The following is a 121,896-nucleotide window of genomic DNA, read 5'->3' on the forward strand; positions in this document are numbered from 1 at the left end:
TTGATTTTACACATTTATTTTTAATTTGTTTGGAAACGTTTTATGAAAGAAGTTATATTAATTCCTTATCTAAAATAATTAACTAGATTTTTTAGACTAATATTCTTATAGAATTATAAAATTATAGTTTGAAATATTTTATGTTAACATTACAAAGACATGAAAGACAATTTTTAAAAGGCAATTTTTTGTTACTTGTAGACTTGAAGTTATGTTATTTACCGGTTGTTTATTTCTGTAAATCCATATTACGTTAATTTCTCAGGCAGCATATCATTTTCATAGATTTTTGCCTAGCAAAGAATGTCCTAATGCACAACACCATACAAGAAAGGCAATATAGTAACACAGTTACAAATTTTTGATGTTATTTTTGTTCCAAACTTGGAGTACATAGATTGTTATACACATATAGGTCTGTGAGACCTTACTGGTTGTTCAGAACTTTTGTATTGGGCTCGCTGAAAGCGATAAAAAATGAAAATCTATGCTTTTGAGAACAGTCAAATTGTTTGTTGTTATAAAATGTACAGTGTAGAATAAGTACCTCTTAAGCTTTCAAATAGTAAGTTTGGAAGTCATATATTTGCATTTATAATTTATTTTAATTTACGGTGGTATGGGTTTTTCAGTGCCATGCATTATTTAAAATCAAGTACATCTATAGCTACATTTACATGGACATTTCTTACCAAGAACTTTTTCATATTCATAAAAAGAACTAGTCATAATTTGTTATTTTTGAACAATAAACACTTATTATTGTTATTGATGACATAAATATATCTATACTTCTAGTATAAAATTGGACAAAAATGGGGGGACTTGAAATTTTTATGCTTCTGAAAATTATTATGCTACAGTCAAATTGTGAAAGATATATATCATATCATATTTCTTTTGACTGCATTTATTCATGTGATAGTAAAAATATATGACCATGTTGAATACAAAAATGTCTTGACAGTTTGTTAAATGCTAGATATAATTTTGTTTTGTTTTGTAAGGGTTGCTGTCTCATTGAAGTATTCCCTGCATCCCCTTACAGTATAAATGTAATTATGGATAAACATAACAGAATATATCTACACTTAAGTAATGTAATTAACTCTAACAGATTAAATATAACCCTCCCCTCCTCTATAATTTATATACTATATAAATCAGGTAATAGCATACCCGTACCTCATTCATATGTCTCAGGAATAACAGTAAATCTTTTAACATCACTTCTTTGAAACATTTGTACCTCATTTTAGCTTATATATTATATACATACAGTTATATATACACTTGTACATTATCTTTTGTTTTAAGTAATATTACATAAGATAACAATCAGTAGAAATACCTCTTATATTGTACACATATGTCATCCTAAACCTTTGTTATAAAAACAAACATACAATATTTATCTTTTTTCCCCCTAAATGACCATCAAATGTTCTGTCATAAAATTTGTCCAGTTAAGATACTAATGGTGATCATAATACTTTGGTTCGAACTCTTCTTTAATTATAAAAATGTACTTTGTAATCCAAGATAATTTACTGAAAGTAGTTTTGTAACCTCCATGGAATAAACGAATGTCTTTCTGTTAGGAAGGTTTAGTATGGATTATTTGAATATGGGTCATTGATTTCAAAATATTCATTTATAAAATAGAGTTCATCTGTTATCACATTGTTATGTACTTGTTATAATTGACTGTACTCACCATCATAGATTTTCTTGTTTATCTGTGTTACTATGGAAACATAAATTAGTAGCCAATTTCTTATATTTGTACTGAATTGTGCTGAATTATATTTTTGCATATAATGCACAGATTTGTCAAACAAATGGTCGTTTAACTTTTTTGACAGGCGTTCTTTTGAATTTAATGTCATCACAGTTTATTCATCAAATGAAGAAAAACCTTGTTGGAGTGCTTGCTTTTTTGCTAATTGTTTGTTTATATTAAAATACATGTAATGTGGAGTAGACATATTGATCTAGATGATTTAAATACTGGTTTGTTTAAGTCTTTTTTTTTTTTAATTCTATTGACTAGAATAATTTCATCAATTTTGGTAAATTTTTCATACTACTCTATACTGTTTTTCTGATGAGATTTTTTCATAATTGGGCATTTCTTTTTTAAAAAATAGCATTATTATATTTAATAGTTAATACCACAAGTACATGCACATTGATGGAAATGACCAACTATTCCATATATAACTTCTAATACATTTGTACATGAGGTAAACTTCGTGTTATTTTAATTTTTATTCACTGTATGAAAGATTTGTTATTGAACATAAAAAATAAATCTGTATTTTTATTACTCTCCTCAAGTCAAATTCTGTACAGTTTTTCTTTAAGTACAATTTAATGTATAAATTTATTTTGCCTTTTGAAGTTTAAAATGTTTCCTACCTTTTGTTCACAACTTGGTACTTATCTGTGTCTTCTTTTTTTATCCTCCTAAAGTATAAAGAAATATTATATATATATATATATATAAAGTCTATGTACATGTATATGATAAATACTTGTTTTAAGCTATTTGTTTTAAAAATGAAAACGCTCTGTGCTTTTAACACTTTTTCTCATCTTGTGCCAGTAAACTTTGTCAACCAGTGCAATTGCCACATTAAAGTAGTACTTTGAAAAATGTTAGTTTATTTTTATATGAAAATGAAAAGATGTAGACAAGTATGATTTAGATATAAGGAAATGTTGGGTATGCATCATTGAGACATAAAAAAACAAGGACTAAAATTCAAAGCGTAAAAATCAATAGATAAAACCCCTTAATAGTTTCACTGAATGGTCTTCAATGAAGTAAGCTAACAATATATAGTATGTGCAGATGGAAGGTGAATATGTGTTAATTCTTCAAAAAATTTTGCGCCTGTCCCAAGTCAGGAGCTTCTGGCCTTTGTTAGCCTTGTATATTTTTTAATTTTAGTTCATTTATATGTTTTGGAGTTTAGTGTGGCATCTGTTTTCACTGAACTAGTACATATTTTTGTTTAGGGTCCATTTGAAACCTGCCTCGGGGTGCGTGATTTTCTCACTGTGTTGAAGACCCATTGGTGGCCTTCAGCTGTTTTCTGCTCTTTGGTCGGGTTGTTGTCTCTTTGACACATTCCTCATTTCCATTCTAAATTTTATTACATAGTTAGGAATTTGGAGTATCACAAAAATGTACCTCATAATTTCTGAAAGGAAATGACAGTCTTGCTAAAATTTATTTTGATTAGGTAAGAAATAAAATACTTCTTTTCAAAAACTCAAACATAGCAATAAATACATCAGTGGGTAAACGAACAAAATTCAGTAAGCAAAAGACCTAGGTACCAATTAAAAAAGGTGGGACAGATAGATAATCGCTTTCCAAAAACATCATAAAAATGTGAACAAAGGAAGACAGAGACTAAAACACTATCACTATGATCATTAACAATGGTGGTCTATCATGTAGTCTGTAAACTTATCAGAGGAAACAATACATGTAATTCAGCTGTTTACGGTTTAATCTCAGGACAATCTTTGGTCGTTGGACTGGAAAGTATGCAGGTATTTCAAGTGGAAACACAAATGACTGACATGCATGTATGGAAAATACTAGTTGCTGACAGAAAAGTTTCATGTCTTCTTGAAAAACTTTACTTGTGTTAATTGTAGTACCCCTATCTTGGCAGAGTTAGTGGTATCTTATAATACACATGTTTGTCCCTCTGGTACCCCTATCTATTAAGCAGGGTAAGTGGTATCTTATAATGCACATGGTTGTCCCTCTGGTAACCCTCATTCATTAGGCAGGGTAAGTGGTATCTTATAATGCACATGTTTGTCCCTCTGGTACCCCTATCTATTAGGCAGGGTAAGTGGTATCTTATAATGCACATGTTTGTCCCTCTGGTACCCCTTATCTATTAGGCAGGGTACGTGGTATCTTATAATGCACATGGTTGTCCCTCTGGTACCCCTTATCTATTAGACAGGGTAAGAAGTATCTTATAATGCACATGTTTGTCCCTCTGGTAACCCTCATCTATTAGGCAGGGTAAGTGGTATTTTATAATGCACATGTTTGTCCCTCTGGTAACCCTCATCTATTAGGCAGGGTAAGTGGTATCTTATAATGCACATGGTTGTCCCTCTGGTAACCCTCATCTAATAGGCAGGGTACGTAGTATCTTATAATGCACATGTTTGTCCCTCTGGTAACCCTCATCTATTAGGCAGGGTAAGTGGTATCTTATAATGCACATGGTTGTCCCTCTGGTACCCCTATCTATTAAGCAGGGTACGTGGTATCTTATAATGCACATGGTTGTCCCTCTGGTACCCCTATCTATTAGGCAGGGTAAGTGGTATCTTATAATGCACATGTTTGTCCCTCTGGTACCCCTATCTATTAGGCAGGGTAAGTGGTATCTTATAATGCACATGTTTGTCCCTCTGGTAACCCTCATCTATAAGGCAGGGTAAGTGGTATCTTATAATGCACATGGTTGTCCCTCTGGTAACCCTCATCTATTAGACAGGGTAAGTGGTATCTTATAATGCACGTTTGTCCCTCTGGTAACCCTCATCTATTAGGCAGGGTAAGTGGTATCTTATAATGCACATGTTTGTCGCTCTGGTACCCCTATCTATCAGACAGGGTAAGTGGTATCTTATAATGCACATGTTTGTTCCTCTGATAAAATTCATCTATTAGGCAGGGTAAGTGGTATCTTATAATGCACATGGTTGTCCCTCTGGTATCCTCATCTATTAGGCAGGGTAGGTGGTATCTTATAATGCACATGTTTGTCCCTCTGGTAACCCTCATCTATTAGGCAGGGTAAGTGGTATCTTATAATGCACATGTTTGTCCCTCTGGTACCCCTATCTATTAGGCAGGGTAAGTGGTATCTTATAATGCACATGGTTGTCCCTCTGGTAACCCTCATCTATTAGGCAGGGTAAGTGGTATCTTATAATGCACATGTTTGTCCCTCTGGTACCCCTATCTATTTGGCAGGGTAAGTGGTATCTTATAATGCACATGTTTGTCCCTCTGGTAACCCTCATCTATTAGACAGGGTAAGTGGTATCTTATAATGCACATGGTTGTCCCTCTGGTAACCCTCATTTCTTGGAATCTAATGAACAAATACAGGCTGAGTTCGATTTTTGCTCTTGGATGATTTCACTTTCCAAGAGTTGGCCCACGATGTTTCAAAATATTTTATATTTAGTGGTTCACAAATAAATGGAAAATCTCTTAACAAAACAGACAACTTTGATGGACAACATAAATTCATAATACAGTTCGATCATTTTCACTAATTTCACTGTTGTTATTGAATAGTTGTGGAGATATGGATATGCTGAATTTAGTTGAACAATGACGTAAAGCTTCCAAATAGAAGTGTTTACACACATTGAGTAGACAACATTCGTTTTAAAGATTGCAAAATTGAAAGACTTTAAATTCTTGTGCATGTTGGCTTATGGTTTCTACGTACTAGTATTGTGAAATTGCGAGACTGATAGCTTCTTACCGTCCGATCGAATATATTACACGTACATGTGATTTTCAGGATGACGCTACTCTACTTTGTTGAATCGTTGAAAAAGTATGGAGAGTTCCGATATGAAACCATCGCTTTCCAGCGTGACCACGAACGATTGATTGATAAGTTATTGTTAAACGTCGCGTCAGTGCAAAAACGAGAGTCCTTTACACGTAAAGCAAACTACATTGAATTTTACTACTAAAAAACAGACAAAAGGGCAATCAGTTAAAACTAGTGCTTAAGATGTTATATTACATATATACATGTTTATAGACCAACTTTCAATAAGTTTCATCCTGGACATTCATGAAATAATTACCACTGGACATTAAGCAACAAACAATCAATCAATAAGTTAGATCATTGTACTTCAGTCTGTCCAGCATCGGATAGTCACATTGCACTACAGATCATCGGAGTTCGGGGTAATTCTGATACTAAACACAGTAAAATCAGATTAGTGTTTTTTTTTCGTTTATTCAGACAGAGCTACCCTTTAAATGTAGATTTAAAAAATATATATGCAGTTGCTGGAGTCCATACCGAAATAAAATTCCCTCATATGTCATAGCGGGGTATGAATAGCCCATTAGATCGAATGAGATGGCACGGACATCCCATGAGTACCGGTCTTGCTGTTGGAGGGATCAGTGGGCGGATCCAGGATTTTTTTTAAAAGAAGGGGCGTAATTCAATAAAATGAATCATACACCGCCAATGGAAAAAAATATGGACGATTTTGTGCTTAAAATCATTTAAATCGTGAAAAACATGATATGGTTATTTTTGGGGGTGATCAAAGACAGGGGCGTACGCCCTCTTCATCCCTTGATCCGCCACGGGGGGTGTAAGAATAATTTTTGACATATTTGTGTTTTAGTCAAAACAGAGACATATAAAACATGTACAATTGTATTGTATGTCTCTGTTCATAATCAACTTAAAGAATTTTTGATTCGATGTCTTTTTCCGACGTGAGATCTACAGAAATCGAAAAACACTCATGATGATTTGGATTTTTGTGGTTTTGACAATATAGAGCAATTATGCAGGAACTCATCATGATTTAATAAGCGATCTGATTGAAGACCTGACCCGGGCGTCCATCACAGGCACTTGTCTCTGAAATTCACCCCCCCCCCCTAATATACTTAAATATAACACTTATATAAAGGATATAGGAATTTTTTTTCAGACAAGTACCTGTGGCGTCCATATATATATTAACGAACTGAGACAATCTATGTAAAGTTTTAATCAACAAATTTGTTGACAATTGATCAAAGTACATACGTTTGGTTATATTGTTTTTTTTTTTTTTTAATAAGTAACATTAGTTTGTGTGAAAATGGTCAATTATTTTACACCCTATTTTAGTACAGTCATTGTACTTAAGATTAAAGAATTATAGATTAAGAAACACTCTTCCCCAATATTTACGGCGTCCCTCGTTATGTAATAGACAAAACAAACATGCGCACAGCAAGGCGTAGTAATACAGGTTTAAAATCTTCGCTAGCCAATGGTATATTTCTATTACGTAACATTTACACGCCCATTGTTACATAAATACATAGAAAATTTATTCGCCTGTAAATATATTATGTACAAACATTGATGTATAAAACCAAATTACTTTGTACACATGGTCTTGTATAACCGTCTTCTGAATTTAAAGACATTTCATTTTTTTTATTGACAATGATAGATATAGTAATTAAATTTAATACCAATTAAACGATCCGGGAACTTACACATTTGATTTCTTGTTAATTCTTATTTAAGTATTTATTTCGTTATGGTATTTACAAAAGAAAGATTTCTCAAAACCCAAGTATAAAAACATGAATGAACAATTTATATACATTATGTATCCCTATATTTACTGTGTCTAAAGCTACCATATAAGTAAGAGGGGGACACGCCTTTTGGGATGTGTGATTTAGGGGTCAAAATGAGATCTGGGAAACAGAAGAAAAACTTGAAGTGGAAAATTGGGAAATATTACAAATAAGCAGGATTTGGGAAATGAACCCCCCCCCCCCCCGGGCCATCCACAAACACACATTACATAATGACTGATATTTTTATTTTAAAGAAGTACTAATTTCAGTTCCTAGAATTTTTGAGGAAGGGTTCTAAAATTACATCTTCATTTCCGATAACAAAATTTGGGAAGATAGCCACTAGGACCAACAAGGAATTCAGAACGGTAATGTTATCCACCACGCGTATATATTCATAAAAAGATCACCTTGATGCTCTTGTGGTAGTGCACTCGATGGTTCAAATCAATGATGGCCAACTTGTGACCAAAGACATAAACATTGCATTTTAAGCTTTTCGATATCAAAATGCTTTATAATTATACGGCGACATGGGCTCCTATCATCTATCATGGGAGTTGCCACTTCAAAAATCAGGCTAGTACAAAGCCGGTTTTATATTCATGTTATCAAACCGAATATGAACATACCATTTGCCGTTGGACTGTGAACAGTTATCTTTCAACAATTAAGAGTAATAAAGCGAAAAGCAGATACACACACGCTTAAAACAAGTTCAACATATTGATAGTTATGTAACTATCAAGAGAGGAATATATGAAGATATACCCGGGGTACACTTCCCCATGTAATGGATCTAGACTAATACTCCATAAGAATACTCGTACTCTACAATACATACATACTTGTAGCTTGACTTGGAATAACACAGAATGAAGTCCGCATAAGTATATAGTTATGAAGTTTAAATACTTGCACCGCTGCCCGAGGGTGCCGAGAACATTTTTGAATAACAATTCAATCTTTATTAATGTTACTAATTTAACAGATTTTCTTGGTGCGGTACGCTAGAACATGCGTAGTTGATTTTGTCGTTTTTCAACTACAACAGAAATTTCATAATATAGTAATGAATTCAGTATTCAAAATATCGAGAATACTGCTGATTATTTACATTTGCACCATAACTTCTGTAACAATGGTCGAATCAAAATGACGGTATATTCTGGCACACAATCCGAGCAAGTGTATATGAGAGCTATCTGTGAAACAGACTTAGAAGAGTTTCGTTCACAAGGTGTTGTTGTTACACTACTCCAAAAATAGTCCAAAGTTCCATAAATTCAATTAATATGGTCGAATCAAAATTGCTTTATAATATGGTCAACATGATGGCAAACAACCCCGTCTCGGATGACACAAGGTGTTATTATCACAATACTTAAAATAAGTCCCATAACTCCTATAAAAGTACACATGATGGAAAACAATCCTTCTAAGTATGAGAGCTTTCCACAAGCTGTCATTGTAAGAATCCTAAAAAACAATGGTCAAAGTTTCATAACACCTGTAAAAATTGTCAAATCAAACTGGTGATATCGCATGGTCAAGAGACGACAAATGTATATGCCTACCAAGTATGAAAGCTGTATGTTTAACGGTCTTTGAGTTTTGATGTGTTTCAGACGGATGGACGGACTGACGGAGACCATCACCGTATCCCCACGCGGAGGAGGGACACAAAAGGTTTTTTTTAACTTTTTATACAATATATTGCTATTTCAATATCTTCCAAGCTTTTTACCACAAAATGATTTATTTTAGACGATTCTTGTGTAACAAATTGTTGTCTGCTATGTTCTCCAGTGACACTTTTTAATCGGTGGATACGGATTTGATTTATATAACATGTACATAGATAGATAGAGCGAGTCCGATGGGCGAAAGAAAGATAACTCCAATCTACATAATGTCACTAAAACCTGCAGTTAGGTGTGTCAATTTGGTAAATTTATTTTCCAATTTTCAGTTTTCTAGTTTTAAACTTTTGTTCATGTATTTGTATAAAGATGTTATAAAGCTCTTTTCTCGTCTTTTGACATAATCCAAATGAATTAATTAACTAAGTATGTTTAAATCCGCAGCACTCTCTGCACGTTATAAAGAGCTGCAACAACGCTTTCAAGATTCGGAGGCAGCCTGTTGCGGCTGCATGGATAAATTTAGGCCGCTCATGATCTAACATTTTATTCATTTCCAGTGGCAGTATAAATTGTCCACCGGTCGGTCGGTCTACCTTGCAGAACCTACAGATATATATTATAGCATAACAATACCTTGTCTTGTCAACAAAAATATGCATAGGCATCTACACATGTAGCATTGTAAATGTAGAAACCTACTCATTAGAGATTTTGTGTGTACAAAAGATCTATTTCTCAAACTTTATGATTTTTTTTCAATCTAATTGATTGTTTTTAATTCAAAAACTTTTCAAAAGTTTTTCAATGTTTCCAAATTTAGCAAAGAATGCTAAGCACATCTACATGTTATGCACAACCAAGGTACAAAGTATCAGTCGCTTACACAAATTATGGACGTGAAAGACGGACAAAATGATACGGCTCTCGAAATCAATTTCTAAATTTCTTTACCATTTCAAAGTACTCGATTTTACACTTGCTTTTTTTAAAGGTTTATTCATTTGCTACTATCCTATTATATTTGAGTCGGTCGGTCTACCTGGCAGAACCTACAGGTATTGTATATATTATATCATAACCATGATACCTTGTCTCGAAATATAATGAAAAGATTTGTACTCTTTCAATGTTTCCAAATTTAGCAAAGAATGCTAAGCACATCTACATGTTATGCACAACCAAGGTACAAAGTATCATTCGCTTACACACATTATGGACGTGAAAGACGGACAAAATGATACGGCTCTCGAAATCAATTTCTTAATTTCTTTACCATTTCAAAGTACTCGATTTTACACTTGCTTTTTTTAAAAGTTTATTCATTTTCTACTATCCTATTATATTTGAGTCGGTCGGTCTACCTGGCAGAACCTACAGGTATTGTATATATTATATCATAACCATGATACCTTGTCTCGAAATATAATGAAAATATTTGTACTCGGCTCTAAACAGGATAGAAATACTTGGCAATGCATCGATTTTACCTGTTTTAAGCCTTGTACAAAATTTTTATATATTTAGAGACAATGTATGGTTGTTCTCTTTATATACCACAACTCTAACAACGTAATTAATTTGAAATATAACAATTCCATGTTCATGGCGATCGTCGATATTTTGAAAAGGGATACCAACGGGATAATGTTTACTACCAGAAATCATTTCATGATTAATTGTTGCTAGCTTAACGTCCAATGGTAATTATTTTGTGCATTTTCAGGGTTAGAACAAATTAACTATATAGATATAAGAAGATGTGGTATGAGTGCCAATGAGACAACTCTCCATCCAAGTCAAAATTTATAAAAGTAAACCATTATAGGTCAAAGTACGGTCTTCAACACGGAGCCTTGGCTCACACCGAACAGCAAGCTATAAAGGGCCCAAAAACTTACTAGTGTAAAACCATTCAAACGGGAAAACCAACGGTCTAATCTATATAAAAAACGAGAAACGAGAAACACTTATGAACCACATCAACAAACGACAACTACTGAAATCAGATTCCTGACTTAGGACAGGTGCAAACAATTGCAGCAGGTTTAAACGTTTTAATGGTACCAAACCTTCACCCTTATCTGAAACAATAGTGTAACATCACAACATAGAAAGACACACTATAAAATATCAATTGAAATGGCTTAACTCAACCAAAAGACATATCAAACACCAGTGAACATACACTGAACAAATAAATTTATCTATGATACAATGTAAATACAAAATAAATAAACTAAGGGAAGAATAATTAAAGTAACATGTTATACCGTTGTGAAATGTTAAACAATTTAAGAAAAACAATATGTTAGAACAAAAATATCAGCCATTTGCAATTACTTTAAACACAGGTAAATGAAAATAATGTTGTTGCACGTGTAGGTATACGTGTACAGTTCAAATGGAGAAAGGAAATATTTTTACAAAATAAATAATTTTGATGTTCATAGTACGAAGAAGTGAAAATTTATAGTAATACCAAACACTAATAAAAGCTGGTATATAGACCCGATATAACCCCGAATAAATAATAAAAAAGCATTACAATTAGTATCAACAGGTCAAAAAAACAAGAAAGTACGATTTGAGAGTACTCACAGTTACTGACAGCTAGTTAAAAGCCAAAAACAATTAATAATAAAAAAGCATGCATCAGAGACTAAAATCAACTAAAACACATCCCAGGGATTTAGTATTTTAACGTCATGAACAGTCAAAGAAGACATGACTTGTGCAATGCCAAAAATAAATGTATCGACAGGCAGTAGAATAGTTAGGAGTTAACCTCTTTATAGATCAAAATGAACATGTATATTTAGGTTCTACTATAGGTATCGAAATTGACGACATGCCTTGCAACAGGTCATCTACAGACCCATCAAAGATTTTTTATAACGTGCACTGAGCGTGGCATTAAGCCGGCCTACACCGGAGACATATATACACATAGGATTTTAAAACCCCATTCCGACGGTACATGCATGGTTTCATATGTATACATTCCACACAACTGAAAGGAAGCACTACTCCAGCAAGGATTTTACTGTCAGACGGGAAAACTCGATGAATGACCATATATGATAATTCTTAATCTCAGTCCTCTAGCTGAGGGTGATCAATTTATATATCATATTCTACTTAGAAAATACAATTTCGTTGAAATTCAAGCTTTGTTATTTTGGTGGTGATTGTGAAAATAGTGACGGATGACGGGACGACAAATTGATTTCTTAAGAGTAAATAATTTAATCGAAGACATGATGAAAATGAATAATTTGCAACAGAAAATGCATGAAATAATTGTGTACAAAAGTGAAAATAAATTTTATCGCGAAAAAGACCCTCCCCTTCCCCAGAATATCACGTGGTCGTCCCGTCCTTTAAGACATCAGAAATGGAATCAATTTTGATTATGCCTATATGTATATTAGGTATTATACATACATTTGGTTATATTCCTAGAACAAACAACGGTTTCTTACGTTTTTTTTTTAACCAACCGTTTTTTTTTCTGCAATTTTCACAACAAAAATATGCACATGCATCTACATATGTAGCATTATAAATGTAGAAGCCTACTCATTAGATATTTTGCGTGCACAAGAGGTCTATTTCTCAAATGTGTGATTTTTTTTCAATCTAATTGATTGTTTTTGTCGAGCCTACGACTTTTGTCGAAAAAGCGAGACATAGCGATCCTACATTCCGTGGTCGTCGTCGTCGGCGGCGGCGTCCACAAATATTCACTCTGTGGTTAAAGTTTTTGAAATTTTAATAACTTTCTTAAACCATCCTGAATTTCTACCAAACTTGGACAGAAGCTTGTTTATAATCATAAGATCGTATCCAGAAGTAAATTTTGTAAAAAAAAAAATCCGTATTTTACTTATGAATTGACTTAGTTTTTCTGCCAGGAAACATTACATTCACCCTGTGGTTAAAGTTTTAAAAATTTTAATAACTTTCTTAAGTTATCCTAGATGTGTACCAAACTTGGATAGAAGCTTGTTTATGAAAAAGATAGTATCCAGAGGTAAATTATGTAAAAAAAAAATGCGTTTTTTCCGTATTTTACTTATAAATGGACTTAGTTTTTCTGCCAGGAAACATCACATTCACTCTGTGGTTAAAGTTTTTAAAATTTTAATAACTTTCTTAAACTAGCCTGGATTTCTACCAAACTTGGACAGAAGCTTGTTTATGATCAAAAGCTAGTATCTAGAAGAAAATTTTGGTAAAATTTTGTACCTGTTTATCCGTATTTTACTTATGAATGGACTTAGTTTTTCTTCCAGTTAACATTACATACAGTCTGCAGTTAAAAGTTTTTAAAACATTTATTAGATTCATAAACTATCCTGGATTTTTAACAAACATGGACAGAAGCTTCTTACAATCAAAAGATAGTATCTAGAAGAAATTTTTTGATAATTTTTTCCCCATTTTTGTTGAGCCTACGACTTATGTCGAAAAAATTATCTTCTTAATCATTTGTTCATTCAATAAATTTACGTTTCAACTCTTTTATAAATCTATAGATTTGATTGCTTACTGTATTCATTTGTATCGGCGGCGGCGTCCACAAATATTCACTCTGTGGTTAAAGTTTTTGAAATTTTAATAACTTTCTTAAACTGTCCTGGATTTCTACCAAACTTGGACAGAGGCTTGTTTATGATCATAAGATAGTATCCAGAAGTAAATTTTGCAAAAAAAAAAATACAGTTTTTCCGTATTTTACTTATAAATGGACTTAGTTTTTCTGCCAGGAAACATTACATTCACTCTGTGGTTAAAGTTTTTAAAGTTTTAATAACTTTCTTAAACTATCCTGGATTTGTACCAAACTTGGACAGAAGCTTGTTTATGATCATAAGATAGTATCCAGAAGTAAATTTTAAAAAAAATCCTGTTTTTCCGTATTTTACTTATAAATGGACTTAGTTTTTAAAATTTTAACAACTTTCTTAAACTATCCAGGAATTTTACCAAACTTGGACAGAAGCTTGTTTATGATCAAAAGCTAGTATCTAGAAGGAAATTTTGTAAAAATTTATTTCCTATTTTTCCGTATATTACTTATAAATGGACTTAGTTTTTCTTCCAGTTAACATTACATACAGTCTACAGTTAAAGTTTTTATTAGATTTATAAACCATCCTGGATTTTTACCAAACTTGGACAGAAGATTCTTACAATCAAAAGATAGTATCTAGAGGAAATTTTAATAATTTTTTCCCCATTTTTGTTGACATAGCGATTCTACATTCCGTCGTCGTCTGAATTAAGGGATAAATCACCAAACAATGTAACAAGAGTGCACACGCTGAAATGTCTAGCCTTCTTTACTAATCATTGATATTATGTTGATAGTCCCAAATATAAAGCTTTATTACAACTGTCACATAAACTTAACATTAACAAAGTAAACTAAACATTGACCAATGAACCATGAAAATGAGGTCAAGGTCAGATGAACCATGTTAGGCAGGCATGTACAGCTAACAATTCTTCCATACAACAAATATAGTTGACCTATTGCTTATAGTTTAAGAAAAACAGACCAAAACACAAAAAACTTAACACTGAGCAATGAACCTTGAAAATGAGGTCAAGGTAAAAAAAAAAACCCTGCGTGACTGACAAATAGATCATAAACTATTTCCATACACCAAATGTAGTTGAACTATTGCATATAGTATTAGAAAAAAAGACCAAAACTCAAAAACTTAACTTTGACCACTGAACCATGAAAATGAGGTCAAGGTCAGATGACACCTGCCAGCTAGACATGTACACCTTACAATCATTCCATACACCAAATATAGTAGACCTATTGCATACAGTATAAGAAAAACAGACCAAAACACATAAACTTAACTATAACCACTGAACCATGAAAATGAGGTCAAGGTCAGATGACACCTGCCAGTTGGACATGTACACCTTACAGTCCTTCCATACACCGAATATACTAGACTTATTGCTTATAGTATCTGAGATATGGACTTGACCACCAAAACTTAACCTTGTTCACTGATCCATGAAATGAGGTCGAGGTCAAGTGAAAACTGTCTGACGGGCATGAGGACCTTGCAAGGTACGCACATACCAAATATAGTTATCCTATTACTTATAATAAGAGAGAATTTAAAATTACAAAAAATCTGAACTTTTTTTTCAAGAAGTCACTGAACCATGAAAATGAGGTCAAAGGACATTGGACATGTGACTGACGGAAACTTCGTAACATGAGGCATCCATATACAAAGTATGAAGCATCCAGACCTTCAACATTTCAAAATATAAAGCTTTTAAGAAGTTAGCTAACGCCGCCGCCGCCGGATCACTATCCCTATGTCGAGCTTTCTGCGACAAAAGTCGCAGGCTCGACAAAAAATTATCTTCTTTATCATTTGTTCATTCAATAAATTTATGTTTCAACTCTTTTATAAATCTATAGATTTGATTGCATACTGTATTCATTTTTACAAGCAAAACTTTTTTCATACATTTCAACCGTTTTATTTCATTAATTGTAAATCTATTATGGGCATTCCCCTATCTCACAGAAAACATAGATAACAGCAAAAGTAGGCGAGACACTGGGTTCCGCGGAACCCTTACGAATTTTTTACAAGCATACATTTCAAACGTTTTATTTCATTAACTAAATCTATTATGTGCATTTGTATTCAAGGGTTCAAAATACTATGATATAAATACTTGGATGAACAAAGAAACATATTCGATCATTGCTCATTTTTCAACTTATTAACTGAGTTACAATTCATAAAGCCTTTTCATTCCCTATTTATAAGTTTCATTCTAAACTCATGCTACTATCCAAATTTTTTCTAGTTTTAGCAAGCGGCATAGACCTATTGAACCCTTAAAGAATAAGCTTCTACCCCTTCTCTATATATCTTCCATCAGTACAAGTATCACCCAATCAAGCAAGTGGATATCAATATTCCATCCAGAAGCCATTTAAAAAAAATACATTTTTTAGAAACAGTAACCTTGACAGGTTGATTCCAAAATCGAAAGCCTCTTTCCCTTCCCTATCCCGACCTTGTGTTGCTGAAATTTTTTTCTGTATACACTTTATCTTTATATCTATGAAAGATTTGCTCAAAGCATAAAGAAGTCGTAAAAACCATCATTCAAGGTCAACAACTCTTGGAAGAAGTAGACTGACAATTTCCGCCTTGTTGGTATTGTCTCAGTGTCTCGCTGATCAATTTTGCTGTTAACAGTTTCTATTTATCTTCTTTTATTTTTTTACCAAAACGTAAAACAAATGTTACAATCGCCATAAAAGGGCAATTACTCCTACCAGGAGTCCTCTGACAATATCAGCTATTTTAACTTGCATGTATCTCTTGTCATGCTGATCATTATGTGGTTCAGAGTTTTTCTTTCTACTAAAGTTAATATGATAAAAGGCAAAAATGATAAAAAAGGTAAAAAATCTCCATTTTAGTGCAATAACTCCGATAAGTAGTCAAACAATCCTTGACGAAATTGATAGTAGGAACAGAATTTGATATTCTGAAAATATCTGCATTGTCAGACAATTGACAAACATTGTATCCCAATGTCATATGTGAGCTATGTCTGTAATGTCGGTTGGCAGGCTAGATCATTGGACAAATTTGTAAACTAGATTCCACAATGATGAGTTTGGCCTAGTTTGGTTCCAATTGGCCCAGTAGACAGCAGTTTCAGAGAAGATTTTTGTAAGTTAACGGACGAGTTGACAGGCGACGGACATAAAGTGATAGCTCAAATTGGATTTTTAAATATATAACACGGCATAATGAATTGGACAATCGAAAAATAAAAAAAAGTATTTTGATGAAAAAACTAGATGCTCTAAAGAGCCTTTGTCTCTCATCTTGGTCTATGTGCATATTCAACAAAGGACACTCTTCAACATTGTAGACGAGAATAGATGTCATGACAAAAATCTGTTTTTTTTTTATCTTGTATTGCTGATCATTTAGTCTGGTTAGTTTCTCTTTATCTTCTTTAGTTTTTGCTCAAAACACAAAAGAGGGTAAAAAAATCCTCATTTAAGGGCAATCACTCCTATAAATAACGGTTTTGAAAATAATAGACAAAACTTGTATTTTACCACCATGTTCTATTTTTAGCAATGTCGGCCATCTTGGTTGGCAGGCGGGGTCATCGGACACCTTTTTAAAACTAGATACCCCAATGATGAGTGTGGCCAAGTTTGAAAAAATTTGGCTCCGTAGTTTCAGAGAGAAAAATTTTGTAAAATTTAACAAAGGACGACGACGACCAGTGGCGTAGCTTCATGTATGCTCAGATGCTCAAGCATCCACATCATTTTGACATCAGCAAAAAAATATGTGTTCGCAGCAGTTAAGCTTTCACTGCTTGAAACTCGGAGGTATAAAAATTTAACAAGGTTCAGGATATGAGGATACAGTACAATCTTTTCCGAAGCAGTATACGTGGTCTTTCATTTAGGATAATTTGTTTTTGGTAAACAAGTTGGATAAATCGCAGAAAAGTGTTCTCGACTTCTTTCGTAAAAAGTCTACGTCTTCGGCTGGGGCAAGCGCAGAGGATGATGATACGCAGACCCGCGGACATGTTTCATCTGAAATTGAGCCTAGCGGAGCGACGACTTCTACATCTGAATAGCAACGTTACTAACAACTAAACTACCATATCCCGATATCGTTTCCTGTGACATGCAAGACGACGTGATAAAAAATCAATTTTTAATAGTGTGATCTTTCCTAGGCTTATAAATTCCTGTTTCTATCTAGGTACAAATATTAATTTTATTTTCAACAAGCATCCTGAAAGTATTGCATGGCAATACAAAGTCCCCTACCGGGTAAAAAATCATTTTACTGGAACAAAATGCTAACTTGTTCTATAACTTGTCATGGTGTTAACAAAAAGTAAATATCATGTCAATATCTTCAAGCATGACAAAAAACAGTGTGGAAAACTGATAATATGAGTGAAAAAAACATAGATATGATTAATAGTTCTCTAAAATTAGATATGATGTAATACAGTGTATATCTATTTTCAAATTATAATCAAATATAATTAATAGTTCCAAATATTTTTTCTTTAATTTGTCACAAACTAATATAGATTTGTAACTTATCTATAAAATGTCAACAACTTTTATCTACACAATGTAATGTATTGAAATATATACATTAATAAAAATAGATTATTATCTAATTAAAGGATTTCTCTTCATAATTTTATATATATATATAGCATTAAGAAAATTAGTTTATACTCAATAAACAAACAAACCTTCCAAAAAATTCTTCAAATAATTTAACAAAGAATGTCTTTACAAAATGAGTTATCTCCCTTTGTACAGAAATATGGTTTAACATAGTACTCTAACATTAGATATGGTCCATAACTCTGGACTTAATCATCAGACCGGAACAAAATTCGCACTTGATCTATAACTTGTCATGATAAAACTATATACCAAATATCAAATCAATATCTTCAAGAACGAAGAAAAAAGTGTGGAAAGCTGATTTGCCGGACTGACGGATGGACAGACGGACAGACAAACGAAGTGCAAACCTAAAGTCCCCTTCGACTTCGTCGGAAGGGGACTCATAAAAGAACAAAGTTCCAATGTCCCCCGCATTGCTCATATTTTATTCTATCCAAGGAACAAGGGCAATAACTAAAAAAAAACATTTTTTTCCTTTTAATTTTATTTCTAATATCTTAAGAGAAATAAAAGCTTCAGAGCAAATGCCAGTGGCGGTTCCAGGGGGGTGGGGGGTCCGGGGGTTGGAACCCCCTTTTTTTTACGATCAATGCATTTGAATGGGGACATATAGTTGGAACCCCCATCCCCCCCCTTTATCCTAGGTTAGGAACTCCCAACCTTTTATAAATGGCTGGATCCGCCCCTGAATGCAATGGGATTTCCATTATATTTTATATTTCAAAGGGTCATTAAAATATTTGACGACTTATTTTCGAAAGTGTCAAAGACATTGCTGATATAAGTTTCATAAAAATCTTACAAGAATTGAGAGTGCTAACAAGACCGGACAGACGCCCGGTATTTCCATGTCTCCTGCAACGCGTTAAGCCAAGTAATCAAAATCAAAATCTCCATGGGGAGACTCAAATTCCTGGAAAGGGGGGTCAGTTCAGTACCTATATTCCGAAGTTCCTTATACAGAAGTGCCACAGTTACGGGTCCGTTTTTGAAATGTCAAATGTAAGATTAGGTTGGAAACTTTTATATCAAATATTTATGAATTAAATGACGGTAGTTTCGAGAAAACAATAAAATACAGTTGGAAATATAATAATATGAATTGGTGGGTATTTTGAAATTTAACAAAAATCTAACCAGTGTCGGATTCTGGTGGAGTACATGTGCTTACAGGAAAAATGTCTGAAAAAATATAATTTTCTACCAAAAATGGTCCAAAAATGTTTTTGCCTCGCTCCGCTCGCTGACAGTTTGGCATCCACATCATTTCAACCCTGGCTAGCCTACGCCACTGACGACGGACGTCAAGTGATGAGAAAAGCTCACTTGGCCCTTCGGGCCAGGCCAGCTAAAAATGTGTTCTTTTGTTACTACAAGTTACTCACGGTTAGATGTCAAAGAATCTTTAAAATCTTCCTTGAAACGAATTCACTGGTTGATGAGTAAAGTACTTGCAACTTGTAGTATAAACTTTATATCACACTTGGCAATGCCTTGGATTTCACAGAAACTCCGGAACTTATTACAGTCGGGATCAGTATTCACTGCTCCGACAGTAATTCTTTCGATATGAGGCCGAGATTGACCCGGTATACCTTTGCACGCAACCGGATTGGTTTTCACATTCACGTCTGTTTTAGCAAAATTTAAAACAATGCAATCTGATGGTTCAAGCTAGCTCACAGAGCTCCATACCATTTGTCAAGTTATTCTGTACCCCAACGTTGACCGGGGTTAAATATATGGCCACCTTGGTCTTCTTCCGACTGGCTGTAACACCCTGGCTTGCCAAAGTTGGTCGTCCGTTTGGCTATGCGGGATGTATTTATTGGCAGTCACGTTCGGGCAGAAGGGGGACATTATACTTGATTCCTCGTTTAGAGAGAATGTCACGCTCTATGTACGTAAAACAAAACCATTGAAAAAACATTTTGAAGGGTTTGTAAGTGACCTGTTTCATTGCAACATGTCTGCCCCTGGCCAACATATCATTATTTTCTAGCTGCAGTCCAAAATTCCACGCCACTCATCCTTGTCGACTCACCTTGCAAAACCTACTTATTGTAGTTTAAAATTGTTAATAGTTTCTCGTCCTGAATATGCATGAAATAATTGCCACTGGACATAAAGCAAACAGCAACCAATCAGTCAAGTACTTATATCTAATATCATAGTCATAATCATAAGTTCAACTTTCACAAATATGTACAATTTTCAAAATCAATGGACTATGACTGAAAGGTGGGATTAAATAATATCCATTGAAATGAGATGCAAAAAAATTGCTATCACATATCTTTAACTTACCAAAAGGGGTAAATATGACCAAATCAAACACTGACATACAAAACTATGCAAGATTTCAGAGTAAATTTACCATGAAAAGGGGAGCAGTTCTTAATGATTTCGTTCAAAATTGTCATAAAAATTCAACAACTTACCATAAGTAGTTCCTGTTTAAGTGACCTTCTCATAATCAATTTAACAACTATTGAGGCTGATGTCTTAAATGCAACCCTCATGTCTTGACTTCTAAACTTTTAAAACAGAATTTAAAAAAAAAAAAAAAAAAAGCCATTCAACACAAAAAATATATGGATATTGCATAACTGCACAGAGAAGAAGACAGGCTTTATCAATTTTCACAGTATATGTACTACTAGATGATAGTGGACCTAAAAATATGCCTGAGCATGAAATCGTCTTCAGGTAATAACTTCATACCTTTCCAAAATGACTTCATGATGAAAACACAATTAAGTCTCATGTTTAATGCTATAAATAATGTGTAATATGGTAAACTGTTTAATCAGATGTTAATTACATTTTGTAAGGCACCAACTATTCATATTTTGTGGGAGTGTGGTTTTGTTCATGGGACAATTATTTTTTAAACTTAATTTACATGATTTTTTTTTCAATATCATACAGCAACAATATATTTTTTTTAAACCCAATGTTGCTTTCTATTTTTTTAATTGTTTAATAGAAACACACTTTTTTCTTTCATTTCCCTTTGGAAATAAATATTTATTTTTTTCTCAAGAAATTTTGAAAATTTATATTTAATAAAACACATACCCCCTTTTTCCACAAAAAGTGAATGGTTGGTGCCTTATCAAAGTGTTCAAAAAACAATCTTATTTTTAACATTTTGCTTTAATGAATGCTTTAAATGTTGGCTTGAATTTAACTTACATGTATTGTAGTTACATTCTGTGAAAACCCTTAAAATATTAAATCAGACAGCAGGCTTTTGTCAGGTGTTGATTGACAGATGTTGAATTGGCTGTTTCAGAATTAATGCATTCTGGGGAATATTTTCAATAGTGTGCACTAAAACATTATGATAGGTTAAAAATGTTCAAAACAATGGAATTCAACCAATAAAGTGAAGTTATTTTCGATTTGTGGGTACAAACACCTTCAGATACTGAAATGATCTAACAACATGTACTAATTCTAATTTAATGAGAAGCTTTCAATGAAATTTTAAATGCAATGTAAAATATCTCTTTGCCATTTATTCCAATTGGACACTAAATAACACTGCTGCCTGAATGCTATTACACAATAATAAAGATGTTTCAACTTAAATTATATACAAACACAAGAGTCAGTTCATATTGAAAATTAAGGCCGACTACATCTTATTTTTATATTAGTAAGTTCTGTACAAATGACAAAGCATATTAAATTGTGATCTGCTTGTCAAAGATTATTATTTTAGAGCTGATCTATGACTTAAATTAGATATTATGTATAATAGTTATGAACCCCATTCCTTTATAAAGATCCCCTTCATGTGAATAAAACACCTTATTTTAGCAAATTTTTCATAGGTATATTGGATGGCCAATGATAGATTTGAAGGGGAAAATTGGTATACCATTAACAAGGTCAGCTTTTCCACAAAATGGTTGAATAACCTAGCATGACTAGTATGATTTAAAGTAACTGGTATTTAAGGTGAATTTAACTTCAGTGTAAAAAGGACAACAATGTGATCACTAAGTATATAAGAAATGAAATTAGATATTAAAATAAAAACAAACGAAAGAAGTATAAAATATAGGCAGAGGCGGATTTAGAGGGTTTTTTTGTGGGAAAAATTTTGTTGATTATATAGGGAATCACTGAAGCATGACTGGAGCGGGCCCCCTCTTAGGCAGTCAGTAGGGACCCTTATGAAAATTTCTGAATCTGCCACTGATAGGCATGACCTATGATGGTTTACTTTTATAAATTGTGACTTGGATGGAGAGTTGTCTCATTGGCACTCATACCACACCTTCTTATATCAATGACTGGGGGTCTCATTGGGGGGTTCTGATCCCAGGATCCCGCTTACTGTTTTGTCAAATTCCTGTATCCCGCTTACACTATGTACGTAAGCAATTCTCATTTTTTTGTTATTTCCCGTATCCCACTAGGCTTCATTTCCCGTTTTCACGGCACAATAATTTGACTTTCACGTGTCACGCTTACAAAAAATTGGCAATCCCGCGTCACGCTTAGACCCCAATGAGACCCACATGACTGACCTACATGTTATTGGAAGTTTGTATATGTTTTGAATGCATCCTTGTACAGAGTTATATGATTGAAGGTCACATGCCATCAGAAAAATGAGCTCAAATGTAAAACTTCAGAAAGTCAGAATTTTTAGTCTGTTTAGTCAATGAAGTGTAAAATGTAGGTCAGAGTGACCTACTCTTTTGAAATACTTTTGTACTCCTTTAAACATTTATTTACCAAGCAATATGACCAAAACTATTATTTACATGGAACAAGGCCATACAATGATCCAGTATGTGAGATATGTTATAATTGGCAAAAATTGTTTCCTTAAAAATTTCCTTCCTCTTTCCAAATAAGTTCCTATAGCTACTGTGACACTTTCAAAAGGAGAAAAGTCCATGCATTTTCCATTTATCTTCTGAAATCCTAAACTGATTTATAAGTTTATGATACAGAAGTGAAAAAGTGGAGATGTGTAAAATGATTCTGCTACATTTACTGTCATGAGTATACCTTTGTTATTCAGATCTACATCAATAAATAAACTATTAAAAAAAAGGATAACAAATATAATAAATAAACTAACAATTAATATACATATTGAAATATCATTCTACACAAAAGAAAAAAATCAAAAAATAGTTCTGATATGATAATTAGTAATTGTTATGTAAATGGCTCTGTTTGATTAATGTACATGCATTCTAACAAACTAATTTCATTGAAATTAGTTTTCTGCATTTGCTCCTCATTTTTGATTGGTTGTTTATATGTCGCTCATGGGACATATAAACAAGGGAACAAAAATGAGAAGCAAGTGCGGAGAACTAATTTTAATTAGATAGGCATTCAAAATAATTCTTACTTTCCAATACTTATTTTTCACAATCCATTTTTCAGTTTGTTTTAGAAACTATAATATTTATCTAAATGTTGATTCAATGGTATGATTGCAGGAGTAAATAAAACAAAAAATGGAATATTCGGACAATGTCATTTGATGTCTCTTCAAAAATCTATCATGGGAGCAATTACAAAATGTACTCCAAAACTTGAAAGATTGTACAGATGTGAAAAACTTACAATAGTTTGCAACTTTGACTTCAACTTTTCTTTGAAATCAATAGACATGATAGAATAGCACATATCCCAAACTTATTTCAATTATTTTAGACAATTTCAATATGTAATGCCAAAAAATTCAAAATCAAAAAATCAAACATTATGGAATACAATGCAGTTTACTGGCAAATAATACCATGAATACTCTGCAAAGACATGAAGAGAAAATGTCAATGAGACAGCAACTCACTGCACAATTAAACATAAACAGACATCTGAGTTCACAGATGTCTAAACATATTATATAGAATTCAACACATACTGTACATGTATGACTAATGATCTTAGAAAACATAAAATACAACAATTACTTTCAGACGGTTGAGATTACTGTCTAAGGACAAGTATATAACATGTGTTTTGTAAGTCTTCAACCTCTAACCTCTTATTGTCTTGACCAGTGAGAAAAAAAAGATACACTGAAAGCTATACTGTAATAGGAAAATACAACAGACTTCATAACTTTAGATTTGCCATAGCCAAAATTATGAGTCCTTGTTGGACTCATCCAAAAAACATTCAAGGAAAACCACGTATATAAATACATTGTATGAATGCATAAATGTACATTGTAGCCATACACAGTTTACACACACATGTATATAATAATGTGTACACATACATTTAAAAGAGCTATTTTTTTCATTTGTTTTAGTTGGTTTTTGTTTTAATTATTTCAAAATATAATAAAGAATCATTTAAAGTGGAAAGATTGGTGACAAAGTACTGTCTCTTGCACATGTCATGCATGTTGCAGCATGTTAAGAAAGACTTTATTATGATACATATAGCTTGTTGAAATATAGCTAGAATGATTAAAAAATATGGTCAATATATTTTCAAATGATCCCAATATGTTTATAATAGTAAATCTCTGATGCAGTATACTGGTACATGTACAATAAAAAAGTTATACGTGTACAATGTATATGTATATCAGCAGTATTAAAACAATAATGTATGTCTTCCAAAATTATTGACCAAAATCATTCTTGTTTATGTTAATGTATGCAACATTGCATATTTTTACTTATTCAGGATTTCAGAGGCGGATTTAGGGGGGGCCTGGGCCCCCCTTTTTTGGGAAAAATTTGGTTGATTATATAGGGAATCACTGAAGCATAACTGGAGCGGGCCCCACTTATGAAAATTTCTTGATCCGTCATTGGATTGTTTTATATGATTTACATAGAAGGCCCCTACATGCCCTAAATTGAAAAAAACTTAACCATAGAAGAGGGTCTGGATGGGTTTACAAAATAGAGAATAATGGGCCATTTATACTGCAGTAAAATGGTTCAAAAAATAAAGAATAGAGAATCATAGGGTGCTAAAATAAAAAGAATAGGGAACAATGGGCAAAATTTATAAAGAATAGAGAAAAACGGCCTAGAAAGAATTGAAGGACGCCCTGTTTTTTTAACTCATTATGACATATATACATGTAGCTACATACATGTACATGTATGTATTTTTATTTTTTTCACATTTATTTTTATCCATTGTAGTAAGTTTGAATAGAACATTTATAGTTATATATCATGTTAATTTACATAAATATTTATAAGATGATTTTTGTGATGTTACATGTACATTTTATAATATCATTTACTGAACATTGTAAGAAACCAGTGCACACCCAAAATAATATAATTGTCAACTGTTATGACTAAATTTATCTAATATGTTTGAAGCCTAGGGGAACTTAATGTGTTTACTCAACTTGATAATTCAAATGAAAAGAAAACACCATTTGTAATTTGTTTTCACATTTTGCAATGAAAACATAATCTACACTAATAGTTGTAAATAAACCAGTTGTACAAACTCTACATTGTAAATGTATATACATGTACATGTACATGTATGTTAATGTAATGTTAGGGTGCTCTTTCTAATTGTTGTAGATAAAAATGGATTGGGATCAGGCTCTTCTTTCAGTATGTCAATTTTGATCCACTCTTTTGATTTGTTTGACTTTCTTATTGCATCAACCACTGTTTGAACATATAAAGAATCTTCAAAGTTAGCTGCGACTTTAACAGGGTCTTGACAATAGCTTTGCCTTTCCTCTTCTTTTTCAAAAGCATCTTTGACTGACTCAATTAATCTGATGATTCCCTTCAAATATGGTGTTGGAATTTCAGCTCTAGTTTTGTCTGATACGCCATAACGTTGTTCCTCCTTGAAATTTACTGGATCAAAATGCAGAAGTTCCTCCTTCAAAGAGTCATTTTTCTGACCGTAGAGATCTGCTCCTCTGATTGTAAGTCTACCTTTGCTTCCTACTAGCATTATTTCTTGGTTAAAAGGGCCATGGATGTGACTATTAATTGTTAAGGTAGCACAAGATCCATTTTCCAACTCTAGTTGCGCAGAACAGAAATCATCACTGGTGATTTCACGGATCCCTTTAATCTTGTCAGTTTGTTTTGTGTATGTTTTCAGCATACCATGTACTCTCACAGCTTTCTGACCAGTAAGGTGTGTTACTAAATCTATGATATTACTTCCTATAGTGTTTAGAACACCTCCTCCCATGGTTTCATCACACATCCAATCAAAATGTTCTTTTGGTTTCTTTTCATAATGAATACGTATCTCACAAATTGATATGTCCCCTATATAATCTTTGTCAATATACTGTTTCAGTTTAGAGATTGTAGGTAAGAATCGAAGTCCAAAGACTACAAGAGACATTAGCTTTGGATAATAACTGGCTGCATTTACCATTTTTAATGCATCTAGTTGACTAGGTCCTGCAGGTGTACCACATAAAACATGCTTTCCTATTCCTAAGGCTTTGATTGTAATTGCTGACTGGAGATGGGGAGGACAGCTAATTACCACTACATCAACATTTCTGTTTAGAAGAATTTCATCAACTTTGACTGCACAAAATGGAATATCAAGTTCGACAGAAAGTCCAGTGGCTTCTTCTTTAGTTCTACCCCATAATGCAACTACTTGGAATCCACACGATTTAAGGAGAGGGACATACGAACGGACAGATGCTGGAGTTCCAATGACGCCTATACCTGGTAGCATTTTCCTCATGTCTGGTTTAATGAATGTCTAACGGCTGAGACGAATACTTAACTTTTGCTAGAATTTATGTTTATTTATCATACTGTTCTTTCTATTGGACTAAATTAATCTAAAACAACAGGAAACATGAGATATCTGTACTGCTAAATTGCAGGAAATCCGTTCAAAATATCCATTCATGGTTATTATTCAACTTCGATTAGGGGTAAAAAATAGAACTTTCAAACCATTTTAAAGACTTGCTGATAACTGAAAAACAACTCGGTGACGGTAAAATTTCCGGAAGAAAATCATAACTAGAAGTCATAGTGTTTGTATTCATATACAATGGGAATTTTATTATTAAATTAACATATCCCAATTATCTTTAACAGAGACATAATTTTGACTTGGATGGCACTCATACCACATCTTCTTATATCTACATATAATGCAATGTATTATATATCTCTGTTTTTAATAAGCAGTTCATGCCGGGCAGACCATTTGCGAGGGGCCTGATGGGTTATTTTCGTTCTTCGTGATCGGCGCATTTTGGCTATCGTGATCCGTGATCATGGAAATTTATTTTCTGTGAATCGTGATTGACAAAAAAATCAACTCGTGAATCGTGATGAGACCCCCCATCAGGCCCCTCATTTGCGTGGAAAATATAAACAGAAGTCCATATTTAACTTCGGTCAAGTACAAGTTAACCGGGTAATATACCGCGTTCCGTTCTAGCCGACATATATAGTATTTTAAGTCTATAAATACAATCCAATCATGAATAACGCTTTTGGCCAGTCTAAGTGAAGCGGACTGGGACACGATAATACCATCCGACAGTGTAGACGAAGTAACTGAGAATATAACAAATACGATACTTCAAGCAGCTGCTACTGTATAAGTATCCCCAAGAAAATTATTACAGTTCGAAAAAACAGCCCTGTATGGCTAAAAATGATATTCAAAAAATAATTAGGAAAAAAAAAAAAAATAGAATTCACAGAAAGGCAAACAAATTTAATAAACAATCTGACTGGAATAAGTTTAAAAAAATAAGAAACAAAGTCACTGGACTTGTTAGAAAATCTAAAGAAGATCACAATAATAACCTTATAAACAAAATTATGAATGGTAATCCGTCTAGCACAAACTGGTGGAAAACAGTTAAACAATTTTCTGGTATTAAACCTAGCGATAATGGTATACCACCTATTGAACGAAACGGAACATTAATCTTTGATGATATTGAAAAAGCAAATGAATTTAACTCTTACTTAATTTGCTTCACAATCTAATTTAGACGTCATAGCGGCCGATAACCTAAATAACCTTAACGATGGTGCTAACAACTTAAACGAAATTGAATTAAATGAAACAGAAATTGAGGATGCCTTGAATGTTCTAAATCCTTCTAAAGCATCTGGATTTGACATGTTACATCCAAGGTTATTAAAAGAAGCTTCATCGGTCATAAAATTTTCTCTTTGCAAATTATTTAATTTGTCGTTAAGGAAAGCTGAATTTCCTAGCCAATGGAAAAAAGCTTATGTCATACCTGTCTTTAAAAATAGTTCACCAAACGAAGTTAAAAATTACCAACCTATATCTCTTCTCAGTGTCTTATCAAAATGTATGGAACGCTGTATTTATAAACATATTTATAATTACCTAAAACAGAATAATATTCTAACACAAAACTAGTCCGGCTTCACCAGGGGGGACTCTGCTGTAAATCAGTTAGTAGACATTTCGAATGATTTTTGTAAAGCTTTGGATAGTGGCAAAGAAATACGGGTTGTGTTCTGTGACATAAGTATAAGGCGTTTGATAGAGTTTGGCATAAAGGTCTTCTCATTAAATTACAGAGATATGGTATATCTGGAAACTTACTTAAATGGATAGAAAATAATTTGAATGGAAGGTCTCTAAGAGCAGTTATAAATGGTTCAAATTCTGACTGGTTATCTACTAATGCTGGCGTCCCACAAGGTTCTATATTAGGTCCCCTTTTGTTTTTGGTATTTATTAATGACATAGTCACTCACTGATATTAAAGCCCAAATTAAGCTTTTTGCTGACGATACAAGTCTATATTTAACTGTTGATAATCCAATAGAGGCCGCTGAGATTCTAAATAGCGATTTGAATAAAATTCATGAATGGTCCCAGAAATGGCTTGTAAAATTCAACCCCAAGAAAATTGAAACCATGACTATTTCCCGTAAAAATGCAAAACCTTATCACCCACCTTTAAACATGAATAACGAAGAACTACATGTAGTCGAAAAGCACAAGCACTTAGGAGTCTATTTTACTAATAATGGTTCATGGAATGTCCATGTTGATTATATTGTACAGAAATCTTACAAAACACTTAGTATATTAAGGAAAATAAAAACACATTTTAGATAGATTGACCCTGGAAACAATATATATATCGTTTATAAGATCTTTCATTGAAAATGCTGATGTTATCTGGGATTCAGGAAATCAATCTTTAATGAATAAACTTGAAACATCCAGTTGGACGCCGCTCGTATAGTTACAGGGGGGGACTAAGCTCAAAAGTACGTCGATGTTATATAAAGAAACCCAATGGGAGAAACTTTCAGATCGAAGAAGTAACCACAAATTAATATTGCTTCATAAAATTGTAAATAATAAAACCCCAAATTATTTGCAAGAGCTATTGCCTGGCTATGTCAGTGGTCGACACGACCACACTACACGACAAAGTAATAATTTATTAAAGGTCAAATCACGTACAAAACTTTATTCAGATTATTACCTTCCGTCATCCATCAAATTATGGCATCTTGTATCGTTAAGTGTTAGAAATTGTGAATCTCTCTCTGTATTTAAGAAACAAATTTGTAATCAGAATGATCGCGTCCCTTTATACTTTTATGCTGGATGTCGAAAAGGCCAAATTCTTCACGCGCGACTAAGAATGGATATTAGTTCTTTAAACTGTCACTTGTTTCCTAGAAACTTAGTTTCTTCCCCTAAATGTCGCTTTGGTGACTTAGAAACTAGTTCACATTTTTTATTTGTTTGCCCATTATATTCGGACATAAGACAAGAGCTGATAATATCATTTGGAAGCCTAAAATTAACGGTACCAATGGACACCGAATTTCTATTAAATGGCTCAAATACGATTTCAAATGAAGAAAACATTAGTTTATTTCTCATGGTACAAAGGTTCATTATTAAATCTAAAAGGTTTACAAATTAATAATTCACACAATAAACCTGTAACCATTTCGTCTTATCAGTTGCATTTTTCTTTACTTTTCAGTTCATTATGTAACTCAACTGACATTATCAATATTTTTATTATGTAACAGAGCATGTAGTTTTGATTTATTTGTGTATAATGTATTTAATTTATCAAGGAGACGGATTAATATAAGCACGTGTTGCTTGTTTCTGAATCCTAATTGTGAATGTGTTTATAATTATACTTGTATTGTTCATAATAAAAAATATTGTTTACAAAACTATCCAAATTTTCTCTTATCTATTTTCTTCCAATTGACAATTTACAACCATAGAATGATATATGTTTTTGGAAAGACATATTTTGTATCGTTTAGGTTGCAATCAAGATTTTGTGTGTTGTCTGTGCCAAAAACGCCTCAAGTCGATCCGTCCCAAGTCGATCCGGCACCATATTTAAAAATATAATATTATTTTTATATAAAATATTTGAATTCAAATCAAATCAAACAAGGAATTGTATATTTAAATATACAATTCCTTTCTATAAAAGAGGCGACAGGATGGGTTGTTCTTTAATATCACAATTTCTCCTGTAATATTATGGAAAATAACTTCATATATATATGCTGATGCTGCTTTACAAACAGTACCAATCATATTTTTCTTATCGATTTAAAATAATTCATCTGAATGTTACTCAAATATTAGGCATACTTCACTTACCTGCTGTCATTAATATATAAGCATCGATATTTTTTACAAATTCCTTTTATCCTGATTCAAATATGTCACAAAATCCTCCGAAGGAAATATATATTATTCATTGTTTTGTTATGGGGCCGGATCGACGTGGGACGGATCGACTTGGGACGGATAGACTTTGGGTCGGATCGACTTGGGGCCGCAACGACCTGATACCCCATATAAGCTCATGACTAGCATCAAGAGCGCACTTGCTGAAATGTCTCGCGGTCTGCTGTACTGAATCATGATTGATTTTATGTGGAACCCTATATAGAATTTCAATCCCCCAGAAGGTAAAAAAAACGTGCAGGTGTATTGTTGGTAGGTGGCAGATAAAAAAAATCTATTTTGTCTGTGCAAAAAACCACTAGCCTGAACCTATGAGTAGCAACAAGGGTGCACTTGCTGAAATGCTTCGCCCTGCTGTACTGATCATAATAATTATTGATTTTATATTAAAAGTCTTTAAGATGAATTTTTAAAAAGAATAACATAAACTTACAAAGAGAGTCGAAAGATACCAAAAGGATATTCAAACTCATATCTTCAGTAGTTGTCGTTTGTTGATGTGGTTCATAAGTGTTTCTCGTTTCTCGTTTTTTATATATAGATTAGACTGTTGGTTTTATCGTTTGAATGGTTTTACACTAGTAATTTTGGTGGCCCTTTATAGCTTGCTGTTCGGTGAGAGCCAAGGCTCCGTGTTGAAGACCGTACTTTGACCTATATAATGGTTTACTTTTATAAATTTTGACTTGGATGGAGAGTTGTCTCATTGGCACTCATACCAATTCTTATATCTATCATAAGTCGAAAACAAACTGACAATGTCATGGCAAAAAAATGAAAAACTACCAAAAGACATTTACAGAACACAAAACACAACACAGAAAACTAAAGACAAGAGTGAGTCTGAGACAAACCCCACCAAAAACCGGGGATGAGGAAAAGAGGACGGGATGTTACGACAATTGGAACATATCCGTCGTCATCTATATGAAACAGCTATTCCATAACAGTCAACCAACTCGTGATGGCATCCGTAAAATTATCGAAAAGATGATTTTAACCTCACTAATTGGAAATCTTTGTTTAATATAGCTTACTTGTAAGCAGCAACCCTCTATCAAGGAAAATGTGATAGAAAATGCAAGCTCTGGAATATCGTATCAACTGTGAGATGGAATGTTGCTACATATAGAAATGGCAAATCACAATTAGGAAGCTGAAATAATCTCTTTTGTCGGAAAGTTTTGTTCTCAACCGAGGATCAATTGTCAATTTCTAGATGTAAGTCAAGATATGAGGCAGACTTAACTGTATCTGTTGTATCCTTTATTTTAAGTTCGATGAATAGATGCGTTAATTCAACATAGTCACAAAACTTGATTTATTTAGTGAGAGGACATCATCTTTATAGCGGAACGTGATATTAAAGGATAATGCTAGATTCTTTACATTCTTCCTAAGAAGCTCCTGTATGAAGTCAGCCTCATATGAATGAAGACACCAGTCGGAAAAAAAGAGGAACATAGTTGATTCCCATGGGAATGCCGATTGTTTGTTGAAAAACATGTTCTCAAAACGCTGATAGTTGATATACATATTTATTAATAACTGCTTTAGTTTTGGAATTGGTCTGAATTTCTACAGCACAACGAAGGGTGTGTACTGTCACTGAAACTCTAATTTTTAACTAAAAATGACAAAATAAGATGATGAGTGACAATTTTGATATATAATGTTTCAAGTTTTACAACTTTAAAAAAAAACAAAGGATACCAACAAAAAAATGGATCAATTTTAATTTATCAATCATCAATATTATAAAATATGCTTCTTGAGGGAATTTATTAATAACTTGATAACTTAAACCTAAACAAATATGTTTTCAATGGCATTTGCTATTATTATTCGCTTCCAATGTGACCTTTCGTAACTCGCTTACTCGTCGAAGCTCATATGAGCATAACGAAATCAGAGATCTTGACTTTAATCAGATTGAATCACTTGGAGGGTCGTGAAAATTTTAATTCCAGGTATTTACCAAAAGCCCAGACCAAAGATCAACCATGCACTGCATGTCTTATCAAAATAGGGTAAAGAAAGTTATATCACATTGTAAACCCTGGATAATATAGTACAGAGTATTCAAATGTGATCATGATCATGCATAAATACCCAAATGTTGTGTAATCTGCACAGTGACAAATCGTACATTGTATTTCATTACAAATCGCACATTTTGTTTCATTACAAAATATTGTCATATGATTAAATAATTTGATAAGATAACTATGGTACATCTATATATATATGTAAAGAGATATGTAAAGAGATATACTTTGATATAAATGTATATCTACAATTCACTAATAGGAAAAAATACAATATAATATTATAGTTATCGTTATGGATGCTGTAGAACCACCACCATCTTACAACATAGGTAAGCGAAACTAATATTCAAAATGTCGTTATTGTAATATGGTAGCCATCGTTAGTGTGCTCACACACACCACCACCACCATACATTGAGTCTAGGAAGACGTAATTGAGAAAACACGCGTTTTTCTTATACTATGAATAAAAAGGAGATGTGAAATATATTTCAAATTGACAGAATATATATATACAGACGCAAGGGACTTAGGGTTCGAATCCCGCTGAGGAAAGAACAAAAATTTGCTAACGCAAATTTGAAGATCTTATATTGTTGGGCTGTTATTTAGACGAATTTTATATACAGAATGTGTTTTCAGCCTTGTATCACCATCACTGGTGATCCGATGGATAAAATCTGTTGTAGAGTCGTCACTGATTCAGACGTACTTATATATATATATATATATATAATTCGTCTAAATAACAGCCCAGCAATGTTAGATCTGTAAATTATATCTATATATATATATATTTCGACTCTTTAAAATTCAAGAGTCTATCCTAAATTGAGGTAAATTATATGGCCTTCCAAATACCGTTTCGATCCCTAACATCACTGAAGAGACATTAATTGTCGAAATCCGGATATAGTGTACAAAGTTTTGCACCTCATGTTTGTGGTATACCATCTTTCCCGCAAGTTTATTGTTTTCTGTTTGGTATTAAATTAATATTAAGATCCATTTTGTTAAATCTTGTGATCAATTTATTTGGCAATCGTCAATGGCAGTCAGCATGGTTTAAGAACATCAGTTGTTCGACCTGTTAGTCAAATGCGTTTTGTTAAAATATACTTTTTCACTCTTTTTGGTCTTTTGGAAATTGTTGTTTGTGCTGTATTTAGACCCCTCTACCAAGAAATTTATTTTGCATGCACACGTATAAAAATTGCGGTTTTTATCCAACGCAATCATAGGTTTGAACGTTGTTTTCAATTTAGACTTGTATATATATATACAGACCCCTCCTAAAAAAAAAAACAAAAAACCAAAAAAAAAAAAAAAAAAACAACGGACAACTATACAGGTCAACATACCATATTCTACAATATTTAGCTAATCTATAAGAAACATGTGAGTCCTATTTCTGTGAAAAAAAATAATTTAATACCATGTAGGATTAATGCAGCAGTAACAGCGGCGTAGTTTCCATTGCACTGCTTGCCAATTTTTTACCAAGAAAAAAAAAGAGATAAAATGAACAACGTGTATTCAGTCCATAGAATAGAGGGAAGGCTATTCTAAACATTTGATCTTACCCTTTTCACACTATGCGCCATTATTATCTTAAAAGCAAAGTAAAAAAAATAGTCCAACTTTATTTCATAAATATGATAAGTTATCTTGTTTTAGGAGCGGGCAAATTTCATATCACACATTACTATTTTTATTTGAAGCATATCTTTGCAGTCTCTGTTGTAAATAGCTATATAACTTTAGTCATTTTTGAAATTTTAGAATTGTACAAGCGTCTCTATGATGTTCGTTTTTAACTGTTTTATTGTATAAATTTCAAGCTTGTTATAGTTTAATCAGAACAGATTGATATGATTCATTTTACATCATAATCATACTGATGAAGGATATCTGTTATCCGAAATATATTTATAGATAATTACATTTAATGTTCCTTTTTTTTTGTTATTGGTGTTGTTTTGTACACTTTTTAGGCATTTATATATATAATATATATATAAATATAGTCTATTAATAAGACTAAATATTGACCTCAGTGTGTCTTTTAATTATTAGTGTCGCTGGGTTACTGTCTCATTTAACTATACCCCACACCTTCTGTTATCCATAATAAAGAAATTACGTTTTTTTTTGTTTAAAAATATCAATATCTAAACCAAGTGATTTTTTTTTTCACCGTCTAAAGAGGAGATTCAGTTCAGCCCCAATGAGCGGGTAAAAAATATGCTTATTGGGGCATATATATTGTTGTTATACTTGATTATATTTGCGTCGCGGAAACTGTTGTGCTATTTTTACAGCGTGAAATCGGATTGTGTCTACATATATTGTCATCGCATGCAAAATAATAAACATGTATACAACACTACGGGTGCCACGTATTATGCAGGGTCTGCTTACCATTCTGGAGCACCTGATATTTCCCCGGATCTGCTTACCCTTTCGGAGCACCTGAGATGCCCCCGTGATTTAGTGGGGTTCGTGCTCCTCAGTTTTGTATAGTATTTGCCTACTTGTCTTCGACTCAGTAAAAGTTTATATGTCCCTTTGGTGTCTTCCGCCTTTTTATAAATTCACTGTGGTTTTAAAACTACAGTAGGTTATTTTTATTGTGTATTTACGAGGTTAAAATGATTTACAATTTTATCAAGTGTCAGCAATTTAACTGAACCACTTGCTATGTGGTGTGGGTTTTGCTCTTTATTGAAGACCATGCGGTAACCTATAGTTGCTATCTTTTACGTCAATTGGCCAGTCTCAGGTGGAAATTTGTCTCATGGGAAATCCTACCACAACTGTTTCTTTTTAAATTAAAAAAAAAGCTTATTTTTGGGTTCATGGCACACACAGTGGTAACGGATGTGTATATGGACTTGCCATCAGTGTGTAGTGGTCGAAACATGGATTATTTTTCGTCGTTTACTTTTAATTATTTCACATTTAAACAAATATTCACGGTATTTATTGGTATTGTGCAGGAAAGATTTACAGTTATTAAATAACAAAATCAACTTAACTTGCAGCTCATGCATTTTTCTAGGTAAAAACTGAGATTACTATAATACAGCATAGTTAAAGTAATCTCATGTAAAAATGTTTATTTCAATCCCTTAAACAGAGAGCAGCTTTTCGTGATTGAATACACAGGCACTTGTTTCTATCCATGGGAAGCCCCACTATCAACGTATACTTACATGGGAAGCCCCACTATCAACGTATATTTACTCGTAAATATACGTTGATAGTGGGGCTTCCCATGGATAGAAACAAGTGCCTGTGATTGAATATGTAGGTTATCGAAAAGGGTTTTCGTGAGTCTACCTTCATTATTACTTAAAGAGTTACCGTCTTTGTTAAACTCCGATGACTTGTCACGCTCTCTGCAAATCTATTTGGGTGAGGCCACTTGCAAGGCAGAACGTGTGTCTTTATCCAACATACCCAGAACATCAGTTTAAATTTCCCGCCCTTCATCCGGGTCGGCGCCCACATTTCAGAAATTGTACCTGTTGTCAACATGGATTTATTGATAATTTTTTATCGCCCTGAATATACATTATATTTTCGCATATGAAAGTTAAGCAGACAACAATCAATTAATCTATAATCATTTACAATACCGTGACAAGTGTGACTGAGTGAAGGAATTGTATATTTAGATATACAATACACCTTATCGCTATTTGTCCGCCATTACTGGACATCACAAATTAAAGGTTCCTGTAAAATTTTGACGTCATAATGGAAAATGTCTGACGCCACAAAGGTGAATCTTATATGACGTAAATATTTCAAGTGTCGTAGATTCCCAAATAGCCATAGATATCGGTCTACTTGGGCTGAGTGCATTTAATTCGACACGATGATTCGAGCACACCAAAACCGTTTTTTTTTTTAATCTGGTTGGATATTAGGAATACAAATCATTTAGTTACTTTTCTCGGAATAATAGTTATTCTTTTAAATATATGAATATAAATTCAAGTTTTGCGCATTCTTATGTGTAGTTTTCGTTATGGTTCAACTGTAGCTGATAAAGAGGTCACATGGTTTTATTTTTTATCACATGATACGTTTATAATAACAAAATGGCAGAAGTCGGAGACGAAAACACACCACTGCTAAAAAACGACACTCCCGGTGAACCACCACCAAATTATAATGATGGTAACACATATTAGCAGTTATTGTTAACTAATATTATATATTTCATAACATGACAACGCCCGAAACTCAGACGAAAGCTTTTATTTCACAATAAATTTTAAACGTAAAAAAATTATGTTATGGAAGATATATTTGACCAAATTGATAAGTGTAAACCATCGAAAACAGATGATTATAAATTTCGATAAATTATGTTTAGGTTTTGAATAAGCATGCTTCAATCTTAAAATTGTATTTCAAATCTAGTGTATGATGACATTGTCTAGTTATGCATTTATAAAAGAATATCAATTAAGTAATTGATCAGGAAGTAAAAGTTAAAGACATGCGTAATGTATGCAGAAAACTTGTGAAATATTTGTATATTTGTATACTCTGTATTGTTATGTTGAATATACCATTTCTGGATTTAACTTGAAGGGAAAGAACACCTATTGGTGGTGTTGAAGCTCTCAACTGACTTCGTGAACACTGTATCTTCTTCCAGCTGGTTCCAATGAATCACAGTCTCTTTTAAGAAGAATGAGTTCTTGAATTGTTCAGTTTTGTATCAAGTGACTTTGAGTTGTTCTTGACTGAATTGTTAACTATATTTGTACTTTCAAAGTCTTCAAAATGTAATAATCCTTTTTGTTTTGCTTTTACCAAAAATTCTTCAGGTTTGATAACTGGAACTAAACCCTAAACTGCTTTGTACAGAAATACCAGCCCTTGGTTAGTTCTTCTGGACTGCAGATTTTCTAGTTCTAAGACAGTGAGAATTTTGGTGACCATTCCTTCTTCTCTAAATTTGTAATCCCCTGTGAAAAATCATGCAGCTCTACTCTGGATTCTTTCTAGTTGGTTAATGTTGTTTGTGGTTTATGGATCCCATACTATTGGCCCATATTCCATTGTGGATCTTACTCATGAGAATAAGCTGTTTTCTTGCAGTCTTTTGGGCAGAATCGTAGGTTGCATCTGAGAAACCCTAGTTGTGAATTTGCTTTCTTGGCTACAATTGAGATGTGGGTTATTCATCATCCGCGTAGCTATGTTTATGTAAAAAAACCCGGGCATACACATAAATGTTGGAGAAAAATTAAATCTTAATCAATTAAAAAAACTCAATTTGGTTATAGGCGCACAAGCCTTGTAATTCTTTCTTCAATGACTTGTAATTGAAGATAAAAGTGATGAAATTTAATTTTTAATCAAATGGTATTATATTATATATTTGTTCATTTTCTGTCAAAGTTTGACTCTACTGTAAATTTTACTCAGATTTATATTTGTTAAAGGAATTTATTGTGTATAATATCAGGTTAACACAGTAAGTGTCAGTGTTTGACAGTCTGAAGGAAACAACATTAAGGATTTAATTGGGCAAAGCATTTATTATAAATTTAGATTTTTTTATATGTCACTGAAGTCCAGATAATAAACATATATAAATGGTTACATAAATCACTACAAGACTTGAAATTGTCAATTTACTTTAAAATGCCTTCATCTTCATTTATTCGCACCCTGGCCACTGCAGATGCATTAAAACATATGGGAAAAGTAAAATAACAAAAATACCGAACTCCAAGGGAAATTCATAACGGAAAGTCCTTTATAAAATGGCAAAATCAAAAGCTCAAACACATCTAACGAACAGGTCTCAATTCATTCTGAGGTATTCAATACATGACATCACCAAAGAACAACTTTGTTTCATTGATTCATATCTAGTTTTCGATAAAGTCTTTACTACTTGTAAAATGTCGATGAAATAAAAAGATGATTTTAAAGCCAATATCATATACTGCTACTTCATCACAGAATAACATTAGTCAGATACCAATGGAAGAGAAAATTTCTGTTGATTCTACAAAGTCATACTGTGGTGGATTTGTAAATTACCGAGTACAAGTGACTGCTCAAGCTATATTGATATAGGGAAATTCACAGAATCTAACCTACAAGACAATCAGACAAAAAAAAAAACATTCTCCAGAAAGAAAGAGAGTCTATGCACAGTTTTGGGTTTCCTGCAAGGTATCATTATGATATAGAATTTGTCTCCATCACATCTTTTTACACATCTTACGTAATTTTCATTATAAGACATCAGCTATAGAGGAATGTCGAATTGTAATACCTCAACTTGAACTACAACAAAGACACATTGTGACTAGTCCAGATTTCAAGCCAACTGCCTGTTACCTACATATACAAACCACCAGGAATCAAATTACAGATACTAAACTTGAAGAAATATTTACAGTATACAGGTATGACTTCCCTGAAGTTTTAGACTTCTTCAAAACTGAGGTTGATCGTTGGATCGTCCATGGAGTTTCTCAGCACAGCAACCGTCGTCTCTTTGTGAAACTTTAAATATGACAAGGAAAGGCTTGTATCCCTGAATTTGGAACATAAACACTGTACTGATTATCGTGTCCATTGCTGCAGCTACTGCAGAAAGATCTGATTATTGTGTCCATTGCTGCAGCTATTGCAGAAAGATCGTTTAGTGTTTTGCGTAGGGTAAAAACTACTATGTACCAAGAGAGACTATCTGCATTAAGGTTAATGCATATTCAAAGAGAATCTATATTAATGTAAAGGGGTTATAGAAACATTTGCTTCACACAAAACAGGAAAATGTTCTACTGTACTAATTCTGACTTTGTACTTTAAATATATTTCATTTCTTAAGTATTGACTGTCGATATTCATACTCTCTAGTTCTAGCAAAACTGTGTATGCTGAAATTTCTACAATTATGTTGTTTTATTCAGAAATATAATAAAAGGGTGTTGGACCTGAAGCGTCCCCAGACCCATCACCCAAGGTTTGCCATACACCAAGAAATGGCCTAGCTACGCCACTGTCATGACTGTTCAATTTAAGTTGTCAGATATTTGTAGCGGGGAACCTAATGTCTCATTTAAAAGGACCTAGAAAAATGTGCAAAACCAATTTATTTAAATGTTTTATTTTCTTAAAAGTGACCTGGTAATTTAACCTGAGGCAAATTTTAAACATGACTTCATGACCTTAATGGTGTACCCTATTGTAGCCCCATTCATGGTTTGTTTGTATGATTGTGCTCAGGCTGTAGAAATATCATATTCACAGCATATTACAAACATGAACAACATGACAGTGCCGGAGCGGTAAGGAAAAGGAGGATGACAGATTACTTCATGTCATGAAATTTTAAATAAATTGAATAAAGAGACATTCTTTTGCTTGCTGATCATAAATCTTATTTAGTTATGGTAGTTGCATCAAAGAATTGTCTTTTTAATGTTTATGATTTACATTCATCCAGTGGCACAGGACTTCACTCATATAAATTGTCCAAATGAGTGAAATTCATGCAACAAAAGTAGGGCAGAACACTGAAAATTGTCTGAATGAGCAACTTTGAGGAGTTGTTCCAATTACTGTGAAGAAAATTTCTGATTATAAAATGATGTAATGAAAAAGTATCATGATAAATTTTGAACAATACAAATAGGCACTATTTACACAGCCAACTCTTTTATGAAACATGCTTGAGAAGTTGAATGTATAGGGCATATTGCAAAATCCTTATATTTTTGTTCGATATTATTTTTCTTGGGTTTTATGATAAAATTTTTGGCAGCAGACCACAAATTTCGAACTAAACTTCCTTCACTGAAAAAGTATACTGAGGCTTTTCAATAGAGGGAGGTAGTTGGTTATCTGCCTTCCTCATTTTAACTATTTTGAATGCTGAAGCAGAAGATTCAATATGTATTCATGTATTGAAACTTGTGTACTAAATATAAAAAAATTGCAAGTAGTGCTTTGATAAGATTTTTTTTTAAATTGATGTAAAGTATGAAATTTACATCTGTTATAAAGTAGATAATATAACTTTGCTTTACTTGTCTATTGTAATCATAATTTTACTGAGTTAATGAGATGGAGAATATTGAAATACCATTACATTGAAATTAAAATTATAGCTATTATAATTTTTAATTAGTATGTAAGTTCTATTAAGATGATTACCTATAAAGTGAATATTTATTATTTTATAGCTGTATCACAGAATGTCACTGTTCCACCAATTGCACCAAATGAGTTACCTCCCCCTTACACACCACAAGGTGGCCTACCGATGATCAACTGTAAAGTATGTCAGGCTTTAATAAACATAGAAGGCAAAACCAATCAACATGTAATAAAATGTACTGTCTGTAATGAAGCAACGGTGAGTTTAAAATCAGCTTTATAATTACTTATTTTCTATTCTTCTTTAACTGTGTAGCAGATTTAGTATTGTCATCTGAGTTGTCATGTATAAATGTTATTTATATATTTGACTCTTAAAAATGTAAGTTCAGTGAGTTATCTTTTCCGCAAGTTTATTGATTTCTGTTTAGTATTAAATTTAAAATTAAGATCCATTTCGTGACACCAATTCGCCTGCACTGTATCCGACGCGCTAGACAACCCGACCACCTAGGCTTCACAATAATAAAGTTTTCGATGGATAAATCTGTTGTAGAGTTGTCACTGGTTCAGACGTACTTATAAATATAATTATTCTGTGACTGTATCTTGCATTAATTTGTAGAATCCTTTACAATAGATATTTCAGCTGATCTGTAACTATTCCATCTTCATGCCTTATATATCATGTACTGTATTACAACGCTAGATTAAAACCGATGAGGAAAGGTAACACCCGGCCACCGAAAGCTTTATTATTGTGAAGCTTAGATGGTCGGGTGGTCTAGCGCGTCAGATACAGTGCAGGCAAATTGGTGTCATGATATCTCAGTAGCATGAGTTCGAATCCCGGCGAGGGAAGAACTAAAAATTTGGGAAAGGAAATTTACAGATCTAACATTGTTGGGCTGATGTTTAGACGAGTTGTATATACAGAATTTACACAGCCATGTATCACCATCACTGCTGGTGATTCGATGGATAAATCTGTTGTAGAGTTGTCACTGGTTCAGAGGTACTTATAAATATAATTATTCTGTGACTGTATCTTGCATTAATTTGTAGGATCCTTTACAATAGATATTTCAGCTGATCTGTAACTATTCCATCTTCATGCCTTATATATCATGTACTGTATTACGACGCTAGATTAAAACTGATGAGGAAAGGTAACACCCGACCACCGAAAGCTTTATTATTGTGAAGCTTAGATGGTAGGGTGGTCTAGCGCATCAGATACAGTGCAGGCAAATTGGTGTCATGATATCTCAGTAGCATGAGTTCGAATCCCGGCGAGGGAAGAACTCAAAATTTGCGAAAGGAAATTTACAGATCTAACATTGTTGGGCTGATGTTTAGACGAGTTGTATATACAGAATGTACACAGCCATGTATCACCATCACTGCTGGTGATCCAATGGATAAATCTGTTGTAGAGTTGTCACTGGTTCAGACATACTTATAAATATAATTATTTCTTTTGACTGTATCTTGCATTAATTTGTAGGATCCTTTACAATAGATATTTCAGCTGATCTGTAAGTATTCCATCTTCATGCCTTATATATCATGTACTGTATTACGACACTAGATTAAAACTGACGAGGAAAGGTAACACCTGGCCACCGTAAGCTTTATTATTGTGAAGCTTAGGTGGTCGGGTGGTCTAGCGCGTTGGATACATTGCAGGCAAATTGGTGTCAAGATATCTCAGTAGCATGAGTTCGAATCCCGGCGAGGGAAGAACTCAAAATTTGCGAAAGGAAATTTACAGATCTAACATTGTTGGGCTGATGTTTAGACAAAATGTATATATATATATATATATATATATATATATAAATTTTTAAAAGAAAAATATTACTTGTATACAAATGTAGGGGTCAAATTTCTGAAATCCAGAATTTCAAGAGTTAGTTTGAATAAAGAAAACTATCAAATTTAAGTACACAGTATTTTGATAGTACATTACAGCTTTACTTAGTTTTTAATTTTGAATTTCACTTCAACAGCCTATCAAAGCAGCACCACCTGGGAAACAATATGTAAGATGTCCTTGTAACTGTTTACTTATCTGTCGGAGCGGAGCTGCTAAAATTGCTTGTCCTAGACAACAATGGTATGTAGTAATAAAAAAAGGAGAATGAGGTATACATCAATGCGACAGCAACCAATCAACACCCAGAAACTACATCTAGAGGTCAACATACATAATGTATACTCCGCCACAATGGACAATTATCTATAACATATGTAAATATCTGAATTAGCCTTGAATTTTGAAAGGTGAATAATCACATTACATGTATGTTTCATTAGAATCCATATTTTTGATTGGCTGACAACAATCGTTAGGCACTCCAATATCAGATTTTATTTCCATATAAAATACAACAGCTATGACTGCACGTGCTATCCATGACAAAATTAAAACAATCAATAGAAAAACTAACGGAAAGCTTGATATAACTCTTTATTTCATGGTTGTAGCATTAAATTGGAATTATAAGAATTGAATGCATCTTTTTATACGCCCGTTTACGGGACGTATTATGGTATACTGTTGTCCGTCTGTTCGTCCGTCCGTCTGTCCGTCGTCAACATGTCGGACATTAACTCAAAAACGCTTTAACCAATTTGCATAAAACTTTGGTAAATTGTTTATATCTATTGACGTGAGCTCCCTTTTGTTTTTTATAAATTTTAAATTTCTGAGTTGTGGGGTTTTATTCATTAAAAAAAGGGGGATTTTCCAGTTTTCGGACAATAACTCAAGAATGCTTTCACCAACTTGCAAGAAATTGTGGTGAATTGTTTTTATCTATTGACATGAGCTCCCTTTCGATTTTTATAAATTTTAGATTTTATGTTTCCAAGTTACAGGGTTTAATTCATAAAAAAGGGGGATTTTCCAGTTTTCGGACAAAAACTCAAAAATGCTTTCAGCAGTTCTTATGAAACTATGGTGAATTGTTTATATCTATGTAAGTAAGCTCCCTTTAGAATTTTATAAATTTTACATTTTACATTTCTGAGTTATGGGGTTATATTCATTAAAAAAGTGGGGATTTTCCAGTTTTCGGACAATAACTCAAAAATGCTGTCAGCAATTCTCATGAAACTTTGGTGAATTGTTTATATCTATTGATGTAAGCTCCCTTTTGATTTTCATAAATTTCTAATATGACATTGAGAAATAATTGAACTTTATTTGTTTATAGTCTGACAACAGATTTACTAAGTATTGTGCAACAGCACAGTGTATTGCACAACAGCAAGACATCTTTAATTGAATATAAATTCAATTCATATAACCAATTTCAAGTTCTTTGACTACATTTATTCAGAAACCTGTAATATGTCAAATATTTAATTACAATCCAAATTCAGACCTGTATCAAGCTTGAATATTGTGTCCATTTTTGCCCCAACTGTTCAGGGTTGGACCTCTGCGGGCTTATCATGCTGCGCTCAGCGAAGCAGTTTATTATAATTTTATAGGGTTGTAAAAGCGTTGATCATGCTTACTACTAAATGTGCTTTGGTGAACGCTTTTACACCCAATTGAAATTATACTAAGTGACTTTAATTCTTTAATAAAGGTTTTGAAGGATATTAACATTTTCAATAAAATGAATTAATTTGGTTCTCATAATTCACTCAGTTTTTATTCTACTTTTATCTTTTCAATTAGGAAACATTAAAAAACCTGATATTTCATTCAATTTTGGATGATTATGTCGGCTTTCAAATTTACAGTAAGGTTTATGAAAGACTGAACCAAGCAAAAAGATATGAGCTGTTTTCATTTGCCCTATTCCTTGTTTGAAGTAAGGACATTTTGTAATTGTATATTTTTACTTTTTACTGCATAAAAAATGTCAGTTGTGATGAATTAAAAGGTAAATGACTTATACCAATTTGTTGTTTTAATTAAGTAAAAGAATTATCCATCTTGGAAATCCTGTTCCTATGGTAACAGTGCGAGCACCAGGGTCAGCAAGATTTGTTTGTGCATACTGCACTCAAGTATTTGTGGTAAGTGTTCCTTGAATATATATGAATTTTGCTCCAGTTTGATTAAGATAAAAATGAGAATGGAAATGGGGAATGTGTCAAAGAGACAACAACCCAACCATAGAAGAGTCTTTTTTTTTTTCTAAACCTACTGAGAAGCATTTGTGCATCACTATTATGAACACAGTTTGTTTTGAAATATTAAATGTAAATCAGACAAGAATAGTCTTTATAAGGACATTAAAATTTAACATTTATTTTTTATAGTTTAATCAAGGAAGTGCTTTGCTAGCCAGATGTCCATATTGCAGACGGGTGTAAGTATATCCGTTTATGGTTATTGTTATGTCTTTGAAAAATGGGTTACAATCACATGGGGTCTTTCTTTTGAATCTTATATTGCTTACTGTGGATTCATTTATTTTCGTGGGTATCAATTTTCGTGGATAGAGAAAAAAAGACGTTTCGTGGTACACGTAAATTCGTGGATCGCTGATTACAAAAAAAAAATCAGATACGTAATTCGTGGATTTCTTTTTGATTTAGATCATATAACCTCCTTGGTTTGATCAATAATAAAACAAACAAAAAAGAAGGAATTCATTGAAAAAGTTTTGAATTGTCAAAATCCTCGCTTGGTCATTCTAGGTTAAAGTGTTCATTGAAAACTTCTATTACAATAATGGACAGAGACCACTAATTATTTGTTTGTTTTACAATTTATAAATTCTTGTCGGAATTTTATAAGGCATTGAAAACTCAATGATTGAAAGCTCATTTCCCTAATCACGATATAATAAACAGTCATATAAGTAAAAGGTGTGAAAATACATGCACCTGTCATAAACAATATTACCTACGGGCAATATCCATGTACTTAATCCTATCGATTCTTTATCACCAGTAAACCAAACAATGACACGGTAATTAACAACTTGCAGTTATTTTCCATGAACAGTTTTAATCAATTTTAAAAAGTAAATTATCACTGATATTCGATATATTTATTATTGATTTAATCAAAATACTTGTATCATCTTTCATTAAAAACATGTGTTATGTTACAATGTTTATCGCTAGTCAACACTTTACTAGAACTGCATAACATAACCGGAAATAAACATCCGACTCCATACACATTTCTCGGGATTATTCTTCGTTGAATTCTTAAATTCGTGGTTCGCTGTGACCCACGAAACCCACGAAAATTGGTATACCACGAATAAAAATGAATCCACAGTTTGACTTTTTTTCCGTGTTACGGACGAAATTTTCGGCCTTTAAGAATGCTTACCCCAGAAATTCTTTACCCTCACGTTGTAGTACTATCCAATAGCTATTCCTTTGGGCAGCGTCTATAATGCCTAGCCATAAAGAACTACCGAGACAATGGGTCGGAAAGTGGGTGCCCCCAATGCGTATTTTATCGAATTTGGCTTTATTTCCATGTTTCGGACGCAATTTTTGTCCTCTAGGAATGCTTACCCCAGAAATTCTTTGGCCCCTCGTCGTAGTACTACCCAAAAGCTATTTATCAGAGCAGAATCTATAATCCCTTGCCATACAGAACTGCCGGGGCAATGGTTTTAACAAGTGGGTGACCCCAGTGCATATTTTATCAAATATGACTTTTTTTCCGTGTTACGGACGAAATTTTCGGCCTTTAAGAATGCTTACCACAGAAATTCTTTACCCTCACGTTGTAGTACTATCCAATAGCTATTCCTTTGGGCAGCGTCTATAATGCCTAGCCATAAAGAACTACCGAGACAATGGGTCGGAAAGTGGGTGCCCCCAATGCGTATTTTATCGAATTTGGCTTTATTTCCATGTTTCGGACGCAATTTTCGTCCTCTAGGAATGCTTACCCCAGAAATTCTTTGGCCCCTCGTCGTAGTACTACCCAAAAACTATTTATTAGAGCAGAATCTATAATCCCTAGCCATACAGAACTGCCGGGTCAATGGTTTTAACAAGTGGGTGACCCCAGTGCATATTTGATCAAATATGACTTTTTTTCCGTGTTACGGACGAAATTTTCGGCCTTTAAGAATGCTTACCCCAGAAATTCTTTACCCTCACGTTGTAGTACTATCCAATAGCTATTCCTTTGGGCAGCGTCTATAATGCCTAGCCATAAAGAACTACCGAGACAATGGGTCGGAAAGTGGGTGCCCCCAATGCGTATTTTATCGAATTTGGCTTTATTTCCATGTTTCGGACGCAATTTTCGTCCTCTAGGAATGCTTACCCCAGAAATTCTTTGGCCCCTCGTCGTAGTACTACCCAAAAGCTATTTATTAGAGCAGAATCTATAATCTCTAGCCATACAGAACTGCCGGGGCAATGGTTTTAACAAGTGGGTGACCCCAGTGCATATTTGATCAAATACTGTGGATTCATTTATTTTCGTGGGTATCAATTTTCGTGGATAGAGAAAAAAAGACGTTTCGTGGTACACGTAAATTCGTGGATCGCTGATTACAAAAAAAAAATCAGATACGTAATTCGTGGATTTCTTTTTGATTTAGATCATATAACCTCCTTGGTTTGATCAATAATAAAACAAACAAAAAAGAAGGAATTCATTGAAAAAGTTTTGAATTGTCAAAATCCTCGCTTGGTCATTCTAGGTTAAAGTGTTCATTGAAAACTTCTATTACAATAATGGACAGAGACAACTAATTATTTGTTTGTTTTACAATTTATAAATTCTTGTCGGAATTTTATAAGGCATTTAAAACTCAATGATTGAAAGCTCATTTCCCTAATCACGATATAATAAACAGTCATATAAGTAAAAGGTGTGAAAATACATGCACCTGTCATAAACAATATTACCTACGGGCAATATCCATGTACTTAATCCTATCGATTCTTTATCACCAGTAAACCAAACAATGACACGGTAATTAACAACTTGCAGTTATTTTCCATGAACAGTTTTAATCAATTTTAAAAAGTAAATTATCACTGATATTCGATATATTTATTATTGATTTAATCAAAATACTTGTATCATCTTTCATTAAAAACACGTGTTATGTTACAATGTTTATCGCTAGTCAACACTTTACTAGAACTGCATAACATAACCGGAAATAAACATCCGACTCCATACACATTTCTCGGGATTATTCTTCGTTGAATTCTTAAATTCGTGGTTCGCTGTGACCCACGAAACCCACGAAAATTGGTATACCACGAATAAAAATGAATCCACAGTATATATTTTACATTATGATAAAAGAGAAACAGCAAATTTTGTTAAATTAACCCTTATCTGGAATACTCAGACCCAAAACGTTAGAAAGCCAAAGATGTATAAATGAATTGATAGAAATACTGTATAATGGGAAATTTTATGAGTGCATTTTTGTGCTCATTTTGCTATCAAAGTAAAATCACTAACAATACCCTTTGTCTTCAGGAGCAAGTTTGGTACGGGCCCTGTTGGCCCCGAAATATCAAGTCCATTGTTTCAAGATGACTAAATAGACATGTTAGTGATGTGGAACTATTTTTGTTGAACTTTTCTTATAAAGGTTAAACATTTACCCCCAAAATAGGCCTAAATTTTAGTGAAAGTCAACCTAAAAAGACATCAGAACCACAGAGTGCAGGGTTTCAACAAGCTTAATATTCGAGTCAGATATTTAGTTTGTTATAACAAAAGATCTATTTTGTCGACATACATGTATGCCCTGTATGTTTACGGTCCTAAAATCCAATGGAAATTAACCTGTTTTCCTTGAATTTCTAGGAAAATAAAAATTTGTGACGCTAATTTTTAAATTTTCATACAAGAGACCGATTCTTATCTAGTCATCGTTTTGTCTATGATTCATTATGATATTGTTCTATGAATCCTTATTTAAAATCTGAGCTGAAAATAGGGGCCACATCAGAGCCTAATAGAACCACTCCTTTGATTAACAGTAACAGAACATTTTGATTGTAGGTTCGTTGCGACCAAGGTTAACCACAAGCTGTTTGGTCCAAATAATGCACAAAATTGTCTTATTTGATAATATCTCCAAAATAAATCTGCAAAATGTACTGACTTTGAAGTGACAAGCCTATAATGTACTATCATGAAGATATTTGTTTTACCTAGCATTAAGGGTTTTGAAGTAATAAGGAGATGTGGTATGATTGCCAATGAGACAACTATCCATCAATGTTCAATTGAAGTGGATATAAGCAGTTATAGGCAACTGTAAGGCCTTCAACAATAAGAATAACCCATACTGTATAGGCTGCTATAACAGGCCCCTACATAAAACATAGGAAACAATTCAATTGAGAAAACTAACGTCCTAATTTATGACAAAACAATTTACGAAAAACAAATATGACAGACATGAACCAACAACAACCACTGAACTACAAGGCTCATGGCTTGGGACAGGCACATATAGAATGTGGCAGGGTTAAACAATGTTTGAAGGTGCTAACCCTCCCCTAACCAATCCATTTAAGAACCAAATTGTGGCCTTTTTGATATTATATGAAATGCAAAGCCATATATTTCCAAAAGTGAACCTTGTTCTTTTCTGTTATCTAAAATATTTTTCTGGATTAATTGTGAAATATATCATGTACGTTGAACCTAAAAGTTAAGTAAATGTAAGATGAAAGAGAAACATTCTTTCTTAAGATTTATAATAAATAATTTTTGGAAAATGACGCTATCAGCGGCATGTTTCCGAAACCATTGACCAGAACTAACGGAAGTTGATTATGCCTCCGCCTACCGCACTCGGTTTCATATTAACTATTTTACATACTAACTGGAATCTGCTTGGAATGACGCTACACCCGAACAAAGTGTTGTAGTCGAACGGGAACCAGTTTACATACGTTATTTTATTTACCAAAAAGATATCTTGACCTGTCCATATGTTTTTTGTTATTAAATGATATTTGGAGCTATCCTTTAGTTTTATTTTTCATATTTATTCGAGCTTTCACTTTTATGCACATGTCTTACAATCGTAAACAATCGGTATGTATACATGATAAATAGGTCCGTTTTGTTATGGTGTTGGACTTTTTACCCTCCAATGATCAGCAATCGCTAGACAAAATAGTTCTCCTAAATAATGTCAGCCTTTCATGCCATTTCAACTTTACAATCATTAAAAAAGTAATAATCGGAATCATTTTGATATCCATTGGTCTTTACCCAGATTTACGAAGATTTTAATAATCGGAAATTAGTAATACGGTTATACCCACGCGGTGCGTATGAATCTTTGTTTACAAAGTTATAGTAGCAGAGTCTGTAACTGTATCATTATTAATTAACTACACTGTCATTGTACTTAATATGATGAAAACTGCATATGCAATATAAGATGTCAACTCGGCCAATACAGATTTTTTTTCCGTATTCCGGCCAAAACAGGATTTCGGATTTTACGATAAACTCAAACTGAAAGTAAACAGTTTTTTGTACGACTCAGTTTTTATTTACTCACCATAAACAAGCTGAAACGTTCAGTATGGCATATATTTTAGGTTAAAGACGGTCCCATTCATTTGAAAAGCATTTTGAAACTAGACGATGGAATTATTTCAGGTTTGGGGAACGAGTAAATTATCACAAAGTTCATTTCTTTACGACCTCATAATTTCATCATGTCGATGGTACAAATCGATTTTTACTGTTTACTTTCGCTTCTCATCTTTTGTAAACGGTCTTTTATTTTTAAACCCGAACCAGGCATATGCAATCTGTAATTGCGCAAATCTTCGTTCTTTGGTCAATTGGCTTATGGATAGTTGTATCAATTTCAACTCTCACATTATTATTTTTTTAAATATATTTGCATTACACATGCAATGGCAGTACCTTTCCAATTGCTATTTATGTGTTGTGTCTAAATTAAAGTCGCAACACTTTATAGTGACTGGAAAGGGTAGAAAAATTCATCAGATGAGAAAAGGCTGAAGATACATGGAAACGGCACCAAATCATTAGATATTACATCTTATAAAAAGAAACTGAGATTTGGATAGTTCTACTTCAAGGTAAAAATGTTTATCTCTTGTGAAATGAAATAAAAAAATATTGTAACACTGTAGTTAATTAATAAAGATACTATTACATGTATTTCTGTATTGGCCTTATTGTTGGTCCTCGGCCAGCAGTATTGGCCTTCATCTTCACCTCAGACCAATACACCAAGACATGGACCAATAACAAGGACAATACAGAAATACTTACGCAATAATATTATAGAATGACAGTATGGTTCAATAGCGGGAATCAGCCCCTCAACTACTTTTTACATAAATATTAACTTCTGGCTTCAACTCCTTGTTCGTCTTGTCTGGAGATCTTGTTGTAGTTCCAGTTAGGCAAGCATTTTAGAGACGTATCCCGCCCATCCTCTCTTGACTTGTAATTTCTGGTGATAGATTTTGCCGCTTGAGGTTGTATCCTTTCAAGCTTGTTTTTTTTTGTTACCGTGTAGGGGTCCCATACTATGGCTCCATATTAAATTGTAAGATCCATTCCTAAAAGTCTAGATCATTGTTCTAATCTGACACAAATTTCAATAACTGGAATGCTACCCAAGTTGAATATATGGTGACCTACTAGAACAGCATTATCACTATTGAAATTGTGTTAAAACCATGATTGTTCAATGTCATTAACTTAAATAGAGACAGACATTTGACCTGAAAGGTGGTGTGGGAGTAACAGTGGGAGTGCAAAATCAAAAACTAACTGACTATGATATATGGTTAAAGAATGAATATCAATTACATGGGTCAACATGGTCAAGGGCAGAGTTGTTATGAAATAACAATGTGGCAGAGAAGTGGTTTCAAGTTTCATATAAAGCGACCTGACTGACATGAAATAAAAAATCAAAGGAGTATCCCTATTTGTCTAATCTTCAAGGTGAAATAAAACTAGTAAAACAATATTATACTATTGTCTAAATCTACAGAAATATAATTTGCTTCAAGTAACAGAAATAACTAGGTCACTAGTAACTTATTTAATGAGTATGTGGGGTATAAGAGCTTGATAACAACAGGCTCTTCATAATCATTTGGTTTGAAAAGGATACCAGTAGTCTATATTCTTGATTTAGAAAAATGTAATTGCAAGACAAAAATCACATTACTCAGAATACTTTAGATCATTCAGGTAGTCTTTATTTATCTGTACAAAAGAACAGCCAGTAGTCATTGGATATTGTTGATCATTCAAATAGTCTTGTCCTATTTATTAGTACAAAAGAACAGCCAGTAGTCATTGGATATTGTAGATCATTCTGGTAGCCTTGACCTATTTATTTATAGAAAAAAACAGCCAGTAGTCATTGGATACTGTAGATCATTCAGGTAGTCTTGACCTATACATTTGTACTAAAAAAACAGCCAGTTGTCATCTTCACATAACACACACATATACGAATATCAATTATATGCTTACGAGACATGTTGGAATGTTAAACTAATAACGGTATGTGAAAATCAAACTTGCATAAAAAATATCACAATATTAGAGACAGTGGCACCATTTTCCCTCAGAGCTTTCAGCTCTTTGATTATTATACTTATTCAGCTTAATTCATAAAAATCTTGAAAAAATTTTGGTTTAAAAAATGTTCACACAAATTTATTTAAATTTCCAATCGGTTTAAGCAAATATTATACACTTCAGGTCTACTGCTGGAAATTCATCTGTTAGAGTGAGAGCATGGATATATTTGATAGCTGGACTGATATTTTTGGGTGCTGGCATAGGTGTTACAGTAAGTATCAATAAAAGGGCAGATATTGTGTATTTTAGGCATGAATTTATTTGTTACTTGGACAGACATGAAAAAGAGTTAAATTTAAATTGAAAAAATATGTAATTTTTTTGTATGTTTTTATTTTTTCAATTTCACCTCAGAGATGATCTGTTTATACAAACTCATCATTCAGCATTGTTCAGTAATACAATATTATAATATTCCAATAAATAGCTATACATGCTTTGCCTATTCCACATTCAGTATTTCAATATTATAATATTCCAATTAATAGCTATACATGCTTTACCTATTCCACATTCAGTAATTCAATATTATAATATTCCAATTAATATTATAATATTCCAATTAATAGCTATACATGCTTTACCTATTCCACATTCAGTAATACAATATTATAATATTCCAATTAATATTATAATATTCCAATTAATAGCTATATTCCACATTCAGTAATACAATATTATAATATTCCAATTAATATTATAATATTCCAATTAATAGCTATACATGCTTTGCCTATTCCACATTCAGTTTAAGATTATATATATTGTTGTTATATAAAATAGGTAAATAGAAAAATAGCTCACGATATAAATAATTTGTTGTTCCTTTTAAATAGAAACTTTAGATGGTCAATAATCAATAATCTATAGTCATTTATCATAGATAAAGTGAACAACCTGTAACTCGTGTTGTGTGTCGTACATTTATTTTAAGAATTTTATCAAATTACTGCCTTTAATTCATTTTTGGTCAGTAGATATGTACAGATTTTATGATACTACACATGAGAGAGAAGAATAAGCAAACATAATTTGGAATTTTGGTTGAGGCACAAATTGATCAAACTAATTAAATATAGGGGGAGATATACACAATGTAATTGCGTTATATGTGGACAATGACCTCTTTACATGAATGCTGTTACATAATATTTTATACTCTAATAAATAATGATTTGTGGAAGAAAGTAATACCTTGATTAAGGTAGCATAAGAAATATAAAATCTTTGAAACAGCAGATACATTTCATACATGTGGGTCCTGATGGGATTCACGGAATAGAGAATAATTGCCAAAAAAAATAATGAATAGAGAATAATGGGGTGCAAAAGTATAAAGAATAACTGTGGAGAATAAAAGAATTCGGTAATATACAAAACTGATTACAGAAATGAACAGTGTGCAGAATAAAGAAATCATATAATTACAAAACCAATAAATAGTCAATCATTTTCATGAGAATTTTACAGAATAAGGGTTATTTTTAGAAATAAAGAAAAATGCCATAAAAATGTAAGAATACAGAAATTAACAACCCCCAATCCATACCCTCATACATATACAACCTGAAACAACTTGGTAATTTACATAGACGACAGAGCTACTAAAATAACTTTCTTGTGTGTATTTGTGTGGGATTTAAGCCAATACCTCAATGCAAATGAATCTGAAAAAAAATCTACGCTGCTTCTTACCTCTAAGCTACGATGATTACTGATTTAAAATGTCACAAGAGCTATACAGCTAGATGCCCTGCTTCTTACCTCGTAGAAACTCCTTGGATCCTTACTGTTGGTCAAAACCTAATAAAGACTCAAGAACCTACTTTAATATTTATACAAAATTTCACTGGGAGTGAAAATTATAAGCAGGAAGAAAAACACAAAATCAAGCGCTGATGGAAAACTTAGAAGTCTATGACTCATAATGTTTATTCTAATAACTAATTATGGCTAAACAGTGTAGAATATTTATCGAAAAGTAATGTTTTGAACAAAACATGACAAAGTTGTACCATATTTGAAGTTAAAGATACAGCTAATAACTAAAAGTGAAATGCATGTTATTCATTTAAACAAACCGGGGTACTTGTAGTTTTGTGGTTGGTACATGTCTGTCATATCTGTTTTACGTAAATTCTCTTGTTATAAATTAGGCCATTAGGTTTCTCGTTTGATTTGTTTTTTCATGTCTGGGCCTTTTATAGCTAACTATACAGTATGGGTTTTTCTCATTGATGAAGCCGTGTAGGGTGACCTATAATTGTTTATATCGACTTATTTCAACTCTGGTGGATAGTTGTCTCATTGGCAATCATACCACATTCCCATTATTTATTTATTGAAACAAAATAATTTATAAAAACTCTCAAATTTCAAAAGTGACAATATTTCACCACTTTAGAAGTTATTTTACTACCAGTGCACACATTTTCAGCATATACAAAAAGAAAAACTTTTGTGAACAAAATTGCTATCTATTCTGTAAGTAATTAATGCACTTATAATTTGAATGCCTTTTGAGGATGTAGGTAAAGTAGAAACATTTAAGTGCTAGGTTATAAACTTATTTGTTTTACTTTATTTAAAGAAAATGATATACTTAAATGTACAATAGTATTGCAACAAATAATTGCTTTTGATGTCTTTGAAGGTTGGTACATATGAGTTGGCTTCAGAAACTGGTGGTATATATGTTGCATGGATAGGTAAGAATACAGCAAATGTAGATCTGATTTTGTTTTTATCTGGTGCTTACTTTTGTGGTAGAAAAGAATAAACTAATATATTACTACACACTTATTATTGCTTCCACAAATTTGTTTCAATTTTGGATGGAATAAAGTCTTGCTGTCTCAGGTTGTTCTTGGAAACCCTGGTATTAGTCATGAAAAACTTAACTGATTTTAGGTTTGGAGAATCTTTAAAAGACTAGAGTGCTCTCAGATTTGTCCTTTGGTTAGCTGTTTTTAATTGTTTTGTATCGGCCAGTTGAGCCCTTTTCAACTTTGTTTCGTGTTGATGACATCGAAAAAGCAAGATTTAGCTGTCCTGTTTCCGACGGTGGCGGCTATAAAAAAGTATTAGTTTGTGATTGGGTCAAGTTTTATGGGGACCCACTAGTGGTAGATCAATGATATTTGGTATGTAGTTGTATTAGCATTGGCACATCTCATTTCCATGGTGATTATTTGGCCCCACGTCCGCAGTCATGGTCATGTATTAGTTTGTGATTTTTATGCCCCACTTAGGGACATTATGTTTTTCGGTCTGTGCGTCCGTTCGTCCGTCCGTCTGTCCCGCTTCAGGTTAAAGTTTTTGGTCAAGGTAGTTTTAGATGAAGTTAAAGTCCAATCAACTTGAAACTTGTATTCCACTGAACATAGAAAATGATAGTGTGAGTTGGACATCCGTGTACTATGGACAAACCCTTGTTTTCTTAGTTAACATTTATTAGTTTGTGCTTAGGTCAGTTTAAGGGGAACCATTAGTGGTAGGTCAATGATATTTAGTATGCAGTGGTATAAGCATTAGCACATCTCATTTCATGGAGATTATTTTGCCCCACCTCTCAGTCATGGTCTATTGATTTTGAAACTTTGGCTTAGTTTACATATATTAGTTTGTGATTAGGTCAGTTTAAGGGGAACTATTAGTGTTAGGTCAATGATATTTGGTATGCAGATGTATTAACATTGGTACATCTCATTTCCATGGAGATTGTTTGAGTCCCCCCTTTAGTCATGGTTCATTGACTTTGAATGTTTTGAATTATTTACATGTTAATGTATGTCATTAGATCAGGTTAAGATGAACAACTAATGATTAGTCAATGATATTCGGTATGCAGTTGTATTGGCATCTGCAAGTCTCATTTCCATGGAGATTACCAGTATATGGCCCTACCCCCTCATCATGGTTCATTGACTTTGAAACTTTTACATAGCTTACAAGTTAAAGTTTGTGTTTAGGTTAGTTTAAAGGGAACCACTTATGATAATGGTATTTGGTATGCAGTTTTATAAGCATTGGCATTTCATATTTCCATGGAGGTTATTTGGCCACACACCTTCAGTCATGATTCAATGACTGAATGATTTGCATAGTTTACATGTTTGAATATTGACATTTTAATTTCAACATTTGCATTATACCATCAAAGTTTCAAATTGAAAAAATATCTCTGTGTCAACAGTTTATTATAGTTTGTTCTTATGTTATGATGTAATATTGCTGTCTCAGATAAGGGAGAGAGTTGGACACCTGCTTTACCAAGCCACATTTTGTGCCTATCCCTATGTAATTCAGTGGATGTTGTTTGTTGCTGTATATCATATTTGTTTTTCTTTTTAATATTGTTTTGCACATAAATCAGGCTGTTAGTTTTCTCATTTGAATTGTTTTACATTTATCATACTGGGGCCTTTTATAGCTTGCTATGTGGTATGGGTTTTGCTCATTGTTGTAGGCAGTATGATGACCTATATATAGTTATTAACTTCTATATCATTTGGTCTCTGGTGGAAAATTGTCTCATTCATGTCATTGCCAATCATGCGCGATCTTCTTATCTTTATATAAACATGCACTACTGGCTTGTTAGAAGCTTACTGTAATTCAATTAATTATTAAACATGACATGTATAGATTTCGGTTTTCAATGTAATTGCAACCAAATATGAAAAAAAAAAACATCTAGTTGTGTTATTTGATTGGTTGGTGTTTAACGCCACTTTCAGCACTATTCTGATATTTCATGGCGGTCCGTTTGTATTGATGGAGGAAGCCTGTGTGCTGAGAGAAAACCACCAACCTTTAGTAGAAAAACTGACAATCCTTGTCAATTAAGATTTGAGATTAGTGCACCTACCATGTACAGGATTCAAAATCACAACCTCAGTGTTGACAGGCTAATGGTACAGTAGTTCGACTACTTAGACCATTAAGCCGAGTCCCCTGTGTTATTTGAACATAAATGCCTCTATAAATCATAACATTTTGTTAACCCCAGTAATCTTCACTATAATTATGTTATACAGATTTTTAAGGGTCCTTTTTTCATAAAAATCTTCCATAATGTGCATGAAAATTTTCCAGTGGACATGATTTGTTTTATAATTAGTAATTAGTTTATGTCTTCATTGCAATCACCAACAAATATTTCTGTCACACCTTTATCATGAACCAATGAACAGAATGTCATGAGATTTAACAGCTTGACAGTGATGAGTGTTACATGTGAGCTCTTTTTAGATGTGTTAGACACTTACTTCCTGTTTTTCCAATACTTTGAATTACAATTATGGGTATATTTAGCACGACAACATGTGCATTTTGCTTATTTTGAATATTGAAATAATTGATATCTGTTTCAGGAGCTTTTGTATCAGGAGTTCTCTTCCTTATACGATACTTTGAATTACAATTATGGGTATATTTAGCACGACGACATGTGCATTTTGCTTATTTTGAATATTGAAATAATTGATATCTGTTTCAGGAGCTTTTGTATCAGGAGTTCTCTTCCTTATACGAGCTGGATATTTGTTTTCCATCAGAATGAGTGACTATGCACCACCACAGTGAAGACTTAAAATGACTTTCACATGGACCAACTTATTTATATACTTAAATTTTGATTTATTCAAAATTATATGAAACTGTGATTAACATTTTTTTAACTATAAGTGTATGTTAAGTGATTGTTTGTAAAACAATTTGTAGCTTTTGTGTCACATATATAAAATGCATTTTAAAGTTAATCATAATATTATAACTAATAGATCATATGTTGTATGATTACTTCAATATCTTACTCTAGATATGTGAATGCTGCTTACATGTTTAATATTTGCAACTTAAATGCTGTAGTGACAAACATGCTTTTCAATTGTTTAATATACCTTTTTTTCTAAAATTTGTTTGTTGTCAAGTTCATCTAGAAATAGAGCATTTTATATCTTTGAATTTTTAATTGATTTAAGATATATCCATGTTTGAATTATCATTTTATAACCAAACATTCCCTTTTATTAATCATTTTTGCAGTATATCCAGGGGTAATGTCACTGTTGAGAGTAGTGAACTTTCCCATGAGGTACTGATGATGAAAGTGATATGTGTTAATATTACTTCACAAAACACATGTAAGGCTTATGTGCTATATGTTTTAAGCAAAATTATACAGAGTTCCAGATAAGCTACATTTTGCTAATTTTTGTCATTAAATTTGATAAAAAAATTTTTTGAAGATTGTGTATTAAATAAGCTTTAATATTGTACATGACCAATCTTAAACAATGTTTATTATAAAATAGTGAGAAGCCTTTCCAGTTCAGTTCAGCTATACAAATTTACAACAAAAGCTTAACTAAAAGGTTTCAATCATGATAACGCACATGACTATAAAAAAAAACTTTATACTTAAAATGAAAAGAATTTCTTTAGCTTATGAAAACCCACATTAAAGAGTTCTTATTATGTTATCATTGTTAAAAAAAATCTATACCTGCTGTTAAAGGCAACACTTGATATATTTACATCAATTATAAAGTTGAAAGTTATGTAACAAACTTTAGAATGTAATTATGTTTTTATCAATCAGACATTTTACTTAAACATGGAAACGTTCAAAAGATGAGTTGTGCTGCTGATTATCATACACTCAAGTCACTTTAGTACAAGAATAAATTTACTGTATTTGAGAACATAGCATCATCACTCCAAGATTTTACAGTTGAAAAAAAAAGCTATTTACACTGCACTGACAGAATACTCAAACTGTTACCATAAAATTATTTACTATAGGTTACAATAACTTGTCTTATAATCACCATTATCAGCAATTAATACATTTTCCCTTTGATCTTACTGCCTAATATTTTTAAGATCATACACAGGACTTAGATTAGGTAATGACATCATGTATTAGTTCAGCAACGTCACATGCTCAAGTCCATCTAGGTCAAGTTATCAATGAAATGCACACAACTTCATTCATACAATCGAACAACTATCCCAACATTTTGTACGCGTAAAAGTATTTTTACTAACTATTCCATTTTACTTCATATAACCAAAAGAACATACAGTTAAGGCAAATTGCCATAAAAAGAAGGATGGCATTTTATTTTTTGATACTGACTTCATCAGCTCACTTGATATTCTTGCTGATAAAAGTCAGTATCAAAAACAAAAATGCTATTATTCTATATGTATTCTCCTTTTATTGTCAGTTGAAGTTTATGAACAATCTTTTGCAATGTTATAATTGTGTATTTAATATATTTATAGGTGTGTAGTTCATGAATTAAATGTATTTTCAGCATTATAATTGTATCATTTTTAAGGCTAAACTATATGGAGAACTAGTCTTTCTGTGAATACACAATTTATGGCATTGTTACAGTAAAACATTAAATACAACTGACTTTTCCCAATGTGTTGGGGTCTATGAACAATCTTATCTTTAAATCATTTTTAACTTTATATCAAAAGGAGTATAGAAAGGTGTTCGAAGAAAAGTTTTCTGTTGGAATAAATTTAGCCCTGTACTTAGAATCAGAAATAATTAGAAAATATCAACACAATGGTATGTCAAAATTGTTACTTACGCCTGTTAGCACACTACTTTAAACCTCTAGTGCTGGAATATTCTGAAATTCAATATTCTGAAATACAGTGATTTATAATTCGTATTGTGTATATATTTAGAATTTGTATGATGTATATAATTAAGTCTAGATACAGTTATGATGAATGTTATTTGTGGAAGTGTTATTAAATTAATTCTAAATTATTTTTGTTGTTAAAAGTAACAAATGTGATATGTAACTTAATTTTAAATAAAAAATTCTTTCCATCTTCTTTTGAAAATGTTTGTTGCTATGAAGGGTTCATTATGTCTGAGTAAATGCAATGCCCTTAGATTAAAACCTAATTGTCAGTAGATGAAAACAATAAAATGGCCAAGTAGTCATTTAATTCCAAAAATTCCTTTATTCATTTATTTAGTGCAAGAGTTCATTTAGGATAGCATAGAAGCTTCTTTTCTAACAGTAATTTACTTTCATCTACAGCTATATTTCATAATTAGAAATAAGTTCAATAAATGAGTTTTAAGGTTTATCTTTGGGAACATACGTGTAAAAGCCGAAGAGAGGCGAAGGATACCAAAGGGACATTCAAACTCACAAGTCGAAAATAAACTGACATCGCCATGGCTAAAAAGAAAGACAAACAAAAAACAGTACACAAAACACTAAACAGAAAACTAAAGACTGAGCAACATAAATCCCACCAAAAACTGGGGGTAATCTCAAGGGCTCCGGAAGGGTAAGCAGATCCTACTCCACATGTGGCACCCGTTGAGTTGCTCATGTTAGTACAAACCCGGTTGTAGGTCAAATTTGGGTCAAAGGGGGAGGGATTGTAGTTACGACAATTGGAACATATCTGTTGTCATCTGTGAAACAGATATTCCATAACTGTCAGCCAGATCACTCTTATTCTAAACAATCATTAATTTGAGTTTTACTGATCAGTTCTCAGAATGACCTATCATTACATAACTTAGTGTGTTTATGAGAGCACAATATCCTCCACCAAAATAAGGTCACTTTTACCTGCATTTCATGTATCTGGATGATATGTTGTTTTTTGCCTTTGTTTGGTACGTCTGGTGTTATGTATGAGTCAGGTGTTGGTGGTTGATGTGGTCTGTTGCAATGTGTGGTATTTTTGGCGATTCCTGTCATCCCCTTTTTGTCTCGCCTGCGATAAAAGTTGTAGTATGTGAGGCCGGTATTATTATCCCGCAGGGGTGTAAACTATTGGTATAACGCTTTATATTTCAGAAGGTAGATGACCTGGATGCTTCATACCTTGTATGCAGATACCTTATGTTACGATGTTTCCATCAGTCATTATGTCCATTGTCTTTGACCTAATTTTCATGGTACAAGGACTGCTTGTAAGTTTTTTAATTATGTGAATTTCTCACTTATTATGAGCTATAGGATAATAAGTGAGAAATTCACATACTGTGGATTCATTATTATTCGTTGGATATCAATTTTCGTGGGTTTCGTGGGTACAGGTGAACCACGAATTCAAATGTTCAACGAATTACAAATTTTCTATAGGCTTTGTATGCAGAGATTGGCTAAACCACGAAATCAGATATCCACGAAAATGCAAGTTTTTCGCAATCCACGAAAATTGATACCCACGAAAATAAATGAATCCACAGTAACTATAATTGGTATATGGGTTCCTTGCAAAGTCTTCATGTCTGTCAGACAAGGTTCACCTGACCTCTACCTCATTTCATGGATCAGTGATCAATGTTAAAGATAATTGAGTAGGTCCCTTTCTCAGATACTATAAGAAGTAGGTCAACTATATGTGGTGTATGGAATCATTGTAAGGGGTACATGTCAGTCTGGTGGGTTTCATCTGACCTTGACCTCATTTTCATGGTTCATCAGTCAATGTTAAATTTTGTGTTTTGGTCGGTTTTTCAAGTACTATAAGCTGTAGGACAACTATATTTGGTGCATGGAATAATTGTTAGGTGTACATGTCTGTCTGGCTGGTATCATTTGACCTTGACATCATTTTCATGGTTCATTGGTCAATGCTTAATTTTGTGATTTGGTCGGTTTTTATACGACTGCAAAAAAATTTTGCGGTCGTATATTGGTATGACGTTGGCGTCGTCGTCCTCCGAAGACACATTGGTTTTCACACTCTAACTTTAGTTAAAGTGAATAGATCTCTATGAAATTTTACCATAAGGTTCAATACCACAAAAGGAAGGTTGGGATTGATTTTGGGGGTTATGGTACCAACAGTTAAGGAATTAGGGGCCAAAAATAAGCATTTTTGTAACTTCCAAACATAACTTGTGTGTTAGTGTATGGATCTCTCTGACATTGTACCACAAGGTTCCATATCACAAAAGGAATGCTGGGATTGATTTTGGGGGTATTTGCCTCAAAATTTTAGGAATTAGGGGGCAAAATAGGGGCAAAAACAAGCATTTTTTCTAGTTTCATGACAATAACTTGTGTGTAAGTGTATGGATCTTTCTGAAATTGTACTACAAGGTTCCATATCACAAAGGGAAAGCTGGAATTGATTTTGGAGGTAATTGCCCAAAATGTTTAGGAATTAGGGGCCAAAAAGGGTCCAAAAATAAGCATTTTTCTAGTTTCCAGACAAAAACTTGTGTTCAAGTATATGGATCTCTCTGAAATTGTACTGCAAGGTACCATACCACAAAGGGAAGACTGGGATTGATTTTGGGGGTTACTGCCTCAAAATTTTAGGAATTAGGGGCCAAAAAAGGGGAAAGAACAAGCATTTTTCTAGTTTCAGGACAATTACTTGTGTGTAAGTGTATGGATCTTTATGAAATTGTACTACAAGGTTCCATATCACAAAGGGAAAGCTGGGTTTGAGTTTGGGGGTAATTGCCCTAAATGTTTAGGAATTTGGGGCCAAAAAGGGGTAAAAAAACAAGCATTTTTTCTAGTTTCCAGACAATAACTTGTGTTCAAGTGTATGGATCTCTCTGAAATTGTACTGCAAGGTACCATACCACAAAGGGAAGGCTGGGATTGAGTTTGGGGGTGATGAATCATAAGGAGGTTAAAAAAATTGGGGGGGGGGGGGGATTTTTTTTTCTTTAAAATTTTCCATTTTAAATTGGTTATTTCTGATTTATATATCAAATAATAATAATATGGTTTGAATAGGTAAAATTTTTAAGTTCTTAGACCACATTCATTCTGTGTCAGAAACCTATGCTGTGTCAAATATTTAATCACAATCCAAATTCAGTGCTGTATCAAGCTTGAATGATGTGTCCATACTGTTCAGGGTATGACCTCTGTGGTCGTATCAAGCTGCGCCCAGCGGAGCATTTTATTAAGTACTATTAGCAGTAGGTTAACTATATTTGGTGTATGGAATAATTATTAGGTGTACATGTCTGTCTGGCAGGTATAATTTGCCCTTGACCCCATTTTCATGGTTCATTGGTCAATGTTAAGTTTTTGTGTTTTGGTCTATTTTTCAATTACCATAAGCAGGAGGACCACTAATTTTTTACATTAGTGGCTTTTGAATCACTAATGAGTTTATTTCTCTTATACTTTCTGGCATAAACACATGTACATTCAACTGAAATGTCAGCTGAATTAGTTACTTTTCCAAACCAAAGTTACATTTACAATTAGAATAATAAAAGGAGGCCTCTTTTAATCTTTTCACCACGATTGATCTAAAGAGCTTTTATAATGAACCTTGAAAAATGATCTTAATTAAGATCAGATGAACATCTTCATATCATAATGTCTCTTTTAAAGTTACCTAATGTAACTGAGAAAATGACCTAACAACAAACAAGAGGCTGTCAGAGTGACAGCAAACCGGATTTTCCTGCAGAGGTCGAACCCTTAACAGTTGAGCAAGTATGGACACAACATTTAAGCTTAAAACAGCTCTGAATTTGGATTGTGATTGAATATTTGACACAGCATAAGTTTGTGACCCAAAATGAATGTGGTCAAAGAACTGATAAATTTGAAATTGGACATTTACCTATTATGGTCCAATATCCAAAATATAAGTACATTGTTAGAATTAGCATATCAAAGAACCCCAAGAATTCAATTTATATGAAATACTACTTTCTGTTGAAAGGGAAATAACACAAAATTCATATAATAACTCAAATTCATATAATAACATCAACCAGTGATAACTAATCTCCATAAAATTAGATATGATGTAATCACTTAAACATTGTTAGAATCAGCATATCAAAGAACCCCAAGAATTAAAATTTTGATGAAATTAAAGAAAAGTTTATTTTAGGACCCTTTGGACCTGAATGTGGTATTATTTAATTAATAATTAAAATAAATACAGGTTTAGATACAACATTTCAAAGAACCCTATATACAAATGTGTTTTCAATTTATGTTGAAATCAAACAATTTAATTTTGGACCCCCATTTCGACCAACTTGAAAACTGGGCACAAAATAAGTTTTTACAGAATATCAAACAAACCTACCACAAAATTCTTTAAACAATTTACCAAAGAAAAGAAAAAATAAATGTGGATAGTGTCCACATGTGGACACAGATGATGCCCCCGCTTGCATATCATATAGTTATAAAGGGACATAACTGAAGAACGGTAAAAGTGACGCTACCCAAATTTGAACTTGATCTGAGTTTTGTGGTAATAAGCATTGTGTGTAAGTCTCACAACATTTGGTTGAGGCTATCTTAAGTAGAGAACAGAAACTTAAATTTCAGCAATTTTTATTTTATTTGTAAACATGCATAACTCTAGAACGGTTGTGTATAAGTTTTATAACATTTGGTCGAGACAAAGTTAGAGAACAGAAACGAAAAATTCAGCAATTTTTATGTTTATAAAGGGACATAACTCAAGAATGGTAAAAGTGTCACAGCCAAATTTCGTACTTACTCTGTATTATGTAGTAATAAGCAATTTAGCAATTTTTCCATTTATAAAGGGGCATAACTCTAGAACGGTTAAAGTGATGCCACCAAAATTCAAACTTGATCTGAGTTTTGTGGTAATAAGCATTGTGTATAAGTTTCATAACATTTGGTTGAGGCAAACTAAAGTTAGAAAATGGAAACAAAAAATTTGTACTTGATCTTAGTTTTGTGGTAATGAATATTGTGTACAAGTTTCATAACATTTGGTTGAGGCAAACTAAAGTTAGAAAATGGAAACAAAAAATTTGTACTTGATCTTAGTTTTGTGGTAATGAATATTGTGTATAGGTTTCATAATGTTTGGTTGGGGCAAACTTAAGATACAGAATGGAAACTAAAAATTTTGCAATCTTTTGCTTTATAAAGGGGCATTACTCAATAATGGTTAAAGTGACACTACCCAAATTCAACTTGATCTGTGTTTTATCAGTGGAAGACAAAATTAAAGCATTGATTGTAGTTGATTCGACTATAAACATGGACAAAGGAAGATAACTCCAATTTTTGTAAAAATTACTTGATATTTAGAAGAAAACAAAAATTTAGCAATTTTTCCATTTATAAAGGGGCATAACTCTAGAACAGTTGAAGTGATGCCACCAAAATTCAAACTTGATCTGTGTTTTGTGGTAATAAGCATAGTGTATAAGTTTCATAACATTTGGTTGAGGCAAACTTAAGTAAGAGAACGGAAACAAAAAATTTGTACTTGATCTTAGTTTTGTGGTAATGAATATTGTGTATAGGTTTCATAATGTTTGGTTGGGGCAAACTTAAGTTACAGAATGGAAACTAAAAATTTTGCAATCTTTCGATTTATAAAGGGGCATAACTCAATAATGGTTAAAATGACACTTCCCAAATTCAACTTGATCTGTGTTTTATCAATGGAAGACAAAATTAAACATTGCATTGTATAAAGCATTGATTGTAGTTGACTCAACTATAATCACAGACAAAGGAAGATAACTCCAATTTTTGTAAAAATTACTTGATATTTAGAAGAAAATAAAAATTTAGCAATTTTTCCATTTATAAAGGGACATAACTCTAGGACAGTTAAATTGACGCCACCAAAATTTAAACTTGATCTGTGTTTTGTGGTAATAAGCATTGTGTATATGTTTCATAACATTTGGTCGAGGCAAACTAAAGTTAGAGAACAGAAACCAATTTCGGAACGTACGGTGGTGGCATAAAAATTTAAAATTTTATTTATCATTAACACAATGTCTTTTTAAAAATCTATAAAACTTATCTGTAATTATCTTCAAAATGTCTAATAATGAACAGTAAATTCCTAACTTTATTTATACAGTCCTATATAGCTTATAATCATCAACACTTGGGAAAAAGAAAATTTTCAAATAAATCTGTCAATCCAATCATAAGACATATATACCAAATGCTCTGTTATCTATCAACAGGTGAAAATTAGTCATGTTAGTGTAATCAAACTTTATATATATAATTAAGCATTTCTGTTCAAAGAGAAATAACTCAATCACATAATAGTACCATTTTTTATTATTAAAAAGGGCGATAACTCAACAATGAGAAAAGCTAAAATCATAAAAATTGTTCTTGACCTTCATTTAGTCACAGGAAACAACATATCTTAATTTGAAAAAATTTCGTCAAAGCGTTTTCCTGTTATTAAAGAGACACTGTTTGGCAGCCGCCCGTCCGCCTGCCCGCCGTACATCCCCAAATCAATAACCCATATTTCCTTCGAAAATCTGGTTAAAAACTTAACATAAATCAATGGTTTGAACCATTGATTGTGAACGCAACTCCTAAGAGATCATTTGACAGAAAGGCTCTCATACTTGGTAGCATTGTTTGCCATCATGTGTAGATGACCATTATATTATCTCATTTTGTTTTGACCATTTTTATGGGAGTTATTGGACTTTAACTATAAATTAATTATTGTACCACAATGACACATTGTAACACACAATTTAATTCCTCACTTATACAGGGCAAGGGATATTTCACTACAGCCTAACAATCTTGTTCATATTGATTTTCTATTTTTCTGTATAACTGCGCCGCATTTTTGCGCCTGTCCCAAGTCAGGAGCCTCTGACCTTTGTTTGTCTTGTATGTCTTTTTTTAATTTTAGTTCATTTATATGTTTCAGAGTTTAGTGTGACATCCATTTTCACTGAACTAGTACACATTTTTGTTTAGGGGCCAGCTGAAGCCCACCTCCGGGTGCAGGATTTTCTTGCTGTGTTGAAGACCTATTGGTGGCCTTGGGCTGTTTTCTGCTCTTTGGTCGGGTTGTTGTCTTTTTGACACATTCCCCATTTCCATTCTCAATTTTAAACCAAGTATACTTTGACAGTATATTTCAATACCAGAAGTTTTTTTAAAAGAAGAAAAAGAAGAACAAATACTGAAAGATATCAATTTTTATGTTTGATTTTTTTAACAATTAAACATCATTTTCTGGTTTTACAAACAATATGGGCAAGTCAAATGATTACAATTTAATAACCAATTTACCAAATAACATTTTCTTATATAATCTTCCAACTTACATTTGGTTTTAATTATTTGTAAATACATCTTTTAAGAATATTTGAAGATATTTAAAATATAAAACATAGTGATTTTTCTAAAACATTTTTTTTATTACCACCACAATAAAACAATAGATTTTGTGTTAACAAATACTATTCTAATCACCATGCCACTGTGGAATGTTATGCCACAATTCTATCCTTCCTATATAATATTAAGAACAGGAGGTAGGTATGTTAATTGAACTCCCCACCACCCCCCCCCCCCCCCCCATCAGAGAACCAGTATTGTATAAAACTGTTACTATTTTTTCAAGTGTCAAATGTATTTATACCAAAGACCTTAGTAACCTTTTATATGAATAATGACTAAAAAAGAAAATTCAACTGCAGTTCCTATACTTTTAAAATGTAAAACAAAACAAAAACTGATTCAAATTGTTTAGAATAATTTAGCCAAAAAAGGGAAATAATATTTTAGGAAATTATACAAAATATATCTTTTTTAAGTATAAAAAACTACAGGCTCTCAAGAGCCTGTGTCGCTCACCTGTATCTAAGTTTGTTTTGGAAATCATGTAAAATAAGGTTTAAATCATAATAAATAGTTTTAGATACCCTAATAATGATTGCGCATGAGGCAAATTGGTTTAATTTGGCCCAGTAGTTAAATTAAAAGCAGGTCATCTCACTAGTAACTAGACTAACAATAGTTACTGAAGACCCCTTATCATTATTTAAATTTTTTTTTCAAGTTGTGAACATTTGAAATTGTTTTTTTTACATTTTTCCCTTAGACTTCTAAAGTAAATCCCTATGTTCTATTTTTAGCCATTGCCGCCATGTTGTTTGGATGGCAGGGTCATTTTTCAATCAAGATACCCTATTGAATATTGTGGCTAAGTTTAGTTCTATTTTGGCCTAATAGATTAAGTGGAGAAGATTTTTGTAAAAGATTACAAAAATTTACGAAAAAAATTGTTAAAAATTTGACTATAAAGGGCAATAACTCCTTAAGGGGTCAATTGAAAATTTGGTCATATTGACTTATTTGTAGATTGTACTTTGCTGAACATTATTATTGCTGTTTACAGTTTATCTATCTATAATAATATTTAAGATAATAACCCAAAACTGCAAAATTTCCATAAAATTACCAATTCAGGGGCAGCAACCCAACAACGGCTTGTCTGATTCATCTGAAAATTTCAGGGCAGATAATTCTAAAACTGATGAACATTTTTACCCATGTCAGATTTGATCTTAATGCTTTAGTTTCAGAGATATAAGCCAAAAACTGCATTTTACCCCTATGTTCTATTTTTAGCCATGTCTGCCATGTTGGTTTGCAGGCCGGGTCATCGAACACATTTTTTAAACTAGATACCCTAATGATGATTGTGGCCAAGTTTTGTTAAATTTGGCTCAGTAGTTTCAGAGGAGAAGATTTTTGTAAAAGTTAACGACGACGACGGACGACTGACACCAAGTGATGAGAAAAGCTCACTTGGCCCTTCAGGCTAGGTGAGCTAAAAAGCAACTTTTCTATACCATTGTTTTTGTTATCAACCTTTTTTGAGTGTGCAAAATGTTTGATACTTAATTTCAAGCTTATGGGGTTAAATTAATTTTCACACCCCCTTTATGCGACCTATGCAAAATCCTGCAAGGTTTACTGTTATTTCAACTCAGAAAATTTCATCCTCACTTAACTGGTCCTAAAAAAATCAGCATATGCTTCATTGAACATAAGAGAAAAGTTAATTGGTATTGGAGAAGATACTTCCTACAGGAATAATGGTACAGCCAAAGTTGGAGGGAGTGAAAGAAACAGCAAACAAATCTATTCTTAAGTCTTACCTTAAATTTGGGATTAGTTTTGTTCAGCTCATTGTTTATTCTCCCCATGGAACGCATGGTACAAAAATGACCTAAAAAAATGTTACTATTTACATGTACTTGTGTTTATAGAGATATATTTATTTCTGTATTATTTTAGGCTATACTATATTGGATTTTATATTTGAGACTACCAACTGTAGGCTTGTATTGAGAAATTTTTATGTTGGAAAGTATTAACGGGATGAACTCTAGGCTTTTTTTTGTTTTTTTTATATTGGAAACAACCAACCCTAGGCTTGTATTAAAGGAATCTTCATATTGTAAACTACCAATCCTATCCTGATGTTAGTGGATTTTTATATTGGAACTACCAACCCTGGCCTGATGTTAGTGGATTTTTATATTGGAACTACCAACCCTGGCCTGATAACAGTGGATTTTTAAATTGGAAACTCCCAACCCTAGTCTGATGTTAGTGGATTTTTATATTGGAAACTAACAACCCTAGCCTGATGTTAGCGGATTTTCACATTGGAAACTACCAACCCTAGCTTGATATTAGGGTATTTTTAAATTGGAAACTACCAATCCTAGCCTGATGTCAGTGGATTTTTATATTGGAAACTAACAACCCTAGCCTGATATTAGCGGATTTTTATATTGGAAACAAACAACCCTAGCATAATATAAGCGGATTTTTATATTGGAAACTACCAATCCTAGCCTGATATTAGTGGATTTCTATATTGGAAACTACCAACCCTAGTCTGATATTAGTGGATTTCTATATTGGAAACTACCAACCCTAGCCTGATATTAGTGGATTTCTATATTGGAAACTACCAACCTTAGCTTGATATTAGCGGATTTTTATATTGGAAACTCCCAACCCTATGTTGGTATTGGTTGATTTATATATTGGAAACTACCAACCCTAGCCTGATATTAGCAGATTTTCGTATTGGAATCTCCCAACCCTTGCCTTATATTACTGAATTTCTATATTGGAAACTACCAACCCTAGCCTGATATTAGTGGATTTCTATATTGGAAACTACCAACCCTAGCCTGATATTAGCAGATTTTTATATTGGAAACTCCCAACCCCATGTTGGTATTGGTTGATTTTTATATTGGAAACTACCAACCCTAGCCTGATATTAGCGGATTTTTATATTGGAAACTCCCAATCCTATGTTGGTATTGGTTGATTTTTATATTGGAAACTACAAACCCTAGCCTGATATTAGCGGATTTTTAAATTGGAAACTCCCAATCCTATGTTGGTATTGGTTGATTTTTATATTGGAACTACCAACCCTAGCCTTATATAGTGGATTTTCAAACTGGCAACTCCCAACCCTAGCCTGATATTAATGTATTTTAATATATTTGAAACTAACAACCCTGGCCTGGCACTTGTGTATTTTTATATTGGAAACTCCCAACCCTAGCCTGATATTTGTGTATTTTTATATTGGAAACTACCAACCCTGGCCTGGTATTAGGAGATTTTCGTATTTGAAACTACCAATCCTAGCCTGATATTAGTGGATTTTTATATTGGAAACTACCAACCCTAGCTTGACATTATTGTATTTTTATATATTAGAAACTACCAACCCTGGCCTGGTATTTGTGGATTTTTATATTTGAAACTAACAACCCTAGTTCATTAGTGGATTCTTAAATTGTTGACTACCATTGATTTTTATATTGGAAACTATATACCTAGGCTAGTACTGGTGGATTCACATATTGTAAACTACCGACCCTTGCATGATATAAGTGAATTACCAACCCTAGGTTGGTATTGGCAGATTTTTATATTGGAAACTATCAACCATAGGCTTGTATTGATTACCTTTAAGAGAAGAAAAAACTATCAAACTAAGGCAGCTACTGGTTAATTTAAATATATAAATCAATCAAACATAGGCTGGTATTGGTTAATTTTAATACTGGAAACTATCAACCATAGGCTGGTTTTAGTTAATATATAATTAATTTTTATCCTAATATTTACATAAAGATTCTACAACTCCATATTTATCGAGATTATTAAATTTTCAAAATTTAAAAGGAGAGGCTTATTGAATTTAATAATGAGAGTGGATACATATTTTAATCAATGGGAAAACGTAGAATCCTTTCTCTAATGAAGCAATGGAAAATACAATGTGCAATATTGTTTACCATACATTTTTGTAGTCACATGGTTTAAGAACAAAATTACTGACTTTTTTCATGTACAAAAGTAAGCTACATGTATTCTTCAAAATGGATGTGCGAATAGTATAATGTTAGCATGATAATATCATGCAAATCACTTAGATAAATGTCATATATGAATTAAATAACAATTATAAAGCATACATGTATTCCAAAATTATAAAGTGGAAATAAAATGTTCCAGATGTTTTTAGACTGAATAAACTACAATGTTACATATTATCAACAAACTAAAAGCCCATTTTACAACAAACAATGATTGTTACTAGCACCATACCTACTTTTTTTTAGCACCATTTAAATTACTTATAATTAAACATATTATTTTCTGGAATTGCCCTTTCAGTTATTATTATGCAGTGTTAAAAAAAAACACATGTTACAGGGCACTATAATGTAAATTGTCAACAAAAAAAAAATGCAAGAGCACCAACATGGAAAGTGTATCAACAAACACGTGATCACTATAATGCCAAGTCAACAAAAACATGTCACCACTATAATGCCCAAGTGTATACATGTTTTATTACCAATATATTGTAAATGGTAATGAACAAAAAATAGCCATCTATCTGCAAAGTGTCAACAAAAATATATACAGCTGAATAAAGAGTAATAACAATATTGAAAATTAATAAAAACAGAATAGCATCACAACCAATACTTTCAATGTTAATTCAAACAAAACAAAGTATGGATTGAATATGTATATTGATACCACAACCTCTGTATCTAAATTCACACTAAGTAACATTATAACAGTTTGAGTATTTGATCAGGATATAATTAAATGCCAAAATTCTTAATGAGCCATGACTTTATGTAGATAATGCCAAAATTCTTAACGAGCAATGACTTCATGTAGATAAACATTATTTTACTGAATATGTATGAAGGTCTTCGTTTTTAAATATATTGCTTAATATGTATTTTGGTATTAAATAAATGATTTGGAAAAACATAAACATTAATATGAAATTACAACTGCTTTAAAAATTTGTTTAATAATCAAAAGATGTTGCTTATGAATACACTCAAATTTTAGATTTATCAGGAAGGAAGCCTTTGCACAAATCATTTCAATTCTAGAAAAAAATCTTTCAATAAAATATTTAAAATCGCAAATGAACCAATTTTTCACTATTATGTATAATATGGTAAAAAAAGAGTAGGCAACCTTACTATTCATCATATTTCCTCAAGTTTTTATCTATTAATTAGTTAATAGTAATATAAAATAATCTAGACACTTCAGTGCGGTACGTTCTGCTTTCCCTACGACTTTAAAATCATGTCAAAATTAAAATATATTAAATTGACTGAAAATGGCAATTCTGCTTATAGTCTTTTAGCAAATCTTAATTTTGAGCCTCAGTCTTACACAAATAGATCTTAAACTCACATTATTATCTACATAACTGTATATAACATCTTACAGCAAAACATCTTTTTCGTTATTGCTGTTGCTCATATCTAATTATTATTCAAAAGACCACCAAAAAAAATGAGGTAATTTTGGCAACTTTTCATTAAATAAATGATTTGAAGCTTAAGCTATAAAACGAATAAAAAAAGACGAAATAAAAAACTAGAGGCTCTCAAGAGCCTGTGTCGCTCACCTGTATTTACTGATGCTTTGGAAATCATGTAAAATAAGGTTAAAATCATAATTAATAGTATTAGATATTAGATATTATAATGATATCTAAGATAATAACAAAAAACTGCAAAATTTTTGTAAAATTACTAACTCAGGGGCAGCAACCCAACAACGGGTTGTCGGATTCGTCTGAAAATTTCAGGGCAGATAAATCTACATCTGATGAACATTTTTGCCACCTGTCAGATTTGCTCTAAATGCTTTAGTTTCAGAGATATAAACCAAAAACTGCATTTTACCCCTATGTTCTATTTTTAACCAAGTCGGCCATGATGGTTGGAAGGCGGGGTCATCAGACAAATTTTTTAAACTAGATACCCTTATAATGATTATGGCCAAGTATGGTTAAATTTGTTTCAGTAGTTTCAGAGAAGAAGATTTTTGTAAAAGATTACAAAAATTTACAAAAAATTGTTAAAAATTGACTATTAAGGACAATAACTCCTAGAGGGGTTGACTGACAATTTTGGTCATGACAACTTATTTGTAGATCTTACTTTGCTGAACATTATTGCTGTTTACAGTTTATCTCTATCTATAATAATATTCAAGTTAATAACCAAAAACTGCAAAATTTCTTTAAATTTACCAATTCAGGGGCAGCAACCCAACAACAGGTTGTCAGATTTGTCTGAAAATTTCAGAGCAGATAGATCTTGACCTGATAATCAGTTTTACCCTATGTCAGATTTACTCTAAATGCTTTGGTTTCAGAGATATAAGCCAAAATCTACATTTTACCCCTATGTTCTATTTTTAGCCATGGTGGCCATCTTGGTTGGTTGGTGGGGTCATCGGACACATTTTTTAAAACTAGATACCCTAATGATGATTGTGGCCAAGTTTGGTTAAATTTGGCCCAGTGGTTTCAGAGGAGAAGATTTTTGTAAAAAGCTAACGACGACGGACGACGGACGCCAAGTGATGAGAAAAGCTCACTTGGCCCTTTGGGCCAGGTGAGCTAAAAATATTAAATACTGATTATTTGACTGCTTGTTACCAGTCTTGGTGATAAGTGTTAATGTAAATTTTGTATGAATTCCTCGAGTATTGAATGAACCCCATAATTATCCATGTGGTTTTTTTTCATTTTTAATCTGTTCTTTAATTTTGACAGAACCAAAGTTAATATACCATGAAATGCTGAAGAATGCATCTATAAAAATCATCTAACACTCTATAGTCAATGGTTATTGAAAAAAATGAATATACAAATATACAGCATAAGACTAATGAGAAATGAATAAGACACAGTTGACAGTTGTTGATTATACCAGTGATGATTATAATGTATCACAGTTATATAAATCACTTGCTTGTTTTTAACCTGATTACCTGATTCTTTATCTTTTATATACAGCATGTAAGTATACATCAACTTTTAGATTATAATAAATGTATTTTTTCTTCTGTTATGGAACATTCTTCCTATCATATCTGACATATATCTATAATAGTTGTGATATTCCTACAAGGATGTCATATCTTACAAAAATCATTTCTTCAGTGTTGATGTTTAAAATAAAATCTAATGCCCTTTTAAAATAAAAACTTTTTGCTTTCAATATGAATAAATGAAAAAAAATATAAATCTGAATTATTAACAGCATCAACAAAGTGAACTGACTAGAATGAATATAAACTATTTTCACTACAATATTGATATAGTTATTATTTGTGATATATTTTTTATTTGATTAAATATGAATTGGTTATTCTTCTTCCTCAAAAATCTTCAGTAATACAAAGTTAATGCCATCAGAAATGTATCACAGTTTAATAATAAAAAAAAACAAAACAATCACTTGAAAAGTTTTTACAATTGCAATATTAGGTTTGTCAAATTAAAAAATTCTTCAGACTTCGCACACCAAAATACAGATACCCTGACATGTACATGTATGTGTATAAGATCTACATAACTACATTTTACACCCTTTATACAGAACTTATACTGCTGTGAATTACAAAAGCCTGAAAACAGACAACTGAACACATTGCAACAATTGATTGTGTAAAATATGAGAAGTCTTTGAGCGTAGTTTTATATTGCATGTGCACAAAACTTTTGACCTCTAATTTCAAAACAAAGATGAAATGCCCAAACCATTTGACTAAAAAGACAAATGAGAAATGCCATAATTCTTTGATATCATTTCATGACAATGGTGAATTCCTTAAATCATAAACTTATCATAGGTCAAAATCACCAGAACCTTTGATTGTATTTCAAGACAAAGTTGAAATTACAATAAAGCAAAATGTTTGTAAAGATGGATTTTCTAGAAACTACATTTCCCATAATTCAACTGGTTAGTCCACTAGTATACATGCCACTGTTGTTATTGGGAGAACCAAATCCTTTCCTTTGTCCTATATGTTTGTTATCCTGGTTGCCAAACTTATTGTTCTCTGGCTGACTTATCTGTTTATCACTTGGAGAACCAAAACTAGTTCTGTTGTTGTTAGAAATGTTTTCCTTTGATTCACGGTTTCCATTAGATGATATAGCTTTATTAAATCCATTACTGATATCCCTCGATCCAAATCCTTCTTTCTTTGAAAAGCCATTTCGGTGTCCATTGATTGTAAAACTATTTGAATCTCCTTCAGGACAACTAAATGCTCTCATTAGAGAAGGAGTTCCATATCCAGTTGTGTTTTTCTGACTGTCCCCTATTTCCTCTCTAGAACTGTTGGAATCAGTATCGGAATCTCCAGATGGACAACTGAAACCTCGTCTAAGAAAATTTGAATTAAATCCATGCTTGCCATTGTCAACTGAACTGGTATCATGTTTAGACAAACCTCTTATAGGACAACTCCAACTGTAATCTTTAACTGGTAAACTGTCCTTGTGGAAATAAGTGTCAACCTAAAGAACACATTAGATTGTAAAAACCAGAAAAAAAAAAGTGTAATTATAAGAATTGTATATTGCTGGTAATTGATGCCTAATGCCATAAATAACATAATAAAATCAACTTTTTTTAATGTATCTGAAACATAATCAAAATTGCAACCAAGGGAGTAGAGCTTCTAACCCCAATTAACGGCCCTGTAAAGGTGAATTTTTAAACTTAGTTGTTTGAGTAAATCTAATGCATATGTATTACTCAATGTATTATTTTTGAAAGTATGATAAAAAAAAATCGTATGTTTGCTTCATATATTATAAATATATTAGCCTGAAATAGGAAAAGATTTGATTTAGTTAATTTTTCCTGAAATTGTCACTTTATTTCATGATTTCATATGTGGTGCTACCCCTTGCCCATTGAAATTTTGGTTAAAAAATAAAGAATATGGTATATAAAGAATATTTTTAGTAATAATATTTGTGGGCGAGGGGTGGCGCCACTGTTATTTGTGCCAAAAAATGACATTAATTTTGCCAAATTATGCTAAAAATCTGGTGTTAATGAAAGTCACCTACATATATGACATCACAAATACATCAGTAATGACACAATTGGTGAACATCTTCTCTCACTGAAACAATTGGACATTTTAACATACATTTTCATCAAGTTTTCACAACAGTATCGCAGTTTAAAATAAAGGGAGAATGTGTCCCCATGAACACAGATGATGCCCAGCATGCATACAACATTATAAAGGGACGTAACTCAAGAACAATAAAAGTGACGCTACCCAAATTTGTACTTGATCTTAGTTTTGTGGTAATAAGTATTGTGTATAGGTTTAATGTTTGGTTGGGGCAAACTTAAGTTACAGAACGGAAACTAAAAATTTTGCAATTTTTACGATTTATAAAGGGGCATAACTCAATAATGGTTAAAGTGACACTACCCAAATTCAACTTGATCTGTGTTTTATCAGTGGAAGGCAAAATTAAACATTGCATTGTATAAAGCATTGATTGTAGTTGATTCAACTATAATCATGGACAAAGGAAGATAACTCCAATTTTAAAAATTACTTGAACAATGACATCATTGATATTTTTGAAAAAAAATGAAAAATTTGTAAAGGGGCATAACTCTAGAACAGTACAAGTGATGCCACAAAAATTCAAACTTGATCTGTGTATTGCGATAATAAGCATTGTGTATAAGTTTCATAACATTTGGTTGAGGCAAAATTAAGTTAAGAGAACGGAAACCAATTTTGGGATGTACGGACGTATGTACGTCGTACCGTATGGACAGATGGACAAGGGTAAAACTTAATGCCCCCACTGATTCGGCAGGGTCATAAAAATTTGATTTTTAGAGCCAAAATTATTGGTTAGTGAATCAACTCCTGTATTAGTTATTCAAAATAAATCAAAACAAAAATTATGAGATATAAACTTAAAATGCTTTTATCTTGTAAGTTTTTATTTTGTTTATTTGCTTAAAGCTTAATATGCGGTATGGGTTTTGATCATAGTGATGAAGGCTATGCTGTGACCTATTAGTTGTTAACTTTTAATTCATTTGGTCTCTAGTGGAGAGTTGTCTCATTAGCAATCCTACCACATCTTCTCATCTTCATATTTATTCCTATTTTCACACACTACTGCTATATGACAAAGTGAGAATATGAGTGCACTACTGAAATGTCTTGCCGTTTTTACCGATTATGAATGAATTCATGTTTGAAGTCTAGCGAAAACGTTGGCCAATGAACAATGAAAATAAAATTTATGCATGCTCGAAATAAGTTTATAGAAATAGAATTTGTAGTCTACGACACAAAATGCTTTTTCTTTAATAATTTTTAGGATGAATGGATTGCTGTTTAACGTCGAGTGGCAAATTAAATGCATATTCAGGACGAGAAAATGATAATATATGAATATAAACCCTGCTTTAGACTTCACAGACACGCTGAGCTGGATTGTAACGTGCTAGTTCACAAGGTAATAGTCTGTAGGAAGACATGTAACCCTTCCTCGGTCACATTATTCTGACTCCCAGCCGACCAGTCTTTGTTTTTACTCCTAAATGAAGCATGTGTAGCGGAGAAGAAACAAGTGAAACTGCGAGATACTGCTCATTGATGATACCTCCACTCAAAAATTTCGGTTAACAGGAAGTTGTTGAGTGATGAATCTGAAAACGCATCACACGCTATAGCTGACTTATATAAACCCTGAAACCAAATTTCAGAAATCCTTATAATGTAGTTTCTGAGAAATCTGAGACAACAAATATTCATGGGACGGATGGACTGACGGATGGACGGATGGATGGACGGACAGACGGACAGACAGAGGTAAAACAGTATACCCCCACTTTTTAAAAGCAGGGGTATAAATATTTTTAAATTATTATGTGGCTGGAAAGATTGCTTGATACCTTAGCCTAATGGGCAATCTGTAAAAATTAACATGTCCAAAATTATGGAAAAATATCCTGAAACATAAGAAAGTCACAAGGTAATCATTAAATATTTATTTTCACATCACCTTAGAAACTGATGGTGTGTCTACTAACCTGTGTAAAGCAAACATCAGGGAAAACTTTACTTAGATAGGATAACTCTGCTGGACATTTCTTTGAAAGGGGAGATAATGCTAAATACAATAATTCCTCTCTATCGTATGACTGTGGTAACTTTGTCTTCTCATGGTCATCTAAAAAAGAAAATTCTGATAAAACAAGAATGCAAGAGCTATTGTAGTAAGAGCCCTTTATGTCAGTACTTTATCTCTATTACTCATTCCCCCACTTGTAATTTAAAGAATCAGAAAACTAGAAATAGTTGACTGACAGATTGATTAAAGTTACAACTCATGGTTGTCCAGCTGCTGGTCATATATGTAAGTAATTCTACTTCACAAGTAGACAATATGATAATTGTTAAAAAAATGAAACTTTCTCTGGGTAAGTTGATCAACTATATGGAGAGTATGAGATATCTTGGGTTCCATTTCCTGATCAGACATTGGTTTGGGTATTTGTTTCTTGTGTGTTGAGAATGCTGAATTCAGGAGTAAGAGCCATGACTTTCAGGGTTGGCTTGAAAATAATAAACCAGTAACCTTGTGTGTTAGCTCATTAAAATCATTTAAAAGATTTCCATGCAGCCTCAACCAACCACCTTACAAATATACCACTTATAAAGTTTCAAAATGTTTCACCTTTTAGTTTCAGCAGAAAAGATTTATAAAATTGGCCAATCACAGTCAATGATTGCCCCCGACTGCCTTTCTTTAGAAAATGTAATTTCGCATCGAGTTTCTATAGCAACAATGTGCTTTCGGTGCCAACTTGTTTGCCACAGATCAGTCTCCATCCATTAAGAGATGACTCTTTATATGAAAGACTTTTGGAATTGGACAACAGGAATAAGATGGTTTCAGGTAGGGGATCTTCCATACCTCATTCAATGTCTTTTAAAATGCATGAAATCTATACTACAACATACCATAATCAGCTACATACATTGCACTATTGTAAACTTTGAACATTGCCCTCCTTCCTTTAGCAGAGTGCATCCCATCAGGCAATGTTTTCTCCACTTCCTTTACCAGTTTATCGCTAGTTCCTGGTCCTATTGGCTGTCTCATCACATTATTCTATAATTAGATTAAAGTCCATATCAATACATGTTAATGGTAGTATGTTTTATATTTAATGATTTTTAGACATTTTATCAATAATTTCTCAATGTCAGGATTAAATCATAAGTGTAGGTGCATAAAGGGCATTGTTTGTCTATTTTATAAAGTGGTAAACATTTTAATGTTGTGATAAAATGCTTCATAACGTTCAACCTCTAAACAGTAAGGTCTTTCATATGTTAGGAATATTAATCAATATTTTTCTTAAAAAGAGGCCAAAATCTAACTATAGATGATATCTTGAACCTTCTGTACTGTCTTGTTTCAACAGCAAATAGTTATCCTGAATAGCTTTAGGAATTTTTGTTTATCTATTAATTATAAATATGTTAATTGCAGTCTTAAACCATGGTTTGTCAATTTCACAACATACCTTCGATTTATTTTTTTTGTTTTCTTTCTCTTCAAGAGTCTTCCCATTTTTCAAAAATTTCTGTAATAACGCTGCAGCAGCCTGTAATTTAAAAAAAAATATATACTTTTTATTTTGGTCTTGGAGTTTTGGATAAATATTTTTAAAAGTAACCAAACATCTAGTAACAGTAATGTTACACACAACGTTTTCTCTCTCAAAATTTCAAGGTCTAAGATATAACTATTGAAAAGAAAGGACTTTCCAGTAAGTTTATTATTGAAAAAATCCTCACATAATTGTTCATATATGAATTTTCACAAGTAAATGAAACCAGCATAAATAAGGATCACTAAAGCCATGAATAATCTGTTCTACAAAAAGGCGTCTTGAAGCAAACTATATTCATAAGGGCTGTTCCATTGAAACATACATGGTAGCCAGGGAAGACACTTTGAAAATGGTATAACCATCTGTAGAGATCACTTTAATTTTCAGTTTTTAAAATTATTTGACACCAACAGCCAGTTTAGATTTTGAATTGACTTCCCTTTGTCTCATGTATATTTCTATGGAATAGCCCTTACTACTTATTAGACTGTTCATTAAATGACTAATAAAATTGAAATATTTAGTATATATAAACCTGTACTTAATTTAGATGGAACTGTCCACAATAGGTTAAACATTAACATCATTACAAATTTCAAAATTCATGAATCCACAAACGGCTGTATTAAACCTATGGTGACCTATAGTTGATTATGTCTATTTGTTCTCTGGTGGAGAGTTGTCTCATTGGCAATCATACCACATCTTCATATTTTTATATACATATCATTTTTTTTAATTTCTATGCTGACTTTCCATATACATGTAGTATCACAAGACAGTAACTTCTAATATAAACTGTGCACCATTTCAATGAATAATCCAGAATATTGTTTTCATATTTCTTGAAAGCTAATCAATAAAGTTAAGAAATACCTTGACAAATTCTTCGTCTTCCCCTACTATTTTCAGTCCCTTGACAGCTTCAATAACACTCTGTGGACTTGGTGATCCTGCAAACAATGTTAACCTTTGTTTTACCAATATGTGATTAAAAAATAAACAGAGATATGTCTCGCCTGTCTGCAGAAAAAATAGAAAAAAGACAATCTGATGGACAGCAACATTGCAACAATTCAAAGTTGCTGGCCCATGACCTAGGTGGCAGGGCCTTGAAATAGTCATCAAATTATTTGTACTGATAGTAATGCAACTTTATAGAAAACATCATTGATATATCACAAGCAGTTCCCATCAAACTGTCTTAAGCAGAAAACAACAACTGTTGACACATCCTCAGCCATTGCCGCCAGAAAAGCAGTACCTGTTTAGCTTTCTGTGACTTTGGTCACAGGCAAGACAAAAAATTGAACCAGTAATTTATTTTTCATGAGAAAATATACATCAGTAGGAGATTAAAAAATTTTTAATTGACCATGAATAAGAAACAAAGATTGAAATTTTGAAGGTCTTCAGAGAATCAGAGACACATTGTATGTAAAATCATTAATAACTTCATGACCAGTAACAATGATAAAATATGAAACCCCTTGTTTTTTGATAATTTCATTATGATAAATTTTAGCGATGTTTTTATAATTGTAAAAAATGCAACAGGATATATATTGCAAAAATAATAACCCACAATTCAAATTTTGATCTTGTTATTTGTATGCAGCCTTTCTTAATATTTATATCTCATGTGTTTGTCCTTTGTTTAACAATCCAATTATTATTCAAACAGAAATTTCTGAATTTACTGTATACAAGATAAAACTCATTGCTTTTTTTCCTAAATTAACATTAACAATAAAAGGTATTTACCAAATTCATTAAAAAATATTATATAATATAATATGAAGAGCAAATGTAAAATATTTGAAATCTTGCTAACATAAAAATTTGATAATGTATTACAAATAAAGACTGACATTGGCAAGTAAGTATTCAAATACAACATAGCTTTCTCAATTCCAATGGAGATAGTTATTGTTTGTTTAATTTACTTCTGAATGTAGAGAAAACATTTCCTGTGTGTTGAATCTGGGGATGACATATTCTGATGTGTAAGTAAACAGTGAATTTTACCCACTCTAAAATTTTTCACATATTCTCTGATGACAGACTATGGAAAAAATACATGTTACTTACTTTCTTTCTCTCCATCATTAGTTTTATTGCACTGTGACCAACTGAAATCAAAAATGTTAAAGAAAAAAATTATGATAAGAAAATTTTAAACAATACATAGAAGACAGTATCTTGGTTTAGTTCTTTCTGTATGGAATTTTTAAGTAAATCCCTTAATTTTATTGGAACGTTTAAAAAAAATATTTGGATCTAACTGTAAAATATTAATACAAACTGTTTGATTGTTCCTTCAATAGTTTTGCCTCCATATTTTTAAAACTTACATTTCATTGGTTAAATCATCTTCAAAAGCTTCTTCTGTATCCCATAGAACTTGGTCTTCTACATCTATGCCAGAATCCACACTCTATAAACAATTGTTGTCATTAGATTTCATTTGTGGAAACTTTGGTAAAATCTGATACTAATACTGTTATAAATAAAATAGTACAGTTGTGTTTTTTAAATATAAGTACCAAAACATGAGTTAAATTAACACAAAGTTTGAATAATGTGGTTTGATAACTATAAAAGTACATTTATATTCATCAACAAAAATGAATAAGCTCCACACATGCAAAACCTGAAATAAAATAATTCAAATCTGTCTGAAATTGGACAATCTACCCCATTTTAATTTTGTCCTAATTAAGCAGCTTGTCCTGACATACTAATACATATTCTAATATGACGTGCTTCTTTCGCTTTGTAAACAACACCGTGATAAAATTCTCAATATATCTATACTAAGCACAAACTCAGAGATGTGCATATTGGTGGCTGTTACTATTTACCTCCCACGTAAATCCACATGTATCGTAACCTATGTGCAAACACTATGTCGATTTCGTTGTGTCCAAATTGAAATTGAAAAAGAAACTACAGAACCGTTATTCCTATTATATTGCATAACAAAAATAATTAATGCACAAGAGCTTAAAAAATGTATAAAATCAAAATAAGATAAAATTCCGCAAAATTTCATGAATGATCTTGGCCGTTAGCGTCATGTCATAACATGATGTCATACGAATGAAAACTCTAACGCTGAATGTTTTCTGTTACGTATATGCCCTAAGTTCGGATAATATTCCATTAAAATGGAGTTTTGAGGTAGGTGTTATTTCATTTTCTATTCAATTGCGTTATTCGCACATTTTTGGATTTCAGCAAGTCAAAATGGCGGCTCACTCCTTAGTTACGACATGTTAACTCTGGATTTGACAGTAAACAGTAGCCAAAGAAAAATAAATGTTTGGGTTAAGAATTGTGAGAATTGAACACATTTTTTCTACTGCTTATTTGAGAAATAATTCATGTAAGACTTAGATTTATATGAAATTTGTAGCTTTTATCTTACAGGGGGTAAAATAGAACAGCCATACACATGGTAATCTTACGTTAGCTTCAGTTTTTAAATTACCATATTTGTCCTATTAGAATCGAAATAATTCATGGAAGCCATAGATTTGTTGAACATTTACACATGGCCTGGGCCGTGATATTTGTTAATTTTATCCCTCGCTAAAGCTCAGGATAAAATTCGAATATCATGGCCCAGGCCATGTGTAAATGTCCAACAAATCTATGGCTTCCATGAATTATTTCTTAAATAAATATACTTTCATATTTGAAAATATTTCTATGAAATAACCCCTGTAATATTTATTATGTTATAATTTTTAATAGTACTATTTCAATGAAATAAGTCAAATTCAGTGAAAAAAAAAGAATAGAAAACTTGCAATATACATAAACACACTTATACCAACATCAGATATATTCACATGAATCAAAATATATAAAATTTTAAAGCTTTAACAGGAATCATTCATGGGAGATATAACATTACCATTTGATTTTGTACTAATGGTATGTGGGTAGAATCATACAACATGCATTCTCTGTAAGGAATTTCTTCTTTGATTTCACTCCAAGTTATAGATTTTTTCTGAAAGATATCATATAAACAATAATCATGCAGTCAGGCAATATAAGCTTCAGTTAACATGCAAAGATATAATTGTACTCTAGAGCTTCCAAATTACAAGTAACTTTTTAACTATTTCCCCAATATTTATTTACTTATTAGTGCAAATTGTTAAAACAATAATTTCAGATCAATTTTAACTGTAAAACATGTGACCTGTATAACAATTTTATTATTTCACATTAACATAATTTTTTTTTAAAAGATGAAGTCTTCTGTTTTAAGGTTAAAATCACAGTTGATCTTTTCTTCCTTTATTCCAACTTTTTATTTTTAATTTTGTTTAATTTTGATCAGACCTGAACATTTTTTTGAACACCAATGTCATTATATTTAACCTAATTTTGGATAATTTTGGCATGAGCATCTAAAGTTTACTTCCAGCAAACTTATAAAAATGAAAATTATTGTTTGAATTGTAAGAAAATAATAAACAGCTGCACCATGAGCGCATGATACGCCCGTCGTCTTGTGTGTGAATTTTTATGCAATAAGCATAAATAGTTTCTGACATACGGCGTGACATGTGAAAAACCCCTTTTTTTTTACAAAAAACTCAATATCTCTAAAATAAAATTTCGAATCAAAACCAAAAAGTATACAGATCTTTAGATTAATATAACTAAGAAGTGTGTAAAATTTTAAGCAATAGTCATAAATCGTTTTTGAGATACGGCGCGACATGTGAAAAACCCCTCCCCCTTTTTTTACAAAATACTCAATAACTCAAAAATAAAATTTTGAATCATCACCAACAAGTATACAGATCTTAAGATTAATATAACTAAGAAGTGTGTAAAGTTTTAAGCAATAATCATAAATTGTTTTTGAGATACGGTGCGACGTGAAAAAAAACACACACCTGTTTTAGTTACTAAGTCCCGTAACTCAAAAAGCTTTAATCTTATTTTCACCAAAAAGTATACAGATCGTTTGACCATCATAAGAAACAACTATGTTAAGTTTCATGAAATTTGGATAAGTCATTCTCAAGTTACGGTGCCACATGTTTACGCCGGACAGACGGACAGACAGACGGACGGACAGACAGACCGACAGACAGACGGACACCGGACATTTGTATACCATAATACGTCCCGTCAAAAATTGACGGGCGTATAAAAATACAACTTTGAGAATTTTCCATCAAATGAAACTGTAAATATCAGCTGCTGAAGACATTATGATGCTCCTTGAGCTCACTTCATAGTACAATGCTAGATAATGTTTTATACTATCAATATGCAAAAATCCTAAAAATCAGTACATATCATGCTGTTTTGAAAAAAAGAATACTTCTTGTAGTATGCAGTGGGGTTGCACACATATATGCCATGCAAATTCCTTCCAATGGTTATGAACACACAATTTTTATTATAGAATATAACATGAAATTTGTTTTTAAATTGTGAATTGACTAAAAACAGAAACTTCAAACAAAGCATTTTTCATAAAGCAAGTACGAAAATACACATATTTTTTTTATCCCTGAAAGTCACTTACTCGAGTTGTTGGTGGTTTTGGATATGGTTGCCATGCTCTCTGTCGTAATGCAATTAGGTTCGTCAAACTGACAAGAACCAATTTATCTTGCTGTTTCTTCTCTTTCAACACCTCCTCTATGTGTCGGAAACAGCTATCAATATATTCTGAAATTTTATTTGGACAAAACAGTCAAACATGCACAAGTACGTATTTAATATGCCCTATGGTGTAATTAAAAAAAAGCTGAAGTATGAAGGGTGGATGACTTTTATTTCCTTGAAAAGAAGTATTCAGTGGTTTTTTTTACTACACTGTAGACCCTAATAATTGCTGTTGTTTGGTTTGATACAGGGTGATATTTTGTACATTAATTTTTTCATTAAATAAAGAAGTGTTTCAAGAGTTCTATTCTTGATATCTTCATCGTGAATTCATGAATTAGAAAAGAGCATGAAACATATAATTTGTGTATTTAAAAAAATCTTAACGCTTGTGCACGAATATGCAAATATAAAATGCAGAAATCAGATTTTCTAGGCATAGAAATGATTTTTTTCTATCATTTATCTAATGATATAATTCTTACCTTTATTAATGAGTTCTAAATGTGGACAATGAGCTGCCAGCAGATCACGGAGATGTAAACAATCATTGGCAGATAAAGTGCCTTGTTTTAACTGTGACATCAGGTCACTTATCTTATCCATCAGATCTGAAATGTAATTAGTCATTGTAATCTATCAAATAATGAATTAAGAGATTCACGTCATTAAACAAATAGTTGCTAAAAATATCTGAAATTACAATTTTGATGGAGCATATTTTAACTTTTTCTAACAAAATAAAACAATCATTTTTTTTTATTCTTTTTTAAAAGGTAAATTGAAAAAAGCTCCAAAATCAATCTTTAACTGTTCATGCTGTGATAAGAAATATCAATCAATATTATAACTGCAAGGGCTTTAAATCAATTTTCCACCAAAACCAACATTATAAAATGAAATTAGAACTAAAAAAATTACAAATTCCCAAAATTTTGCTTCATTTTTTCCCCCAATTTTCAAGGAAATACATGAAATACTTATTTGCATCACCCATTCAATTACCTTTGTCATTCTCTTCATCTTGATTAACCTCATTTTTCAGTTCTTTCTCATTTCCATTTTCATCTGATTTTGAAGATCTAAGTGGCCTAGGTTTGGTCAGTTTGACCTTCCTTGGAGCCCTCATTTTTGATATGTCATAAGCTACAATTAAATTCACAAATTAATAACAGATATATTACTATAAGATGACATTATCATCAATGTTTCTCTCATGAACACAATAAAAGAACAGAGTGCCAATGTCCCCCGCATTGCACATATTTTATATTTCCAAGGGGCATAACTCTTTTAAAACAAGAAATGATTGTAACAGGATGCTGTTACGAAGTCTCCCAAACGAAGCTCCCATAATTCGTAATTCCCAGGGTCGCCTGACATTGGGCAAAGTCCAGTGAAAATTGGTTTGGTCCAGTAAAGTTATATGCATTAGTGATGCCTGGGGACTAACCCTGTATATCATTCAAATCATCTTGGCATGACAAACCAGAAAATATATGGTTTAGGGGTGGGGATCTTGACCATTTACAAGATATTAGAACTTTCTCAAATGGCAGGGGGTCGGGATGAACCCTGGGGACTAACCCTGTATATCATTGAAACCATCTTAGCATGACAAACCAGAAAATATATGGTTTAGGGGTGGGGATCTTGACCACTTACAAGAAATTAGAACTTTCTTAAATGGCATGGGGTGGGGGTGACCCCTGGGGACTAACCCTGTATTTCATTTCATGTGCCTTATCATGACAAACCAGAATATATATGGTTTAGGGGTGGGGATCTCGACCATTTACAAGATATTAGAACTTTCTCAAATGGCAGGGTTTTGGGATGACCCCTGGGGACTAACCCTGTATATCATTCAAACCATCTTAGCATGACAAACCAGAATATATATGGCTTAGGGGTGGGGATCTCGACCATTTACAAGGTTTTAGAACTTTCTTAAATGGCAGGGGGTGGGGGTGACCCCTGGGGACTAACCCTGTATTTCATTTAATGGGTTTTATCATTTAGAACATTTTCAATTAAAAAGATTGTGTCTATCACAAACGGTTTTCAATTTATAATCATTTGAAAATTAAAAAAAATAAAATCCCATAGGGTTCTATAGTAAAACCCTCTTTTCTTTTTGCCCCTCAAAGTACCCCTTTATAAACCCCATTGCACAAACAAAACCCTGATTGCACCACTAGACATGTTAGTCTAACATATTGTGAAACCCTAAGTTAATCTGACAAGTGGTTTTGGAGAACGGGTGCGGACAAGTTCAAATTTAAAAGCAGCGGAAGAGGAAGAGGAAGAAGAACTAGAATTGCTATTGCGAGCAATAGCGGAGGATGTCACCCTGTACTGGACATTGTCACAGTAGCAGCAACCATTTTGAGTGTACCAAAGTCAATGTCTTTGATCTCGATTTTTGTATACAATAGAAGCACGTTAAATTATATATTTTTTTCTTCTAGCATATTCTAGAAGATGTTTTGCAGTACAGATTTGTATTTGATCGTATGCACATACTCTTGATTACAAAATTTTGCCTCAAATTTACAAGGTGTTTTATGTTGGGTTTTTTTTTGCTGATTTCATGGCAACGGCGGCCATTTTGAAAATTCCAAAGACAAATAGCAACCCTGCACTTCTCAGTTGACATTTCTGTGAAGTTTTATCTAGTTTGGAGCATTTCGAAATTTTTGAACATTTTTGAATTTGTGCTGTTTCCATGGTAACAGTGACCGATTCTAAAATTTCAAAGACAGATGCCACTTTGGCAGATGACAAGGAATATACCATGAAAGAATCATGGAATTTGACCTACCATTTTAAGTGAGTAAATGCTACTTTTAAGAATTTCCCATAGGGGCTAATGGTAATTGTTTCTTCAGTTTCCATGGTAATGGCAGCCATTTTGGAATTTCTAAATATGGTCAACACATCTTGGAATGCCAGGCTACATTCCACTAAAGTTTCATCCAGTTGTGTCTCATAATGAAAGATTTAATGGATTTGCAATTTTTATTTTTTTTTCACATTTTTTCTGTTTCCATAGTAACGGCAGCCATTTTTTAGTTCCAAAGTTGCACTGCAACTCGAAAGTCATGAATCCTTGTTATAGTGCCCCATCATTTAGATTGGTTCCTTTGGCTCCGAGAAAACGGGCGGACAAAATTAGGTGGAAGAAAAATAATAATAACTAGATTTGCCATTGCAAGCAATAGCGGATGTCACCCTGCCCCCCATTGCCACTAAGCGGCAGCCATTTGGAAACATTTTAAACAGTGCATGCACATAAATATATTGCTTTACATCTTTCTATAAATTTTCAGAACATTGAGAGCATTTTGAAATTAATGACATTTTTTCTGTTTCAATGGCAACAGGAGACATTCTGGAAATTCCAATGTCAAAAGTCTCATCTTTTCTTGCCAGTTAACATTAATATTAAGTTTCAGTAAATTTGGAGCATTCTGAAATTTTTAGACATTTTTGAATTTGTGCCGTTTCGATGGCAACAGTGATCGTTTCGAAAATTTCAAAGATGGATGCCATATTGGCACATGACAGGGAACATTCCATGAAAGAATCAATGTATTTGACCTACCATTTTAAGTGAGTAAATGCTACTTAAAGAATTTTCCCATAGGGTCCAGTGTTAAAACTTTGTCTCCGGTTTCCATGGCAACAGTGGCCATTTTGGAAATTCCAAAGTCAAATCACACATTTACATCTGCCAACTAACATTTCTGTAAAGTTTCATTAAGTTTGGAACACTTTCCTATTTTTCCCATTTGTGCTGTTTCCATGGTAACGGTGGCCATTTTAAAAATTCCGAAAATGTCCTGCACAACTTTAGATGGTGGACCTCATTATGTTAACCATTCAATAGGATTGGTCCACTAAACTCTCAGAAACCCTTGGGACAAAATAGGTGGAAGAAAAATAATAATAACTAGATTTGTAATTGCTAGCAATAACGGATGGCACCCTTCTCCCATTGCCAGGCGAGCGGCAGCCATTTAGAAAATTCTAAAGTCAAAGAGTGCATCTAAACCTGCAAATTATCATTTTTGTTAAGTTTCATTAAGTTTGGAGCATTTTGAACTTTTAGAAATTTTTGCTGTTTCCATGGTTTCAGCGGCCATTTTGAAAATTCCAACTTCAAAATGCAAGTCTGCCCATGCAAGTTACTATTTCTGTGAAGTTTCATCCAGTTTGCAGCATTTTCATTTTTTTGGAAATTTTGGATATTTTTGCTGTTTCCATGGTTACAGTAGATAATTCCAAAATTCTAAAAGCAGACATCTCATTGCCTCATGTTATGTTATATATCAATACAGTTTCATTGACTTTGGTGAAATACTCTTTTAAGAAAATGCTGATTTTATGCATTTTCCCATAGGGTCAATGTAAAACTTGCCCCCAGTTTCCATGACAACGGCGGCCATTTTGGACTATCCAAATATTGTCTTGACATCTTAGCATACTGGGTAACATTTTCATAAAGTTTCATCCAGTTTGTTCTTATAATGAAAGAGTTAGAATTTTTTATATTTAAGCTGTTTCCATGGTAACGGCAGCCATTTTGAAAATTCCAAAGTCAAACTGCAAATCAGCACATGCCAGTTACCATTCCTGTGGAGTTTCTTCCAGTTTGGAACACTTTAATTTTTTACGCATTTTTGCTGTTTCCATGGAAACGGCGGCCATCTTTTACCATTCCATACCAAGGTGCACAACTTCAGATGGGGATCCTCATTATAGTTGAGTTCCATCAACATTGGTCCGTTCAATTCTGAGAACTAGCGCGGACAAAAAGTGTGGAAGAAAAATAAGAAAAAAAAGAAACGTAGAATAACAATATGTCACCCCAACTCTGTTGAGGGTGCCATAAAAAGAAACGGAGGAAAAGCAATATGTCACCCGACATTGTCGATCGGGTGACATAATAATAGGGAAAAAAAAACAGAGGAAAAGCAATATGTCACCCGACATTGTCGATCGGGTGACATAATAATAATAATAATAACTGAGCAAAAACAATAAGTCTTCCCAAACTTCGTTTGGGAGACTTAAAAAGTCGATCGGCCACAATTATAGAACTTGTCCAAGATATTGCTAATATTAACCTATAGTATAAGTTTTATAAAAATCTGGAAAGAATTGTACCCGTGAGAGTGCTAATGAGGCCATTTTTCATAGATTTAATATTTCCAAGGGCGTAACTCTTTAAAAAAAGGTCAATCGGTCACCATTATAGAACTTGTCCTATTGCTGATATTAACCTTTAGTATAAGTTTTATAAAAATCTGGTACCTGTGAGAGCGCTATCAAGACCGGATGGACAGACACACACACACGCAACGCGTTACACGGGGGACAAAAAAGTGCAAGTTCTAAGCTTTGAAATTATTTCAAAATTTTTATCTTATATACCTGTATATTAAAACAATTATAAATTTTTGTCCAACCAGACACTGTCCTAATTTTTACATGGTACTTTCTGTCCATTTACAATGCCTAATATTATTAATTCGTATTTTTTAACTAATTTGATTCGTTCAGAGATAGTCACATGTTAAACTATATTTTCGAAGGTAGAGAGAAAACGGCGGATAGCAAAAAGCATATTGCACAGCAAAAAGCATATTGCACGGTTATTTTTAGAATATCTAAAAACCGATATACTTTGTGACGTCATGTAATGAATTTCATGATATTGTTAAAAGGTTTATAAAAAAATATCTATGATCGATTATTTGAAGAAAAAAATCTTCATATACATAAGATGTAAAAAAAAATGTAAATGAAATAACAACTTTTATGTTGTTATTGTCTAGGAGACAATATGATATCTATAAAATTCCAACAAAATCAAAAAATCAAATCAGGATTTTGATACAAATATGGTCGGAAATTAATAATATAACAATTATAGCCTATTGATGAGGTCAATACAGGATATATCGACCCAAAGAAGTATATCGACCTCGGACTTCGTCCTCAGTCAATATACTTCTTTCAGGTCAATATATCCTTGTATCGACCTCATACAAAGGCTATAATTGTATAATACTACAAAAATTGATTGAAATATGACAATGTGTATTACTTCAGCAGTATTTATTATGCTATTGACATCATAATTTTCTATTTTATAAATACAGAACAGAAATAAGCAGAATTGTTAACCATTCAGATAAATATCTTTTCTACCTTTTTAAGAAAATATTAGACCGTATATTGGGAAATTTTCATGTGGGTCTAATTTTGGTTATTTTCATAGTAGACATTTTACAGCGAAATTTACCCTATTAATACATTTCTCTGGTATTTGAATTCATTGTTTAAGATTATAACATGTGAATAATGAACAGAGCGAATAATTAACTGTCCTGTCCAAGGTCAAAATTGTGAGAAAAAAAAACTTGACATGAAAAATAACCTGATATATGATATTTTTTATTTTTAGTTCAGTGGGTCTCATCTATCATTAAAGGATCTTTCTTTTATTCTTTAAAACAAATATGTATGAAATTAATAAATCTGACAAAGATAAACATGATAAAGGGCCAAACTAGAAAAATTACTTGTGTTGGAATTCATATCCTCAGGATTGCTGCAAATGGAACTGGTTTCTGAACTTCGTCTACTTGAAAGGTAACAGTTTCTGTTCTGATCATATGTCATGTTGATGTTTTTTGTAATCAAAATATCAGATGAATCAGATGATGTAGTTTGACATTCAATATAATCCCCCCTGATGTCATAGTTTTCTTCCTGTAGTAATGTATCATGGGAAGATCTAGGTACAGGGAAGTCATCAGTGCTGAATGTTTTCACTGGAATATTATTCTGATTCAAGTCTGAAAATAGATATTATGTTAATAATTGCAATTGTTTTGTCAATAATTGCTTTACTGTATCTGGCTAAGAAGCTATACAATATGGACCAGAGTCAGGTGGTAACTAGACCTGCTTTCGCCTTTGACGACACAAGTAAAAAATATGCTTTTCAAACTTGAATTCATACATACAGGACCATACAGAGCATTGTTCAGCAAAATCTTTAATTATTAGAGATATATTTTCAAAGCATTGTTCTAAATTAATGTCTTGTGAAATAAATCAAAATGGAAAAATAACCACTACTGATTCTTACATGGAGTGTTACTCAACTTCCCCTTACATGTATATGATAATATAATGACTTTACTTAGCAAGGGGAGTCTGTCTCTGTCTCTTGGGTGATTTATTCAACTGGTCAAAGGATTGAAAGATCTGAAAGACCATGACTTTCCCATAATTTCACTTGTTCCTAGTAGTAATAATTTGAAAGGAATTACAGTAAATGATACAACATAGGACACGGAAGCAAGTAAACTGTATGGTTCTGCCAGACATGATTATTTGTTAAAACTACTCCACAGCTGTTACATACAATGTACATTACTTAATCCTTTTGTTTGAAAAAAATTTGACTAACCTTTTGTTCTTGGTCTTGGCTTTGTCAATTTAAGTTTCCTAGGAGCCTTTAACCTTGAAGTGTCATCCATTTCTGATTCTAAAATATATGGAAAAAAATGTCTTTTATATATTTCATTTAGTGCAAAATTATTGCAAAATTATTGAATAAAAATGTTATGATATGAATAGATGTACATGTACACCATAATAAGATGTAAACATTAAACAAATCACCATCAGATACCATGGGAACTACTTTCTCCAATGCTTAACAATTCTAAATTCAGTTGCATATAGTAAAATCTAGGCTTAGGAGGTAAACTTCTAGATAAACCCATGTGCCCATCCTTTGTGTGATATAGTAAAATCTAGGCTTTAGGAGGTAAACTTCTAGATAAACCCCTGTGTCCATCCTTTGTGTGATACATGTATAGTAAAATCTAGGCTTTAGGAGGTAAACTTCTAGATAAACCCCTGTGCCCACCCTTTGTGTGATATAGTAAAATCTAGGCTTTAGGAGGTAAACTTCTAGAAAAACCCCTGTGCCCACCCTTTATGTGATATAGTAAAATCTAGGCTTTAGGAGGTAAACTTCTAGATAAACCCCTGTGCCCACCCTTTGTGTGATATAGTAAAATCTAGGCTTTAGGAGGTAAACTTCTAAATAAACCCCTGTGCCCATCCTTTGTGTGATATAGTAAAATCTAGGCTTTAGGAGGTAAACTTCTAGAAAAACCCCTGTGCCCATCCTTTGTGTGATATAGTTAAATCTAGGCTTTAGGTGGTAAACTTCTAGATAAACCCCTGTGCCCACCCTTTGGGTGATTTAGTAAAATCTAGGCTTTAGGAGGTAAACTTCTAGATAAACCCCTTGTGCCCATCCTTTGTGTGATATAGTAAAATCTAGGCTTAAGGAGGTAATTTCTAGATAAACCCCTGTGCCCATCCTTTGTGTGATATAGTAAAATCTAGGCTTTAGGAGGTAAACTTTTAGATAAACCCCTGTGCCCACCCATTGTGTGATATAGTAAAATCTAGGCTTTAGGAGGTAAACTTCTAGATAAACCCCTGTGCCCACCCTTTGTGTGATATAGTAAAATCTAGGCTTAAGGAGGTAAACTTCTAGATAAACCCCTGTGCCCACCCTTTGTGTGATATAGTAAAATCTAGGCTTTAGGAGGTAAACTTCTAGATAAACCCCTGTGCCCACCCTTTGTGTGATATAGTAAAATCTAGGCTTAAGGAGGTAATTTCTAGATAAACCCCTGTGCCCATCCTTTGTGTGATATAGTAAAATCTTGGCTTTAGGAGGTAAACTTCTAGATAAACCCCTGTGCCCATCCTTTGTGTGAACATGTCATTCTTTCTTTCATAATAAATAATCAACACACTATAATTTGAATAAGAGTGCACACGCTGAAATGTCTCGACTCCTATACTGAACATTGATTTTATGTTGATAGTCGCAATATAAAGTTTTACTACAAGTATCACATTAAAATTTATGATCCAAGAAAATGAGGTCAAGGTCAGATAAACCAAGCTGGAAATACATATACACCTTTAATACAATCATTCCATACACCGATTATAGATAACCTATTGCTTATACATTGTAATATAAAAGAAACAGACTAAACCATGGAAATTTCATATTGACAAATGAACCATGAAAATGAGGTCAAGGTCAGATGAACCCTGCCAGACAGACATGTACACCTTAAAATCATTCCATGCATCAAATATAGTTGACCTATTACTTATAGTATCTAAGAAACAAAGTTAACCAGGAAAACTGAATATTGACCAATGAACCATGAAAATGAGGTGAAGGTCAGATGATACCTGCCAGGCAAACATATACACCTTACAATCATTTTATACACCAAACATAGTTGACCTATTGCTTAACGTTTAAGAAAAACAGACCAAAACACAAAAACTTAACATTGAGCAATGAACCATGAAAATGAGGTCAAGGTCAAATAAAACCTGGCAGACTGACATGTACATTGTAAAATATTTCCATACACCAAATATAGTTGACCTATTGCAAACAGTATTAGAAAAACAAACCAAAACACAAAAACTTTACATTGAGCAATGAACCATGAAAATGAGGTTAAGGTCAAATAAAACCTGCAAGGCTGACATGTACATTGTAAAATATTTCCATACACCAAATATAGTTGACCTATTGCATACAATATTAGAAAACAGACCAAAACACAAAAACTTAACCTTGTTCACTGATCCATACAATGAGGTCAAGGTCAAGTGAAAACTGTCCGACAGACATGAGGACCTTGCAAGGTACGCACAAACCAAATATAGTTATTCTAGAGAAATTAAAATTACAAAAAATCTGAAACTTTTTTTTTCAAGTATTCACTGAACCATGAAAATGAGGTCAAGGACAATGGACATATGACAGACGGAAACTTCATATCATAAGGCATCTATATACAAAGTATGAAGCATCCAGGTCTTAAACCTTCTGAAATATTAAGATTTTAAGAAGTTAGCTAACGCCACCGCCGGATCACTATCCTTATGTCAAGCTTTCCGCGACAAAAGTCTCAGGCTCAACAAAAATGAGTAAAGCTTTTGTTTCAGTCGTATTTCTACAAATCGTTGGTTTAATTCGACTGGATAGATTGATTGATTGGTATTTAACACCACTTTCAGCACTATTGTGCTATTTTGTGGCAGTCAGTTTTTAATTGTGAAGGAAGCCGAAGTGCCAGGAGAGAACCATGACCTTCGGTAGGAAAACTGACAATCCTTATATATATATAATTAGTCAAGGAAGATTGGAGTAGAGCAAACCTGCCACGTGTGGGATTCAAACTCACAACCTCAGAGTTGACAGACTAGTGATACAGTAGCTATAGTTGGCTACTGGTACTTAGACCTCTCAGCCACCAGACTGGATAGAAGTTTACTGCCTAAATTGGTCCCCCAGAAATTGTGAATCCACCCTATTCTTCCACATTTAGTACTATCTTAAGTAGTAAAATCAAAACAGAAGTTTGATAAATTGCTTTCCTACAAGCACTCACAAGTTGAAATTATAGTAAAACATTTTTAAGTGATCATTATCAATTTGTCCTTACGAAACACCTATTAAACAAGAAGTCAAGTTCTGTTTTACTCACAGGCACTTAGAGCATTGAACCCTTTCTTTTATACTTAATTTTCATGTTTAAATTTGTTTTTAGTAAATTAAAATTAATTATTACATTGGTTGCAATGAATTACATTGATTTCCCAGTGAAATAAAAACCGATAATTTCACATGTGAAATAAACGTGGTTATTTCACTCCTCTGACGTCATACAACAATAGGCGTTGTCAAGACGTTGAAAACGTCGGATCAAAACAAATTGTGAATGCGTAGAAAACGATATAGTTCCTTACATTTTCTACTTTAATTTCATAAAAAAAGCCATTTGCCAATGTAATAAAAAGAATAACTAATCAAAGAATTCAAATATCGAAAAATATTCAACTCGTGACCGAACAACACTGATAATTAACTCATGCGCTACGCGCATTCGTGAATTAATGTGTTGTTCGGTCACTCGTTGAATATTTTTCTCTATTTGAATTCTTCGATTAGTTATTCTATAAATATAAAATTGTTTTTTGGTTATTTTATGTGTTCTTGTTGCTATTTATACAATCTTACAATAACAGCAGTGATATACATGTTTTCCTTCTATTCTTATGTGAAAAATGTGAATAGACGGAAAGCATATATCAACTACTGTTCATGCTGTTATTGACAGATCATATAAATAGAAGCAAGAACACATCAATTAAATAAAAATAACATGAACTTAACAAACAAAAATTAACAGATGCACCATGATTCAAACAATATGTCAAAGATAAAGGGTTTCACTTTATAGTAACTTGTGCTGCTTTGGGTTTAGAGTAGTGCATAAGAAAATCATTTTTATTATCAAAAGAAGGGTACAATGTCCTAACAGGAAAAGGATAAGTCTAGTATCATATTGCCATGATATTGGTATTCAAAGTTCTACCAAGCGACAATCGAGTATTAGAGTACTTGTAGACATCTATAAATTTTAGTAAAATTGAATTCTGTGAGCCAAAATTTATTACAATGGCTCACTGAGCAGCTGAGCTAAAAAACTAGAGGCTCTCAAGAGCCTGTGTCGCTCACCTGTATTTACTGATGCTTTGGAAATCATGTAAAATAAGGTTAAAATCATAATTAATAGTATTAGATATTAGATATTATAATGATATCTAAGATAATAACAAAAAACTGTAAAATTTCTGTAAAATTACTAACTCAGGGGCAGCAACCCAACAACGGGTTGTCGGATTCGTCTGAAAATTTCAGGGCAGATAAATCTAAATCTGATGAACATTTTTGCCACCTGTCAGATTTGTTCTAAATGCTTTAGTTTCAGAGATATAAACCAAAAACTGCATTTTACCCCTATGTTCTATTTTTAACCAAGTCGGCCATGATGGTTGGAAGGCGGGGTCATTGGACAAATTTTTTAAACTAGATACCCTTATAATGATTATGGCCAAGTATTGTTAAATTTGTCTCAGTAGTTTCAGAGAAGCAGAAGATTTTTGTAAAAGATTACAAAAATTTACGAAAAATTGTTAAAAATTGACTATAAAGGGCAATAACTCCTAAAGGGGTCAACTGACAATTTTGGTCATGGCGACTTATTTGTAGATCTTACTTTGCTGAACATTATTGCTGTTTACAGTTTATCTCTATCTATAATAATATTCAAGATAACCAAAAACTGCAAAATTTCCTTAAAAATACCAATTCAGGGGCAGCAACCCAACAACAGGTTGTCAGATTTGTCTGAAAATTTCAGGGCAGATAGATCTTGACCTGATAATCAGTTTTACCTTTAACAGATTTACTCTTAATGCTTTGGTTTCAGAGATATAAGCCAAAATCTTCATTTTACCCCTATGTTCTATTTTAAGCCATGGCAGCCATCTTGGTTGGTTGGCGGGGTCATCGGACACATTTTTTAAACTAGATACCCTAATGATGATTGTGGCCAAGTTTGGTTAAATTTGGCCTAGTGGTTTCAGAGGAGAAGATTTTTGTAAAAAGCTAACGACGACGGACGATGACGGACGCCAAGTGATGAGAAAAGCTCACTTGGCCCTTTGGGCCAGGTGAGCTAAAAAAAGAGGGGGGGAGGGGGGAGGGGGATGGAACTACAAAACATAATCTGTAACCAATTAAAGTGTCTTTGCATCATTTGGTGCATACATGACCAGGATGAATAGTTTGTTTGTGAATAGGGATAACTATTGTATCTGTATGCAGCCTTGCTCTCATCCTATTATTTTTATGTGAAATTAACTCAGAGCTTGACTTTGTAGAACATTGTCCAGTTTCCTTTAGTATTTAGTATTACAGTTCATATTTATAAGACACTTAGTTGGCTTTTCATATATTAATTATTCAAATTAGGTATTGCCTTTTTGTGGTGATGTGGCTTTAAGCAATCACCAATCAATCAATCAATCAATATTAACATTAAATCAGTCACATAATATTTGAATTAAATAAAAGAAGAATGTGTCTGAGGACATGAATACCCCCGCTCATGTGTTGCAATTTTTCAATTAAAAAGGGCATACCTCTATATCGATAAATGACTCACTGCCCAAATTAGTATGTCTGCCTGTTGTGGTTCTCAGAATTGTGTACAAGTTTCATAAAATTTGCATCTTGCAAACTTAAGTCAGAGCATGGACACGAAAATGGGACAGATGGAAGGATGGTCAATTGTAACACTTTATGCCCCCACAACCAAGGCAGGGGCATAAAAAGGTGAGGGTAATCCTACTAACTCCATTTATCAAAAAATGTTTAAAATCCTGTTTATACCTTTTTTTTTTGGTAAATAACACTGTTAAGGTAAAGAATAAATTTTGTAAGAAAATAAAACATCTTTATCTTATCCTAAATAGGGAATTGCTTAATAGCATAGAGTGTAAATTCTTTGTTGTTAGACCATTAAAAAAAACTTCATGTTAAAATATTTCAAAAGTTTATCTTAATCCCTTATCCAGAATAAAAAGAAATGAGTGTCTAATTATGACATTTTTGATACATGTATTACATATCAAAGTATAGATTTTTAAAAAATACTTGAAATTATAAAGAATTTGATACTGGTACATATCGACACAAATTCACAGTTAGCAGTCATCTGTTGGTAGTTGTACTGTGCAGGTTTTTTCATTGTGTGTTTTATGGTCTAGATTGGCAATGGGGGAGTGTGTGTGCATATCAAACTTGTAAACCCATAACATTTTGTGCCTCGCCCTGTACTAAGTCAAGCTATCTGAAATAAATCAGTTGTTCACATATACAATAGCTATAAATATGTTCTGAGACAACCAACATATCCACTCTTACTTATTCTTTCAATTACTGAAGATTCATATATATTTTTGTCTAATTTGAATTAAATATCAGTTTTCAGAGTGTGCCTTCATCTGCTTTATTCACTCGAAAGGTAATATGAATGACCAAATGTGGAAACCATTGATGAAATCATCTGTACAGTATCAATACTTGTGTTTAGAATTCATCAACAAGATTGATTATTGGTTATATGAATTGCTGTCCAACTGAATGATTGTCAAGAAATATTTGCGACTGAAGGTTAAGCAAACAACGATCAATCTGACTGATTGTGCGATAAGTCCCAGGACTATCCCTCAACATATATATATCATAGTGTCCGAGAACCTAGTTAATTGGGATCATTGTTTAGTTTTGCTATTTACATATTACTGTACATCTTATCTATGCAGTGTTTTGTAGACTGATGGTTTATTTTGCTTGTTTTTCGTCAACTTATCATTATGAGTTGTAATTACCCCTTTGGTATTAGCCGCCTCCTTTTATTTCGAACCAAATGAAAATTTTCCAAATCAGTCAATGTAGTTTATTCACTGGTACCTTTAAATTTCTTCTAAGAAAAATCCATCACTCATTGATTAATTTACCTGAGTAAAAAATTATCTTTTAAATAGATGAAATTTTCATCATGAAAATACATGTTTCAACTCACAAAACTGCATGTGATGTTGTATTTATTAAATATCAATAATATATTTTCAATCTGTTCAGGGTAAACACTGATTTAATCATAAAAAGTTGATTTCTGACCAAAATTTTAGCATTTTTCCTATTAAAATTTGCATTTTTTGGTTATTGTTCAGTTATAGACTACATTTAAGAAGGCCTTAATTTAAACATCATCATTTTCCAGTTTTTATATGTCAAACACATCCCCTGTTTAGAAGATATTTTTTTTACTCAGGTAAATTAATCAATGAGTGATGAATTTCTCTTAGAAGAAATTTAAAGGTCCCAGTGAATAAACTGCACAGAGAACAATAGCTATTGTGTTTATTCAATGGGAAAAAAGAACTGACAAAAGTTTAAAAAGATTGACCAATAGGAGATGACACTGCGGAAAAGTTTCATTTGGTTCACAATAATCAGTCAAGGGTACCTATAACTTAAACAAGTTATTACAGAAAATAACAGGCATACGTTTATTTCCTCCTGTCATGAATTATGTTGAAATAACATATGTGTGTTATTGTACAAAGAAACAATGTCTGTAATAACGCTTTTCAGTTTAAGTTATCACAGACATTTTCGTTGGGTGAAACTTTCAAATTTACCAGTTTGTTTTGTTATTAAGATATCCTGTAAGCCTGACCTTAAAAGGATGTTAATACTGAGGTTAATAAAGATTTATTAGGTCCCAGGTTAAAAGCATTAAACTGGTCCATGGTGTGCTAATGTTGACATGAATAGTGTTCACATATCATTGCCACATGGAGTGATTTTAATTATAAATATAAGCAGACATGAACAAATTTTAATAAAAAAAAAAACACGAAAAAACAATCATTCCGTCTAGTTAACATAGCGCAAAATATGTTTTCATTCAACTTTCCGTTCTACAAGAAACAAAGATGAAGAATACACCTGGGTGGCCGAGATGATAGTTTTGTGTAAAAGATGGCGCGAGGCTAGGTCCCAGAATTTTGTTTCTGTGAAAATTTCTGCAGATAAATTAGAATAGATATATTTGCAAAAAATAGATTTATACCTTAATGTTTACAGTCGGTGGTCATTAAAACAATAGACAGTTTGGTAATCTGAGTGGCCGCTCCTTTTCTGTAACAGTTTGCAGACTTTTTCGGGAAAATTTCTAAATTTAAAACCAAAGCCGGCGACAGGTGGATAACGAGGAAAAACGGATGTGAAAATACACCAAATTATTCAATGTATCCGTACAATGATAATAAGTATTATTGCTAGTTATTTTGTAGCTGCATCGGTCCTTACGATAATTTTTGACAATTTGCAGACCACAGCTATCGCAAATTGACAAAAAATACTTCTGAAAGTGAGAAGCGAAAAAAAAAAAAGAAGCTTTTAGCCAACTAGTAGAGAGTCAGTGACTGCAGTAGCGTATACAGAACTTTTCATAAGGGGGGGAGGGGGGCGCTGACTGACCTAAGGGGGGCCGCTCCAGTCATGCTTCAGTGATTCCCTATATAATCAACCAAATTTTTCCCACGAAAGGGGGGGCCCGGGCCCCCCAGCCCCCCACCCCCCCACCTGGATCCGCCTACGGACTGTGTCCTTTATAATAAGTTTTGTTTGCAATTACCCCATAGCCCATCCCCGGCTCCAACGACAGTGTATAATTGTGAACACTATAACTAATAAGAAAATTAAGTTAAACAATACTGTAATAACTATAATTCAAATTAAGTACCTGTATATGAACCGACACAAGTATGTTAAAGATGTGGGTGTGCTCTGTAGACCTGTAAAATCGTTAACTACTGTCAAGGGTTTATTAAAATACAAATCCTTGCTCCCTGTGTACTATGATGAGTGGCTACCATGTCACTGCAGTGGTATGGGTCAAGTCTAATATTAAGTTGATGGAATGAAATTTCATCCGGGTAGTAATAAGCCCGACACAGAGATATGTCAATGGGTCATAAATTACATCTGATAAGATAAACATCCCTTTTATCTAATTATTATGAATGGTGCCATGTAGCTATCATCTTTATGTGCTATAAGTTTTATTAGACACAAGATTTTATTAAGACGGTACACATGTCACAATGATGTTAATCATGCAGATAATATGTGTCAGGACTAATATTTATGAGGGTCTTGATGGGGGTTCCTTCAGTTCTGTATTCTTTAATTTTTAGGCCATTTTTCTCTATTCTTTATACTTTTTTGCCCATTATTCTTTATATTTTAGCACCTCATTATCCTCTATTCTTTATTTTTTTTGGTCCATTTTTCTCTATTCTTTGTATCTTAAAAATTGTGCCCGTTATTCTCTATTATGTTCTGGAAACCCCCATCCACACCCTCATTTATATTGAATTAAGATAGTAACAGATGTATGATGGAGAGCATGCACTGATCAGCTAGTTGTGTTGGCTCTTGCATCATAGGTGTCAATTTAAGGTTTTTTACATTCTTATCACAACTTGCCTGAAAAGCAAGTTTGGGAAAATTTCAAAAATCACTATTTCACTTTCACATGCAATATACAAAATGAATGTACGAATTTATTTGCAACAAGCATAAGCATGCTGTAGAAATCAGAATATATATCACAAATTTGACACAATTATAAACAGCAGAGAACATCACACATTATACAATGATAATTAATAGTATGACATCTTAATTTCCATGCTGACTTCAGATAATAACACAGTTATATAGTCAGAGTTTTATTGGCAGCTTTTCAACAATTAATTTGATTTATAGATTTTTGACCAACAGTAGTATTTTGTTAAATAAAGTTACCTTGCACATCTGTTTACAGGACAAACTAAAACAAAATGGTATTCGTTTTCAACAATGTTCTTTTACACCACAGACATTATCGTAATTCTCTTGGTATGTTCATGTTTCTCCAACATTTGATATTTTTCAAAATTTGTATACAGGTAAATAATTTCCTGTTGAAGAAACATTATTTTTTGGCAATAGGTATTATTGAAATTTACCTGTAAATGGATTTACAGCGAATCGTGCTCAATTTAAATTTTGAATGAAAAATAAAAATTTGAAAAAAAGTCAAAATTGGGAAAAAAACATTTCATCAAAGAGCACCAATATAACAACGAAACTAGTTTTCAATGGTATAACATTATCAACAATATTGGCACTGATGGACAAATACACTACACAATCTTGAAATTATGTACTGGAAAATGCCTTATATTGCTGACATATTGATACGTAGTATTATACAAAAAATTAAAATCTTTAAATTAAGCACAAAGAGTAAAATGTAAATGAGGTAAAGGTCATATGAACCCTGCCAGACAGACATGTCTCTCAAACCGGTGCTAGGGAGCGTCTTAAAATTGCAGGGAGGTGAGAGTTTTTTGCTTCGTGTTGAAGGCATCACTGTGACTTTGAGATGCAGTACAGCAATAAAAGCGCTGTTCCTTTTGCTTTTTGTGTGTGTGTTTTTTTGTTGTTTTTTTTTTTGCTGTGCATGAATTGATTTAGTGTCATGGATGGCTACCCCATATCCTTTGTTTTTCTATGTAAACTTTACAATCATACCATACGCCAAATAAAGTTAGTCTATTGCTTTAATATAATAGTATCTGGGAAACATTTATTGAGGGTGGAAAAAGCAGCTTCTATATGTAATGATCGTTGGGCGGAATAACGGGCCCTCAAAATCCTGGATCAGCATCTATTTAGGATTGATTTTTGACAGCAACTGCATGAACTTTGTATAAGCATATTCAAAATTACAAAATAAGAGCATGAAAGTTATAAATTGTATGAAGTTACAGGAACAAGTTCGGGCGTACAGTCATACGCTTAGAAAAAATATTTATCTTTGATTGGATGAAAAATTGATTATGGTTATTGTGTATATAGTTCAGCTGCCTCTTCTTTTACAACTAAAAAGATTTCATTTAACATTCAAACTCGTGTATTACTAAATGCAACGGCTCAATGAGATCTGCTCATTTGAAATCAATAACAAGCTAAAAATTTAAATGGACGAACCGCCTTATAGAATAAGAAGACAGAGTCCGACTAAAGATGCGGAACGATTGTGTTATTTTTCATTGTAACTCTAAAATTGTTTTTTCTTCTTCTGCAAATATATTTAGTAGTTATAACTGTTTAATATATTTGCCGAAAAAAAACCCATGATTTTTATACGTCGTATATTTGTATCACGTCGTCGTCGTTGTCGTCGTCGTCGTCGGCGTCAGCGTCGTCCGAAGACATTTGGTTCCGGACAATAACTTTAAGTGTATGGATCTCTATGAAATTTAACCAAAAGGTTCAATACCACAAAAGGAAGGTTGGGATTGTTTTTGGGGGTGATGGTCCCAACCGTATAGGAATTAGGGGCCAAAACAAGCATTTTTCTAGTTTCAGGACAATAATTTGTGTATATAAGTATTTTGATTGCTCTGAAATTGTACCACAAAGTTCAATACCACAAGTAGAAGGTTGGGATTCATTTTGGGGGTAATTGCCCAAACCGTTCAGGAATTGGGGGCCAAAAAGGGTCTAAAATAAGCATTTTTCTAGTTTTCAGACAATAACTTGTGTTTAAGTGTATGGATGTCTCTTAATTTGTACCACATTTTACAAATAGAAAATTTCTTCAAAATTAATTTTTTGGGAAAAAGGGGGGGGGGGGGGGGCTGTTCTTTTTTTTTTGGGGGGGGGGCTATTTTTTTTCCTCAAAAGAAAATTCTCTTCATTATTTTTTTTTGGAGGGGGGTAAAAAAAAATTTGGGGGGGATAATAAATTTTATTTTAATTTTTTTTTGGGGGGGTCACTTTTTTTTCCCTCAAAATTTAAGAAATTGTCAATTTTCCAAAGAAAAAAAATGCGGGTCACAATTGTATTGCACAACAGCACATTGTATTGCACAACAGCAATAATTCTTCAATTGAATATAAATTCAAATCATACATATGTTCCTTAGGGTATTTAATTTAAAAATTGTATCCGAAGTTTTGATCCATTGACAAACATGGCCGCCATGGCTAAAAATATAACATAGGGGTCAAATGCAGTTTTTGGCTTATATCTCAGAAACTAAGTCATTTAGAGCAAATCTGACATGTGATAAAAATGTTTAAAAAGTCAAGATCTATCAGCCCTGAAATTTTCAGACAAACCAAACTACCCATTATTGGGTTGCTGCCACTAAATTGGTTATTTTAAGGAAATTTTGCAGTTTTTGGTTATTATCTTGAATTCTATCGGAGATAAAGATAAACTGTAAATATCAAAAATGTTCAGCAAAGTAAGATCTACAAAAAAGTTTAATGACCAAAATTGTCAATTGACTCCTTAAGGAGTTATTGTCCTTTACACTTTTACACAAGTTGTTTATGTTTTTAACTTTAAAAATCTTCTCAAATGAATCTAGTATAAATTTTGTATTTTATTTCCTTGTACGTCAAGAAACATAGACACTATGGCTCAAAAAGAACATATGGGTAGCATGCATTTATTTGCTTTTGGAGAAAATATGACAGATACAATGAACATTTAAATGGCATTTTTAAGCCACTCATTAATATATATTGAAAAGCAAAAATAATCATTGATGAAAGATTTAAGCAAAAAAATAACAGGTGAGCGATTCAGGCTCTTGAGAGCCTCTTGTTTAATATACTATTATAAAATCAAACATTTATAGTGTCCACTATCCATTTTTAATATTGATATTAGACATGGCAATATCCATTCCAAAAATTTATGAATAACGTGACGACTTTTCCTTTCATTGTTGGTGATTTTCCGTCGGCTCCTATCTCTCACTTGGTTCAAAATGCGATGTGTTTACAGTGAAGTCTCGGAGTCAACGAATCTAATATTTTCATTACAAAATATAGTACAGAAGGGATATAGTTATCATAACTTAGTCAAAACTTTAAATAGAGTTTTATTGTGGAAATATGATTCCACGTGCAGGAATTTAAAGTATTATTTCGCATCCAGTTATTTTGCGTTAATATTTTTTAAAAAGGTAGCAAATTAAAATGTTATTGTCCCATTGGTTTGATAGACTTATTGGAAGGTTGTAATTATATTTCTCATTCTGTTCGTCTCGAATATTTGGGGATAAATACCAACTCCCTAATTTATAGTATGGATCAAGAATTCTTTTGTTTTTCTGTATAATTTGTTTTAGGCATTGCACAAGATCATGTCTTCCTGCACTGTCTATATGTTTCAAATCTTAAATGAAATGCAGCAACCCATATTAAGTGTCGGAGAAGTTAATAGTGGAGCGGCGAAGAGGACAATTTTAGAAATTTAAATTACCTAAATGGGATTTTAATAGCTCATTGGAAAGCTGAAATTGTGTACTTTCTTAAAATATGTGTCGTAAATATAAAAACTGGTACAATCTTGCTGTAAATCAAGGTCAAAGGTCATCAATTAAAAAAATCCTATTTTCATCTGGAGAAACAAACCATTGATATTTTTCAAATTAATAACCCATGAAGTAAATTATATAAGTAGTATTATGTATCAATACTTCAGTTCATACTAGATATATTTTTCGATATTTGCAAATGACATCATTACAACGTTTTATTTAATTTTTTGAAGGAAACACGTGTAATTTTACTTTTCAAAACCTATCAAATAACAGTAACAGAATACCTTGATATTTGACCTCGACAAAAAGCATTTCTGGAATACTTTAGAATATAAGTTTTTAAAAGTGTATCCAAAATGCATTGTTGATAAATCAAACAAACTTTGCAGTCATGTAAAATTTCGTTTAAGTTTTCCAGGATTCGACATGTCACTGAGTTTTCATAAAATGAATTTCAACTGTCTCAGTAAATGATAACTTTTCAGATGATGCCAGTTTAATGTTCATTCGACATTACTGCACGAGTGCAAGTGTGTTATTTAACAATTGCAAAAATGGAGACATGCCCGTGTCCATACAAAATTAAACGTTGAAAAAATCAAATTTAATTTACTAAATATGTAACAAAAAAACCCAATTTTCATGATAATTCATCTATGTCATTAGCTATGTCGGCTGATACGACCTGGATATTGTTGCAATAAGCTACATTTTGAAAAAAGCACAAATAAGTGCAAGGGAGACCCTGCTCCTTGCAAACACATCAATTCTGGTATGATTGTTCTCCTTATACGAACAAATAAGATATTGTAGGATGTCTGATGCCATTTTGTCCCTCAAAGAAAACTGGCTCAACCTGTCATTTTGCACAATTTTCCAACCAAAGGCACACGGTCAGCCTTTATTTGAGTTGGCCAAATTTGCCGCCACCAAAACTATGCTTTGCCGCATAGCACGTAGTACGTGTTGTTAAAATACTGATTCACATGGCGGAAGCTTTATAATACTATTATCTATATCTATAGTAAACGAACAAATCATCACTTCTGTTTGCTGCTGCATTTATCGATTATTTTTCGTCCAGATTCTGTTGATATAATTAATATTTCATCAACACCAGAATCTCAGATAATGCAATTGTCAACACCAACTACAACTCGCCTTTTCTTTGCATCGGGCGGAGCCAGTTTTAACGAGACAGTGCAATTGTCCATTTACTTGAATACAAAACAAATCAAACACACCTGAAAACCAAACGAACCCTACAATAATATTCACTTTCTCGGTTAAATTCAACATAAACGAATAAACAACAATACCAAACAATATAAAAAAAAAATCACAAAGCTTCGGAAATTCTAACATGAACAAGACATCAGCTTAATGACTACAAATGACCTTCGTTTAATCGCGTATAACTAGAAACCACATCAGTGTAGGGTAATGTGTGACAAATATCCGGATTTGAAATCCTGATAAAACATAAATACTTAGCCAAATATTTATCTTTTTACTAATTAACTTTAAAAAGTAAATCGGGTCGATTGAAGTATTATACGGCGGCTTTACTGTTGTACCTTTAAAACACACTTAAACCATTGTGGTGACGTCAGCCTATTCATTTACCGTGGATTCTTTTTCTAGAATCAACGCTTCCTAAATCTGCCGCTGAAATTGACTCACCAAATTATATTCAATTGTTTCCTTTGTGTGCCTAATTTCATTAAGTTTGAATTGGCTAATTTACTGATTTCTGTTCACTAATGGAATTAATTTAAAAACTTACCTTTAATTTTTGTAATTTTTATATGCCTTCACTGGGAATCGAACCCTTCCTTGAAATCTGTTATGTGTGACTGACAACACATCCACGAAACCTCTCGGCTACCAATGGGCTACACTATAGATGTCTATTTTATATATTTAAATGAACATCTGATATACATCGGTTCATCGGACACACAGGGCTTGTACCTTTGTATAGACACAATAGGCAGTCGTATAGTATGAGTTGGTAGCCGCGAGGTTAGCATGGTTAAAATCAATGAGTTAAAGATAGGGATTTGTCGGTTTAGGTTCGAATCCCTGTATTCTCTCTGTTGTTCCAATTCTTAAGTTACCCTGGTTTTTTTTCTAATTTTGCATGTTACAGTGGATATTTTTGTAATAATAGCGAGTTTTACCGTTTTTTTTAATTATTATTGGCTATTTCACATGTTTGAAACAAAAATTATTACATTTTATTTGTCAATTTTTGTTTTATAAATATAGTATGATTTCATCTATTTTACTACATAATTTTGCAAAGGTTTGTTCGCAAATTCCTATGCGAGAAAATCGTGATGTGCCTAGAGTGCTAGAAAAATTTCGATAACATACTTATTATATATACTTTATATACGCTTTTTGGTCGGGTTGTTGTCTCTTTGACACGTTCCCCATTTCCATTTTCAATTTTATTAGAAATAATTTCGAATATGTCTTATTTTGTATAAACAGATAATATTCATATGCCTGGTAATATAAAGATCTGTAAAGGTAGAAGTGTTATATTTGTATTTTGTTAACCAATTAATTGTGATCTGAGATTTATCAATGCATCGTTGGACACGATAACATGGTTATTTAAACTCACTTACAATACCTTCTAATTAAGAAAAGGCTTTAATTTTGAAAAGAAATTAACACAATAGTTTAAGTTATAGATACAATGGATAAGCGTAGATTCATGAAAAACAAACCATTCGCCCTCCGGGCTCATGGTTTCTTTTTCAAGAATCCACGCTTATCCATTGTATCTATATAACATATACTGCACGTGCAAATCATGCTAGGTAAAAAACGAGTATTTTTCGGTGATATTTTTAACCATTTTCAGATGTATTATGCTTTACTTAAAAATGCCCTTATAGTGTATGAGGTTCAAGAGTAACTCTATTTACCAATTTCGTTCACAAATAAATTATTTTTAGAAGGTGTTAGTTAAGAGATTTATCTACCGAATCAGTAGTGGGGTATTCGTTGCAAGTTACGGCTGTTTTTAACGTCATTTGTACCACATTTGATATTTACGACAATTATTTTTCTAAAGCTGAATAATCGATAAACAATTTAAGACATCAAAATTCCATGAGGTATTTAGGTAATTTAAACTCGTTAACTAAGCGACTTTTCAACATTCGCCACTCCACTATAAGAGGTCATGTCAGCAAGCACTGAGCTTCAAATGGAACGTCAATATATTATGTTTTTATAAAATTGGTGTTAAATGATGTTTGGTATGGAATGTTACACAAAAATATGAAAATAGTAATTTATCACATCCACTGGTGTTCATGGCAACAAATACCATTCCATGAGATACCCGTCAAAAACCTTCCATAAAACATTATAAAATGTGCATTTTCAAAGTAAGACAAGAAATAAATACTGTGAAAAAGGTTATTTTAAAACCCTGTGGACTTCTTCCCTTGACAGATGTTGTCTCGGTATTATCGTGATGTCCGATATTACTTTGTGCTTATTTTAATTCAATTTTATTTGTGTTGTGATTCTCCAAAAATTCTCAATAAATTTATTATCTTTTTGGAAGATTTCTTTTCTCTACTTCTTTGTTACACCTCTCCAGAGGTGTACTGTTCGCCTTGTCGGCACGAATGTGAGAGGTCGTGGTTGTGAACTAAAGTTCAAGTTAATCAATGGTATTTGCTTCGTCAAAATCAAATTTGCAGTAAGGGGGTAATACTGAGACCGCAAAATCTAAAAAGACTTTATTATCGGTTTATGGTAGGGTTTATTGTGTTATGTGTTGTCCTTCGTGAACTGTTGTTTTCCTTTTTAGCTCACATGGCACAAAGGGTTAACTTTTACAAAAATCTTCTCTCATCTGAAACAATTCGGTCAATAAGAACCAAATCTGACAACAATATTGTTTGTGGTAACTTTTTTGAATGTGTCCGATGATCCTGCTGCCAAAAAACATGGTTACTAAGGCTAAAATTTAACATAGAGGTAAAATGCAAGTATTATTTATTATCTTGTAAATTGTTAAAGATAGATAAAATCTGACAGATACAGAAATGTTCAAATTAACCAACATTATAGTTTGATAAAATCTGTCAGGCGACTCCTTATAAGAGTTATTGCCCTTAAATGACATTTGCTTACCATTTTTTTGCGAATTTAACTATTATCTTTGAAACTTTTTTGGTTTAGAATAAAACCTTATTGATTTACAGCTATAAAATAGTAAATTCAGTAAAATGGCAAAATTTGGCAAAATGTTGACTATTTGGTTCGCACATTTGTAGAAATGATACAGGGCACAATCGTCGCCAAAAAAGATATTCATACAGAACGCGCACTTTCGTTCACCTACAACATGTATTTGGGTAGCGACCCTTGTGTTCTATGTTCTATATTAACATATGAAAATAATGAGATTTGATATTCAACAATGAGCTAAACCTATACCGTATAGTAAGCTATCAAAGACCATGTCATGACAAAACGTGACACAATTCAAATGAGAAAAACCATCTCCTGGTGAATGAAAAAATAAAAATAAAAAAAGTGGAAAGCAAATATATCATAAATCAATGAAAACAAATCAATTACAGGCCCCAGACTTTGGATAGGCATCCAAAGAATGAGGAGGAGTTTTAATGTTTGCGAGTTCAACCCTACTCCTAGTTATTTGGGACAGTTGTGTAAGAGCACAATATAAGAACTCAAAAAGTATGGTTCAAAAATTCCGAAAAATATCCCTTTAATGCCAAATTCAAAGTCTTAGTTTGTCATCAAGGTTTGACTCGTATTCAAAAATTTCTAAAACTTTTTCATCAAAAGCTTTGCAGATGAGAGGAGTTACTTGGTATTGCAGGGTCAAAATGTATTTTTTCCTGTAATGTTTTACGTGTATATGTTGTGTACAAGTTATCATTTTGTACAAATTATAATTTGTACAAAAAAATTGTACAAATTATAATTTGTATTTTGACTTTGTACAAATTGTAATTTGTACAAAAAGTGCTTGTACAAATTACAATTTGTACAAAATTTGACTAAAATTCACTTATAACTTGTACAATAATTTATCGTGTGGATTTTGTGATAAAAAAGTATTGATACACACTATAGAAACTTTTCAATGCAATTTTTCAAGTCATATTGATTCATGTATATTGCCTTGAGGTTATAAATTGAACTCCTGTTCACTGGTCTTTATATTTTTATTCTTATAAAGCCAATGCAATACATCGATACAGAGATAAACTGGTCTTTCAAATGGTCATTTGCAAAATTAAAAGTTAAAAGTGTTCACTAAAACGGCTAGTATTGTTGATCAACAGGATAAATTCTATCAATAAGTTCAGCAATTGTGTCTGAAGGTTTGCGCTTTGTGGATCAACTAGTACAACTATTAAAGTTGTATCAGAGGAAGTCGAAAACGGGCATTGTCTGGCCAACAAATTCAAGCGGATGTCCTAACAAGAAATACAAAACAGAAACTGAGCAAGTTATCTGTTGGAGACAATGTCCCAATTCCACAGTATGACTGAGCACCGAACGATCCGAGGAATATACAAGGTGTTGTTGTGGAAGTAGGAAATGTTGGCTATTGTGTAGGGACAATAGCTGGTAATATATCAGGAGTCTTAAGCAGAAACCAACTAGAATCAATTGATGACTCTTTTTTTTGTCTGTTACACAATTTCTTGATTTACAACTTTCCCTGAGGGAAGCTGTCAAAAAAATTTCAAAAACTGGTGGACAGGGTTATCTCTCTTGCAAATTAAGGCGATTGTAACAATTCGAATTGTAAATGCAAAAAGCAAAATGTATTGTGTAATTCGAGGTGTCATGGTTCGCACTTCTGCTCCAACAAATAAGAGCATTGTATATTATGTGTAGTATTGTAAATGGAGTTATCAGTGGGTTTCATATTGATTCATATTTAAAATTTATATTATTTTTTATCATTTGATTTGAAACTTATTCTAAATAAAATATTGTACAAGTTATTAGTGAAATTAAGCCTTATTTTGTACAAATTATGATGTGTACAGGCACTTTTTGTACAAATTACAATTTGTACAAAGTCAAAATACAAATTATAATTTGTACAATTTTTTTGTACAAATTATAATTTGTACAAAATGATAACTTGTACACAACAGATATATACATTCATGTCGAGTTTATAATTAATTTTCAATATTTTGGATATGCTCAGTAATTTTTAATTGTGCTTATTTAAGTGAAAACTGCAAAGCTGAAATGCTATACATTTATTTCCCGTGCCGAAGGGAGATATGAAGATTTGTTCACCCAAGAATATTCATATTTCACGAGGGCTCTGCCCGAGGGAAATATGATTTTCGAGGGTGAGCAAATCTTCATATCTCCCGAGGCAAAAGGAAATGAATGTTTTATTCCACTGCCAATGCTTTGTTTACTATCGATACATTAAATATTATTTTGCATACATTTTTTTCTTATCCGCTTGTTTTTGTAAGTCAAACTAAACACGACATGCCCATTGATAAAACAGAAAGGATCAAAATTTAATTATAAGTCTGTTTGTTTTATCGTCTGAAATAAATTTGAACATGATAATGATTTTTGCTATCGCTATTTTAAGAAGAATAAGAAGTTCAAAACGTTATATACATTAACCGCGCGTAACGTCGCACGAAGTAAACCCGACATTTCAGAGGGGAATATGATCCTCAGAATTGAATATGAAGATTTGTTCAATGACACGTGGGATAGTCTCAACCAATCAAATATTGATTGAACTATCAATAAGTTTAAACAGTGGAATAATATATTTTGTTTAATCTTAAAACAAAACTGCTTTAGCAATAGCCTAACAATTCTATTTTTTTTTTAATTGATGGATTCAACAGATTGTTTTGAAGGGTAAGCGTTATGTGTTTTTCTTATAAGAGGAAATAGAATAATTTATCAGGGTGAATTGTTATTATATCTATATAGATATGTATAATGACAGACGTTCTCCATCGGATAACCTGTGGTTATAAAGGGCTAACACCAAAATTTATTTAGTCTAGAAGCCATCAAATTAACCATCGAGATGACTCCGAAGACTGCCGACGGCCATATAATCCGATATAAAATAATAAAAACATAAATATAAATAGATATTGAGCACGTGCAATTGGATTTTTTTTATCTAGGTCTGTTTGATTTCATGTAATAGATTAAGAAAATATGTTAATCATCGTTTTTACCTGTATAAGAATGATGTTTTGTGAACCGAATCAGTCAACGAAAAGGTCCCCCATGTTTCCCTTGCGATGTTGACATTCTTTTCCTTTTAATAGCCGAACACGCCTAGTACATGCGTAACCCATCTCCAGCTAAGACGTTCAAATGAAGGTCACATGAATACGAATTCAATTGAGGTTAAATTATTAAGAGCAATTCTCTGTAACCACCAACCATTTTATATAGGGAGGTCGGCACGCATAGTCACCGATTTTCATGAAACTTAGCCAAAACATGTAATCATGTAAAAAAGTAAGTTAAATGCTGACCAAATTGTTGCTAGGCGACGGTTGCCATGGGTACCAAGTAAATGAGTTTTCCGTATATTTTGAGGAATTTGGCATCGACAAAACAACTACTTTGAAGTTATTCAAAATCAGAACCCGGTTTTATTTGGTGATATTTGTAAATATTTTTCAGATACATGAATCTTAACAAACAAAACAGCAATGTCATATATAAAAAATATTTTTGCTGAAAATTGTCACAACCACATGAGCAGAGGTCATTTTTCATAGTATTTGAGTAGACAAATTATACACATTTTGCATGAACAAAATATACATTTTTGCATCCACCTCCATTTAAGCTGTGGTTATAAATTAAAAGTATCAATGTTTATAGTCAAAAAATTATAACAAAATGTTTGGGATATTGGGTTCTAGGATGGTTGCTATGGAAACAAAAATCTGTCTTTTTTGCCTTTTTACTTCTGAAATTTGACCATGTTATTAAAATAATCCACAAAAAGTAATAACTATTGAATGATTATGATGTGCAATCTATTGGCAATTAAATTACCATGAATTTAACCAAAGGTCAAAGGTCATTGATGACCTTGGCCTTTGACCTTGTGTATATAAATTGAATTTAAAAGGAAATATAAAAGAAAGTAGCATACCTTACATGTGGAAAATGTTCAGGACGTTTATAGCCATTATTATTTTAACATATAAACAATAAAAAGTCAAGGTTATGTCAAAAGTGCTTAGCAACCACCGTTATTTATATAAAAAGTACCTAGTAACCATACATGATTTGATTCAGGACTATATAAACCAGTACATAGACCTTACCTAAAACGGCTACGGGAGTTGTCATCACATAAGTTTTAAACAATCATTCATTTAAAGTGAAAAAGTGCCTAGCAACCATTTATTTAAATTGGAAAAATTGAGTTTTATTGCCCTTTAAAGTCAATTTTTGACAATTTTTATGTAAATTTTTGTCATCTTTTACAAAATCTTCACCTCTGAAAGTACTAAGACAAATTCAAGCAAACTTGGCCACAATCATCATTTGGGTATCTACTAAGTTTAAAAAAATGTGTCTGATGTCCAAGCCTAATAACCAACATGGCCGACATGGCTAAAAAAGAAAGTTGGGCTAAAATGCAGATTTTGGCTTATATCTCTAAAACTGATAGGAGTGATTGCCCTTAAATAAAGATTACTGTAATCTTCTTTTGTGTTTTGAGCAAAAACTAAAGAAGATAGATAGAAACCAAACAGACTTAAAGATTAGAAATACAAGATCAACAAAATAGAGCTTTTTGTCATGAAGTCTATTCTCGTCTACAAATTCAATGTTGGAGAGTGTCCTTTGTTTGATATCAACATAGACGAAGGTGAGCGATACAGGCTCTTTAGAGTTTCTAGTTGCCTTCAATGGAAGTGACGGCACTAGTGTTCAGTCTTAATATCAAACAAGAATGTGTTCATAGTACACTTATGCCCCAATCGCACTATCACGTTCTCTGTTCAGTGGACCGTGAATTTGTGGTTAAAACTCTAATTTGGCATTAAAATTAGAAAGATCATATCATAAGGAACAAGTGTACTAAGTTTCAAGTTGATAGGACATCAACTTCATCAAAAACTACCTTGACCAAAAACTTTAACCAAAAACTTTTGACAGACGAACAGACGCACAGACCAGAAAACACAATGCACATAAATGGGGCATAAAAAATATTGTATTTAATGAAAACGCATTATATATATAAATTTTGAGACTGAAGATTTCGGCCACTTCCGTTTTAGTCAAAAACCATCTTAACACTGACGTTTGATTGCATATTTGATAGATTTTTCATATTTAAACTTGAATTTGAGCATTTGTTATGACCTAACCAATTCAAATCTTTAACACAAACTGATTGAATCAAATGAAGTTCACCTGTAAGTGTTTAAAAATGTAAAACATTTTAGCCAAAATTAGCCCTAACCGGACTTCTTCTTAAACCAGACTTGGCGACAATCATCATTAGAGTATGCACTTTAAAAAATATGTCCCATTTTGGCTAACATGGCTGAAATTGAATATGGGGGTAAAATGCAAGTTATGATTGTCTATCATCATCTAAACTGTTATAAATAGAGAAAAATCTGACAAGAGCTTTAATATTCCGAGTGATGGGATCTTCCTAAATTATAATGGTCTATTTACATCAAAACTGTTTGACAAGTACTTACGGAAGTTTCTGCCCTTAAACGATGAATTTTAACATTTTGTTTTTACCAACTATCTCGAAAACAATAATAGATAAAGAGAAACATTTTATATAGGAAAAATGGTCAGCAACACCAAGTCTTCAAAATATTGACTTAGTTGAAATCGTCAGCTGATTTTTTTTTGGAGTTATTGCCCCTTAAAGACGTTTTTATTTTTGCCTTTTTGCCTAATATAAAAAATATCATAATAGAAAGAAAGAACTTTAAACTTACAGATATTAATATACCAGGGTACCTTGTTTGTGAAAGCTGTAGCAATTAGGTAATTGCAACAGCTTAAGACCAATACATAAATTATCATAAAATCATTCTTTGATATAATTCATTTTCATTTAATCTTCAAGATAGAGAGAAGAGAAAAGAAAGAAAAAAAAACAAGAGAAAAAAAGAATGATATGTTTTGGTTGCAATTTGCCCAGTAATTTCAGACAGACGACAAGAGATGAAAAACTCAATTTGCCCTGATGGCTAGGCTCGCAAAATAAAAATAAATGTTTTAAAATCGTCTTTAAAAGTCTATAAAACTTTTTGTAACTGTTTTATCTAAAATAGATTATGAAGTAAAATAACTGCGAAATTTGTAACTCAAATAATTCCTCTCCTTGTCTGATTTTCTTCCACGTGAGCCATCGTAGATCAGCAGAATATGGGGACTGAGTTATTTGGGTTACAAAATTTCCTTAAAGCTGACATTTAATGTTGTCCAACTGTTCTGGAAATTTTACGATTGATCAATACCAGCTGACCATGATATTCATTTCTTGTTCTTACTACTTTATATAAACATGTCTATATGCCTGGAACAAACAGCATTAATTTTGTATTTCAAGACAAAACAGGAGACAAAGTGGCTGGTGATTAAATGAAATTCACATGAGTAAAATCATGTTAAACTTTGTGAATTATTTAAGAAACACAATTACTGTTCTTAAAAGGAATTCGAAAGTTTAATTGGAAGAAAGAATTACAAGCTTAGTTTCAAAATTTCGGAATTCACATTATTTGTAAACAATACAATGATGGTTGCTAGGCATTTTATAACTATACGAAAATGGCTGCTAAAGTCTATGTTGACAATATGGACCCCTTATCTTTCAATTAGGGTCTATATTATAGTTTATATTAATCCGAACCCAACTATATATGGTTGCTAGGTACTTTTATTTCTAGTAAGGGTCGTTGCTAAGAATGTCTGACATGACCTAGACCTCCAGCTTTTGCTTTATTACCAAATAAAAGCAATAATCATTTTGAAGACTTTATATATACTAAGTATACTGTATGGGTTGATTTGTTACAATTTCTTAACAAAAATGAACAAATCTAATAAAAAAGACTGAAGGTCAAAGGTCAAGGTCATCAATTTTCTTTGACCTTTGGGTCAACCTTAAGGTCTTTGAATGCACAACATGTCTCAAGTGTTTTTCATCCTTTATCTGTCACTGTTTTAGAGCAATTCTAATATCAATGTCAAAATTCTTTTACAAAATAACAAAAATGATATTTTTATGTTCCCATAGCAACCACCCTAGCAACCAATTTCCCAAACCTTTGATTATAAATTATTCCTGGGCAACAGTGATAGTTTGCATATATTACTTCCATATAATTGGTTGTGGATGCAAAAGTGTGAAATTATGTCATTCAAAATGCCTATAATTTGACTTTTTGAATACACTGAAAACTCCATTATTTAAATCAGTGATACCCACTTCTCCCCTTTTTACCAGAATTAGTTTTCATCTTTTATCTTACTCATCAAGTGTTATATTTCAATTAACAAAAGTCAAAATATTCATCAAAATCGAAATATGTGCATGATAACTGCTTAAATTTGGTCATTTTTGTTCGTTAAAATATGCAGTTTTGAGGCAAAAACCAAGGGGACCCGTTACCATGGCAACGGAGACATAAAAAAGAATTTGTCAATATATTTTTTGTTTGTTTATCGATGGCTACCAACAAACAAAATTTCAAGAAAATCTGAGACTATGCGTGCCGCATCATGGTTGGTGGTTACAGAGAATTGCTATTAACAAAAAGAATCGTATTTTAATATTTTGTCTAAATCGTAGCTTAATATCACATTCGTCCCATACTTTATGAATGACATATTCTGTCTTTAAACGGATACATTTAGAAATAAAAAAAAATGATGTTAGAGTTAGCAGATAAACAAGAGGTTTTCATCAGGGCATCTCAGTCAACAGACATTGTCACTCGAAAAATTCGCAAAAAGGCAAAAGTGGGCATACTGGTTACCACCAGCAAGAAAATATTGCTGAATGTTTACCTTTTTTTTTTGTTGGAATATAACTATTTAGACCTGCAATATTTATCATATCACTGTTGGCCTGGCTTTCCGTTTACGTATGAATAAAATTATGTCTTATTGTTAACTGTTTCTAATTTGAATTCCTTTCCATTTTCCCGTTGCAATAGCAACATTTTACAACATCATCATACATAAAAACGTTTTGAATTGGAGAGTTACTTACCTTTGTATTTTAAACGAAATAATTCCATAATCAAACTTTTGCTTAAGGTAGTCTGCAAATGTTTTGTTTTATTTATTTTTGGTACGCTCTTTTGGGCTACAAAATGTAGTGATATGGTTGAAAAGTATATTTTCCCCTTTGACATAAAGTTGATGATATGATAAATTATTTATAAGAATTTTAAACTAAATTCAAATTTTACACTTTCAATATCTCTTTCGTATGAAGTTCAATGCTTATTGACAGGTACTTGGATCTCGCTTTGAGTAACTACGAGCAATCCTTGATACGGTATAATTAGATGTTCATTTTGTATGTGTGTGTGTGTTACTGTTATTTTTGAGTTAAATGCTAAATGCTTTTCTTTTCCTGGTTTTTTTGGCATGTTATTTCTGTACGTTAAAGTCGTTTATTTTGATATTTAAGTCCTTGTCCGAAGTTAGTATTGATAACATATGTATTAGTTTTGGAGGACGTGTTTTTCAACAAATAATCGGCATTCCCATGGGAACCAATTGTGTTCCTCTTCTTGCCAACTTGCTCCTTTATTCATTTGAGGCTGACTTTATGTAGGAGCCTCTTAGGAAAAATGAAAAGAAGCTATCATTATCCTATGACTTCACTGTCCGCTCTATAGATGATGTCCTCTTACTAAATAGTTCAAAGTTTGATGAATGTGTTGAACGCATCTATCCCATCGAACTTGAAATAAAGGGTACAATAGATACAGTTAATTCTGCCTCCTTTCTTGACTTACATCTAAAAATTGACAATGATGGTCATTTGAAACAAAATTTTAAGACAAACGAGATGACTTCATCTTCCCAATATTTCAGGGCTTGCATTTCCTATCATGATTTCCTTGATCGAGGAGTGCTGATCATAAGGAAGCTATTAAACCAAGAGTTCCAAGTGGTGAAGTTGGAATCATCAAAAACACGACGGCTGCAATATGTGAAGTAGGAGCTACTTACCCTTTCGGAACACCGAAGATATATCTCGGTTTATGGTGGGATTCGTGTTGCTGTCTTTAATTTTTTTTTTGTATACTGCTGTTGTCTTGGTCTTCTTCTTTTTTGCCATGGCGTTGTCATTTTATTTCTGACTTATGAGTTTGAATGTCATGTCCCTTTGGTATCTTTCGCCTCTGTTTTAGGAACCTCGTCAGTATTTGTAGTATGTCATATTTTAGCGGCAATTTTTTTTTTTTTTAATTGGGTTTTAATGGAGATTTTTGCTTGTTTCTGTTAACTTTATTCACAACTTATATATAATCGAGACGAGTAAGTGCTTGTCATAGTGTATGGATATACTGTCTGTTGAGGAAGACTGTGTGATGTCTTCTAGAAGTCTTTTGGTTATATTTGGGTTCTTATCTCTTTGGCCTATACGCCTCATCTCCTTTTATTCATAACTACATTGCTATTCACACAGGCGCTTTGGACACGGACCCTCGTTTTTCGTCACAAGTTATTTTTTATAGATTTTTCAGTCAATTTACTTAATAAATTCAACGTTTTTTCCCACATGACTTTCTAAAATATGAGAGAATAAGTTAAAAAGAAAATTTGCTGAAAAACCTTAAGCACATAAAAAAAGGGGGTTGGCCTATATACCAAGCGACTATGGATATTGATATAGAATCTGTTGTTGACATAGATTTATCCATCTTGAATACTAAAGAGAGAATTCCGGCTTCTTTTCGATACGGTTCGAATACTATTAGAGTTGCCTCCTTTTGCTCGATTAGTCCGAGTTTAGACTAAACGGAACATTCAAACCGGTGCGTTATGTTTGCTCGAATTTGTCCTACGTTTCAGCGACAAAATGGATTACGTTTGTGCGAAATGGTAACAAAGTTTATGAAAAGTTCCACATATTTTTCAGGATTAAACACAGGATCACCCCCAGTTTTTGGTGGGGTTTGAGTTGCTCAGTCTTTAGTTTTCTATTTTGTGATTCGTGTACTGTTGTTTTTCTGTTTTGTCTTGTTCCTTTTTAGCCATGGCTTTGTCAGTTCATTTTCGATTTATGAGTTTGAATGTCCCTTTACTATCTCTTTTATCTATAAAAATTCAGCTAAATTACCGGTAAATTTGCACAAACGATGTACCTGTCGAAATTTAAATTGTCACTCGTCGTTTCTTTTCATTGCAGGTGAAACTTTGGTGATAAGTCACATTCAGTGATGTCATAATCGAAGGGGATCGTGGATACGAAAAAGGGGAACATATCCATAATCAGGTATTCCATAACGGTCAATCAAAACATGCTGGCGTCCGTAAAATTTTCGAAGGTTCAACTTCACCATTTGGAAGCCTTGGGTAAGTAGCT

General features: G+C 32.6%; 4 protein-coding genes and 1 long non-coding RNA gene across 6 annotated transcripts in view; 2 read left to right on the forward strand and 3 right to left on the reverse strand.

Moving 5' to 3' along the window:
- Positions 1-2,659, forward strand: part of LOC127703042 (E3 ubiquitin-protein ligase TRIM71-like) — a 9,396-nt gene extending 6,737 nt beyond the window's left edge. Inside the window, exon 1 of the mRNA XM_052207432.1 lies at positions 1-2,659. This exon is cut by the window's left edge and continues 6,737 nt beyond it. The gene's annotated coding sequence lies outside the window, so the exon portion shown is untranslated.
- An 18,407-nt stretch (positions 2,660-21,066) lies between these two features.
- LOC127703048 (glucose-fructose oxidoreductase domain-containing protein 1-like) lies at positions 21,067-27,207 on the reverse strand. Its single transcript, XM_052207440.1, has one exon. It carries the CDS (start codon positions 27,008-27,010, stop codon positions 25,823-25,825), a length of 1,188 nt encoding a protein of 395 aa, XP_052063400.1. The 5' UTR covers positions 27,011-27,207; the 3' UTR covers positions 21,067-25,822.
- Positions 27,208-37,178: 9,971 nt separating this feature from the next.
- LOC127703050 (type 2 phosphatidylinositol 4,5-bisphosphate 4-phosphatase-like) lies at positions 37,179-60,670 on the forward strand. Its single transcript, XM_052207442.1, has 8 exons — positions 37,179-37,266; positions 41,310-41,482; positions 43,236-43,342; positions 45,162-45,261; positions 45,508-45,557; positions 52,928-53,018; positions 55,461-55,515; positions 58,308-60,670. The coding sequence occupies exons 1-8, from the start codon at positions 37,188-37,190 to the stop codon at positions 58,391-58,393; spliced, it is 741 nt and encodes a 246-aa protein (XP_052063402.1). The 5' UTR covers positions 37,179-37,187; the 3' UTR covers positions 58,394-60,670.
- Positions 60,671-67,757: 7,087 nt separating this feature from the next.
- On the reverse strand, positions 67,758-73,104 carry LOC127703058 (uncharacterized). Its single transcript, XR_007982643.1, has 2 exons — positions 70,659-73,104; positions 67,758-70,572 (listed from the first exon to the last, which is right to left on the reverse strand). It is a non-coding gene; the product is annotated as an uncharacterized LOC127703058 (long non-coding RNA).
- A 430-nt stretch (positions 73,105-73,534) lies between these two features.
- LOC127703046 (uncharacterized) lies at positions 73,535-102,032 on the reverse strand. 2 transcript variants are annotated; one of them, XM_052207436.1, is made up of 14 exons: positions 101,933-102,032; positions 93,790-93,867; positions 92,894-93,169; positions 87,306-87,446; positions 86,786-86,911; positions 86,218-86,363; positions 84,577-84,675; positions 83,009-83,091; positions 82,746-82,786; positions 81,531-81,607; positions 80,565-80,645; positions 79,996-80,146; positions 79,062-79,201; positions 73,535-76,492 (listed from the first exon to the last, which is right to left on the reverse strand). In XM_052207436.1, exons 2-14 carry the CDS (start codon positions 93,857-93,859, stop codon positions 75,923-75,925), a joined length of 2,001 nt encoding a protein of 666 aa, XP_052063396.1. In that variant the 5' UTR covers positions 93,860-93,867; positions 101,933-102,032; the 3' UTR covers positions 73,535-75,922. The 2 variants fall into 2 exon arrangements, with proteins under 2 accessions (XP_052063396.1, XP_052063397.1); XM_052207437.1 differs by lacking the exon at positions 84,577-84,675.
- Positions 102,033-121,896: the final 19,864 nt, after the last annotated feature.

Source organism: Mytilus californianus, unplaced genomic scaffold (assembly GCF_021869535.1).
Source record: "Mytilus californianus isolate M0D057914Y unplaced genomic scaffold, xbMytCali1.0.p SCAF_5, whole genome shotgun sequence".
Lineage (NCBI taxonomy): Eukaryota > Metazoa > Mollusca > Bivalvia > Mytilida > Mytilidae > Mytilus > Mytilus californianus.

Coding starts and splice junctions, on each gene's coding strand:
- LOC127703046 (XM_052207436.1), bottom strand. CDS start 93,859: ATGGATGACACTTCAAGGTTAAAGGCTCCTAGGAAACTTAAATTGACA. Junction 83,092..84,576: donor CATTAGTACAAAATCAAATG/GTAATGTTATAT, acceptor AATTGTTTATAG/AGTGTGGATTCTGGCATAGA. Junction 81,608..82,745: donor TAATGATGGAGAGAAAGAAA/GTAAGTAACATG, acceptor CATTGTTTGCAG/GATCACCAAGTCCACAGAGT.
- LOC127703048 (XM_052207440.1), bottom strand. CDS start 27,010: ATGAGGAAAATGCTACCAGGTATAGGCGTCATTGGAACTCCAGCATCT.
- LOC127703050 (XM_052207442.1), top strand. CDS start 37,188: ATGGCAGAAGTCGGAGACGAAAACACACCACTGCTAAAAAACGACACT. Junction 37,267..41,309: donor ACCACCAAATTATAATGATG/GTAACACATATT, acceptor ATTATTTTATAG/CTGTATCACAGAATGTCACT. Junction 45,558..52,927: donor TGTCCATATTGCAGACGGGT/GTAAGTATATCC, acceptor TATACACTTCAG/GTCTACTGCTGGAAATTCAT.